At 42.4% G+C, this 138,006-nt stretch overlaps 7 protein-coding genes across 15 annotated transcripts; 3 read left to right on the top strand and 4 right to left on the bottom strand.

Moving 5' to 3' along the window:
• Window positions 1-5,270: 5,270 nt before the first annotated feature.
• psenen (presenilin enhancer, gamma-secretase subunit) lies at window positions 5,271-7,938 on the bottom strand. The gene is made up of 4 exons (XM_018745515.2): window positions 7,842-7,938; window positions 7,114-7,201; window positions 6,015-6,119; window positions 5,271-5,878 (listed from the first exon to the last, which is right to left on the bottom strand). The coding sequence occupies exons 2-4, from the start codon at window positions 7,172-7,174 to the stop codon at window positions 5,739-5,741; spliced, it is 306 nt and encodes a 101-aa protein (XP_018601031.1). The 5' UTR covers window positions 7,175-7,201; window positions 7,842-7,938; the 3' UTR covers window positions 5,271-5,738.
• Window positions 7,939-9,572: 1,634 nt separating this feature from the next.
• kmt2bb (lysine (K)-specific methyltransferase 2Bb) lies at window positions 9,573-59,069 on the top strand. Of its 3 annotated transcripts, XM_018745530.2 has the most exons (39): window positions 9,573-10,113; window positions 13,007-13,085; window positions 17,054-20,242; window positions 20,487-20,713; window positions 22,089-22,214; window positions 22,394-22,405; window positions 22,658-22,814; window positions 23,645-23,882; window positions 24,008-24,072; window positions 24,215-24,469; window positions 24,789-24,895; window positions 25,657-25,767; window positions 26,250-26,363; window positions 26,741-26,887; window positions 27,012-27,113; window positions 27,227-27,344; window positions 28,123-28,236; window positions 36,789-36,973; window positions 37,449-37,550; window positions 37,694-37,828; window positions 38,482-38,558; window positions 39,067-39,293; window positions 39,484-39,587; window positions 42,047-42,184; window positions 42,411-42,569; window positions 42,666-42,783; window positions 44,190-44,268; window positions 44,539-44,699; window positions 45,928-46,098; window positions 46,414-47,583; window positions 47,686-49,645; window positions 49,751-49,849; window positions 53,338-53,453; window positions 53,652-53,789; window positions 54,128-54,380; window positions 54,493-54,600; window positions 56,025-56,108; window positions 56,488-56,617; window positions 56,919-57,194. In XM_018745530.2, the coding sequence occupies exons 1-39, from the start codon at window positions 9,808-9,810 to the stop codon at window positions 57,192-57,194; spliced, it is 11,457 nt and encodes a 3,818-aa protein (XP_018601046.2). In that variant the 5' UTR covers window positions 9,573-9,807. The 3 variants fall into 3 exon arrangements, with proteins under 3 accessions (XP_018601046.2, XP_018601044.2, XP_018601045.2); XM_018745528.2 differs by having other exon boundaries at window positions 46,414-49,645; window positions 56,919-59,069; XM_018745529.2 differs by lacking the exon at window positions 22,394-22,405 and having other exon boundaries at window positions 46,414-49,645.
• A 116-nt stretch (window positions 59,070-59,185) lies between these two features.
• igflr1 (IGF-like family receptor 1) lies at window positions 59,186-71,706 on the bottom strand. The gene is made up of 10 exons (XM_018745497.1): window positions 71,685-71,706; window positions 71,096-71,242; window positions 69,176-69,368; window positions 64,718-64,760; window positions 63,709-63,735; window positions 62,898-62,963; window positions 62,281-62,320; window positions 61,804-61,905; window positions 60,858-60,992; window positions 59,186-59,682 (listed from the first exon to the last, which is right to left on the bottom strand). Exons 3-10 carry the CDS (start codon window positions 69,217-69,219, stop codon window positions 59,360-59,362), a joined length of 780 nt encoding a protein of 259 aa, XP_018601013.1. The 5' UTR covers window positions 69,220-69,368; window positions 71,096-71,242; window positions 71,685-71,706; the 3' UTR covers window positions 59,186-59,359.
• A 2,153-nt stretch (window positions 71,707-73,859) lies between these two features.
• kcnj20 (potassium inwardly rectifying channel subfamily J member 20) lies at window positions 73,860-78,653 on the top strand. The gene is made up of 4 exons (XM_029260098.1): window positions 73,860-75,024; window positions 76,183-76,479; window positions 76,709-76,815; window positions 78,586-78,653. Exons 1-4 carry the CDS (start codon window positions 73,860-73,862, stop codon window positions 78,631-78,633), a joined length of 1,617 nt encoding a protein of 538 aa, XP_029115931.1. The 3' UTR covers window positions 78,634-78,653.
• On the bottom strand, window positions 77,574-98,118 carry zbtb32 (zinc finger and BTB domain containing 32). Of its 6 annotated transcripts, none has more exons than XM_018745525.2 (6): window positions 96,240-98,117; window positions 87,947-88,049; window positions 86,831-87,800; window positions 84,478-84,578; window positions 80,115-80,288; window positions 77,574-79,877 (listed from the first exon to the last, which is right to left on the bottom strand). In XM_018745525.2, exons 3-6 carry the CDS (start codon window positions 87,772-87,774, stop codon window positions 79,648-79,650), a joined length of 1,449 nt encoding a protein of 482 aa, XP_018601041.1. In that variant the 5' UTR covers window positions 87,775-87,800; window positions 87,947-88,049; window positions 96,240-98,117; the 3' UTR covers window positions 77,574-79,647. The 6 variants fall into 6 exon arrangements, with proteins under 6 accessions (XP_018601041.1, XP_018601038.1, XP_018601040.1 ...); XM_018745522.2 differs by having other exon boundaries at window positions 86,831-87,868; window positions 96,240-98,116; XM_018745524.2 differs by lacking the exon at window positions 87,947-88,049 and having other exon boundaries at window positions 86,831-87,868; window positions 96,803-98,116.
• A 25,269-nt stretch (window positions 98,119-123,387) lies between these two features.
• Window positions 123,388-132,416, bottom strand: LOC108930300 (uncharacterized). Of its 2 annotated transcripts, XM_018745494.2 has the most exons (10): window positions 131,995-132,415; window positions 128,766-128,969; window positions 128,122-128,226; window positions 126,680-126,823; window positions 126,221-126,379; window positions 125,996-126,124; window positions 125,195-125,251; window positions 124,859-124,888; window positions 124,708-124,778; window positions 123,388-124,104 (listed from the first exon to the last, which is right to left on the bottom strand). In XM_018745494.2, exons 2-10 carry the CDS (start codon window positions 128,818-128,820, stop codon window positions 124,051-124,053), a joined length of 804 nt encoding a protein of 267 aa, XP_018601010.2. In that variant the 5' UTR covers window positions 128,821-128,969; window positions 131,995-132,415; the 3' UTR covers window positions 123,388-124,050. The 2 variants fall into 2 exon arrangements, with proteins under 2 accessions (XP_018601010.2, XP_018601011.2); XM_018745495.2 differs by lacking the exon at window positions 124,859-124,888 and having other exon boundaries at window positions 131,995-132,416.
• On the top strand, window positions 131,629-134,244 carry LOC108930299 (uncharacterized). The gene is made up of 3 exons (XM_018745493.2): window positions 131,629-131,870; window positions 132,765-133,139; window positions 133,659-134,244. The coding sequence occupies exons 1-3, from the start codon at window positions 131,705-131,707 to the stop codon at window positions 134,111-134,113; spliced, it is 996 nt and encodes a 331-aa protein (XP_018601009.1). The 5' UTR covers window positions 131,629-131,704; the 3' UTR covers window positions 134,114-134,244.
• Window positions 134,245-138,006: the final 3,762 nt, after the last annotated feature.

Raw genomic sequence — 138,006 nt, forward strand, 5'->3', positions numbered from 1 at the left:
AGCACTCATTCAAAAAAAAAAAAAAAAAACAAATAAAATAAACAGCATCCTTCATCCTCCCTTCTCGCACAACCCCGTAACCAATCACAGCAATCTTTAAATCTGAAACACCACATCTATATCACGACCTAAACAGCAGATTATATAGTTTCGGAAGCAAATTATACACGTTAATATTAGTTCCATTAAGTTAAGTAAATATAAATGATCTTACAATAATTACACAAGCACAGAGGGGTCTGGTGGGGCTGTTGGGGTGTCAGAGCTGGTGGTGGGTGTGGGAAAGGTGAGCGGAGGTGCAGGTATCAAAGAAAAAGGTTTTGTCTTTAGACTACTGGATGAGGCTGGTTGTCAGGTCAGCTGGTCGTGTAGTGATTAGTAGGCCTGCCTTTGGACCCAGTGGTCACAGGTTCAAGTCCTGCCTCCAGCTGTAATTCCCTTGAGCAACATACTCATCCTGAACGTTGCTCTGGCAGAAATGTTTCATATGTAATATTACCCAGCTGTGGGCACGGTGCAGCAGCGAGCTTGGCTGGGTTCTGTTCTCTGACGGGTCTGGGATTCGAGTCCTGTTTAGGGTGCTTTGTAATGGACTGGCGTCCCATCCTGGGTGTGTCCCTTGCCCCCTGTGTTGCCAGGTTATGCTCCGGTTCGCTGCGACCCTGCTTCGCACAAGCGGTTTCAGCCAGTGTATGTGTGTGTGAGATTACCCAGATGTATGAATGGGTAAATAATTGTAAATAGCTTAACACTGTAAGTCACTTTGGAGAAAAATGCCAGTTAAATGAGTAAATGTACAGGTAAGGATCTTGTCTCATGACGAAAGGCCACTTGTTTGGGGAAGTGAACATGGATTGTATAGGTGGGTCAGCCAGTGCCTTTTCCACCAGTGCTTGTATCTGTTGTTGCGAGTGATCAGATGTGAGGATGTTATGAAAAGAGTTTGAAAGGGGGAAAAAAAGAACTCCTCAGGGGGCTGGATGAAACATCAGTGGTTCCATGGTTCAATTTTTCAACCGTCACGTGGAGGATTCGGGTTCGGTTCCTGGCCAGTGCAAAGTCACTGTTGTCCAAGGACTGCAGTGGTAACCTGGACACACTCCAGGGTTACCCAAAAATAGCAGGCAACAGGTAGATTAGTGCTTAGAGATTCTTCCTTCTGCTTAGAGGTTGCAGGTTTGAATCCCACATCCAGCTGTAGTACCCTTAAGCAGCGTACTTACTGTACCCTAAAAATCGCTCCTGTACCAGTTACCCTGCTGTATAAATGGGTCAATACCTCTAGAGAAAAGTGTCAGCTAAATGAATAAATGTAAGGTATCTGGCTGTGCCTCGGGAACAGGCCAGGGGACTCCCTTCTTGAGCGTGACGTTGCTGGCCAGGTTTCTTTTAAAGATGTTTAAAAGATTTTAGACCTGGGGTCTGCTTTTAATTTGTGCTCAAGAAACTGTCATAAAGTATTTACATTGGTTGGTTTTATTAAATAGATTTTATTGTACAGGTATCTATCTATCTATCTATCTATCTGTTTCTCTGTCTCTCTGTCTGTCTCCTTGGAAGTGGTGAATGGAAAGATTATAACTGTCATGTAGAAGCACTTGTGATACCCAGACACTCCTGTTATGTTGGTAGTCCATTCTGATCTATAAAAAAATTAAATCACCTCTATTGATTAACTCTACTGTCTAATGCACTTTGATTTAAAAAAAAAGTCATCTTGTGTTTCAGAGTGATTCAGCTGTACTAACACATTTCTGCATTGTCACAATATCGTTCGGAATCACAGCAACAAAATTTCCAAGGAAAAGTCATCGTACGATACACAGGATTAACCCGTCAGAAGCAGAATTAATCTCAGCTGGAAGTAAAGGGGAAATAAGAACTGATCAAGAAAGAGGAGATACGTAGGCTAAATTAAGGCCAATCCCCAAGACTGGGTAATGTTTCATGATGAATGTGACAGATCTGGGAAAAATACCCCGACCCATGAACTGAATGTATGTAACTTGGAGGTTCTCGGATCTGGCTCTGTTGTGGTAGAACGACCTCCGCCGCTCACTCAAAACTGCTGAATCTCTGTCCACATTTAAAAGGGGTCTTAAAACTCGTCTCTTTCTGACTCACTTTGCCCACGATCTCTTAAGTTCATGTAAGGTATAAATGTTCACGATCATGCTCGCATCAATCCTTTACACAGCTACTCCTGCAATGTAACGTAAAAAAAGTTTATATGCATGTGAAAAAAAAAAACAAAACTACTAGGAAGGTGATCAGGAATTGTTGATATTCTGGTAAAGTTTTATGCAGCTACTTGTGTGATGAACATCGGTGTAAATGGTGAAGGAAACAAACTGACTGTACTTAAGAATCACACATCTGCAAATGTCTTTCTCATAATGTAATGCACAGATTGTATTTTCTATGAGATGTACATCACTTTGGAGAAAAGCGTCTGCTAAATGAATAAATATAAATCTAAATGTAAATATAACAATATTGGATGCCATGATGGAAAGTTCAGTTATGTTTACAGGATGGAAACCTGGAATCCCTCTTGAAGGTCCCTTGCTGTTCAGTGTCACACTGGCACCGCTGCGATCCAAAGCCAAGCAGGACTTGGCTTTACTTTACTGTTGTAGATGACACTGGAAGGGTACAGCAAAGCTGCCCTTAAACAGGCATTACTAGAACCACGGCGACAGTCTCGGAGCGTAACTGATACCCTGCAGGGGTTATCATCCCGCTTGTAACATTCACATACTACACAGTAAATGACACGTCTTGATTTTAGGGGATTAGGATTATTAGAAATGCTCTGGATTTCATATTAGCTGCATCAAAGTGGAAAGGGGATTAATTCACATCTCTTAGTATGAGCTCAGTTACATTCTTTTTACTGGGATTGAAAAACTGCCACATTCATAATCTTGTGCATTGTAGCTGCCATTTAGTGGCGTACCTGTGACTGCAGGTAAAATCGTGGTTAATCACATTTAAAGTGAAGTTTGCCAATTCATGCCCCAATCCCCGCTAATATTGCCTGTGTGGAAGGTAAGTTACTCTTAATTACTCCTGTAAAAATACTCAGCTGTTCAAATGGATGAAATATGGTAATCTAAACATTGTAAGGACTAAGGCAACATCTAAAGAATAATAATAATATTACTATGGTTCAAAGTGTCAAATTATTCCATCTCGGCCAGGTGTAACCCCTTGGGTATACAGATGCTCCTCGACTTACAATGGTTCGACTTGCGATTTTTCGACTTCACGATAGCGAGTTGGCAATAGACATTCACTAGAAACCGTACTTCGAATTTTGAATTATGATTTTTTTCCCAGGCAAGCCATATGCGGTGCGATACTCTCTTGTGATGCTGGGCAGCGACAGTGATCCGCATCTCCCAGTCTGTCACGTGGTTGTGTTTTGTACATCATAATGTCACAGAAATGCCCATCTATGTCTCCTGCTACTGGTGAGAAGAAGAGAGCGATTACTCTTCAGGAGAAACTGTAATTAATATGTTTATATCTATAGTATTTATTTTATTCTGATATCTTCTGTTTTTTTACTGTTTTTATTGTGTCTTGTTTAGTAATGACTGTACTGTCTTGTGCTGTTTTGGACACGTCTTGCACACGTGCACTTTATGTAGTCCTGTGTAAGTAGCTTTGTGTTGTTTTATGTAGCATCATGGTGCTGGAGGAACATTGTTTTGTTTCACTGTACACTGTACCAGCTGTATATGGTTGAAATGACAATAAACCCACTTTGACTTTGATGAAGGCGGCAAACCCCTAATGGTCATCGCACGTGAACGTGGACTTTCGCAATCGACGATCTCGACCATTTTAAAGGATAAGAAGCGATGATGTTCGGTAGGTTTGGTATTTTCGACTTATAACTAGTTTATCGGAGCCTAAATCAGGGACCGTCTGTATGCTGGTTTTTGTACCAGCTGAGCTCTGATTTGATTTGTTAATCCTGCACTGCAGGACTTGAATAACATTATTCTGAGCACATTAACTGCAGGGCTTGGAATCACTGTGATGGTCATCTGAGTTTGTGTTATAGGAAGGTGCAGCAGGCAGCGCTCATGCCTTACAGCTCCTCTGCTGTGGGTTTGGTGTTTGTGTATTTTACCCATATTTTCGAGGAGTTTCTCCAGGTGCTCCGGTTTCCTCCCGCAGTTTAAAATGTATTTCAGGTGAATTGTTGACTGAATCAGGGGGTGCGGTGGCGCAGTGGGTTGGACCGCAGTCCTACTCTCCGGTGGGTCTGGGGTTCGAGTCCCGCTTGGGGTGCCTTGCGGCGGACTGGCGTCCCGTCCTGGGTGTGTCCCCTCCGGCCTAACGCCCTGTGTTGCCGGGTTGGGCTCCGGTTACCCGTGACCCCGTATGGGACAAGCGGTTCTGAAAATGTGTGTGTGTGTGTGTGTGTGTGTGTGTGTGTGTGTGTGTGTGTGTGTGTGTGTGTGTTGACTGAATTACTCTTGTGTGATGAATTACTCTTAGTGTAATGATGTTGCTACCCTGCAGCAGTACAGAACATACCTTGTCTAGGGAGCTGATAGTGTAGTTGTTAGAGCAGCTGCCTTTGGATGCAAAGGTAAAAGGTTCAAACCCCACCTCCAGTTGTACTGCTTGAGAAAGTACTTACCCTAAATTACTCTACTAGAATTACCCAGCTGTATAAATGGATAAATAATTGCAACTAACATAGTATTTGCTTTGGACAAAAGCATCAGCTGAATGAATAAATGAAACACCTTGTGCTGTATCCTTCTAAGATAGGCTCCAGACCACCACACCCCTACAGTAGACAACTGGTTACAATGGCTGGATGGAGGGATAAATTTTTGTTATGCCAGGAACACCTGTATTAGGCTATTTCACTAACAAATACACCCATCCCTCACCTAACCTTCCTGTGCTGACCATGCAAATGGCACCAATTTATCATAGAGCCTCTGTGAACATTCATTTTGCAATCAAAAACAATACAGATGAACCTGAACTATTTGCTGGCAAGTTTATGTAAAAGGCAGAGATTTAGCTAAAATTCATACAAATATGCTGAATGAAATCACTCCTGCACAGCTCCGTGAAGCTGAGCCCCACTGTTTCTATTTTGAGTGTGTTTCACTGCCCACTAAGGGCAGCAAGTGGCAACGCTGACCAACAGCAGAATTTCAGAAAAAGTGAAATACTATTTTAGCCCGATTTGCTTCAGGACAGAAAAAAAAAAAAAAAATCAACAATGTGTTGATGAACCTTGAACTTTATCAGAACAAAATCAATGGTCTGCTGTATACAATGACTCTCCCATGATAAACAGGTTGAAAATATACAGGTAGCTAGAACACAGTCACATTTATTCTTGTGAATGTTTTCATGAAATTTTAGAAAGATATGAAACATTAATTCAAACTAAAAACTTTATCCAGTGTTTTTGCTTAAACGGTATAAGCTTAAAACAGCAATTCCATTCTTTACATCTGAAAAATTTGTATTTAGGCAATATTAAAAATCTGACACTTACAATATAACATCTTCCCAGAACAGTTTCATTTAGAAAGATTTAAATTCAAATGGACAGCTCCGGTGTGTTACAGGAGTTTTGATCACAAATTCAATTTGACATAACTCCACTTAGTGTCCAGCTGGAATTGCAAATAAACCAAAAAGCAAAGTGAAGGTAGAAAGCAATTTTGCACAATCTTTGTTTTGTTTTCACTTCAAGGAATGCCCAGGGGAATAGTGAAGGAGAGATAATCTGCCACTTCTCCCCACTGAGCTCTGAAGTGCTGGAATATGGTTATCCATGTTGTGAGCGCAGCAACCCATAGTAACAGCCCCAAGGCAGATCGTTTCACATCTGCAAGACAAGGCAAAATAAGATTTTCATAAGTGAAAAGACATTTTGGCACTTTCCAAAATCACTTCAGGGACACTTGGGGTTTAACCTATGCAAAGCTACTCTGCCAAAATGTGAACTATTGGCAAAAACTTACATGTTTTAATGTGCTGCTGTTCTGTATATGGTGGCTTTACAAAGGCTTCTCTGAAAAACCACACAACATTAACCAGCCACAAAAATGGAAGAAATGCAAATCCACCTGTAAAATAAAACACAATTAATATTTCAATAATGCGATCTTCCATTTCAGAATGTCAGTTTACCACAGCACCCTATTTTCATCTGCTTTCCATTATCCATCCACAGAGATTATTACTTCAAAGTCATGTTTGCGGTCCAGTCATGCTTAGGGAATGTACAAAAATACATATTAATGTCTGCATAACACACACACACCGTATGAAGCCGCTCAACCCAAGCAGGGTCGCGGCAAACCGGAGCCTAAACCGGCTACACAGATCGCAGGGCTAAAGGGGGGGAGGCGATACACCCAGGAGGGGACACCAGTCTGTCACAAGGCACCCCAAGAGGGACTTCAACCCCAGACCTGCCAGAGAGCACAACCCAGCAAAGCCCACTGTGCCACTGCACCCCCATACTGTCTGCATAACATTTAAACATTTTTAAATTCCAACTCTGGCAGTTAGTATACACTACCTTTGCTCTAATACAAAACAGTTCTGATAAAACAAGGGAACTATGGATGTGCAGCAGTGGACTGTTTAAGGGTGTTGCTTTGCAATCCAAAAATTCTCGATTTAAACTGCACTCCTGCTGCCTTGATCAAGGTACTTGCACTGACTTAAGTAAGAATATCCTGTCATATAAATGGGTACATCAATGGAAAGTGTGTTGTTAAACACTGTAAATGACCTTCCAAGTGTCAGGCAAAGGTTAATATTTATATAAATAAATAAATAAAAAATAAAAAAAATATTTACCACTACTTATTGGAAGAACTCAGTTACGACTCAATTTTGATGTTCTCTTGTGGCAGTAATTCCTCTCCACTAAGCTTAAGCAACATCTGTAGTTCGACAGACTAACACCGCAGTTGAGTTTACTAAATCCAGACTTGAGGTTTAAACCCCACCTACATTACTGTGACCTTACCAGAGGCAAGCAGCAAAAAACCTTCCTCCTTTGTTTACACGGCACTTTAATTATAAGATGTGGTCTCTAAACACCCTTACCCAAATAATATTTCCTGCAGAGGTTTAGTTTCTCCTCATTGGGAACGCGTTCCAGGTTCATGATGAATGCGTTGAAAATTCACCCGATCTGTATGGAAAAAAAAAAAAAAAAAAGGAAAATTTTATAACACAGATCTCTGTGAAAAACAAATGCAAAATAAGACATATGTTTAAACATCCCATTTAAAAACTAAGAGCAAATGCTTCTATTTATTCTTGTAAATTACCAGTAATGAATTAAAATTCATCAACTGAAATGCACACTGATCCATACCATAGTCCTCTTACTGGAACAGTTCTTAAAGGTGTTCAAAAGGAAGATCACAACTCGAAGAACAATGTCACATCCTTTAGTTATAGAAAAATCTCTCAAAGTAATTCCAGATATATGTATAATTCAATTAGATGTTACTATGATGAAAAGTGGAACAAATCATGAATGGAAAGCTATGATCAGAAGACCAGTTCCAGGACTACACTGACAGTTCTTCACTACTAAGAACTTTATTAACGATTGGTAATAAACTGATTAAAATGTACAGCCACTGTACTTTACCTAACAAGGGCCTCAGTCACGACACGGGTGTGTCGTCGGCCACTGCGCAAAGTAAGTTCGCATCGCTGCCGCCTTCCTCATTCATTTGCACAATTTATGGTACGTCACTAACGGCTTTGGTTTCTTTACATTTGAAAACGACACATAAAATGTTTCATAAATGAAAAGATACCTTTAACTGAGCTTCTTTCCAAAATTCACCAGTCCAGATAATCACCGAATGTCAACATTGAAGACAAAACCCATCAGAACTCCTTCATCGACTTCCGCTTCCGCAAAACAGCCAACAGTCGCTTGGGATTTGTAGTTTTCTTGGGCCAAGAAGTCGTATTACACAAAATAGTTAGGGTTGACTTTTCAGTAAAAAACTGGTGGGGTAAATGATTAATATTTTGCAGATATACACATATTGTATAGACTATTAGTACCAGTTGTGAAGGAAATAGTTTTTTCTCATTCACGTCTAACAAACTACAAATTTGTTCTGGTGTATGATGGATGATGTCTAACAAATTGCTCGAAAGTTACGTTTTTTTATTACTGCATACTAAAGTGATATATATTACCTTAGTCTTCTCTAATAAATATTAATATGGTAATAAAGTATGTTAAAGCATTGCTTTAAAACTTGACATTATACTGTAAGTAGATAAATGGGGAAAGTACAGGTAAGTGGAGATGAGCCTGCCCATGGGAGGTTTTCGATCAAAACCGTTATACGTCATCGCTACTACGTCATGAGCTCCTGCCTTTTCTGGGAGGGAAGGTGGTCGCGCCCAGACACAGCATAAATCATAAAATATCAGCCTCCGTTTTCTTTATGAATTGTAAAGTTTCAGGCCATTTACTTCCAAGTGTATTAGAGTTTGCTTTATTGCAAGTATATATTTTAAACTCATACATTGTAAAAGCTGCGTGTCTAACTTACGCTTGGCCAGAGATGTCAGCAAGCTATATTTGCTTCTGCAATTGCCAAAATGTGTCTTTTTCAACACATTTTGAGGCATTAAAGCATGTTAAACAAGCACGTTGCTTGTATTTAAAACTTACGCTATATAATTGTCATTTCTGTATTTTAATTTAACTGGAGAATATGGTATGGAGGACGATAAAATCATGTTAGAAGAGGATATTTATGAGGTTCACGTGCGCGATCGTGTTCCAGGTCGAGGGACTGTCAGCGAAAAGATTGTGAGAAAAAATTTCACATGGGCATTTTTTTTATACAGAAAATTGCATGGAATTAAAAGAGCAATTTAATATTTGGCATTTTTTTAATATACTAATACCTGCTAGATTTAGGACTTATGTTAAAAGCTTGATTCAACATACGGCGCTATCGTAATTATATCTAACATTTTCATTTCTATTTTTTTTTGCGAGTGTCATAATAAAATATGCTCATTGTCAATACCAGTGTCATTCTTGGTGATATACGAATATTCCATTGTAGTATCACTGGAAAACAGCATGCGAGCGGAAGGTGATCATTCAAGAGTACATTTACAAACGTTTGAAAACTGCGACACTACGACTGTACCAACCGAAACCCGCCCACGATTTTAAACATTAAACATTTTCTGAAGCGACACTTAAACAATAACATGGAGCTGGACCAGTGCAGAATTCGCCACGAAACAGCTGCAGGTCAAAATCCAGCGGTAAAGAACCACTGAGCTATAGCGTATTTTAATTTGTTTTCCTCCAAAAAAGCGAATTTATAATTTATGAATGCCGCAGGTACCCGTATGTGCCGGTTTAATCTATGTGAAAAAACGCTACGTCCAGAAATAGGCCATGTTTGAGTAGTTCGCAATGCATACTGGTCTATGTAGTTTTGCTTTGTAGTTCTGGCAACCGGATAAAGATATACACTCATGCTTCTGTACAGCAGTATAGTTGTGCACTTCTGTAGTTTTCTCTAGGTCGTCTGGAGAAAATAGAGCACCTAATCGAGCATATTCGTTGGTTTGATTTTTGTTTTGGTGGCTGTACTCCATATTTTAGGCAAGTTAATACAATGACGCTGAGCTAAAAGAACTCAGTTTCCCAGGGAGCATGTCGCTTCTCCTCCCTATCTCGCGCCTTCTCCTCTCCCTCTCACTCAAACTCTATCGGTGTTGTTCTTGAAGCTAACGATGGCGGCCGCGGGATGCGGGTCGGCAACCGCGTCTGCTGTTGGCAGCACGAGCGCCATGGCCACAGCCCGCGGTCGTTTCCCGGGTCGACCATGGTCGTCCCGCAGCCGTTTGCGCTCCGAGAAGCGCTCGCAGCTCGGCCGCTTGGGGATGGATACCGGCGACGCAGCCACCGGAGGCCCGAGGCCCACCACCAGCATTGGACTTGCGACGAACGATGACCCTTCTCACTTGCGCTTGCTGGGCATGGAGGAGAAGCACAGGCGCCTGGGAGAGGCCGGCTACAGCTCCAGCGGCAGCGAAGAGGTGAGCGGGTTTCCTCGCGACTCGGTGCTTAAAAAATGGCTGGTTCATGTTGTCGCACAGTCCGACACACCAGCCCGCTGCGTGCACGAAAGAGTGGCGAGTCCTTTCTCGAGCGTTTAGCAGGACGAGGAGACGGAAACAGCTGTGAAGACCAATGCAGTTAGCTGGAATAAGACAAGTTTACGTCTGTAACGTGATGTGATCAAAAATTCGCGGGAGATTTTCGCGTGTGTACCCGCGGCTGCATTTGAGACATTCTCGCTTAAGTAAAATTTGCATTTTTTTGCAGGATCGTGCAGCTTTAGCAAGTAGCTTCCTATGCTAAGTGCTTGAAGAGCGGGGGGGAGGGGGTTGGAGGGGCGGGAGGGGGGGGTGCGCTGTCGCTGTGCGCCGCGCGCTGCATTATAACGCGGCCGTACGTGTCCCACGGAGACGGGCCCTGTAACGTGCCGCGAAAGGCGGTGAAATGCTGGCCAGCTCCTCCACGCGACTGCCTCGGAGCGACGTGAACGCGTCGCAGTGGAGATAGGGGCGGGGGAAGCGCTCGGCCCCGGAGGCGGTTGACATATATTAATGGAGGGAAACGGGCTAAGTGGCTGAATTGTCCTGTGACGGCAGTGGACAGTCACAGTGTGACGGATCCGTTTCCGTGTTGATGCTCCCGCTGCGCTGGGCGCAGCGTTACGTTGCGCGTGGAGCCCTCGAGGATCCAGGCGACAACCCGGTCAGTGTTCACCTGAGAGCGCTATTGTTCCGGAGCAGCACGACAGCAGCTCAGCTTCCAGCTCAACTTGGGACGTCTTTGAAAGGAAATGGATGCAGGCCGTTCAATCTCTGCACGTGACTTTCCGCTCATTTTCCTGGTTCCATGTCGGAGTGCCTCGCAGTCCTGCACACTGCGATCTAACGGTTGAATTCATACTGAATAAATGGCACATCTCTACAGGTGCGATGGCACCTTACACTTTCCTTTTTTAAATATGCTGGCGGTCGTCTAGTTAAAACACTTGATCCTGCACGTTTCTATATGCCATGAAAGAAGATGCGCACATTTGCTTTGTTAAATGTAGCTGCTTAGCAACCTGAGAAGGAGTGCAGGTTTGTGTTCGGGCAGGGAACAGCCGTACAACAGGTTAAATGGCTGTAAAATGTGGTATGTATCCCTCAAGAAACCTGCAGATAAACACAGAATAATAAACACATCCATGTGCATACCTTGCAAATGTGTGATGTCACGAACAGTTCACCAACCTTGCATATGTCAAGCAAAATAATGTATTAAAATATGGCTAGCGTTCAGGGATGGCTTCAGGTAAATCACCTGTGACGCAGTGTTTCTAACCACTTGTCCAGTGTGAGGTGATACCAAAGACATGTAATCTCTGATTGCTGGATTCATTCACCAGCTCCATGTGCCTGGATTGTAATAGAAGGGGAGACTCAAGTTCATAGTGTCATTCGTAGCAGTGTTTTCCCTATTTTGGTGTGACAGCAGTAAACTGTCCGAAATCCTATAGACTGTTTACCTGTGGTATTTTTCCTTTAGGCACCAATTCTGTTACAAGTTTTTTTTTTGATATTTCAGTGATTTGTTGATTTGTTTTTGGAGGCAGTTCCACTTTTGTTAAAGTAATGGCATAGGACTTTGCTGTAGAACTGATCAAGGACTTAAGCTTAGAGTGATGTCTTCACAGTACCTGAATGTTTATTTTGTATGTAATAGCTCATTATGCAAGTGTGCTTTATAGGTCAGTATCTGCATATGCCTGAAATACAAGACATTTGAGGGAAACGTCAAGTGGCTTCTGGAAATAATGTACCAGCTTTGCATTGTCTGTCTTGTGTGGTGTTGACTGTTTTGAGTAAACATACTTTCATGCAAATGGTCAATCACTTTCATGATTTGCATCTACAGGTTTTCAGAAATGATCAAGAAATTCTGGTACTCCAGTGTGAGATTATTCATATATTCACAAAATGTGGTGATGGCAGGTAGTATAGTAGTGGTTGGAGCTGCTACCTTTGAAACCAGAGGTCACAGGTTCAATTCCCATGTCTGGCTGTAGTACCCTTGAGCAAGGCACTTATCCCAAATTGCTCCAGTAGCATTACCCTGCTGTATAAATGAGTAAAAAAATGTTTAAGTACCTTAACATTGTAAGTTGCTTTGGAGAAAGGCATCAGCTAAATGAATAAATGTAATGTACCTGTCTGCTGATTTTCTTGGAATAGAATATTTCTCTGGATACCTAGTTGTAGTACACATAGTTTTACTGTTACTGATTGATACATTTTAAGAGACTTGAAGTAGAAAATGAACCCACACTGTTTTTAAACTTTGCGTGGACATTAAAAATTGAAAAATCTAGTGACTGAAAAAATGATCGTCTTTAAAATGTCAAGATGTTAAAATATAATTTCTGATCTTTTTTCATGTAGTTGTATCAATTGCATGAAATGCTATATTTTTCGTTTTTTAAAAAAAAAAAAAAAACCTGCACATAATACCAATAATTTAATTATATGTAATCTGTGGTATTCTGGGTAAATATCTGCATTATTCTGAATGTTTTCCCAAGAGGGAAAAGTCTTCTGGCAATTTTGATACTTGATAAATCATATTTATGAGTCAAAGGAACATCTTCATGAATTGAAATACTGATAATGCTTTGTGTAGAACTGCATGTTGCATGATGCCTATATCTGATTCTGTTAAAATACAGTTTTGATGGTGTCTCACTGAGGTTCTTACCTGGTTTCAGTGCAGACCAGAGACAGCTTCTAGTAAATCTTTCTCGGCACACTGGGTCTTTTTGTAAGATCGTTACTGCATGTGGCAACTATGGGACATGCCACTTTGTGTGCTCAAATTGTGTTCTTGTTCAATTTTCAGGGAGATGATTTCCTTGGGTTTGAACTGATGAAAGAAGGCTACAGAAGCCCACTACGTTCAAAACGACATTCCTTTACACGTAAGTATACTTGTTTAATATATTTTCAACATTTATTCGAATCATGATCTCTTAAGTTCATGCACCATAATTTTAAGATCATGCCTGTATAAACCTTTACGCAGCTACTTTCGTAGTGTACATAAATGTTTGTGTATCTCCCAGAAAAAATACATTAGTAGGAAGGTGATCAGGATTCCTCGATACTCCGAGTTTTATGCAGTTAGTCATGTGATTAACATTAGTGTATGTGGTGGAAAGAAACTAGCTGCAATTAACAATCACATGTCTGCAACTGTTTCTTTCTCCAAATGTAATGCACACATTGTATTTTCTGTGAGATGTGCATCATTTTGGAGAAAAATGTCTGCTAAATAAATAAATTTTAATGTATTTCCATAATAGAATCACTTTTGACTTACCTTGACAGTTGCCAACCTCAAATATTTTTTGGGGATATATCTGTTCAGGCAATTCCAGTGTGAAATTGTGGAAAATACTTGTACCATTATTCTATGCTGAATAAGGGAAGCTAAATTTTAAAATGTTGCAGATACAGTTTTTCGCCAAATACATTTTGTAATTTGAATTGGTTCATTCATTGCTTATCTTTTCTGAAGTTGGTTAAGTATATTGAAACCGTGACATTCAAAGAATCTTATACATAAAACTAGAATAAACATAGTATACCTTGAGTAGTGTATGTAGAATTTATTTTTGGAATTGCCTGACATGATTTTTTTTCTCTCTATGTTTGTGAAACTAATGTATTAATATCAGAATGTGGTCTTAAGTACATACCGAGAAATTATTACACTTACAGAAAGTTCAGCCGCTCTGAATAAATGGCAGTTAAATGTTATGGGTCTGATTATTAGCAGTGTTGAACAGTAATGTTTTTGGATATTCCACAGTCTCCACATCAGTGACTTAATTTAAAAAAAAAAAAAAAAAAAAAAGACAATTTTCTATACATAATGTGGAAAAAATGTCTTGACAAATTATTGATTTTGATATGATTAATTTTTACAATCAAATTGACTAATTCAGCCAAATTTAGAGCTTGAAAAAAGTCACATGGGAAATTCAGAGAATTTAGATTTACCAGCACTCAATTTTGTTTACCTCTTGCCCATGTTAATATTGGCAGCATTAAAAAATAACTGTCTTCTTTAATGTCACATTTTGTTGGATTACTGGTGCACATTTATAAGTGGATTTTGTATTTTTGCAAGGCTACCAAAAAACACTAAACTGACCACAGACGTGTACAGATTCCCAGACAAAATCTCTTGTAGCAACTAGTCTCTTATAATCTTTTGTATCTATGTTTCTGTTATAAACATAACCTCTTCTGTTAGTGGGAAAAAAAAAAATCACTGTCTATGACACATCATAACATAAACTATAAGTGAAATGGGTAGTCACTGACTTTCAGAGATGGGTATGATGATTAGTTATGGGTAGTTAAAGCAGTATTGTGTAGTTTAATGTACACTGCACAGGCTTTGTAAATAATTCATGGTGTAATGTAATTCTGTTTATGGCTTATACAATATTATTGCTACTGTAGTGGGGTAATTTGTTTTGAGCATTTTTATTAATTCATATAAGTCATATATACGTGGGTGGCCATTTGTTATCGCTTTCAAGTCTAGTTTTAATTGGTAGTTTGCTATCATAGTATAATTTAAACAGGTTTTATTAAGTGGAAATCAAAGTTTGTCTTTATTAACCTTACTGATCAGTCCGATTTTGGTAGCGGTGTTGCCACAGAGCTCTTTGTAATTTCAGCTTGTATTTAAAGGAACAATTAAAGATGCAGACTTGGCCCAGAAAATAGTTTTTGTTGTTGCTTATCAGTGGAAAGTAGTGACAACTTTTTTTGGTTATTTTATATACCTATTTCTGTTGTTGCACATTTGGGATTATTAAAAACTATGCAATATGAAGCCATTTCACATGTGTGAATAAGTTACATTAGTATGTTTTACTTGGGTGGCACGGTGGCACAGTGAGTAGCGCTGCTGTCTCACAGAGCCTGGGTGGTACGAAAGGACGTGGGTTCGATTCCCGCTCAGTCTGTGTGGAGTTTGCATGTTCTTCCCGTGTCACATAAATAAATGTAAATGTACTTTACATTTGAATAAAGAGATGAACATGTGGGGGTATGTAAACTGTAAAATGTTGTTTAATCAGTAGTAATTGACTCAAATCAAAAAGCACAACTTTTTTTTTTTTTTTCTTTTTTCTTACACGGGGCAAACTGCGATTATTGTGGTTTTATTTATTTGTTGGTGGCATTGGCCCCTTCTCAAGAGGAACTCCAGATCCTGAATCTGGCTCCTCCCAGTTGCAGTTTGTGGGGTTTTCTGTGAACTGTGCCAGTGGCTTTAGGACCACTTTCAGATGGACTGAATGCTGCTGCACAGTCATTGCTGTAGATGGGTGTCATCTATTGCTTTCTGCAACTTCTTCTTGTGTTCTGCTGCTGATAATCCACTTCTTTTCAGAACTGATAACCAGAGGGTTTCCTCCTCAGTCATGACTGCAATCAGTGCAATTAGCAAAGGACCTGTTTCCTGATGTGGCAGGCCAGCGCCACTAGCTCAGACATATACAAGAGTATTTGTGGATGAAGATGATCCAGCAATAAATTCTAGGGCTTCAAGTGCAAAGGTGGTGGAGGACAGTGAACTTTTGGTGACTACAGTTCTCAACTCCCTCAGCACGTTAGAGCTCCACCTGTGTAGTGACATTGGCCTCCATGCCATGCTGAATCAGAGGCAGATAACTGCATAGCGATAGCTTGTTGATCGTCCGAGTTTTGAACATCTGCGGCACATCTGGCTTTTTTTTGGTGAGATTATGAGCTTAGACACTTAGCCAAATGAAAGGAGTGATACACAGCAGCAGTGTTCACAGCAGGGAAAAGGGAAACAAAAAGGGCAAGTTTTGGCTGAAACACATGCCTTCCTGGTACAAGGGTGTTGCCTATTGCAGGCGTTTGACTCCCTTTCTAACCTTGGGTAAGCGTTAAATACATGATTGGGCTTGATTGTACTTGTGTATACTTGATTCTGGAAGCGTTTTCCCTCCCCGATATTCTGCTGTGATGCATGTCACAGTCTAATATGTCTGTCCACTGAGGCACCGGTATATCTGTGCACATATTTATCCTGTTATAATAATTAAGAAGGTGTTAGAGTGAACATTAATATGGGGTCAGCAGGTATGGTAACTGATTACAGATGCATGTGTACTTGAAAGGCCCAAGTTCAAATCCTACCTCCTGCTTTGGTACCCTTTTTCAAGGCATTTATACCAAATTGCTCCAGTAAAAATTACCCAAACTGTATAAATGGGGCAAAAATCACTGTAAGTCGCTCTGGAGAAAAGCTTCAGCTAAATAAAAGAATTCTGATTCGATTTCTTTACCGTGTTAGTGATGTGTATTTTTAGGGGATTTGTATTTTTTTTGGCGGGGGGGGTTCAGCAACGCATTAAGAATAATGATTATCTTCGGTATCCAGATGTCTGCTTTATGGAGTAATTTTTTTCAGATGAATTATGTTTAAATACAGTAAAAATGGTGTATTGGATATTTTTATGTTTTTATTGTACATAATTTAATTGTGGTTAAATTGCACTACTAATATATTTTGCATAGTTCTAAGTTGTGAAATCACTGTACCATTCATGTCCTGTCAACTGTGATAAATAGGGTTAGGGCTATGCCTTAGTAATTGAATCCCCCTCCCAAAAAATCTTATGTATTAGACAAAACTTCTGTTGTGATGCATTGAGTTGTTTCTGTAAAAGCCATTGTCAATGTTGTTTTTCAAGCATGAATATGTTTGACATGCTACTGATGGCATTGACAACTTTTTATTTTTTAAAACACATTTGGGTTATTCTATTTTTAATGTACTGTGTCGTGTGCATTTATGTAAATGAGACCAAACATACCCCATTACTTATTCTTACAGGTAATCCTGTTCGGAAGAAATTAACCAAACAGTCACAACGGATGCTCTCTGCAGCAGAAACAAGGACAGATTCACAAGCTCCTAAAAAAGTTTCAAAACTTAATCAAGAAACCAAGCAGAGAACTGCAAATGCTAAACCCAGAAGAAATGGTTGTAGTGGTTCAACAAGCAACCCATCCAGATCAATTAAGAAAGGAGGAAAATCGCAAAATGCTATAAAACCCAAGATTACTATCAAGCTAGTGACTAAAAAGAAAGAAGTGGTAGTCCGCAAGAGAAATGTGAAAAAGCTTAAGGTAGCTGGGTACAAGATCCTTTCGAAAACCAGGAAAATTCAAGGGGCTCAGCTGTCAAGTGCCCATGTCAAGTTAAAGAAAGGGAGGCTAACTTGCAGGACAGAAAACCCTAAAAGTAAAGGTGATACAGATGAAAGCCTTGTAAAACGGGGACGCAGGTCATCACGTACGAAAGTGGAGTCAACTGGGGTTCAACGTCAAAGGGAGGGACATTACCATAGGAAGCAACGAATAAAATCTTTGCAGATGTGTGATCTTGCACTGGAAAGCAGAAATGCTGAGCCCCTGTCTGATAACAAAAGAACAAGGAGATGCACCAAAATTGGAAAGAAACAGCCTGAAAAAGATTCTGTGTTACCTGCAAATGACAAACTTACTGCGGAATCTGGAGGACACTGTATGGAAGAAAGCAAAAGCATGATGGAGGCATTGGCGCAGCTCTCCGATCAAGGAGCTGTGAAACCAGTGGCCAGGAGGGAGAAGGATGTTATGGAAAGTAGAGAGCAAAGAGAAGAACTGCAAGCCTCAGACATCAGAGTTTCTCTTGCTGGCGAGGTAGAAACACCATGCGTTGAACCTGCTGAGAAACTGCATTTTGAAAGACCAGATGAGGACATGAGGATCCCTGGCTTGAAGCTGACAAGGGTGAGGAATCCGAAAGCAAGTTTCGGCCGATCTCGGTCTCGTGGTCAGGGTGGTTCTCGTAAGAAGAGGAGTAAATTTGTGTGGACGCTCACGGTGGTGAAAAGCAATAGTAAAACTGCGAAGACAGAAGAGTCGGTAGATTTTGGAAAAACCACTGATGTGGAGGATATAAAGGTTGAGGAGATCAAAGACGTGCCTGCAGACAGCTGGATTACTGACAGCTCAGAGAAGGTAGACAACCAGGATGCCAAAGTTGACACTCCAGTATCTCCTCACCATAAACAGGGGCAGCTGAGGCCTTTCAACAAGACAAAACCCAAGGCGTTGCTTAGTTTTGAACAGATAGATGTTGTACATGCACACCCAGAAGAAGCAACACAAACTGAGGAGGACATTCTGATGTCCCAAGAAGCAGTTCCACCACTTCAGCTAAAGTTGGTTGCATCTCCAGGAAAGCAAAACAGCATGCAGCCATCGCTCTTTATAAGTCGAATCAGTCCTGATCTGGGAGGGAAAGAGCTCATTGTTGGCAACAGCAGCGAAGCCCCACAGGAACCCCGGACGCTATTAGAAGTAATAGCTACACCAGCTCCACGTGGAAAGCCGAGGTCACACCATGCTACCTTACGAAAGAAGCGTACCCGTACCCATAAACCATGGACTGCCCATAGACGTAGAAACAAGAAGAAAATTGATGCTGAAGTTGAAGCAGTTTCAACAACTGCCCAAACTGAAGATCAGACTGAGCAATTTTCCTCATTAGCTGATATTGCAGAAACTAAATCTCCATCTAGTGAAGTGGGAATTTTATGCAGTAAATGTCCTTCCCCAAGCAGCAATGAGCAGTTGCCTAAGGAAGTCCTTGAAACAGTTTCGTCTGAAATGTTGTCTGAGACTGCTTTGCAGCCACAAGCAAAAGGGGAGCTGAAGCAGACAAGAGATGGAGAAGTCCTAGTGTTAGAGCCTCCAGTGTCAGAACAATTACAAGTGGTCTGCAGGAGAAAACCCTTCAAACGACCAAAGAAGCGACGTAGGTCATTAATTGGACGACGGTTGAAACGTACAGTGCTCGCTAGGTCACCTGATGCAGCGTTTGCGATGGATGACATCTCATCCCAGATTTCTACATCGCCCCTTTCTAGGTCCACGCTGGTTGGTGTCGTAAAAACTAAGTACCGAAGACAGGTTGTTTCTACCTCAAGCCTTCCATTTGGTGTGGTGAAGCGACCCAAAGCCAGGCCAAATATTTTATGTAATCAGGTGGAACTGAACCTGGCTCAGGACATCCTCAGCCAGGATGAGAGTAATGAATATGCGGTGGACTCTCAGTCAGTTTCCGTAAGCCCTCAAGAAGGTAAATCTAAGGTTCTCAAGAACATCCGCCACTTCATCATGCCTGTAGTCAGTGCCCGGTCATCCCGGGTCATAAAAACCCCCAAGAGGTTCATGGATGATGCCGGCATGTCTGTTTTGCCACGCAGAACCTCTCCTAAAAAAGGTCATCACTTTAATTTGCAGCATCGCTCAAGCAGGAAAAGAGATGACACTGCGGTGGACTTGCAGTGTCCTGATCTGACTGCGCAGGATGAGGACCAAGCAGGAGAGTCAGTAAATGCTAATACAACAGATGATATATCATCAGCTAAAGAGCCTTCCCATGACTCAACCACAGAAACAGTCTCTGGGAAACGCAAGTCCCTCTTGCGGAAACCTAGTTTTAAATGGCGGGTACTTGGGTCATCTGGAGGAGAAGTATATACCCTAGCTCACTCCAAAGAGCAAACAAGCAAAGGAGATTCAGTTTCACCTGAAGACTTCTCATCATTCTCCGGTTCATCAGTGGGATCCTCCTCTTTGAAAAACTCAAAGATTGGGAAAGGGAGGGATTGCTTGAAAATGTTTAATAAGTTGAAGCAGCAGAGTTCAGATACTGGCAAACAGCAAATGAAGAAAAGGGTTAGTGATCACGTTGGTAGTGCTTTGGAGTCTTTTGCTGAAGCAGAGGACAAAGCACAAGAGGAGAAAGAGAAAAGCTCTAGTCCAGCCCAGTCTCTTTCAGATCCGGAGAAAGCCAAGCTGAAAATAGAAGACCTTGATACTCCAGGAGTAGTGCGAAAAGTATCGGTGTGTGTCCGTACTCTTACTCCTGAATTCCTGAAGTCACACATGGGAGAACGTGTACTGATCAGTAAGAAAACCTTAAGTGAAAGTATAGCTCTCCCTTCTGTGGCGACAGTTGAGCCTGCAGGTAATGTAATTGTCTCTTTTATTTTGCTTCAAAGTCTTTAGAATACTGGCAATATTGACTTGCACAGAACATGCTAGACTTGCATTGTTCACTCATTGGTACAGTTTGATGTAGAAAAGTAATAACTTGCTGAAGGCTGAAATTCCAGGCTACTCCTGCAAATGATGCTTCTCTTAACTTCTGTTAATATGCTCCCTTTTCCTTATTTAGAATCAGCTCTTAAATATCATATTGTGTCTCATAGCAACTTCTCAAGAAGTGGAAGATACACCGAACCAGGAAGATGATAAACCAGATGCTGTTGCAGAGCTCGACCAAAGTGCCGAAAGTGACCGCGTGGTTGTCGAGGAGAAGGGCAACTCTCACCGAATCCGTCTCACTGGTGCCAATAGAAGGATGTTCCATCTTCTGAAGAGAGCAAAAGTTCAGCTTATCAAAATTGACCAGCAGAAACAGCTCAAGTCCTCCCAGGTACTTCACCTATGCAAGCACCTTGCGGTGACAGCTGTTCAATTTGGGCAATTAAAACTGTAAACTATAGGCTGCTTAAGCAACATGGCCTACTGGCCAGGGTAACCATCATGTGACAACATTTCTAACTCCATGCCCATAGCAACTGATAGTGTGAACTGACAGGAACTAGAGAATATCTGCAGGATATGTGATTTCATTTGCTATGGCTACACAATTCAAAGTCTTTGCAATTTTAGTGCAATTAAGATTAGAATAAAAGCTACTTGTTTAGTGACACTGTATGAAACGCGGGATATCATCAGACCCTGTCTGTTACCTAGGGCAAAGGTGTCCGATTCATAATAAGAATAGAAGCTTTAATTTTAAAAAATTTACATCTTGTTATGTTATAAATACAATATGTAAACAGAACCAGGGTGCACTTGTAATTTGTCTTCTCGCTTGAGACTGGGGAGTGCCTGTGTTCTGTTGATTAACTCCATGTCAAGATTTCCTCCGTTTGGGAAGGGTGAACAGTTACTCAGTCTAATAGCGTACTTCTGGTATCTAGTGTAGAAAAACATGTTTCTGAAAACCTGGCTCGTAACATATTTGAAAAACCTGTTAAGTAATGTGTTAATGGGAAGGTCTACATAGCTAGGCGAAAACATGAACTGTTTTTTCTTTAGCGATTCTGTTAAGTAACAATTGAATGAAATAAACTTTATTAATTACAGAGGGAAATTTATATACAAGATTCGTATATACATACACACGTAAGTTGGCAAACACAAGTAAGTACAGTCATAAACAAGGCTACTTCATTTCAGTGACCGCTTGCTCTAGTCAGGGTCACGGTTGTCTGGAGCCTATCCTGGAATTCCTGGGCACGAGGCTGGGGAGTATACCCTGGACAAGATGCCAGTCCATTGCAGCAAAGCACAGACACACACACACTCATTCAGCATTTAGTATTGCCAATTCACCACAAGTGAATGACCAGGCAAACATATTTATATATAAGAGAAGGAAGGAGTGGAGTGATGTCAGATGATGATTGAAATGAGGTGATGGAGGGTGTAGCAGGACGCAAAGAAGCTCATTGCCACTCGGTGCAACTGTCACCTCAATTTCTGCATGTAGTGTTCAATAATCACTATTCTTATATATTTCGAAGTTGCCAGTATTGTTTTGTAGTTTAGTTGCTTAACCTTGCCCTATATAAAAACAAAGTCAAAGTTCAGAAGTTGACACATTTCCGCATCTTTACCTGTCAAATGTGGCTGAAGCAGTTTTAGTTACAGTCTCCTTGGATGTATGTTATAGCAGGTGTGGAGCCTCAACTAGTTGTTTCTTCAAAAGTACAAAAACTTGCTGTTGACATTTTACACAGCTGCTGTCTGCTTCTCTGAACGTGGGATCCCGGGATGGGGGTTTAATGTCAGCAAAGAACAGAAGAAAGAAGAAACGAAAGGAGCAGCTTGATATTCCCCCCCAAGACAAGAATGAGGTGCTGCAGGTATAACCAAGCATGACCCAACACTGGGCCTAAATGTACTTTCTGGGATATGACTTATAGATTCCTAAACATTTTGATCTTAATCTAGCAAATTTTATTGCAAAGACCATATTTCTATGTTTCTAATGTGTCCGTTATATTTTCCCCATGGCACCGCTTTACTTTGGGGAAAAATGCAGTTATTTGAAGAGGTCAGTTTTTGTTACTCTTATGCTGTTTACATTATATGGTTGTATCAGCTAAAGTAGAATCAACTTCACCATTTCTCACTTCTCTGTTTTGGAGTGTGTGTATCCTCCCAACTAAGTGTTAGTCTGCTGAGTTCACACTTATTACTTCTATATTGTTTGAAAGCTGTTTTCATCTTTGAGACTGCCTGTTGTCTTGGCCCATTTGAGCTGCTTTAACTGCTTTCTCTTCTTCCCTTTCTCTACTGCCCCTAGGAGCAGCAGTTCGGAGGCCCACGAATAAAGCACGTGTGCAGAGATGCCGCTGTCGTGCTGGGACAGCCACGTGCCATGGTTCCCGACGATGTGCCCAGGCTTAGTGCCCTACCTCTTCATGAGAGAGAGAAAATTCCTCCGTCGCCCATGGCGCAAGGTAAGGCTACAAGCTGTTGTAATGCTAATTACGAAATGCCTTTACAAAGCAATGTGAAGCAGTGTTTTGTATGTGGTTTGGGGTTAAAAAAGTATAGAGGTTAGACCCAATGCCTTTCAGTCAGAGGCCCTGAGTATGAATCCCTGCTTCTGATGTACAACCTTTCAGCAAAGTATTTACCCTGAATTATTTTTTACAAATTACCGAGCTGTATAATCTGTGAATAATTGTCAGTAGCTTAGTGTACAAACCTAACAGTGTAAGTGGCATTGAACAAAGGCACTATCTAAATTGTGGTTAGTTATCGAAACTTAGTTTTGCTTATTAATACAGCTGGTAGATTCTCTGGAGAAATTGGCAGCACGGTGGCACAGCGAGTAGCGCTGTTGTCTCGGAATGCCTGGTTGGTGCAAGAGGACAATGGATTCTATCCCCGCTCAGTCTGTGTGGAGTTTGCATATTCTCCCCGTGTCTGCAGGGGTTTCCTCTGGGTGCTCTGGTTTCCTCTTACAGTCCAAAGACATGCTGTTCAGGTTCCCCCATAGTGTGTGAGTGACAGAGAGAGAGTGTGTTCCACTGATGTATGGATGACTGACCCATCGTAAGTAGTGTATCTACCAGTGTAAGTTACCTTGGTGATTACGGTGTGCGCTGATAACACTACATAGAGTTCATTGGAAGTCGCTTTGGAGAAAGTATCTGTTAAATAAATGTAAATCCATATGCTCAAGGATGCCATTTTAGAAATCGCCATCGTTCCTGGAAGAGGCAAAATTCAAGGCATTGCTGTTGTGGGGAATAACTCATGCACCAGCTGTTAATTTTTTCAGATGTGTCACCTTCTGAGCCAGAGAGTCCCACTCCACAAGACCAGAAGATGTCCAAGACTCGGAAATTGTACGGGGCTACAGGTGGCCGGCACAGGAGCACCTTCAGTTCTTTTGGTTTGAGGTCTCGAAGGTGTGGGAGGTGCAAGGGATGCCTCCATGAAGAGGACTGTGGCAAATGCATGAACTGTCTGGACAAGCCCAAATTTGGTGGGCCCAACACAAAGCGCCAGTGTTGTGTGTAAGTGTTGCAAACAGGTCAATTTCAATGGAATGTAAAAGGATGATTTTTTTTTTTTTTATTTTTTTAATTGGTGTTGCACAGATGTCCCGTAATTTATACAGACATTTTTCTCTCTGTTCAAGGTACAAGAGGTGTGATCAGATTGAGGAGAGAAAGGCATTGCGTCTGGGTGAGAAGCTTTTAAAGGGTATGTCTGCCTGCACTTCAATATACATCCACTAGGTGGCACTATAGTCTAAATTGCGGTGAACTTGAACGTTGTTTATGCGTTTTAAGTTGTACGTATTCCCAAGGCTGAGTGTAATGCACGGAATTTACGTTGTCTTCAGGTCAGGCGAAGCGGAGACGCTCATCATTCAGTGCATGCAACTCCAGCAACGATGAAGGGGATGCTACCGAGGGGGGTAGGTCGTCACCAACAGTGCTCGCTGATGGCCAGAGTCCGTCATTACGTAAACAGCCACGGCGCTGTGTAAAGCCGCGCTCCTACTGTGACCTTCTGGACTACGACTCAGACCTAGATATGGTGGAGACCCCAAACTCTGCATCCCCAAGGAGAAGGTCGCTCAGCCATCGCAATCAAGGTAGTACAAAAACACTTACTTCAGGTGAATTGGGGAATTTAAACTGTCCCTTGTATGTTGATGTCATGGATGTATGGATTGTTCTCATAGCTCTAACACGGTGCAGCATGGCACTTATATAAATGGATAAGTAAATAATTGTATGCAGCCTAGCGTACAAATTGAACTTTTTAAGCTGACATGGGTAACAGTATCAGCTAACTAAGGGTCACGGAAGCGACAATTTACGAATGCATAAAAGGGGCTTTAATCCTTTGTCTGCGAGAGTTTTCAAACGCCCCTGGGATGTTCTTAACATAGCATGAACCCTGTCCTTAAGACTTTGCAGCGGATGACGAGTGGTTGGGTGACACCTCGGAGGATGGATTTAGAAGTCGCAAGGCAGTTCCAAATAGAGGGCCACCATGTCGGCGCAAAACTGAAAAGGTAACCACTGGGTGGAGTGATTGAGCCGTCCAGCTCCTGTGGTGTTTCTAACATTTCTTTATTTCCTTCAGCAAGAATGGGCTGCTTTATTAAAATGAGGTGCAGTCTGTCACCTCTTAAACCAAAACCTGTCGTGAGTATTTGTCATGAGTAGAGGAGTTTCCATTTTTATTCCTCAGGTGTTGTTTCAGTTAATGAAAACCCATCATTGGGTGAATGAGCACTAACTGTGGGTCTCATAGGTGGATAATAAACCTCCAGGAAAGGAACATATCTTCCACCCTTTTTCTCTTGCTGCTTTTTCACCATCATGCTCTGGTAGTGGTGGTGGGAGTGGCTGTCCCATTGCTTAGGTCTAGTGCTTTATTGCTCTCCTCGGTCATGGTGTAACGCCGATGCTTTTTTGCTGTGGCGTCAGCAGTCCCACCCTTCACACGCACAGCAGAGCAATGATGACCAGGAGGCAACAAGCAACCATGAGGACATGAACATGGCCCTAAAGGGTAACCTTCAGGCACAATGGCTGCTTCAGTGGATAGTGCCTTCACCAGTGCACTCTGAGCAGGAGGACATGGGGTCAGAGCAGGAGAGCCCACTTACTGAGGACTCACCTCTGGCCCCAGAGCCTATTTGGCTCACTGATTCTGCTCAGGGAAAGCCAGAAGCAGGCAGAGGGAGGTGGTGAAGTGGAGAAGGACAGGCTTGAGGAGAGAGTGTTGGATGGTGCTTACTTTTATCCATCCTGTCTCCTGCCTTTCCAGAGCCCTTTGGAGCAGACACCACCAAGTGTCCTGGCTGCGCTTGCCAATGGCTTTGCCCAAAGGGAGAAGGAGCCATCGCAGCCCTCTCACAAGATCCGTGTGGACTTCAAAGTACGTGCTGGTGTTCTGTGGGGAGTCAAGTGTGGTCCAGAGCATGCGTATATACGCACGCGTTCAATATTTGTTACGATTTGGAAGCATGCCAGCATGATGGCACTGCACGTAGCGCTGCTGCTTCGCTACACCTAAGGTAGCTGGATGTAGGTTTGAAACCGGCTTACTTTGTGTGGCGTTTTCTTATCCTCCTTACCCAGTGTTTTTAGGATAGGCTCCTGACTACTGTGACCCTGACCAGGTCAAGCGGTTGAAGAAAGCATGTTATTTAGTGATTCGTAGGGTTTTTTTTTTTTTTTTTCCTTCCCTCCTCACCTGTATTAACTAACATCACCACTGGGTGTCACTGGGTTTTCATCCTTGTTTATAGCCTGTTCTAGTTTCCTCATGTGACCTCCTGATAGTTGGCTTCAGAGTAATTGTACTTGGCCAGTTTCTCATGTTTTCATTTCCTGTCTGTTCCTCTACCCCCACCATAGGAGGATTGTAGTCTTCAAAATGTGTGGTTAATGGGTGGCCTCAGTATCCTGACATCAATTCCAGTGGTCCCTCCTTATGTTTGCCTCCTCTGCGCTAGCAAAGGGCACCATGAGGTAATAATCACAAGTCGTCTCGAAAGGCAGCCTATGAAGAATGTAGTCAGGAAATGTAAATCTGCACTGTTTACTTACTGTTTCCAATTTAAGTAATTTGTTTTTGGGAAGAAAATGAATAAATAGCTGGCACAGCTGGTAGTGCAGTGGTTAGAGCAGCTGCTTTTGGATGCAAAGGTCACAGGTTAAGATCTCACCTCCTGCTGTAGTAATCACCCTAAATAGCTCCAGTAAAATTACCCAGCTGCATAAATGGTAAATAATTGTAGGTAACTTAACACTAAGTTGCTTTGGAGAGAAGTTTCAGGTAAATGAATAAATGTAAATGCAGGTTCATCATATTGAAAGCAGAGAAAACCATGTTCTTCTCTTTCCAGATGCTCTACTGTCAGGTTTGCTGTGAGCCATTTCATCAGTTTTGCTTGGAACCTGGGGAACGTCCCCTGGAAGAGAACAAGGAGAACTGGTGCTGTCGCCGCTGCAAATTTTGTCACGTGTGTGGCCGGAGAAACAAACACTCCAAGGTACCATGCAGTTGGGCACACCAGTCTGATCCTTGGCATTTATGAGGAAACTTTTTGTAAATCTGCCTGTGTGTCACTTTTTTAATTTATGTTTAACAGTAGTGTGGTCTGTTTCTTTTTGAAGCCCCTGTTGGAGTGTGAGAGATGTCAGAATTGCTATCACCCATCTTGCCTGGGACCCAACTACCCTAAACCCAATAAGAAATCCTGTAACAAGAAGTCCTGGGTAAGTATGAGACTCTCCGAATCCAAATTCTAATCTGTTTTAGAGTTTGTGTTGTACCCTAACCACATTCTGGACTGTCATTCCAATTCCAAACTTGTTTGTTTTGGTTGTAGGTATGCATGACTTGTATCCGTTGTAAGAGCTGTGGCGTCACCCCAGGAAAGAGCTGGGACACGGAATGGAATCATGAAAGGGGCCTTTGTCCTGACTGTTCCAAACTCTACGACCAGGGTAAGAGCCAAGACTCTTCAAAATTCCTGCTGGAACACCTGTATAGGTTTCCTTATTAGGTGATGTTGCTTGCTGACATTAGCATTGGCTTCATTATCTGGTGATAGTAGCACATTTGCTGGACCACACAACCATTTAAAAGCCTGTCTCAGGCAGTTTATGGAATGAACATTATGTAAACTTACTGCTGCCTTTTCATGTCCCATCATCTACTGTAAATGTTAAGCAAACTGCTAATGCTAGCAGCAGGAAAAGAGGCTATGTAGGAGAACATTTCAAGTAAGTGAAACAGTCCTATACCCTTAGAAGTTAAATTATGTTGGTGACAAAATCAACAATGTCATGGCAGTTAGTGGCATGCAGGATCACTGATTATCGTAATCAGAACAGCAGTAGCCTGCTTCTATAGCAGTGTTTCTTAATCAGATACTCCCCTCAAAAATGAAAACAGCCTGATGCAGTTTGTTTTCCCCAAATGCTGTTTATAACCAACATCTCAAATATAAAAAAATCCTTTAAGCATAAAAAAAAAGTTTGACCCCTCTAAACCTCACCTTCTTATGAAAGCAAAAGCAATAAGTAGTTTGTGTTAATTGTCACTAATGCTGTGATAATTTTGTCAGCTGTAACCTTTGTAATTACTGAATAGATGTCAAAACTCCTTATTTCAGAGCTATAGCAATTGATTTTGTTTTCAGTTTTGTCTGTTTAACATCAGCAAATGCTTGCTTCTGTAAACTGCTAAATGCGTTGTGACGAACACATTGCTTTTCTGCAGGTAACTACTGCCCTATCTGCCACAAGTGCTATGAGGACAACGACTATGACAGTCAGATGATGCAGTGCGCGACATGCAACCACTGGGTCCATGCAAAGTGTGAAGACCTGTCAGGTGAGTGACAGCAAGTGCTCTCAACTGCACACCTTTCACCTCATCATACTCACTGTGAAAAAGTAGAATATGTATTTCTGTCTGCCTTGATAATTTTTTGATGCAGTTATACAGTCCTATGGTCAAAGTAGTCCAAAACAAGTTCATTTATAATTTATCCATTTATACAGCCGATTCTCACACCCCATTTTTAATCAGGAAGGTTTTAATCACATGAAATCCCTCTTTGAAATGCTGGATATTTCAGTCCGGGCTCATAAGTCCAGTGTCTAGCCAGCTTCCCGGCACATCTGGAAATTGCTATATTTTCCCCTCAATTTAATCTGTTGACTAGTGCTTTAGTAAGATTTCCATATGGAAAACATGCCGTGTTTGCAGTTTTTCCATCTTTGTTTAGAGATAATCTTTGTTATCTTGGCCATTTTTTCCGTAAAACTCACAACATTCCTGTTGTGTTCTGGGTCTGGCTCTACGGTGCTGCAGCCGATAACACTGGTGTAGCGCCTGGACTCTGGGTTTCTATGTTATTTCTTAATCTGCTCTGGCTTCCTCCCACAGTGCAAAGACATGCATTTCAGGTTGTGTGGTGACTAAATTCACCACAGTGCATTTTTATTTGTGTATGTGTTTTTCACTGCTCTGCTGTAAGTTTGGGTGAATGATAGTAGGGACTTTAGCGTATCTAACATTGTAAGTCACACTGGACAAAGGTCTCACTTAAATACTACATAGTAGTGATTGTACATCACTTCAGAGAAAAGCATGAACTAATGCAAGCTTCTCCAGCCCGCATCCACAAGCCCTGTACTTGTTTCAATGCAAAATATCACCCTGTGTAGTGTTAAAATGTTTTTTTTGTTTTTCGTTTTTTTTTTTTTTTTAAATCTGTATTAGGTTATTTTCGAGGAATACTTTTGCTGAAATAATAGTTATCTGACAACTGATAGTGGTTATAGGCACAGCCTTGCAATTGATGAGCTTGGGTTTCAGTCACACTTTCTGCTGTAGCACTTCCTTCATTCTGAGCAAGGTACTTACCCTATACATTTTCAGTGTCTGGTTTTGATTCTAGGCTGTTGCTGTGTGATAGATTGTGTACACAGAGTTAACTGCATGTGTTTATATGTACAGTGCATTCTGAAAGCAAGGAGAAAGCTTATTTTCAGTTTTTCTCTATGAAAGAATTCTCTAAAACCAGAGTGAGGTGATGCTGTGCTCAACACTTAATTTCTATTAGAATTGCATTCCAGAAGAAGCCGCGTCATTTGAACAAATGGTTTTCCCTTGTAGGGGTAATGGCTAGACCCATAGCTGTGTTCCATGAACACATAAAGAACCCCATATGTGCCTAATTTACTTAGTGTCAGTGGAAAAGTAAAGAAAATACCATTGATAGACAACTAGAATGGATTTGAAATGAAAGAATCAAGTTGAGGGTATTTACATCCAAATTGGTCGAACAATGTAACAATTACAGCACTTGTTATATGTTGTCCTCCTTTTTTGAGAGACCAAAAGTATTTGGACAATTACCTGTTCAGCTTTTCAGTGGCCTGGTCTGTGTAATTCCTTAATTACTTCATGTACAAGTAAGCAGATAAAAAGTGTAGAGTTGATTTCAGTTGCGGCATTTCAAAATCAAAACAAACCCACCAGAGACATGGTGAAAACATTAACTGTGGTCAAGTCAGCTATTTGGAAAATTCTTAAAAAGAATGTTCTGAAAATACTGGAAAGATGAGGAACACCAAAAGGTCCGGGAGACCACTGATAACGAGTGGGTAATAGAAAAATTTCTTCACAACAGCTGGCCAGTTGAAACCCTCCAGGAGGCAAGTTCCTCTCACCAGAGGCGTTACCACAATACTGTACGTAAACCATTCGTAAGCTTCAAAAATGGGAAGACCAAGTTAGTTTGCAAAAAAAAAACTTCTTAAAGAGCCTGTACAGTTCTGGAACAACATCCTATGGGCAGATGAGACAAAGATCAACTTGTGCCTGAATGGTGGGAAGGGAAGGAACTGCTTGTAAGCTGAAGCATACCACCTGATCTTTAAAGCATGGTGGAGGAGGTGTTATGGCGTGGGTGTGTTTGGCTCGCAGTGGAACTGACTCCCTTATATCTGTTGATGATGTGACTGCTAACAAAAGCAGCAGGATGGATTCTCAAGTGGATATGGCTGTATTATCTACTCAGATTCAACAAAATGTTTCAAAACTTGTTGGGCGGTGCTTCACAGTGCAGATGAACAATGGTCCAAAGCATACTGCAAAAGCAACCCAAGACTTTAAGACAAAGAAGTACAACTTTCTGCAATGGCCAAGACAGTCACCTGACCTGAATCCAGTTTAACATACATTTCACTTGCTGAAGGCAAAATGCCCCAAGAAGACGCAGGAACTGAAGACTATTGCCGTGAAGGCCTGGTAGAGCATCATCAGGGAAGAAACCTGGTGTCTGGGGATGTCCATGGTTTCCAGACTTCAGGCAGTCATTGAATGCAAAAGATTTGCAACCAAGTATTAAAAATTACAATTCATGATTGTTAGTTTGTCCAATTGCTTTTGAGCCCTTAAAATTGTGGGGGTGTGTTTAAAAATGGTTTTAGTTTGGAACTCCACATTGAAGCCACAACTCGGACCTGCAGATACATTCTGCGTAACATCTACAGGATCCGTCGTCATTTAACAACAGAATCTTTGCAACTACTTGTCCAGGCCATGGTGACATCCCATCGGGACTACTGCAATTCTCTCCTGTTTGGGCTTCCAGTTACTGCCATCAAACCTCTACAGCTGATGCAAAACACTGCTGCACGAGTTGTTTGACTTACCAAAGCATTTCCACGTATCTCCCCTCATCTCTCTACACTGGCTTCCTGTTGCTTGGATCAAATTCCAGGCTCTGGTTATGGCCTACAAAAGCATCAGTGGATCTGCTCCCAGGTATCTACAAGACTTGATCATCCACTATACCCCAATCAGACTGCTGCACTGCTCTATCTCTGCCCGCTTGGTGATCCCACACAGGTCCAAAAGCACAAAGTTTCTCAATTCTGGGTCTGATGTGGTGGAACGACGTCCCCCTCTCGCTCAGAACTGCAGAATCTCTGTCCACATTTAAAAAGGGTCTTAAAACTCACCTCGTTTGGACTTACTTTGTCCGTAATCTCTTAAGTTCTTGTAAGGTGTAAATGTTCCTGCACTATAACTTTGAGATCATAACTATTGAACAACAGATAAACCTTCACGAAGCTACTCGTGTAATGATATACAAATGTTTTAAAAAAATATATTAGGAAAGTGATTATGAATTGTCGATAAACCTTTATGCAGCTACTCGTGTGATATACGTTGATTCATATGGTGGAAAGAAACAAACTGTACTTTAGAGTCATGCGTCTGCATCTACAATGCCCTCCACTAACATCAGAATCAGAATCAGAACGAGCTTTATTGCCAAGTATGTTCACACATACAAGGAATTTGTCATGGTGACAGAAACTTCCACAGCACAGACAGAATGACAGTGACAAGATACAGATGAGAAGATAGAATATGTGAATAAAGGATAAAAAATATATAAAAATATAAAGTACACAATATACAAAAAATAGTCACCAGACATTATATGTATGTACAGGTATGTTTTATACAAATCCATGGGAATGTGAGTAAGACATAATGATACACACCAGTCTTTCAAATGACTTCATGACCACAGACTTTAGGGCAACAGGTATGTAGTCATTAAGTCCTGTGATTTTGGGTTTCTTCGGAATGAGGATGATGGTGGAGCGTTTGAAGCAGGAAGGAACTTCGCACAGCTCCAGTGTTCTGTTGAAGATCTTTGTGAAGATAGGGGCCAGCTGGTCAGCACAGGTTTTTAGGCAGGCTGGTGAGACACCGTCTGGGCCTGGTGCTTTCCTTGTCTTCTGTTTGCGGAAGACCCGACACATCTCTTCTTCACAGATCAAATGTGCAGGAGGGGGGAAGGTGGGGGTTACTGGAGGTGTTAATCGATGCGTGGAGAGAGGGTCAGAATGGGTGTGGGGTGTGAGACAGGGTTTTTCAAACCTGCAATAAAACTCATTCAAATCGTCAGCCAGTTGTTGAGTTGACGTGGTGCTGGGGGATGGTGTCTTGTAATTGGTGATGTCTTTCAGGCCTTTCCACACTGATGCAGGGCCGTTGGCTGAAAACTGTTTCTTCAGCTTTTCAAAGTAGTTTCTCTTAGCTGCTCTGAGCTCCTTTGCCAGTGTGTTTTTGGCCTGTTCATACAGGATTCTGTCCCCATTCTTGTAGGCGTCGTCTTTGGCCTGACGAAGCTGTCTGAGTTTTGCAGTGAACCACGGTTTGTCATATGTTAAATAAGTCTTGGTAGGGATGCACATATCCTCACAGAAACCGACATATGATGTTACAGAGTCTGTGAGCTCATCCAGATCCGTGGCAGCAGCCTCAAAAACACTCCAATCAGTGCACTCGAAGCAGGCTCTGCTTCCTCAGTCCATCTTTTAACAGTCCTTATTACAGGTTTAGCTGATTTCAGTTTCTGCCTGTAGGTCGGTATAAGATGAACCCGACAGTGATCAGAGAGCCCCAAAGCTGCCTGTGGGAAAGAGTGATATGCATCCTTTATTGTGGTGTAACACTGGTCCAGTATGTTACTGTCTCTGGTAGGACATATAACGTGCTGTCTGTATTTTGGCAGTTCACGGGAGAGATTTGTTTTATTAAAGTCCCCGAGAATGATTATAACAGAGTCTGGGTGTTGTTGCTCTGTGTGTGTGATCTGATCGGCCAGCTGTTGCAGCGCTGCGTTCACGTGCTTGCGGTGGAATGTAAACACGAGAATGAACGAGGAAAACTCCCACGACGAGTAGAAAGGCTTACAGTTGATGAAGAGCGCTTCTAGATCAGGACAGCACATCTTCTTCAACGCTGTTGCATCTGTACACCACCTTTCGTTTATGTAGAAGCATGTCCCACCGCCACGTGATTTCCCCGCTGATTGTGCGTTGCGATCCGCTCCGAACAGCTGGAAGCCCAGCAGATGTAGTGCGCTGTCCGGAATGGCTTCGTTCAGCCAAGTTTCCGTGAAACACAGAGCAGCAGAGTTTAAGAAGCCGTTATTTTTCTGGGACAGGAGAAGAAGTTTGTCCATTTTGTTGGGTAGGGAGCGGAGATTCACCAGATGGATACTAGGCAGCGCGGTCCTGAAGCCGTGCTTTTGGAGCTTGATTAGTGTGCCGGCTCGCTTTCCACGCTCGCGTGTCTTGGAGCGCTTGAGCAGCGCCGCTGCACCTCCAACTACAATGTCCAGCAAAACGTCAGAATAATCGAAAACCGGTGAAATATTGGGTGGTGTGTACTGCCGAATGTTCAGCAGTTCTTCCCTGTTAAAACTGATTGTAGGAATATAACTAAAGACAAGACAAACTAACAAAAACAGTAAAACAGCTGTGGAGCTCCACACCGAGGCGGCCATTCACAGCGCCATGGTACAGTTAGCATTGGCATAACATTGGCACCCTTGGTAAATATGAGCAAAGAAGGCTGTGAAAAATTTTTCATTGTTTAACGTTTTGATCTTTTGTAACAAAAAATTCTCACAAAAATACTCTTTCATGGATATCAAACAATTGCAAGCGCAACACAGGTTTATCCAACAAAAAAAAAAATCATTGTTAAATATGTGTGGCACAATTATTGGCACCCTTTTAGTCAAAACTTTGTGCTACCTCCCTTTGCCAAGATAACAGCTCTGAGTCTTTTCCTGTAATGCCTGATGAGGTTGGAGAATACATGGAAGGGATCTGAGACCATTCCTCCATACAGAATCCTTCAGATTTCGAGGTCTACGGTGGTGGACTCTCCTCTTCAGTTCACCCCACAGGTTTTCTATGGGGTTCAGGTCAGGGGCCTATGATGGCCATGGTAGGGCCTTGATTTTGTGGTCAGTAAACCATTTTTGTGTTGATTTTGATGTATGTTCTGCTGGAAGATCCAACCACAGCCCGTTTTAAGCTTTCTGGCAGAGGCAGACAGGTTTTCATTGAATATCTGTTGATATTTGATAGAGTCCATGATGCCATGTATCCTAACAAAACGTCCAGGTCCTCTGGCAGAAAAACAGCCCCAAAACATTAAAGAACCACCACCATATTTAACTGGACATGAGGTACTTTCCCATATGGCTACCTCTCTGTGTGTGCCAAATGTTTATTGCCAAAAAGCTCTATTTTGGTTTCATCTGACCCTAGAACCAGATCCCATTTGAAGTTCCAGTAGTGTCTGGCAAACTGAAGATGCTTCAGTTTGTTTTTGGAGTAGAGGCTTTTTTTCTTGAAGCCTTTCAAACAGCTTGTGGTGATGTAGGTGATGTCAGATTGTACTTTTGGAAACTTTCTGACCCCAAGATGCAACTAACTTCTGCAATTCTCCAGTTATGATTCTTGGAGATTTTTTGGCTACTCGAATCATTCTCTTCACAGTGTGTTGAGAATATAGACACACGTCCTTTTCCAGGTTGATTTGTAACATTTCCAGTTGACTGGAACTTCTCAATCATTGCTCTGATGGTGGAAATGGGCATTTTCAATGCTTTTGCTATTTTCTTATAGCCACTTCCCATTTTCTGAAGATCAACAGCCTTTTGCCGCACATCACAGCTATATTCTTTGTTCTTTCTTACCCATTGTGATGAATGACTAAGGGAATTTCGCCTATGTTTTACCTCATATTTCTACTCCCATGAAACGGGAAGTCATGGTTGAATAATCTCCTGTTCCTGTTCACCCCGATGTACTAAAAAATGTAAAATATCAATGGGAATATACACAGCTAAAAGGATCAAATTGTCACTGTCCAAATGTTAATAGACCTGACTAAATGCAATAAGTAATACAGTCCAGTACTAATGTTAAGAATAGAAGAGAAACTGAAGTTCAGCAAATGCCATTCTCTCATCATTTCTATTTGTCCAAGATGGTTTTATTTCCATTAAGAATCTGGTTTTCACTATTGAAAAAAGAAATGGCATCAATAATGTAAAATGCGATTAAGTTGACAATCGGACCCTGTAAACATGATGTGATGGGTATGAGGGAGGAGTGCTGCTGGAGGAGTTTTGAAGAGTAAGGAGAGGAGGGTCTTCGTCAGTCAATTTTCCTGCACAACAGCTGCTGTAAGGGCTGGACTCATGCATATTTGGAAACATTTGGATTCCCGTAGTTTTGAGAAATTTGTGGCTATTGAAACACTTTTGTCAAATGCAGGGCGCATTTATTCCGAAATTGTGTAATCAACAAAACGTGTTAGATGTGAGTTGACTTTGTTTTACAGAACTTCCTAATATTACCTTGGGAATTCTTCAGTCTAGTCAGGCTGTTGAAAATACTCTTTCAGTAGCATAGCAAAGATAAAAACAAAAAGACTAAAAAGCAGTGCTTTGTTAGCTGGTAGTTGTGAGAGCCTAAATGTTTAAACGCATCTGGTTTTAATTTCAGTGCCCCCCACCCTTCTGCTCTTGTTCTCTGGGCTTTGTAGACAGGTGAAAATTTTTGTAATTGTAATGGTTTTAATAGGGTACCAAAATTATACCATTTACATCTGTTGGTTGTGATCCTTTCTCACATTTACCCGCAGTAAAAATTTTTCAGCTTGCGTCAGACCATTTCTGCTTCCACATGTCTTGGTTGCACATTTCAGCATTTTTTTTTCCCAGACCTGTGGAACTGCTGATGTGCGTCCTGTGAGATACAAGAAGGAATTTCAGTTTTTATAACTGAAACCGCCACACAAGAACCTGCTTTGATTATCCCTTGATGCAAAAGAGGCATTTGACAGGGGACAGCAACTTTCACCATCATGCAGAGACTTAAGATGGATAGTAACTTCATTAACCTGAAGCTCTCATATTCAGACCCCATATTCAGCACAGGTTAATACAGTTATCTAAACAGTTTCCATTGGGCAGTGCATCGTTTGTTCAGAGTATTTTGGTTAAAATGTACATTCAGACTGGTCCGAGATCAATGTGCATTGCACATATGTTGTTTCTTCCAGAAATCCAATACATTTGAGGTAGAGAAACTGTTAAAGTTTGATGTATTGGCCAAACTGGAACTTTGCATCACATGACTTATGACTTTGACATAGTGTCATATGACCATGTTGTCAAAGTCATTACTTGTCCAGTGTGATTGAGAGCTGAGAGACCTGAGCATTTATTCATGTGTCAGCTGTTAGTCATAGGAGCACACAAGCTAAACACTTTCACAGTGGTGTTAAGATACATATATTACTATAACCCTTTTTCTGGAATTTGTGTTTTTCTGTTATAGGTCAGAGGGATTGAAAATCGGAGTAACGTTAAGGGTCTTGCACGTTTTAAGAATATTTGTACTGATTTCTCTTGTATTAAGAGTTTTTGGGCTATGAAGGGATTTATGGGGTTGAGTTGCATTTTGTAAGGACTAGTTTGTTTTCTGCAACCTGATTATTGGCTAATTCTGCCCCCTGTGGTTGTTCTCTGCTACCTTATTTAGACGACCTGTACGAGATCTTGTCCAGGCTGCCGGAGAGTGTTGTGTACTCGTGCCAGCCCTGCAGCCAAACCCATCCCAGTGACTGGAGGGAGCTGCTGCATGCTGAGCTCAAGGCTGGTGTGGAGAAGGTCTTGGCCTGCCTGCTGACTTCCACTCTCACTCAGCATTTGGTCAATTGTGGCGAGGTGAGCATGTAGCAAGGCCATGCCGCCTATGTTCACTGCTGCCCACCCTCTGCACACACCCATGTGGTCACCTTCTGCTTTCAAAAAATCTTGATGTCTTCTGTGTGGTTATTCCTGTATACTTTGCTTGAATTAAACTGAACTCGTCACTTCCCCTTCTCTTGTTCTTACACAGATTTCATTTAAAATTCCCTCTTTCTCCCCAGTGCAAATAATTACTCCCGGTGACTGGGAAATAAGTGTTATGAAAGACGGCATATTCAAAATTTCTTGCCTTTCTGGACTCACTTAACATCACTTTAGGGGGAAAAGTGCAACTACACTGTAGCTCTCACTGTATCCTGAGGCATGGTTGTCTCGTTGTTGTCATGTGTGTCGTATTATATACAGCCTGATACATTTCCTCTTCAGTATGGTTTATAGTGCAGTAAATTTCTTGTTCTGTGTTATATTCTGTAATCTTTCTGTTCTTCAGTGCACAGCTTCTGTTGATGTTGACCGTGGAGCTGGGGACCATCCGGCTTGTGATCTTCGTACTGTGGGCAAAAAGTTTGACAGGGGTCTTTACGCTAGCCTGGTGAGTATCCTCCTTCATTTGCCCACCAGTTACAGCAGTTGCAATCATGTGTTTCACCTTTTTTATTTCACATCAAAAACATTTCACATCCAGAGAGCATTTCTTTCACTTCTTTCTCCAACCCCTTTCCTCCTACCTGTCAGAAATCATTCCATGAGGATGTAGTTCAGGTTATTCGCAAGAAGCTTGAGGAGGAGGAGGAGGAGGAGGAGGAGGAGGAGGAGGGTCTTCCAGAGGGCCAGAGGCCCAGTGCCTTGGCTCGATCTTACTACTTAAAGGTAAGCGCGCACATCACATCCCCATGGCTGAAACACACACTGAGTTTGCTATTCCTTATCGTGATATTTTGTAGAAATAATATTTAAAATTAAGTAATGGATAATGGAGACCAAGCAGGTTAGTTACATAAAATTAGGGATTTAAGCAACTCACCTGCTGGCTGCATGTTACCCCGCTTATTTCAGTACATTAAAATGTTTAAGAAAGTTGTTGATGCAATGCCTGTACATAATTTCTCGATTTCACTGCAGAATAATCTACCTCATCATGTGATTTATTCCATGTCTTGCAAGCCTAGTAACTACAAATATCCTGAATTACTGTTTTTATTTACTCTAGGAAATTCAGTAATGTACAATTGTAAAATGCATCATCTTTTAAGAATGCATCTTGACATTGCAACTTTATCAGAATTTTGTATTCAGCTGAGCCATAGAATGAAACACAAATTCATATTTACAGGTTGCATTCTGCTTCTTCCTTCAAATTATTTTTAGAACTGAAATAATATACAGCAGCATAGCTAGTGACATACTTTCATTGCAGTTCTGCACTTAGTTTAGGATGATTTACGATTTTAAAGTTGTTTTAAAACCAGTTGCTCAGCCCTGTGCAAGTCACATAGTAGGTGGTCTTGTCTCTCTAACTGCAGCTTCTGGAAGAAGTTTTCAGTTGGTTCAGTGGCCAGGACCCCAACATATGGAATCCACGGTCAAAAGAATTTCCAGCGTAAGTCCTCTTAAAAGCAGAACTGAATGAGAACCTAACTACTGTCAACATTACCAAAACTCCTCACTTCTGAGCTTTCTGACTTATAATACTTTTGTTTTTTGCCTTTAACAGACTTTATAGAAAAGCTGAATCAGGGTAGTCAAAAGAGGTGATAGATGGTGAAATGCTTGGTTTCCCATATTTCTCCTTTTTTTACTTTCAAAAGCAGTTTTTTGTGTATTTGCAAGTTTTCATGATACATAAGCATTACCAAGTTCTATTTTTTTTATGGATTTTCTGAAGGCTACTTGAGAATCAGTAAATGCAAGACTCTTTAGTCCATGCAGTCTCTATGTTAACGCATCTGAAACTGTACTCTGTCAATTTTTGCGAAAACCTTAGCAGTTTCAAGGTGGTCCACATACTTAAGAATGAATAAAATGTGAAGTGTAAGCTACCAGCCTGAGTAAACTCTTAATGTGCATCACAAATTACCTTGTCTTGACTAGCTTGTTGTCTCTCCCAGAGGAATGCTGCCCAATGCAGTTCTGCCCCCATCAGCAGAGCACCTATATGCCCAGTGGCGTGAGCGAGAAGAGCACAAGGCGTATGTGACCACAGGGCTCCAGAATGGTGACTCCAGGGAGACTGAATTCAAAACGGAGGAGGGACTCCAGTTGTCTACACCACTTACCAGCAAACCAGCAAGCAACTACCCTAGAATCATACGGGACTTCAGGTCAAAATTCAGAGGTAATGGAGAGGGGTTTCCAGTGATTAGTAAGCAGTAAGTTATGAAGGTTCACCATCTGGTTCAGCTACCAGCAGCTCCGTGAGAAGCTCCTATTCTTTGTATTGAGTTTAAAATTTCAGGGATATGCAGAACAGTTTGCAAAGATTTTGGCTTTAGTGATTGGTGTATTGTTCTCCTTCTGCAATTCAGGAAAGAAAGGACGTCTCTTCAAGCCAGACTTTGACACAGGCTGGTCAAAGGAAGATGAACGTCAGTGCTCCCTCTGCCAGAAGTATGGTGATGCCAAAGCTAATGTAAGTGCTCTTTGCAGGTGTACGGTGGGTGTTGGTTTATTCTCTTGTCGGTGATTTTTTTTTTTTCTTTCAGGCAGACGTCTAAAAAGATATGCTGAAGGAAAGATAAAAGTGGTTTGTTGTAGATTTTGGGGAAATGTTATTCTGTATTCTCCGGTTGTTTTTCTTGTTACTGTTTTTGGATTGCACCAGGGCTGGCTGTTTTAAATCATGACTTAAATATATATATATTTTTTTTTTAAAAAATGTTGATTTAAATCAAGTTTGCTGGACCCCCCCCCCCCCCCTTCCACCCTATATTTATCTTTCAAGGTTTGCATGGTAGCATATCAAGAAGCTCTTGAAAACAGCTTTAAATTACAGGAAACTATCAGCACAAAGTACTTTAATGTCATTTAATTTATTAATTTTATAACTTGTTTATGAATTAAATGAGAAGTACACCAGGATAACTAAACCTGATGACATTATAGTTCTTTATTTACGGACAGTTACAAACAGTTTTACCAGAAGTATGGGTTACTCATGGCTCACCCAGCTCAATGTTTTTGTTCTGGGCCTTGAAGAAAGACACATGCTTTTCCTGCATTTTCTGTGCCAAGCCTGTTCCTAAGTTTACACTGGACAAGTCCATGTGTTGTAAAGACACATGCAGCAGTAGAAGGAAGCTGGTTGACAGAAGCCATGGAATCTGCATCAGTGACATCACTTTTAACAATTAAAAATGTAACAATGCTAAACACTTTCAGGAAGAAAATATTTTGTTTGCATTGGTGTTAAAATAAACATTTAGCTTTATGGAGAACACTCCAGATTCAAATAAAGAAAATCTCATTTAAATGGGGAGCAAAAAAAATAATTTTTTAAATCACCAACCCTGGAATACACAGAAATGTCCTCTTGTTTGAGTGTATGCCTGGAACTTTTGGAACTATGTTCTTTACAGTTTCTAGAAGAAACTGCTGAAATTTGCTTTTATCCATCACATTTTGATTGTTGCAGAACTTTCACATAACGTTCAGATTCAGTACAGCTGCTTCAAAGTCAAATCACCTTTCTAATTGGCAATAAAAAGAATTGACTATCTGATAGACATCCCTCGACTTAGGCAAATAGACCGTTCTTCAACCTCTTACGTAAGTCGAAATTTACGTATGTCGGATTTCCCCTTCTCCTCCGTTACAGAGCCAAGCCTTCTCATTTCCTTCACTTTTGTTGCAAACGCGTATAAAAAATTACACAGTATAATTCTCTAGTAAATGTCATACATTAAATACTGTAATAAGACATAGGTCTAATCAATGAAACAAATGTTTACATTTATATAAAGCATAATTTAAAAACAATAGACTACTCCATACAGTACGCTTACAGTATTGAACTGTGCGTGCTTACTTTATTTCCAGTAGTATGCTGGCACACGAGGGTGCTGTAGTGTTATTTATAATTTTTCCATCTCAGTTATTTCACCTTGACGTCTCTTGGTTATTGTTGTTTTCATGCTAGCTGTTCCTTTCATGTGCTCCTTCATACATGCAGCATCCTTCACTATTGTATTCACAGTCAATACGGCTAAAGCTGGTTCCCATGCTATAGACGATAATCTTTGTCCACCTTCATTCTTCCTTATTATTTTCAGTTTAATCTCCGAATCAATTGCTGTACGCTTGCGAGACGGTCCTTGTTTTTTTTCAAGCGCATGTCCTCTTGTTTGAGTGTATGCCTAGAACTTTTGGAACTATGTTCTTTACAGTTTCTAGAAGAAACTGCTGAAATTTGCTTTTATCCATCACATTTTTGTTGTTGCAGAACTTTCACATAACGTTCACCAGGCATTGCAAATAATGAAAAGGGTAGAAAATAAGCAAAAAAAGCACTACACTAAAGAGGGGAGCATTCATGGCTCAAAACACATGAGAAGTGGGAAGATACAGCTTCCTGTCTTGTCTGGTTATACCGAATTGCGCTATCCATAAATAATGTGTATGCCGGGAATTTTATTTTCGTAAATCTGGATTTACACAAGTCGAGTTTACGTAAGTAGAAGTTTATCTGTATAAAATGCGATCACCAACATAACATTGTACACCCATCCCATGCATAATGTCTTGAATACGTAACACTTTGTCCTTGTACAATTTTTCCTTACCATGTCAGTAATCTCAAACAATTATATCTGTCAGTTAATGTCAGTATAATATCACAGCTGAAAAAGCAAATTCATTATTATAGAGAGACATATAAATGTAAACATTTGTTTCATTGATTAGACCCCTGTCCATACGGGGTGCTAAAATCTTAGCTCACTGAATACTGGGGCAGCAGATGGTGAAGTGGTTATAGCCGTTCAGATCCGAAGGCTGCAGGTTGTTAGTTGTTTTTGAAAAAGCTAAATTTATAAATGCAGATCTGCACTTCATTAACTCTTTGGCACATGTTCATCTTTTTCTGTTCTGTAGGATGCGGGCAGGCTGCTCTACCTGGGGCAGAATGAGTGGGCCCATGTCAACTGTTCAATGTGGTCAGCAGAAGTGTTTGAGGAGGACAATGGCTCCCTTATGCATGTGCACAGTGCAGTCGCCCGGGGCCGACTCATGGTGACTGGCCTTTCGAGTGAAATTGCATCTCATTTCATTCGTTTCTGTAACCTTGACTATATCAGATGGCTGGTCGTCTCTTTGCACTGTTCTCATTTTTGCACACTGTCCCACCTTCTCATGATGTGTTGAATGTGTTTACCTCTGTATGCCCTCCCACTTTTGTCACTTGGAAAATTATGCATCCCATCTTTCCTTCCACTAATTGTTCACCCTTTTCCTTCAGCGCTGTGAGAGATGTAATCAGACAGGTGCAACTGTGGGCTGCTGCTTGACCTCTTGTCAGAGTAATTACCACTTCATGTGCGCCCGTGCTCGCAACTGCGTCTTTCAGGATGACAAGAAGGTCTTCTGCTACAAGCACCGGGACCTGATCAGCGGAAAGGTAAATTCCCGTGACTATACAGAAAGGGGAAGTGAGCTCTTAATGTCAATTCCTGTGTGAGAGAACCTGTGCTGTGTTTTCTCTCTTTTTTTGAAGATGGTTACTGGGCAAGAGTTTGAAGTTCTTCGCAGAGTTTACGTAGATTTTGAGGGGATTAGTCTCCGCAGGAAATTTCTCACTGGACTGGAGCCAGAATCGATCAATATGATGATAGGTAAGCTACTACTTTGATCTAAAACTGTTCGCAGTGGTTAGGAGTTTGTGCATTCTACCAGTGTTCTTATGAGTTGTCTCTGGCTGCTCCAGTTTCCTCCACAGTCCCTTAGTATGTATGTGTAGAGTCTAGGTGATTGCCCTGTGATGGACTGGCGACCAGTCCAAGATACACCCTGCCTTATACCTTGTGCTTCTGTGTGCTCAATCACATGATACTACCTTTGGACAGACAGTTATTTATAACATATGGGTTTTTCCGTTCTATTTTAATTTTATGCTCATATATTTTGTAAGTTGCCGTAGAGTTGTAGCATTTTTTTTCCCTGCAAAGCACTTTGAGATGCAACTTTTAAACTTGCTATATAAAATTAAAAATTGTTGTTATAATGCTTAAAGCAATTCTTGTAGTATCTGCTACTTGTGATGCTCTGTACCTCTTTCTGGTAAGCTGTTGGAAAAATATGTTTTGCTTTAAATCAGGGATGTGATGAAATTAGAACGTGAACGTGGTCAAACTTCAGACATTTTTGGCAGATCCAAAATCTGTCAAATTTTATCAACGCTTTTTCAGCAGATAAGAATTTGATGGGTGGGGGTAGTAGTCAAAGCAACGCAGCTCATTATAAGCTTTATTTATTTATATATGTATATATATGTATGTATGTATATATATATATATATATATATATATATATATATATATATATATATATACACACACACACACACACACACACACACACAGCACATTCTTTAAAAACAATATCAATAGGGTTCATTATTATATTTAAGAGTCAAATTTCTGAAAGAAGCTTATGAACTGGCACAACACTTGATGTGTCACAATAACCACGCTGTGTGTGGCAGAGATAGCTGCTAGTGACGAAGAGAACTACTCACCTAGCGAGTACTGTCATGATTAGAGATGCTATCTGGAAAATCTGAAGATTCCTGCTTTGAATCTTACCATTGAAGTAATACCCTTTATCTCAAGGTACTTGCCCTGAAATCATATAATTGATATTATAAAAATTCTGTGCCGCGTAAATGGTTGCACACCAGTTGCTTTTTGTATCAAACTTTCATTGTAAGTGCATGATGACATCAGCTATTGCCTCTTTAAAGGAACTGTAAAATTGTCGGACTTAAATTATTGGTTGGGGTGAGAAAAAGTTGTAAAATTTACAATACTTTTTGTTTGTTTTTATTTCTAATGTAATCAAATTACTCAGTGGCCATGGTTTGCTGTTTTGTGTCCACTTTTGGTTTTCACAGTGCAATTATTCCTACCACACTCATACATTGCTTAAACATGCTCATACATAGATAATATAAATTTAACATTCTAGTTTTTATTATCAAACATGTATTGTCTTTTATTTCAATGTTTTGTCCACTTTTTAGGCTCTTTGCAGATTGACAAATTTGGTGTACTTACTGAACTCTCGGAGAGTCAAGGGAAGCTATTTCCTGTCGGGTATCAGTAAGTACATTTTTGTTCTCTTGATTTGTAACCTGATATAGAGTAATCATATGTCTGTTTGCATAGTAAGTCTCTCTTTGAACAACATGCATATCATATATTACAATCAGAAAGTATGTCATATCATGCAGTTAGGTTGAGAAATTCTCATAATCCTATATGTTCAATAGAGTTACTGAATTCAACCAAATTTTTATTTCCTTGTCCTTGTTTTCTTGTTCCAACCCTGCTCTCCCTTCATTGTTCTCTTTCCCTTTTCCCATGTGCCAGGTGCTCTCGATGGTTCTGGAGCACAGTAGATCCACGCCGCCGCTGCAAGTATACCTGCCGGGTCCGGGAGGTCAGGCCTCCTGTCCAGGAGAAACCTGTGGAGGAGACACCTGATCAGGGAGAGAACCGCACCATTGCCCACGGCCCCTGTCCCCACATCGGTCAGTCTCCCAAATCTGCACACAAACCCTCCAGTTGCTTCTTTTTTTGTTTGTCCAAATATCGCCAGTTATGTGATTTTTGTCTTTTATACCAAGAGATGAAACGGTAACGTAAAATTTTTAAAATGTATCAATTGATTCATTAATTTAGCTGACATTTTTCTCCAGTCTTAGTGTATTAAGCCAGTTACAACCGTTTACCTATTTATAGATATAGGTAGTTTCTACTGGAGTAATATGGAGCAAATACCTTCTTCAAGGATAATACAGCGTGAGCCATGATTCAAACCTGGGCCTTCACAAAGACAATGGTTCAAACCGCTATACTACCCGCTGTCCCGTACAGTACTTGTAGAGAAGTGCAAAACAATAGTTTGAGACTTTGTGAATATTGGAGCTATGAAAAACAAGAGTTTTGGAAAAATAAGTTAAATGCCACACAAGTATAAATAATTTTGGATTTCTCTTTAAGCACTGCAGGTAGATTTAGAGGTGTAGACCAAGATGGTCTTGGATCTGTCTATGAATCATTGCTATTATGTTGATTTATCTGTTAATTTTCATTTTCACTGACCATTTTCTTTTGAAATTGTTATGAGTTCCCGTAGCTGTATTTTTCCAGTGATGCTGGCACAGTTCTCTTGTAGTTTTGGTATTCGGTTTATTCTTCTTTGAAGATGAATTGTGAATTCTTTTATTCACTTTAAACCATTCTTGTTTACACTCTGAAGTTTGACACCTGCAGTTTTGGGTGACAGTTTATTTTGTACTTTTGAATGTAAACTTAAAACAACTTTCTCAACTGAATACGTTTTCAAAAGCCTTAGTATGTGGCAGTGATTTCAATATTTAGATTCAAAACATTTTGCCATGTTAACTTGTTGCTAAGCCAAATGTCCCAATGTGTCCTTCATGCTCATCAGCAAAGCCACCATTTTCCGTAGTTAATTGAAACAGAGAACCACTAGCTTTTTTTCAGCTTCTGTGACACACCATTTTCTTATGGAACAGCTGGTATTGTAGTGGTTAGAGCTGCTGTCTTTGGACCAAAAGGTCATAGGTTTGAATCTCACCTCCGGTTGCAGTGCCCTTGAGCAAGATACTTATGCTAACTTGTGCCAGTAAAAAAAAAAAAAAAAAAAAAATTGCCCAACTGTACAAATGGATAAATAATTGTGACATAGTAATGATGAAATAACATTTGCACTTCTGTTTGGCTTTCCTACAGAAACTGAGTCCACAGAAACTCACATAGCTTCACAGTCTTCGGTGACAGAAGAACCAACTAGTGTCCCTACTCCTCCCTCAAAACCGGACCCAGCCACACGACCCAAGGTCCCGAGCTATGCCCAGACCAGGAGACCTGCAGGAGGGATGTCCCGACCTCTTCCCTCTCCAGGTGACTGTTGGTTTTTGGGCTAAATTCATAAAACATATGTTAACAAGTCACCAGGGTACCATGTATGATATTTTTAATGTTTGCAGTGAAACTTTGTGCCAGTGGTTCAGTTTTTTGCAGTATTTACTTTTTGCTTTGATCACACTGTAGAATTATGGTGTTTCGCAACATTGCGTTCCTTTAACTGTCGTGTTCATTTTATTTAGCATTAATTAGCAGTATTTAGCAATAATGTTGAAATTTGGCTCTAACACATAGGCTGTAGCACTTATATTTAGCTCTAACACATATTTCATTTTCACACTACCTCTTCAGGGACTGCTCCATCAAAGTCTCACCATATTCTGACCATCAGTGACCTGGATGAGACGTGTCGGCCCCGTCGCCACAGCCCGCTCTCACAATCTCATGGCACTGGCACCCGCAGCCGCATTTCCTCTCCTCCCCTGAGCAGTTCCTCAGGACCAATCACCCTTCGTGCAGGTGGATCCCTGCACCCCAAAGCCTCCTCTGTCGCTTCCCCTGCCACCTCTCCACTCTTCCCTCTTGGTGCTACTGAAAACATTCTGACCTCTTCTCCAACCTGCCAAAGCACTGGTCGAAGTGCTCCCTTGGCCAGTGGGACTGGGAGGGTGGCACCACACTCTACCTCAGGACTCTTTCCTCAATCTCCATGGCAAGATGGTACCTGCTGTCCTTCCTCAGTTACACCTGGCAATCTGTCCTTCTCCCCAACAATCCACCACTCCTCAAGAGCAAGGATATCTTTTGACCTGAGTCAGACAGACACTGCAGAGGTGCCACACAACTTTATGGCCTCACCTGAGCCAGAAGATGTGGCATCAAGAAATGGAACCACTTTGTCCCAGACTGAATGCCTTAGCCCTGGAAAAGGTACTAACCTTGCCCCTAATCAGGAGTTTTCTTACACTGCTTTTGATGTGGACTCTGACGTGGCTGTAACATCAGTGCTGAATTCAGAACTAGACTTTGAAGAGACCATGTTGAATGAAGGTGTTGCGATGAACTGTGGTGCTCAAATTGTGGTCTGTGGGGATGGGGAAGAGAACCCAGATGAGTTTCGGGACAGCGAAGCTGACACAAACAAGAGGACCACACATATAAGAACCTCCACTTGTTCCAGCATGCCAGCCAGGGAGGACTGGGGTAACACATCCTCTGATGATGATATGGAGAATTACTTTGATTTCTCCCGCACTGTCGTCACCTGTACAACTCCCAAGGAAACCTCTCAAGCCCTGCCACCATCTTCCTCTTCTTCCCATCACATTCCCCAGCTGGATGGTGTTGACGATGGGACAGAAAGTGATGCCAGTTTGGCTACCAGTGATGGCACGCAGAATCTAAAGAACTCTGCTCAGGTTCAAGTTCAGAACCCAACCCAGTTGTTAGATGCAGTGCCTCAGGAGGAACGGAAGAGTAACGGGTTATGCAACCTTACTGCATCTTCTGCATGCCACACTGGTAATATGCCTTCTCTCATAAAACCATTTGAGGCTTCTGCCAAAGCCAGTATCTCTTTGTCTTTAGAAGCACCACCTGATTATGTATGTCATATATCCACAGAAGCAACTAATTCCAACCAGCTGGCGGGAGCAATCGGTGATCACGACGTGCTTTTGGAGATGGACGCGGCAAGGAAATGTCGAACTCTGGATGTGTCCTCTGTTTCAAAGCTGCATACAGCCTCTTCTACCGATGCTCAGAAGTTGCAGGGTCAGAAAGTAGAAATGGAACAACATTCATCTGCAGCAGGTTTGGATAGCTGTAAGGTATTAGATAAAGTGCATTCTACAAGCTTGATGGGACAGGCATCAGGTTCTGGTGCCCCCTCTGGGATTTCTCTTGTCCAAGGATTTTCTGACCTGCCATCAGCAAATGCTTGCTTGACTGATAGGGTTACGGTCCAAGGGGATGTTTCTTTGGACTTGGAGCCTAACGAGGTCCCCCAGGATGTTTTCTTGGACCCAAGCAGTGGGCATTTTGTTTCAGCCATGGATGGTTCTGCAGTTGATTTGAATGTCTTGAACAAGAGCACTGAGGATAAAGTCTCCTTTGCATGCCCTGCAAATCGAATGTCAAAAGAACCTTATCCACCAGTTAGTGAGCAGTCTCCAGCTCCTGTGGTGAGCATTGTCCAGTCTGTACAGCGACCAGTTGCCAGTTTGAAACCCATTACTCACATTCGTGCCGCAATAGATCCACTACAGTCTACCAAGGTAACAGTTTTGCCATCCGTGGAAAATTTTCGTACTTCGCTGTTGTCTCCTACAGATTCCTCTCGACCGATTCCTGTTGCAGTAACTTATGTATCTACTGGTTTTACTCCTCAGAATGAAACTGGGTCTTTGGCAGCAGGTTCAAGCCTGTCACTTGGGCCCTATAGTTCAGTGTCTGTCCCTGTTTTCCCTGCACACACACTATCAACAGGTTCTGCATCTGTCTCCTCCTGTCCCGCCATTGCCAACTCTGAAGGTCTATCTTCTCAGTTGAGAGATGCCTCCCAGTGCCAGTCAGTCCGTTCTGTAGCTCAGCAAACATCTGTCTCTGCACCCACTCCTTTTCTAATAAATGGCTACAGTGCCTCACCCTTGCAGAAAGATGCTCCAACAGGGCGTACAATCTCCATCAACTTTTCTACTCCCAGAGCAACACTTGACAACCAGCAACAGGTGATGAATCAGACTTTACCAGGCCATGCTATTCTTACTGTTCGGGAGTTGGGTGGCCCCAACATAGACACTACGCCACATGTCCTGCTTGTGAACCGCCTTGGCCAGATCTTTGTCAAAAATCCTGAAAGCAACACGTTCCAGCTGCCAAGCCCAAACTCTCCTTCTTACGCATGTGTCAACCAGATCTCCAGCCTCCTTCAAAGCAATGCTCTGTCTGCCACTCTTGCTGCTGCAGGCAGCATATCAGGCACTACTGGAACACCAGCCCAGGCACAGATTTCCAGGCTTGTAACCCCATCAGTATCTTCTCCGGTGGTCCACACCCATGCCGTTGCCACAAGTCTTGTGAACTACAACGTTAACGGAGTGGTCACAACTAGTGAAGCCCTGTTGCAGAAGAGTACACTGGAAGTAAAAAGGTCCAAGAAAAAGAGAGGTACTCCTAGCCCAAGGAAAAACAAGTCAGCTGTAAGCCCAGTTCTTGCCACTGAATCGTCTACTGTCGAAGGCAGCACTCTGGTGAACCCCCAAGCAGTCATCACCGAAGCCGTGGCTAGCTGCCTCAACCCCATCAGGACTGGTGCCCAAATTCTCACTTCCTCTCAGTTGCGAAATTTGAACAGAGTACCGGCCCCAAACCCCATGGTGCTGCCCCAGGGCCTTCTTATTGAACCTGAGCCTGCTGCCAAGCCCCCTAGCACAATTTCTCACTCCCGCTCTCAGGTCCGCATCAAGAGGGTATCCTCTTTGTCGGACCGCATCACAGCCAAGAAATCAAAGACTGACATCTGTGAGTTGGAGGCTCCTGCTGCTTTAGAGGAGCCACGCAAGTCAAGTTGTGCAACATCAAGGTAGATGAGGAGTGAGGGGAGGCATCTGTGGGGTTTAAAAAGCATGAGATATTTGTTTATAGTTATGTTCTTTGCTTAAAAATTAAGTTGTTTATGCTTTTCCAGTAGGTCTGGGGGTGTCCGCATTAAAACACCAACCGTAAAAGGGGTTCTGGACCTGGACAAGCCAAAGGAAGAACGCTTTGGTGACATCGAGAATGCTAGGTAATAAATGGTGACCGTGAATGACTGCCAAGTCTGAGCCATTAGAAAAAATATTTACCACAAAGTAGCTTACTTTCTATTAGTATACAGGTGGTCCCCAATTGACGATGGGGTTACGTTCTGCAAAACCCATCATAAGTTATAAAAAGTTAAAATATCATATCAAAATACATTTAATACACCTAAACTACCGAACATCATAGCCTAGCATACGTGCGATAGCCATTACAGGCTTGCTGCGTTCATGCTGGGCAGTTATCTTGAGTTTCTCCTCAAGAGTAAAAGCCCTCCTCTTCTTCTTCCTACCAGTAGCAGGAGACACAGATGGGCATTTCTGTGACATTATGGATGCACAAAACACAACGTAGATACAGGGGGGTATCTGTATACCGACTGTGTGACAGACTAGGAGATGCAGATCGCTACTGCTGCCACTGCCCAGCATCATGAGAGAGTATCGCACCATGTACCACTTGCTCGGGGAAAAATCTAAATTTAAAATTCGAAGTATGGTTTCTACTGAATGTTTATTGTCAGCTCACCATCATAAAGTCGAAAAAATTGTAAGTCAAATCATCGTAAGTCGGGGAGCTTCTATATTATCAGTAAGTTCACATAATAGTAATAAAATGTGTAAAATACATACAGCACAAACATGGTGCGAGAGCCAGAGTTGGTATATAAACTATGAAGTATGAGTGCAGAAACAAGGCAAATATGTGAAATAAATCATGTCATGTTAACTGATAGTCATAAATACTTAAAGAAGTGTATATGTGGTTAATGAGTCAGTGGTATAAATACAGATTGCTTTGAATATTTCACATGCTTAGAATATTTTAAAAAAAAAAAAAAAAAAAAAAAAGGAAATTGGGTAATGACCACACATCCATCAAAAACAGAATTAACTCATTCAGTGAAATCATTGCGGGTGGGTGTGGAATTACTGTTTTTCGTGGAAAAAAAGTAATCTTTTCTTAGACAAAAATGTGTCACTTGGGGCACCAAGTAGCAAAGTGGTTAAAGCTCCTGTCTTGCACTTACAATACCCAGATTTGAGTCCCGTCTCTTGCTGTAGTATTCTTGAGCAAGGTAGTTGCATAACATTGCAAGTTGCTTTGGAGAAAATCATTTGTTAAATAAATAAATTTGTCTAAAATGAATTAAAAAAATTTTCTTTGTGCATCAGTGAAAATGGCAACACATTTTAAAGATTATCAGAATAATTTGTAGGTTGGCTTTTGATGTTTTTATTTATTGTCAGTGAACCCTTATTCAGTCCAAGGTCTCAATGGTCCAGGTTTATATATTTTAGATGTGGTTTGAATGTTAGGAAACTGTTACGGATCCTCCCTCCTTTGGTGAAAAACCCATAGTAGAAAGTGAGGTCTTCTTATGTACTGTTGACTCTTTGTTTCATTTGCATCTTATTGTGCTCTGAAGAAAGCAGTTGTTTTAACCTGTAATTTAACACACTTGTGTTTAGACTGTGCGGTTCTTATTTTGAAGACGAGCAAACGCTCCTGCGAAAAAGTTCCTTTTCTGCAGCAAGTGTGGAGCATACCTGTTTTTTTTAAATACTCCTTTTTACTCATTTTAAACTGAGTTTTTCGGGTAGTTGCTACATATCCTATCTAAAGTGAGTAGGGGTGTTACGAAGTTCGAATTCAAATGTCAAACGTTTTTGCAGATCCAAAATCCGTTGACGTTTATGAATGCTTTTTTGGCGGATATGAATTTGACATGGTGGAAAAGTAGTCAAAGCAACACAGTTTGTTAAAAGCTCAATTTTATATCTGTATGTGTTGCTCTCCGGAAGTCTAGACGCACTTGAGACTGTGATAATTAATGATGTAATACTTGAGCACCACTATACGTGTTAATAAGCAAATGAATAGTCAACAATTTGCGCGTATTTTTCGTATATCGATTACGCAGTGAAATGCATTAGGCCTACTTAGTAACACTTTGCATACCATGCATGTCCTTATAGTCTTTTGTGCTGCGTAAGACATTTTGTGTAAGTTCACATATATGCAGCTTGTTTCACGTTTAAGTGGAATATCTCGCACTGATATTAGTAAGAATATAAGCATTTATTTATATTTAATTTGAGCATAAACCAATTTTGAATTGCTGAAAAGCAAAATTACTTTTTTGTGTGAAGTTGAAACCAAATAAACATTTCTTTTCATCTTTTAATTGATATGTGCATGCAAATTACAAAAAATTATTTTTCATTTTCATTAACTGCATTTGCATCCATACAGTTTTCTAAGTTTAAATCCGCTTTCAACGAATACGGATTTTGATCCGCTCTATCACATCCTTAATAGATGAGTGAGGTATTTGTGAACGAAGCAAGAGTATTGCAAACCTCACCTTTAATTCTTGTTCAATAGTTACCCCTTACCAGCTTGTACACTGTTTGAAAGGTGCACGGCAATTGTACTGTCCGCCGTGTGACCCATCTTCTCTAAGAACCACTGGTTGAAATTATGCAGTACAGACACTTGGCTTTCTTTTGTCCATCATTATTATTGCCCACACTTGTGATAGTTTCCCTTACTGAATTTCTTTGTGTCAGTATGTAAGGTAGCCTGAAAGCTGTCTTGCACTGGGACCGAATTGTGTGTTTTAAAAACCAGATTTGTTTCTTCATCTTGTGCCCCGTTACATGAGGGCCGAGTGTATGTAATAACAAAAGGACAATCTTCATGCAGGATTTGTCATTATTAGTTATTTGTAAAGGCAGAAGTACGCCAATCAGTGCTGAAAATCAGCCAAGCGCGGTTACAGGTTTCTTGATGTTAGTGGGGTTCATGTTTGCTAAATCGGTCTTACTTTTCAAAGTATTCTTTTTGTAATGTTGCCAGTTGTATAATAATCCTGTTGCTCTTAAAATGCATTCATAGAGGGTACTGTTATCAGAGAATAATTAATAAAACCTAAACCCGTGTACCACCTCCGTAGCTAGTAACATAGCTGCAGCTTTGTGCATATGAAAAATTTTGACAGCTAATTATTATATTTTAAATTAAGCACAAAACTGCCAAATAGATACTTTTTTTTTTTTTTTCTTTTTTAAATTTTGGGTAAACTGTGTTCAGTTATTTTGAAAGAGCTATTAAACTCTTCATTGCCCATTATGCAAGTCACTCAATAAAAGTTTACAATTAATTTTACACTAAATTTTTATATCTTTGACCAGTTAAAAAGTTTCACCACTGATAAATAGTTTTCATGTCATAAGGAATCACACAATACCACAGCATTTATTAAGATGGACTGTATGTAAGGTACGGTAACTTTTTCAGATTTTGTGCATTCAGCACTATAGCATTTGTGCTGTACCTTTAAGTCAATCTTGGAGTGCTACCTTTTTTTCCCCCCCACTTGTTCTCTAATTGAGTTACTGTAACGCTGTGTCCTCATTTTTCCGTTGCTTATGGTTAGTTATTGGTTTATGTCCTTTGTCTCTGTGCCAGGCCAGGACCTTGGGACCGGTTATCTCAGTCTAGGAATGGGGATTCCAGCCATAGCAGATCTGGGACCTGGGAGAATGTGGGCCGCAGTGCCCTGACTGACTGGAACAAATACTCAGGTAGGTTTTCTTAACTAGTTTGCTTGTAGCCAGTATTGTGGTTAAATTGCCTGTTCTGGCTGAAGATTTCTGGGAAATTCAGTTTTTATTGTTTCCTTTACTTTTTCTATGAGAACTTTATATGTTGCACTGTTCCCTTGCAACAGAACATGTTCCTGGGTATTTTCTCCTCATATGTTACGTTTGCTTTGTTGTCAGGTGTCATCTCCAGCTCAGATGATGAGCTGCCACCCCCTGAGCTAGATGAGGAATACCCATCCAGCAAAGATCAGCCCCACTTGCGTTTTGAGATCACAAGTGAAGATGGCTTTATTGTGGAGGCAGACAGCATAGAAGGTGTGATGAATTTAAGACATATGGTCGTAAATCAGTTCTAAATAGCATACCAAAAGGATTTCAATTTGGAAAATTTCTTTTTCACCACTTGAGTTCACATGTAGCCAAACATACAACACCATGTTTTGAAAAGTGTTGTTTTTGCCAAATGTGACTTTGCATGAGGATGTCTGTGTTCCAGATGATTTCTTTGTCTGAGATGTTGTAGCTGTCTGAGAAATTTGCACGAGTAGTGCTGGCTTTAAGTGAGAGTAACAGTCATACATTTTCCCCTAAACCTTTCCCTTCTCTCATGAATTGTCATTTACTCCTCCACTTTCCCCATTGGTGGTCCGCAGTGGCATGGAAGGCAGTGATTGATGGAGTGCAGGAAGCTCGTGCTGGTGCCCGGCTCAAGCAGCTCTCCTTCATGGGCATGAGCGGTGCTCGCATGATGGGCTTGCTCCACGACGCTGTTGTCTTCTTGGTGGAGCAGCTGCAAGGTGCCAGTTCCTGCCAGCGTCATACCTTCCGCTTCCACAAGCAGGACAATCAGGAGGAAGAACTCCCCGTGAACCCTAGCGGCTGTGCCCGCTCTGAGGTCTATATTCGGTGAGTAAAAATTGTTCTCTGTTGTTACGGTACTGTTTGGGCTGCTGTTAAATCCAGTTACATTTATTGATAATTTTTTTTTTTTTTTTTTTTATTGCCTGATATTTCACAGGAAATCCACCTTCGACATGTTCAACTTCCTTGCTTCCCAGCATAGGCAACTCCCTGATTATGGGCCTTATGATGAAGAGGATGATGAAGTCCCACTTAAATCTACCAGGTCAGACAAAAAGGGCTTGAGTTGAACCTGGGGTCCACATTTGCTCTGGAGTTTCTGGTTTCCTTAGTTTCAGCAAATTATTGTTGGATGATGTAGTTAAAAGGTTCAAGCAAGGACATTTATGCATATATGTGTTCCTTGTTTTTGTTTTGTCCTCTGTTTCCTGTATAAAACATTAGTTTTCTGAACAAAGTGGGGATAGCTAGTAGCATAGTGGTTAGAAATTGAGCAAGGTACTTCCCTAAATTCTTCCATTAAAAACTACCCAGCTGTGTAAAAAGGTAAATAATTGTACGTAGATTGACGTTGTATGCAGCTTTGTAGAAAAGCGTCAGATAAATGTAATTGTAAAACAAGACTGAATTTTACAAAATGAGGGCGCTGACTGACAGAAAACAAACCAGGAATACACTGATATTTTTATAACACAATTGCTGTTGCTTTGTAGAGCATGAGTTCTCTCCATATATTTCAGTAAAGAGACATAAGTTGATCATCATTAGATCTACTGGGGAAAACCGTGTAATTTAATATTTCTTTTGGGTGTGTAAATCATCTGAGCGGGTAAATTTTTTTTTTTTTCCTTTTTTCTTAACTAATGTATTGAGTGGGAATTCATCCATCATATTGTCTATTGGTTTAGGAAATTCCCCCCCCCCCCCCCCCCCCCTTTTTTTTAAAAAAAAAAAAAAACAACAGACCAAAACAGTTTACATTTACTTAGCAGACACTTTTCTCCAAAGTAGCTTCCAATGAACTCTCTGTAGTGTTATCAGTCCACACACCTTATTCAACAAAGTGACTTACACTGCTATATACGCCATTTACAAAGGGTCACTCATCCATACATCAGTGGAACACACTCTGTCATTCACAATCTATGGGGGAACTTGAACAGCATGTCTTTGGACTGTGGGAGGAAACTGGAACACCCGGAGGAAACCCACGCAGACACGGGGAGAACATGGAAACTCCACACAGGATCGAACCCATGTCCTCTTGCACAACCCAGGCGCTGAGAAACATCAACGCTACTTGCTGTGCCTTCGTGCTGCCTAATTTATTGTAAAATAACGTGCTACACGGTAAATGAAGAGTCGTAAGTTGGATGAAATGACTTGTTTCATTTCCTCTGCGTGCAGGAGCAGCTTTTCATTGTTTAAGTAGTTTCCGTCATAGGTGGATGGACTGAAAAAACTTAAATGCATGATAAAGATCTTTAAGTCACAGGAAGCGTTGCATTTGCTCCTGCTTACAAGGCAAAGAACACCCAGCAAACAACCTTATTAATCTCCTGCCTAAAATTAACTCCATGTTTCCTCAGCACAGCAAAGAGTCATTTAGTCATAATAATGGGTATCAGAAAAAGCATGGTTCCTTCTCCAAACACTGCTGGAGAGCTTAAGTGAGCGTCGTCTCTGCAGGCGTGCGACCAGTATGGAGCTGCCAATGGCCATGCGCTTCAGACATCTAGAGAGGACATCGAAGGAAGCAGTGGGTGTTTATAGGTCAGTGCCGTCCAGTTTGTCTTAGCCTGTCAATGTTCCCATCTTACTCTTTTCTCATAGTCCATAATACTGCCATTTCATTTTTCCAGGTAACATTAAAATGTTTGTATTTTTCTGAGTTTAATTAATTTGTAGCCATGAGTCATCTACTTAACCTTTGTTTCAGGGATGGAAAGAATAAAGACTTAATTAGGAGACATCGTTTTTGTGTAACTTGACCTCATTAAGACATTTCTTCTGAATTCTAGGACAATTACGTATTTTGCTGTGGAACTGTTGCTGCCATATGCTGATTTCGTTGTAGTCCGTTGCCTACTCCTTACCTCCCCCGTTCCCAGTGCAATGGATTTTAACATGATTAATATTCTACTCTACTCAGATCTGCTATCCACGGACGAGGTTTGTTCTGCAAGCGGAACATTGATGCAGGGGAGATGGTCATAGAGTACTCTGGAATTGTCATCCGTTCTGTCCTCACCGACAAGCGAGAGAAGTACTATGATGGGAAGGTGAGATTCTTCTGCGTGACAAGCTCAAAGATATGACTCATTTTGAAAGGATGGCAAATATAGAAATTCAGATGAACTCACTGCCACCCACTAAGGCCATTTTTGTTTTAGCGCTGGTCTGCTTACCCTGTTGCAGTTTTTAGCCTAATTTTTACATTTATTTATTTAGCAGATGCTTTTCTCCGAAGAGACTTGCAGTGAACTTTATGTAGTGTTATCAGCCCACACATTTTAGATTCCTCCTGTGAATTTTTCATACCTCATACCTCCCCTCCTCCTTCCCTTTCTTTTCTTTGACCAGGGCATCGGTTGCTACATGTTCCGCATTGACGACTTTGATGTGGTAGATGCCACCATGCACGGCAATGCAGCCCGCTTCATCAACCATTCCTGTGAACCCAACTGCTACTCTCGTGTCATCAATGTGGAGGGCCAGAAACATATTGTCATCTTTGCCCTGCGCAAGATCTATCGAGGCGAGGAGCTCACCTATGATTACAAGTTCCCCATTGAGGATGCCAGCAACAAGCTAAACTGCAACTGTGGGGCCCGCCGCTGCCGCCGGTTCCTCAACTAGAAGTTCAAACTTATCTGTTTAGGAGAACGGGGCAAAGAGGGAGAGAGAGAGAGAGAGATTGGGCCAAGGCAAGTAGGTCCTCCACAGCCCACATTGTGCTGGAGAAGAGCTGAGAATTTGCACTACTCCTAGCCTGGGAGAAACGAGATACACGTTGTACAGCAAAGAGCTGGGTGCTGGCAGCAACTGGTGCACTTTCCGTTTGCTTCAGCTGGCTGCTAACACCTCTGCCTCTTCTGCTGGAAAAAAGAGTGGTTTCAGAGAACAGGAAACCGTAAAAGTACCATCACTGGTGGTTATTTTGCTCACCAATTTGAAGAGCTACTGTATCTTTTAAGTCTTGGTCATTACATTATTCTTTGCTGAAGAAATACTGGCCCACAGCCTATGCTCAATAGTTTGGCAGACAGTCCATGATTAGTGTCCTGTTTAAATGTTTTTAAAGGTATTTGTGCTTGCTTAGCAGCGTGCATTCAGTGTAGCTAATCGCACCTCCTGTCATTTCTCATGCCAGGTGCCAATATTTGCTTTTAGAAGAAATTTTATTTGATGTTCTTATTGCCTTGTTGGCCCAAGTTGTCTTTGTACTGCATACATATCCGTTGATCATCACAGGTGTTTCTACTGAGTCAAACAAGCGAACCATGTTTGGAGCTCCTGTTGAACTTTTTGGTGTGAAGTTGAGAAATAATGGACGTTTTTAGCAGCAGAACCATGTATGCTATGTTTTTTACATTTTATTCAGTGTTTATGTTGCAACCACTTGCTTTTCTCCAATAGATGATTTCCTTGTAGTTGTCTTTCCCGATACTCAATGGTTTAAATCAACACGTTGTGCTTTCCCCTAGAATTTCCTCAGGAGACATGTCTGTTCTCCGGAATGGACTTTTTATTTACAAGGTTAAGGCCAGTCAGACAGTGCTCTGTTTTCATTACTACAACAGTGTAGAGAATATATTTGAATTGGTCGTCATAACAAACGTTTGTCCATCATGTAAAACAAGTTTCTCTTTTTGTGCTTCATAGTGAGCAATGAAACTCACCAGGGAATTGCTTCTGCTTTACTAAGTTGTCTGTACTTCGGAGTACTTGATCTGTAGTCTCTGTAAATGGCTATAATAGGTGTGGTAACAGAGTAAAACTGTCTTTTGCCTTCTTTTTAACCTTGCTCTTCTGTTAGTTTTTTGTTTTTCCCGTTGGTGAGCTTTCAGTTGAGTTGGATTTAATATTTTTAAGTTTTCTTTTTCCTTTCCTTTTATACTGTTTCAGTAAAACTTCCATGATCTTTACATAAATCAGGTGAACTGCAGTCGTCCGTAAAAAGGGCCAATACAAACGCCTGGACCAACCTCTCTCTCTCTACTGCCCACACCCTGTGGTAGAGCCATGTTTCCTTCAGTCTGTTGGTTTGCTTTATTACTATTCAGCTGATGGTGGCGTGTTTCTGCAGTACCCCTCCCACCAGTCCTACCAAGTTCTCGCAAGGATTCTACCTCAGTTGCTTAGAGAGATGTAAAGGAACGCGACTGCAGAAACAGGACTCGCTCTCAGCTCGCAGTCCTGCAGAACTGGTCTGTGTGTGTGCGTGCAATGAAGGATGCAAAGCACTAGTTTAACCTGATGTTAACGGTCACTAGCAGTACTGTTCTTCAGACCTTGTGTACCAACACAGGGTTATTTTAAAGTTTAAAAAAAAAAAGTGGAAAAAGAACATAATTCTGAAAAAGTGGTGAACTTGGCTTTGTTACCTTGTACAGTAAACCTAAGTTTGTACATAATTGTATACATATTTCTAAACCTGTTTAATTTTTCTATGCACTTTTTTATTTATGATGTCATTTGCTTAATAAAGATGTTAAGATGTTTGAAATTCAATGATTCCAGATTTAAGGTGAGTTGTTGATAAATATAAAATGTTTTGTAAGTTGCAAGCTGATGCTGTCACTTCAACTCACATGCATCCAGATGTGTAGCTGTAAAAATTACACATGGTAAAACCTTTCTGTATATTTGTTTTAAAAAAACGTTTAATTTGGGCTTTCATTACATAAGATCCTATACATCATGTGTGAAACTGCACATTAATACAGTGAATTTCATAAGAATTTACACAGGCACAAACTGCTATAGAGAACTATGGTCAGAAGAATAAAGATGGCTTCTGTTCAGCAGTCTCCTAAGAGGGACAATTTGGTAAGCACTGCCACAGCATCATTCCGCCCAATCTCTATGAACACCTTGGCCAGGTCTCCTACAGTCCACTCCGGGAATTTGGCAGTGACCCCCTCAATCACAGCCCTCAGGGGGCTTCTGGTGTCCCTCATGGAGTAGGCATAGTTGACCCAGGTTGCTGAGAAGCCACAGCGGGCAGCTACATGGCGAGTGCTCTTAGTCCCAGGGTGCTCAGGGTCCAGCAGCATGACCAGCTCCTCCAGCACATCCAGGTTGTCCAGCACCACAGATACTGGAGCTTTCTCAGTTTTGAAGGCTGCCAGAGAAGTAAACAAAATTCTGTAAACTTGTTACATGGAGGACATCTTACATTGAGTACTTGTGTAAACTTCTGAAGCCACGAATAGTACATCTGGATTCTGAAGCCAAAGATGGATTGCAGTTGCACAGAATGTTAATGTAATTTTTATAAGTGCTTGTCTAAGTATTAACCAAAAATTCAGTGTTTATCGATTATTGAATTCATGTTGTGAAACTACCACCAGCACAGTTTAAAGGACAAAGTTCAAGGTAGATGAGTAGGGGAGGTTTTAGATGAACTGTAGTTCAGTAAAGATGGTGAAATCGGAGGATAAGCTGTGGGTCTTGTGGTTGCCAAACTGGAAAATCAGACTCATTCTTGGAGAGGGGAAAAAAAATTCTGTAAATACGGTTGCTGAAGAAAGTTTTGAAATGCCTAAAGGCATACGCAGACATAGTAATAAGCCTGATGATTAAAAGTAGTGTTTAAAGCATAACATATTGGTGAATACTGCACTTGAGACTGACCCTTCATCTTGCAAGTGTGAGTGGGTGGCTGTACATTTCCATTGAGGGGCTGACCCGAACCAACTCACCTGGTAACCCCTATGTGGGCAGGGTGCATGTAGTTTTGTCATGTGAACTAATGAAGGTCACCAAGAACCATAGTTTCTCTAGACTCTCCCCTAAGACCTGTTCGCCAAAGGAAACCCCACGAGGAGCACAAGGCTCCAGACAACGTAAGATGACCGAGACACAGAACCTCCAGCAAAACACCAAGGTGATGGTCCGCTGGTGGAGAAATTGCAAAACGTGACTATACAAATTAGAAATGCTGAAAGAAGGAAATAATGAAAGAATTCCTGATCTGAATACGATCTACAGTAAATACTTCATTTACTTCTAGTCACTCTCCTTTGAATGTCGTGGATCACAATGGATTTCACAATTCTGCAGTGGTTCTGTTCCAAAATGTTTTCAGAGCCGAGCTGTAGATGCCGGCACCGGACTTTATCATTTTTTGACATGTACTTTTGCAGTGGATTGTTCTTTTTTTCCAGGTCTTCAGTAGACAAGGCAGACATGACTGATAAATACATTATATACATTTATTCATTTGGCTGATGCTTTTCTCCAAAGCAACTTACAGTGTTAGTCTAATTAATAGGAAGTGTACAGCACAGCTCTCACCTAAAATGTTACAGGGCTCCATGACATTGGGCAGTAGGTGCTTGACGTCACTGGTTGTGGGTTGATGGCTGTTTGTCTCAAGGTGGAGGAGGGAGCCTTTTATACTCACATGACCATCCGACGGTTCTCTCTGCACTGTTGAAAGAGATGCCCAACCCCCATTTCTCAGTATCGTGTTCTGCTAACGCACTGCCTCACCTTGAACTACCATGAGCTACTTGCCATTTTTTATTCCATATCACACTTCGTAAAATGATGCCGTTGTTCCACTAGCCACACATACCGGTATGTCAAAACATTAGTACATGTTCCTCTGGTCTTGCAAGTATAGAGGCAGTAGAAAGAGATACGATCAATTATTTCCAAGTTTTATTAAATGTCACTGAGTAAGAAACAGTACTGTGGCACTCAGTAAAATTACATGCGCTCAGTAGAAAAGGTGAAAAGCCTTTATCCTGAAAATGTTTACATCAAGACATCACCAGAAAAAAAACAAAAATGGATAAATATGACCTTACAAAATGTGTCACAGACAGGTAGTCGCCCCTCCCCCCAAAATCACTAGCTATGCCAGATTAATGATAACAGCAGTAATGCAGTTTTCATGCATGATTTGTGCTCCATCTAATGTCCCCACATGCAGCCTGTAGGGATGATATTAATGCATAGATTCTGGGTGAGAACTACAGTAGGAGCAGGAATTCAGAACCCAGGTCCTTGGAGTGGAAAGTTGCTTCTACCGGCTCCCAGCCTTATAGCGCCCGCTGCTCGGTAGCTAACGTGCTAACTACACTATAATAATCACCATACATCTTACTATTGTGTGGTTTTAGTCAGTCATCTAACTTACCTAAATACCAAAGTTACAGCTCATCACAGATAATTTTAGACATTTCTTTTGAATGTATACCAGCACTAGAATGGCAGTTAGCAAGTCTGCGCTCACCACCAATGCTTTCAAACTGTGCTCCTCTTCTCCTCCTCTTGAGCACAAGAAATAAAGCAGCAAAGGATATCACGACCAAACTGATGACAACAGGAAAAATCCCTGGAAATACAGAACGGGAGTGTGAGCTGTGCAGAAAAATGTAACTGCATGGTGCATTTCAGTGGAATACGGTGCTTTTCCCAACAAAATTGTTCCGAAATCCTGAACTCAAGAGCTAGCAATATTCTTCACAAAATCACGAAAGAACATGGACCGAACACCTCCTGCACAATTTCTCGATTAGCAGCAACGCGGTACACTAATAGTGTGCAGTACCGCGTCTGCGATGAGTCATCAATGTAGAAATAAGAGGGAGATCTCAGCAGTGTCACTCGCACTTTTCATACCACCTAACGTTTTCCCTTGTTTGGACACTTCATCTATTAATAAAGTAATAGCTCCATTTAGAAGCTTAAAGTCAGGGTGCACACTTACAGCTGGTGGAAACATGTGGAGCCACGTTTGACAACCGCCCCTAGAAAACAAAAAAGAAATAAGGTTACAGCCATTTCTGCCAATTATTTAAACTAATTGTTGCCTATATAGAGTATAGAGGATATTACCATCATTGTGAATGGATTATAAGCTTGAAAGAAAATGACAGATATCATTTGAAGAGATACTGTCGCTGAGAATATCATAAGAAATTCTAAAACAAAAAAAGTTAAATTGCTATAGACCTGGCATCAAACAACTATTGATTTTGTATCTAATATAAATAAAACATATAAAAGTGTCGTTGAAGACCATATTATCACTGATTTCTGAAATTTACAAAACTGAGATGATGGCTGATGTTCGGATGACGCTATACTTGCAATATGATGTGTTCTTAACCACGCTACCTAAAGTAATGACCTGAAGACACGGTAACTTACTAGGCTTACTGCTGCAGGTGTTTCAATGGAAAAAAAATACCACTTTATTCTCAAATTCTCATTTTCAAAGAATGATAGCTATTAAATTATGCTGCATGCTTGAAAATACTGCTCACTTTAATGAGACAGGCCCTGCACCAAACAGTTATTATTCTCATTCAAAATATAAATTACCTTGTCAGAAGCAGGAGAGCTGTAGGTGTGGTAATTTCCTGTGCTCACTGTTGTTGGTGTCTGAGTCTGGAAGAGAACAATAACTGGTATTAAGGTATATTTTCAGCTGTAGTTTTGTTAAAATTCTACTGCATACTTGGAAGGAATTATAGTGGTGTAACCCTGGTATAAATTACAAATTAATTTACATTAGATAAATACATTGTGTACATTTAATACATCGCATTACTACATGTTCATTTTTCAGTGTTATTGAGTAGATCATTTGAATGAAAAAAAATCTTATTAAAATAAAATACAGGCTACAGGTATCAAAGAGCTATTAATTCATCCATCATCCATCCATTTTCAGTAAGTGCTTATCCAGTGCAAGGTCTGTCTCAAGTTTACTGTGGAAGGAAGAGTACACCCTGGAATGGACACCACACCATCGCAGGCTGATCACATACATTCCCTCATACAGTCACACGCTAAGGGCAATGTAGTCACCAATTCACCTGAAACACCCATCTTTGGACTGTGGGAGGAAACCAGAACACCCAGAGGAAACCTACGCTAACACGAGGCATTCGAAGTTCACACAAATGGACTCAGATTTCAAACCCACACCTGGGCACTGAGGGGCTCCAGCCCAACACTGTGTTGTTCGTGCTATTAATTCACACTATCTTTAAATATATTTCATGTTATTGTCTGGAAACTCTATTTTAATAGAGTTCCATTCACTAAATAGAGATGATGATGAAGATGAAGATCATGTGCTACGTAACCTTGCTACGTAGAAAAGTAACCCGAAGATGAGGTAACTTACTATAATCGGTGTTGTTGATGTTTCAATCTGTGAAAAAACAAAACAGCTTTATTCTTAAGAAATATTTTCACTGTGTAAGAATGCCAGTTTAACTTCTGCTGTATGCCCCAAAAAATTGCATATCTTAATGATTGCTCATTGCATTTTTCATCTCATAACTGACTACCAACACTCAGAAGCACTGGACATAGTGTAAATCGTAGATACTGTGGAAGCAAGTTGAATTACTCTCACTGCTGCTCGGTTTAGATGTTTGTTATTGTCAGCTAATTGTCGCTTTCACGCTCCAAGAGACACAATTAAGAAATACAGTATTTACAGTAAAAGTAAAGAACACACTTAAGTAAACTATGAAATGTTTTCGTAACTAAAGTTCGTAACTCAAACATTGGTGACATGAGGAGCCATTGCACATACAGGTGGTCCCTTATTTACAATGGTTCGACTTACAACTTTTTCGACTTTAGAAATTTTGAATTTAGATTTTTTTCACCCACAACCAATATGCGGAGCAAAACGCTCTCTCGCAATGCTGCGCAGCGGCAGCCATCCGCATCTCCCAGTGTGTCACGCAGAGGTGAGTGTTGAGCATACTAAGTGCATTTTCGACTTACGATATTTCCGACTTCTGATGGGTTTCATGGAACATAACCCCGTTGTAAATCGGAGACCACCTGTAGCAATGCATTTTTATACCTGAGAATATTATAAATGATGTTGCATGACTGAAAGTACTAAACATCATTTTAAAATAGCAGATGTAGCACTTAATCGCAACTAATTTCAAAAAGGCCTAATAATAAATAAAACATAGAAAAGTATAGAACAAAACCTAATATGGATGTGTCTGAAAAGTCGGAGAGTTCCATTACATCCAGACCTGCACTTGGCGTTTTTCCTCTCCCCCACCAGCTTCATCCCTCTGCATCACTGACTCTCATTGTTTTAGGTTCTATTACATTTATTCAGTTTCCCGAAAAAACACTCAAACATTATTAACACAACTTACTGAGGCTGTCATCTTCAGACACCTTCCACTGATAACCTGCTCCCTTTAAAACAATAAGCAACACAATATTTGTCATTAACTGTGACAAGTGGCAGTGGCTGTTCCCTCCAAGCACATCAGAACATTACTTGCATTGTCACTTCAAATATTCTGTCTATTGTTATTTATTGTTACTGTTATTTGATGTTATTGTTATTGGCATTATTTATTGTTTTGTTTATGTGCAGTACTATCTATTGTTTTTTGTTCATAGTCTGTGGAGAAGCACTCAAACAAGAATTTCATGGTACCTGTGCACAGTACTTATGACAATAAACCTTGAACTTAGTAGTAATAATAGAGTAATATACCACACACACACACACACACACACACACACTGTCTGAAACCGCTTGTCTCAAGCGGGATCGCGGCGAGCCAGAGCTTAATTCGGCAACACAGGGCGAAAAGCTGGAAGGGGAGGGGTCACACCCTAGACAGGATGCCACCCCATCACAAGGCACCCCAAGCGGGACTCGAATCCCAGACCTGCCAGAGAGCAGAACCCAGCAAAACCGACTGTGCCACCGCACCCACCTTGAGTAATAAACCATTACTTATAAAAGAAATAAAACAGATGACAATTTGACCCATGTCCTGGCTTTGCATATCACTCACTAAGACATATTGCTCAACTCATAGCTGACCTGCAAGGTTTTTTTTTACTGCATTTCTATAGTACCACTGTATTTTAAGCATTAGAGGACTGTACACTGAGGTGGGTAGCAACATGTTACATTTACTCTGTGATATTCTAAAGAAATTCTGCTTTTTAGCATAGATACCTTTAACTTTTACTGAAGCACATTAGCAAAGAAAAAAAATACTTCTTCATTGCATTCTGGTTTCTTACTGTACTTCTGAATTGGTCACATTTAATTCCATGAAGTTAAAATTTTGTCTCCTCAGAACTAATCAAGTCACTATTACTCTAAACATGATGTCTTCTTCCTGAATCAGGGCTCTGGCATGGTGGAAGGGCTTGCGTGATCTAGGGATCTCCAGTGCTGTGTCGTCAGGAGCAGTATGCTCCTGATAGGATCTCCCAAGGCTAACAGGTCTGGAGTGAAGATCCAGACTAACACGATCCGAAAAACCCCTATGAAAAATGGGAACAGAAGAACGTTTACCCTGCCCAGAATAGGGTCACCGGGACCTACCCCTGAAGCGATTTCTTTCTTATAACTGTTAAATTTATAATAAATAATTAAAAGTAAGAGGGGTGTGGTGGCGCAGTGGGTTGCACCGGGTCCTCCTCTCTGGTAGGTCTAGGGTTCGAGTCCCGCTTGGGGTGCCTTGCGATGGACTGGTGTCCCGTCCTGGGTGTGTCCCCTCCCTCTCCGGCCTTATGCCCTGTGTGCCGGGTTAGGCTCCGGTTCCCCGTGTCCCGTATGGGGTGAGCGGTTTGGACGGATGGAAAATGACTATTGGTTGGCTTCAAAGAGGTTCTGGAGAACCACCCGGCAGCTCAGAAGGGGTCAGAGGAGTTTAGCTCAGGCTGTGTTCAGCAGGGGTGGAGAAACTCTGATTCATTGTTGGGAGGTGGAAGGAGCACTTTGAGGAACTCTTAAATCCAAGAGATAACCCTCCCTTACAAGAGTCAGGGCCTGAGGGTTTCAGGCTGTCAGAGTCCATTTCCCTGGTGGAAGTCACTGAGGTAGTTGGTAAGCTCCACAGTGGCAAAGCACCGGGGGTGGATGAGATCTGCCTGGAACTGCTTAAGGCCCTGGATGTTGCAGGGCTGTCATGGTTGACACACCTCTGCACTGTTGCATGGACCATGGGGACAGTGCCTTTGGAGTGGCAAACTGGGGTGGTGGTCCCTATTTTTAAGAAAGGGGACCGGAGGGTATGTGCCAACTATCAGGGGATCACACTTCTCAGCCTCCCTAGCAAAGTCTATGCTGGGGTGCTGGAGAGGAGGCTCTGGCCGATAGTTGAACCTCCGGTTGAAGAGGAACAATGCGAATTCTGCTCTGGCCATGGAACAGTGGACCAGCTTTTTACCCTCTCACAGATAATTGAAGGGGCATGGGAATTCGCTAATCCAGTCTACATGTGTTTTGTGGACTTGGAGAAGGCCTATGACCGTGTTCCCCGGGAAATTCTGTGGGAGGTGCTTAGGGAGTATGGGGTACCGGGGCCACTACTGCGAGCCATCCGGGCTCTGTACATACAGAGCGAAAGCTGTGTCCACATACTTGGCATTAAGTCAAGCCTGTTCAATGGGGGTGTTGGACTCCGCCAAGGTTGTGCCTTGTCTCCACTCCTGCTTGTGGTTTTTATGGACAGGATATCAAGGCGCAGTCGAGGCCAGGAGGGAATTTTGCGTGGGAGTCGGAAGGTGACGTCTCTACTTTTTGCGGGTGATGTTGTCCTTTTCGCACTGTCACACGATTGCCTCCAACACACACTGGAACAGTTTTCAGCCAAGTGTGAAGTGGTTGGGATGAGGATCAGCACCTCAAAGTCCGAGTCCATGGTTCTCTCACGGAAAAGGATGGCATGCCCCCTCCAGGTAAGAGGAGAGAATTTGCCCCAGGTGGAGGAGTTCAAGTATCTTGGGATCTTGTTCACGAGTGAGGGGAGAAGGGAGCGTGAGATCGGCCACAGACTGGGAGCAGCGGCAGCAGTAATGCGATCGCTGTACCAGACTGTAGTGGTGATGGGGGAGCTGAGCCATAAGGCGAAGCTCTCTATTTACTGGTTGATCTACGTCCCTACCCTCACCTCGGGTCGTGAACTTTGGGTAATGACCGAAAGAATAAGACCGTGGATACAAGCGGCCGAAATGAGTTTTCTCCGCAGGGTGTTGGGACTCACTCTCCGTGACAGGGTGAAGAGTTCAGACATCCGGGAGGAACTCAGAGTAGAGCCGCTACACCTCCACATTGAGAGGAGCCAGCTGAGATGGTTCGGACATCTGATAAGGATGCCCCCTGGGCGCCTCCCTTTGGAGGTATACCGGGCACGGCCAACTAGAACGAGGCCCCGAGGTCGGCCCAGGACCCGCTGGAGAGATTATATCTCACAGTTGGCCAGGGAATGGCTGGGGATCCCCCAGGCTGAGCTGGAGGAAGTTGCGGGGGACAGGGGCGGCCTCTCTGCTCTCTCTGCTTCCACTGCAACCCTATTAGGACAAGCGGGATGGAAGATGGATGGATGATGTCTTCTGTGGATTTCAGTGGCCACCATCAGTTGTCAGTGGCAGTCACTTTATCGTGAACCACTGGCGAATTCAGGTAAAACATGTTGAAGCCACACAACGAAGAAACACGGGGAACTGGATTCAATAGACCTAATGTCCTGAGAGCGGGTGGGAGGTCCAACCCAGGGCAGATGGTGGAGACCTGCCCCTGCCCCAATTGAATTATGTTCTCCTGTTCTGTTACACCATGGTTTCTGGAGAAATTACATTTCGTTCCACTGTATACAAGCTAAATAGAGGAATGACAATAAAAACAACTTGAACTTATGATGGCCAGCCGTACCCACTGAAGCACAACAAGGGGTCATCAGCTGGCCCGAGGACTTACGGAGAGCGATGGCTGCGTGCCGGTAAGGAAGAACAGGCCAACAGTGTGAGCTGGAGAAGGCTCTTGCCTTCTGTTCTAGTTTTAGTTTAACTGTCGCCAAATTGTAATTTGCGTTTGTTTACAGATATACCCCTTTTTGGTTTAAAGCCATGCCCTGTGTCCACCTCCGCCCCGCAATTAGTCAGACGCAGCACTGTTTCCCAGATATTATTCTTCCAGACTAAATGACATAAGTTTCACATACTGTAGCGACAGCATGTTATTCATAGTACAGTATTCTTTCCTACAAGGTCAGGATGACCTGGGTTGAGGGTAGCTCTGGCAGATACTGAGGGTCAAATGTTCTAGTTTGTTGTGCAAAACAACTTAAGACATCCCTCCCCCCACATACTTCTACACAAGGTCGACTCTGTTGCATCCAGTACATCTCAGAACTCCAGCACATTCAGACTTCACATCAAGGCTATAAGAAATATAACACTGTAATATACACTATATACTATACATACACACACTTGTGCCTTGTGTTAGAAACACTTATTTTAAATGCATGTATTCACCTTTCTATTGATTAAAATTTCTGTGTTATAGAGAGAAAATGGCCCATTGTTCTCTTTCCTGCCTGCAGTAAATGTAAAACAGGCTCAGAAGAGAGAGATGAAAAGTAAGAGGAAGTGAGAGGTAGCGTGACACAGAAGGGGATACAGACCATCTTGTGGATTTTCCAGCTATTGCCTTGTTATTTGTTACAGCTACATCTGAAACGTTTACGGAACCTATCCAGTGAATAAAGGGGTATGTCCCTATTATTATGCTGTTTTGATTGCAAAACTGAAAATGACCAAATTCTGACAAATGTGGTTATGCCTCCTGAGCATCTTACCCTTTTCCGCAACACTGGGTGTCTCTAGTCGTGCTGCACTCCATCAGTGTTGGCTCCTCAGGTGAACAGACCTTACAGTCTTGGCATTTAATATGGGTCCCATCATTGTATGTACCCTTGCGACAGGGTATCTGTAGATGAGTTCGTGTTCCTGAATGATCATCTTGGCCACAGTTTGCTGAAAACTCATGACCTTCAAAGAAACAGTTCAAAGAAGCTCTAATGAAACCATGGCATTAAATGTACAATCTTCAATACTTCTGCAATAAGCATATCTTCCACAATGTATTCATTTTCAATATATTGCAGTATTCAATGCACTTATTTTGAAAGGATAGATATCTAAATATTTTCAGCATGCAATTACACAAATCGGTGACATACAGTAATAACCCAGTGACAACATGAACACAAAAAAAATACTATTTTTGTTATTCACAGTGGTGCATAAAAGTTTGTGAACCCTTCAGAATTGTTTCTATTTCTGCATAAATACAACCTAAAATGTGATCAGATTTTCACGCGAGTCCAAAAACTAGATAAAGAGAACTCAAAGGAGACAAAAACATACTTGTAAATGTGTTTACTGAGGAAACTGATGCAATGTTACATTGGATTACAACAAGTTAGTGCCAATTCCATCAAGCGATGCACTGAAAAGCTCTTCAGCATCAACATCTCCATTGTACAAAAAAAGCACCACATCCATTGTCTGCACCAATACCAGCAATTACACACACACACTTTCTGAACCGCTCGTCCCACACGGGGTTGCGGGGAACCGCAGCCTACCCGGCAACACAAGGCGTAAGGCCAGAGGGGGAGGGGACACACCCAGGACGGGACGCCAGTCTGTTGCAAGGCACCCCAAGTGGGACTCGAACCCCAGACCCACTGGAGAGCAGGACCCGGTCCAACCCATCGCGCCATCGCGCCACCGCGCCCCCCTGTACCAGCAATTAATGCCAGATATTTTATTTTGGGCTGGCCTAGATCATTATCCCTAACCCTAAATAGAATCAGAATCAGAAAGAGAAATGAGCTTTATTGCCAAGTATTTTCACACATACAAGGAATTTGTCTTGGTGACAGAAACTTCCACAGCACAGACGGAATGACAGTGACAAGACACAGATGAAAAGATAGAATATGTGAATAAAGGATAAAAAATATATATAAAAAAAATATAAAGTACACAATATACAAAAATAGTCACTAGACATTATATGTATATAAATAGACATAAATCTTGGAATTTTCCCCTAACCCCAGCAAGTCTCCAGTGTGTCCTTGTAATACGAGCTGAAAAGCTGTGAAATCAAAAGAAATAAATCAATAATAATAATAATAATAATAAGAAGAAGAAGAAGAAGAATAACTATTCTTATTATTCTTTCATTCGTTCGTAATTGCAGTAGTACTGGTGGTGGTGTTTTGGTAACAGCAGCGCTGACACATTACAGAAATATATTTGAATACATCGCTAAAACTAAAACTACAGTGTACTTCACACCGTAACAAAACGCTTTTGGTGCACAGCGGCAGAACTAAGAAAGCGCAGAACTCGCCATGAAACCATCGAAGGACCGTTGAGTTTAAGTTAGACACATAGACTGAAAGCGCTGGTCCCGATCTGCTGGTGGATGGGGAGGGAGGGGACACACACGGGACGCCAGTTCATCGCAAGGCACCCCAAGCAGGACTCGAACCCCAGACCCACCAGAGGAGCGGGACCCGGCCAAGCCCGTCGCTGCATCCCCTGAGTTAAAGTCCAAAAGCGAACAGCCAACCTTGTAGTTCATTTCTGATCACGCGGGAGACCATGTGTAGAACATCATGATGATCATGTGTAGAACAAGTTGCTCAATGGGCGACACTTCGCGCTCTCTATGGTAAAACCCTCCAGAGATTCCATCCTACCTGCATCTAAGGATTCCAGCTGCAGGCACGAACGACACTCGTTCGCCTGCCAGTCCCAGTACGTGGTCAGGTCATGGCTGCACCTCTCCGAATACGCTTCGTCCGCCGACAACAAACTCCTCGCGTCTGTCAGCACGTCACCAGCGACTACGAGTAAGAGAATAATGTCAGTCATTTTCCACCGTTGTAAAAGACTAGTGACTTACCCGGCGCGGAGAGGGGGGCAGGGAACGATGTGGGACGGACTTAAATTAATCATGGTTGACATGTTTTGAAGCAGATGAAGCCGCGAATCGCGTTCCAGTTCACCGCAGAGCCTAACCCATCGGGGGCACTGCTCTTTCCTTAAGCGGCTCAGGTCTATTCGAACCCGCACTGCTAGCCTAGGTGCAGGCTGCTGTAAGAGTATACAACACTTGGTCTAATGTGCCACCTTTAGCAACTAGATTTGGACTGCTCCTTCCAAGCACGTTGGTTAAGTGCACTGTCACTTTAAGCATTCGCATTCTCACTCTCACGTTCTCAGTTCTCTGGCTGTCTACTGGTATTATTACTGTTACCGTTATCTATTGTCATTGCTATTACTCACTGTCATTGTCATTGGTTTGTTTGTGCAGTATTTGTATTGTCTCTGTCTCTTCTGTCTTGTCCATAGTCTGTGGAGAAGCATTCAAGAAGAATTTCATGATAAGTTGTACACGGTACTTGTACCCAGTAAACTTGAAACTTAGTTGAAACTTGCTTTCGCACCCTATTTACTTTGTCTCCTTATGCTGCTGCCTTCGTAAGAGCAGGGAGTTTAAAGAGCTTAAGCGCGCTAAACTACGATAGCGCGAGCACTGCCACTCCTGTCCAGGTTTACTATTACTGAAGTACCGGCTGACAGCGAACAGCCACCTGCAATTGGACCTCTACCGTCGCTCTGCCGCCAAAAACACATTTCCCTCCTCGCTCGCGGGAAAACAAGCAATGCTTATTGGCTACAGACCCCAAGTAGCGTTTTTCGGCCAATGAAATTCAGCGCAACCTTTGGCATGGAAAAACTAGCCTATCAGCGTTGTCCTAGGTAATGGGGAAAATTGCTGGACATGTGTATGAACCATTAATTTTCATGGTTATTCGTTGTCTGATGGTGGATGTTTTTGAAAAAGTTATAAATGAAAGACAATTTCAAAAACAGGTGACAGCACTGCTCATTGCTGTATTAGTCGCATGTTTCTAACTGGAAATTAGGGGGTACTGTACTGGTATTACCTGGGTATAATTTTAACTGAGCCAGTTTGTTAGGGGCTTTTGTTTATTATTTGTTTTTTTTTTAGGCAACAGACAAATGCATGATACACAGAGGTCCTGTGATTTGCAGATTGGACGGGAGTGATTTTGCTGAGGTAGTTGATACAGGAGCTTAGACTAAGTACTCAATGACTGGGACTGAATCTTGGAACAAACAGCTTTGAAGAATCAAACAAACCCTTACCCTGATTTTAAAACAGAAGAACCGGAATAAATTTATCTGGAAGCATGCGCCTCTAATACAGGTAATCTGCTTTTTGTTAATTAACTTATGAAACTGATTAAAAATCTATAAGAAGGCTTGAAACGCTAGATCTAAACTAATCGTGTTCGGAGTTTTTGCTTTTAACTTCAAGCTTTGCAGTGCAGGGCCAGCCTATTTCCTCTTAGGGTGTAGCCTCATGTGTTCTGGTCCAGGATTTCATCATTTCCTGGATCATTTAATAAACCAGTCCCCTCCTATAGAAAAATATTTGTTCTACATTCAAGTTTTGGATGATCAGCATCTGTAGGACTTCCAGGAACGGTGGCCTTTCATTTTCCTGTGTTCTGCTCTAGAACAATGGCTGCTGCTGGCAGAGGAATCCCAAATCTTGAGGCCAGTGAAGTGCCAAGGGCAATACCTGACACCTCCAACACCCAGTGGATGTCCACCTCTAACCCTCAAGTCAAATCACTGATTGTGGTGCCAGCCAAGAATGCCGGGGACACTGTATGCCACCAGAACTATCTGATAAATGTAAGAGAAGTCACTAATCAACTTCACAGCTATAATCTAAAGTAATGGGTTTCTGTTTGAGTTTATGAATCTTTCACATTGAGGTTTCTACTTGAATAAAAAAAAAAACTAAATAATTAACCATAACTCTTCTAAAATACATGGTGAGAAAAAATAAGTAAGGCTGATGAAATACATATTTGGAAAGAAAAAACTACAAAGAATAAAACCTTATATTGTATGACATCCATGAACATTTGAAAATGAGGTTAACAGTTGCCTATGACATCTGATGATTTGTATGTGTTTTAAACAATGAAAATATTATACTGAATAAAAATCCAATAACTTTGCTGTTAGCTTGTTTCTTTGTGCACAGTACCTTCAGCTAATAGTTTGCATGAAATACACTTTTTAATTTATGAAACGTGTTTTTCTACATTTAAACAAATTCTCTTTGAATTATAATGAAGGCACCGAGTTTAAGAAAAAATATGATCAGAAAAAATGTCAGCTGAATATCCTAGTCGAATTTACATTTCAACATTTCATTGTGGACTTCAGAAATGTATAAGATGCAGCTAATGTATTATTTACAGATATTGTTTCTAAAACAGATGATAGCCGCTTTGAAATCTCATGTTCACCAGAACAAAATGTTTTACATTTTGTCTTCAGATGGATCCAATGTTACTGGAAAGTCCAAGGCAGTCAGATGTCCACAGTGTAGGTGTGCTTCCTCTACCAGACATCATGCTAAGCGAAGCTACTCAACTTCGCCCCTTGGTACGTCGGCACAAAAGCACGACAGACATTCCATACAGTCCGTACCGTGGTTATTTCCTCCGGGGAAAGCGGCCAACTCTCAACATCAATGCAGAAACTGAGTCCAGTCCATATCGCCGCTGCTCTTTGAGGGAATCCAGTAGCCAACCCTGCGGGTGCCCCCGCCATGCGCTTAGCGTCCCCAACATGAGTGTCAGCCCGCAACGGACAAACCGGTCACCTTCACGTAGTGCTGCCTCTACCCCAGTGCAGGAGGTTGAGAAGATTGCTAAGCTACGCTGCAAACTTCTGGACGATGAGTCTGTCCAGATGCCCACCTGTCCTCCAGAGACCCGTGAGGAGCTCCGCTATGTCTCAAAAGATGGAAAGTGCCGGGTTGATCTGGGCCACATCTCAGAGACGGGCCGCTTCTTCTCTGATATCTTTACCTCCTTTGTGGATCTCCAGTACCGCTGGTTCCTTTTTGTCTTCATGATGTGCTATGCTGTCACTTGGTTTTTATTTGCCGGCCTTTACGTCCTGGATGCACACCTGCGAGGCGACCTGCTTCACTCTGGTAACCAGGATGAGCACGAGCCTTGCTATCAAAATGTGGACGGTTTCATTTCTGCACTATTGTTCTCTGTGGAAACCCAGCGAACCATTGGTTATGGGTCCCGCACAGTATCACCTTCCTGCCATGAAGGGGTGCTGCTGGTTATGATGCAATGCATCGTGGGTTCCATGATAGATGCCCTCATGGTGGGTTGTATGTTTGTCAAGATTTCCCGACCCAAGAAGAGGGCGCAGACGCTACTGTTCAGCCGCACCTGCGTTGTTGCATATCGGGATGACCAGTTGTGCCTCATGTTCCGGCTGGGCGACTTGCGCGACAGCCACATGGTGGATGCCAAAGTGAGAGCTAAGCTCATCAAGTCAAGGCAGACTGCCGAGGGTGAGTTCTTGCCACTGGAGCAGTCGGAGATCAACCTAGGCTACGAGAGTGGCTCCGACCGCCTCTTCCTAGTGGAGCCCCAGATCATACAGCATACGATTGACTCAAGCAGCCCTTTCTGGGAAATAGGGCCAGATCAACTGAGGAGGCAGCAGTTTGAGATTATAGTCATCCTGGAAGGTATTGTAGAGGCTACTGGTAAGTACAGTTTTTACTTTCTTGTAAATAGTCTCGGAATGTTCAGATGTGTTTGTTTTGTAACTATGTCAACATTTGTATGGGAAAATCATTGACCGTACTGTTAAATAAATATTTTGTATAATGATATAGTGTGAGGGGGAAGAGTGGCGTAGTGGGTTGGACCGGGTCCTGCTCTCTGGTGGGTCCGGGGTTCGAGTCCTGCTTGAGGTGCTTTGCGACGGACTGGCGTCCCATCCTGGGTGTGTCCACTCCCCCTCCAGTCTTGCGCCCTGTGTTGCCGGGTTTCCCAGTTACCTTAGCCAGCTAACTGGGAAAGATGACTGTGGATGCCGAAAAAATCATACTCCTAAAGTGTAAGCAATATTTATGCATTTAAAACATTTACACAGTCAGTATTAGAAAAAGTGAAGCGAGCAGCATGTGGTGTAATATGCAGGTGAATGCAATTCTGAACAGCTATCCTTCAATGATGGACAGAAGGGACAGACGCTGTTTCCCCACCAATACTGCGTCCACACGACTCATACGGCACTGAGTTGCACAATAAAACGAGGAAAGAAATGTGTTTTGTCAGAAAATGTTCTTGTTGCAGCCAGCACAAATTGACGTAGACGCAAAGAGTATGTTCGTGCGGTGGGTGAATAGCCACGACGTTCACAAAGCTGACGTGTTCATTTCTAAAAACGGATTTCCTAGTTGTGGTAGCACTTGGATCGTCCTCGGGCTCATCTATCTAAGCTACAATCGGATTACCAGGTGTGGAGTCGGCTTTTGTCCCATAAGTAGGACAGTTAAGGTTTGAGCATGTACACTGCACGTATACCGCTTATACAGTAGTATGGCAATTATCATTCTTTTAATAAAAAAAAAAAAAAGAAGAAAAATTACTCAGTGAGACTGCAGGGCGCCGCTCACTACAGTACAGCTAGCGCGAGCCTCACTTTAAAGAAACACCGACACCTGGTGGTCAGACTTGGTAATGACAACTCTGTATATAGTCATGCGCAAGGGTTGTGCGTGCTAATGTGTAAGCAGACGTCGTCGCGGTAATGTAACGTGTTATGAAATATGGAATCAGCAGTTAAATTCCGCGTGACCTGTGCTCCGCTTTTCGTCAGCTGTTTAACGTGACTGTGCTGACATCGTTGTTTTCAGGAATGATGTGCCAGGCGAAGACGTCCTACATCGAGACGGAGATCGAGTGGGGCGCGCGCTTCGAGCCCTGCATCACCGTGGAGAGGGGCTCTTTCCGCGTGGACATGCGCCGTTTCCACAGCACATTCCGGGTGCCGCTGCCGCGGTGCAGCGCGTGCGAGGCGCGGCAGCAGCACGCGGCGCTGGCAGAGCTCGAGCCGCGCGAGATAGAGGAGGAGGACGGAAAGGCGCCGAGAGCGCGCAGCTTCGACATCCATAAGATTCAGGAGGAGGAACGGCTGTCGGAAGGGAACGAGTGTGAGTTTGTCATTTGAGCGCGTCAGCTGGGACTGCGCACTTGTTGTTGTTTGCGCCCTATCGCGGCTATCGCGTCTTCCTTCGCGCCTCTTTTCTTTCCTTTCCTTTTTCCTCTTTTCATTACTAGTTTTGCGCCATAAAACACGCAGAAGACACAAGTCGCCTTCTACCGTATGTTTATGAGCTTTGGCGTCATATCATAGCCTCAGTTTACACCTCACCCTGATAGGTAATGCGACAAACAGCAACGAAACGGCCTCCGTCCCGTCACCGAGAGCTCGTGGAGCGCAGGGTCCCGGTGGTCTGCGGTCCTTCCCGGAAACACGTCACGGGGTGGTAGGTACAGTGCACCCTGGACTGGACTGGACACAAACCAGTCCATCGCATGACAGTCATTCACACACAGGTGACAGGCACCTTCAAGTCACCAGTTTGCCATGAACCCCATGCCCTTGTACTGTGGGAGGGAACAGGAGCACCCCAAGGACACCCACACAGACACAGGGTGAACATGCAAACTCCACACAGACTGAACGGGGATCGAACCCACGTCCTCTCGCACCAGACAGCAGCGCTTTGCCTGATGCATGCAAACCCTCCACAGGAATGAGTCGGGCCTGAACCTGGATCCGAACCTATATCCAAAGTGAGGCATCAACACTACCTGCTGCGCCCCCATGCTGTCACAATGATACAAAATATGTTTAAGAGGAATACATTGCATGTATTCAAAAATAAAAAAAAAAAAAAAAAAAAGACACCCATGTGCACTAACTACACAGTTCTGTAAGTTGCAGTTCTTCGTTTGCAACAGAAAAGGGCGCTGCGAGCAGGGACAGTACGTATGAGTGCCCACGGACCCTACCTGAGATGGCCAGACCAATGTAGAACCCACAGGACATTTATTGCCTTTTCAACTGCCCATGAAACATAGTCAGTTTTTGCATGATCCATTTTTGCGTTCAGGCAGATGTTTGAAGAATGCCTTCTGATGCTTGTGAGGTCAGCCCTTGAGTCTGAAGAGGAAGACAATGTGCATTCTCCCCCCCGGATTCGAACAGATGAACAAAATACCTTTTAAATGTAATGTGTAGTTTTTTTTTTTTTTTAGCATGTATGCTCTCATTTGGGGTTCTCTTCAGTGGTTGAATGGATGTGAGAAGTAATGGGAGGGGTACAAGAAGAGGATCCAGATAAAGTTTATTGGGTTAGAAGTGGCAGGACAGGAAAAAAAAAAAAAAAAAAACTTTTATTTCAGTTTTACTTAGAAAAAAGAGAGTGACGATGCGTCGTACAACGTGGCGGCGTCAGGTTTCTTGTAAATGTGAAGCCGGCAGGTCCATGTTTTGCACATTGTCAGTTGCCTGACTACTCCCCCCCCCAAAAAAAAAGAAAGAAAAAAGTTTTTCTAAGTCTGTACTGTTATCAGGGCACTTGATATACCAGCATCAGTTGGGGGGGGTTACAACTGAGGGTGTGGAAGGAAATTGTTTGTTTGTTCTACATAGCAGACAGTTCACAGAGACTGGGGGTATTTCATGGTATCATGAACTATTCATATTCGTAACTCCATATTACTCAGTTGTTGGGGTAACTCTCGGAAAAACGCTACAAAAAAAAGCCGAAATATTCCAGTAGGAAGTCCTTAATAGCTGATTGGTAACTTTAACCGTTGTCAGTATATTTACTTGGGCAGCAGTCTAAACTTTTCCATGCGTACAGTATTTCCAAGCAAATGCGCTTTATATTCAGCTGAAAATATAAAGTAATGGGAAACGGTGAGCTGCTTCACTGTGTGCGCCGTGATGCGTACGCTTGTATACACGTACGTGTGTATCTACACACGCTCCGCAATGGGGGTCAAGCCTCGTGCCCCCTCTGCCTTGTCTGGCTACCGACTGGGCACATTTTTACATCCAGTTGTAAAAAAAGAAAGTACCGTACCACCTAACTCACAGACTCATTCTTAGAATGAATGACAATCTCAGTAAGATCCAGGTGGTTTTAAGAGTTATCATTCCACTAAAATGTGGAACTGCAGTAAGAGCAGTGTGTGTGCGTACATGGGTGTGTTCGTGATGCCGCCTCCTCTTTGCTCCCCGTCAGATTGATCGTACGCGAGAAGCACGACCTGTGGTACACGGATGCAGCTGAGCTCGACGTGACGCGCGGAGCTCTGCGCGACTGCGTGCGGAGAACACCCTGCGAGGGACTTGTCGATGGCTCCGGTCCCTGTTTCAGAGCTTCAGCCGAAGCAGATAAACGTGGCGGTATTCTTCTAAAGAATCCCAGCTCGTGCGGACACGCGAAGGTGGTGGTACGAAGCGAGAAGCCCCAGTACTGGTATCAGTTAAACGTCAGGACTGCTGCGACTTAGAACTGAGAAATACTGAGCCTGCTCATACGTGGCATTGTCTCGCGAAGTTAACGTGAACTAAGTTAAAGCAGTTTTTACACTCGTTATTCACTTGTTGTTCCAAAAGTATAGAGCAATGTCATTTGAAAGCAGTGTCGTAAATAGATGCTTCGCCGTTAAAGCAGCAAATTGTACGAGTCTAATAAAGAACATAATAATGGGTGCGTACATTTAAGACATACAAATGGACGTGGGACTTGTGTTATGTGGTTGAGGATTTCTGCTACATTCTTGTACATTCAAAGCAAAGAGGTGGCTGTGAAGCTGTGTGTGTCCTAGTGGTCACGAGGCCTTTCTTACAGACTGCGTCGCTACGTGACGGGTTGGTGTCGCCAGCGCAGCGCCTCCTAGGCGCTCTTGTCCTCACACACTGTCTGCCTGGACCTTTTAATGCTCGTACATAACCTCTCCGCAAAATGAGAGGCTGTAGAGTTGAGATCCAGCAAAATATTGTCTGTGTGTGTGTGTCTCCCTTGATGAGTGAAAACATACATGTTTGTGTCTTTCCGTAATGGTGGGGTTTCTTAAGTTTCATGCCTTTCCTTTTCTCTTGCTGCAATTGTTGCTGTATCTGGGGGGGAAAAAAAGGTATCTACACAATGTCTGGTCGGCCGTAGAATGTGAGCACGAGAGTCACTTTGTGTTTTTATTCTGCGGTCCCGCACAGTTGGTACGTGGCACTTGGCTGTGTGGTAAACTGAGGCCGTTGCGGTGAAATGCCTCGCGAGCGTCGGGCGGCTGGCGTCTCGGCCTCAGCTGTGGCAGTTGTAAAGGTAGGTGCTGTTGATGCTCCAGTCTAGAGGGAAGTCCTTGGCCGGGTGAGTCTTGACATGCTTCTGCATGGCGGCCAGGCTGCTGCAGAACTCCAGGCAGGCGGTGCACTGGTAGGGCGCGGCGCCGCCGTGGGTGCGCAAGTGCTTGATCATGGCCGAGTAGTCGCGCGAACGCTGTCCGCAGATGCGGCACTCGAATGGCTTCTCTCCTGGTCGCAAGAGAAGGAGATGTTGGGGTCCGGGTGGGCGAAGCTTTGCTCTTGAAGCACAGGATGCAGACAGCAGTGAGGCAGAGCCACAGGAAGCGATGTCAGTGAGACAGCTTTGATCTGGAAGCTACAGCAGGGCGAGACACAGAACCCGGGGAAGGGGGGTTGGGAGTTAAAAGCGTAGCAAGATGCGGCAGGGCCCGTGCAAGCGCGAGGAGACGGACGCTCGGTCGGTACCGGTGTGCACCCGGTGGTGCGTGTCCAGCTGGTGCTTGAGGCTGAACCTTTTGGGGCAGCGCTCACACTGGTAAGGCTTCTCGCCGCTGTGCACGCGCCGGTGCGAGCGCAGGGCGCTCTCGTCACGGAAGTAGCGACCGCAATGCTTGCAGCCCAGTGGCACCTCGCCGGGGCCTGGGGGAGATGGTGGGGAAAAGGTCAAGAGGTACAGGACGGAGGAAGGAGGGAAAGAAGGCGGGGAAACATGAGGAAGATGACGTTAACATGAATGTGGATACACGTCTGTGTCGGGATTGGCTTGAATAACGTCTTTATTTCAACATGGCTTCTCCATTAACGTGGAGTAAACCGCTCGTACTGCCGGGTTTTCTACGCAGCTTACATGCGGCTAGAACCAATGCAGTACCTTATACCGCAAAAGCAGTGCGGTATCGTGCACGGGGGTCTCGAAGCTAAACGGTGAAGAGTGCTGAAGGATCCGCTGGACGTTGTACTGAGACGAATACTATGTGAAAATGACACGTGGCGCAAATGTGTTTCAAACGGTCATTTTGGAGCTGCCCTCTGTAGGCCCTTCTCATTCTACATTTTTTTGTTAGCCTTCAGCAGTTTTTTTTTTTTTTTTTCTTTCTTTCTTTAAAAGCTTTCTACTCCATGTTCCCATTAGTGCTTTAGCGCTTGCTTGAGGTGTTCTCTTCTTAGCTGAAAAGGAGGTACCTGTGTGTGATCTCTGGTGCCTACAAGGGGTAGTATGCCGGGTGGGGGGGTCCACTGGCGCACACATGGCCCCAGGCTGTGCTGTGGAAAGATTGGCAGCCTCTGGGGGGCGCCTGGCTACCGGGGTTTCTGCCAAGGAGCAGGTACAGCAGGGGATGGCAGAAAGGGTGATGTGGGTTACTAAACATAGTCATGGGGGGTTGGTTGGGGGTTACCATTAGGGAACGGGGGGCTTCTGTGGAGCACAAAAGACACTACTGGTTTCACTTCCACTCTAGGGTAAATCTTGCCAGTTAACTGTGTGTGTGTGTGTGTGTGTGTGTGTGTTTGCATGCAAGGTATTACTTAATGTTTTGACAATGGCTAATTTAAAGTTATTTCCTCTCCAGGAGGAGCGCTGTGTGGAAAAGGTTCATCTTCTAAAGAGCACGTTGGAGGTATTGTATGTGCAGAGAACTACAGAAACTATGTGTAATTTCTTTCTTACGCGCTTTGTAACCTGACACAAGGACCATGGTTAGCTAACTCAAACACTCATCACACTTTTTTCCTTGTAGACCAACACTGAGGTAACCACACTCATGCAAAGAATAACCAAAAAAAAACCTGCAGTTTGCACTTTGCACAGAGTATGTTGCCCAGGCACAGGTTCCCAAGTTATTTAAAACAGCCTGTGTGTTGCTTTAAAGCCGTTACCGTCGTGGGTAAATTTACCAAAGGCTCTTATTGTGGACATCTGTACATGTTGACCACCAGTAAGAATATTGTTAGGGTTACCACAGGCAGCAGTAAAGGTTGCTGACCGTTACTGCTTTACCGTGGTGGACTTTGTCTGGGTTTTAAAAAAAGCAAAAAGGGTTACGTGCAGTTTGTCTTCGAGCACTTTGCAGAGGACCGCAAAAACAACCCGGCTATTTGTTTTCCACAAATGAGAACTGCTATCTTTGCACCATCTTTGAACAATGAGTCCTTGCCTCTTCATCTCTTCGCAACAACTCGCTGTGAATGAGATTGAAGCCGATCATATGTTATCACTCATTGCTGTGGACCTGTTGGATCTTACGCTGCGACACATCATGTCAAGCACCACCCGTGACGTCTCTTCACGGGACTAATTTGTTCTGTCGTGTACATTGGACGTGTTTGATGTCTGTCTCTTAGACTACATGCCAGAGTCGCAGTCAGAAGCCGCCCACTGTACAGTAACTCACTGTATAGTACAAAGGGCCCATACAACTACGTGCTTCTGAAACCAATCAGATAAATAGCTACAGAAAGGATGCGGTTTGGTTTGTCTGTTTGTGTTTGCTTTGCACCCACAAAACCAGCCAGATAAACTGTATCACTCTTGACTTGGGTTTTCATTTAAGGCCCAAAGCGTTATCCACGGCTGTAGGAAGGTGGAGAACGAAAGCTGACGTGCGAAGAAGCTCCGCATAGCTTAGTGCGGTATGGCCTGAGACATGTCATCATATCAGGTTCCATATTTAAAATATTGGACATACATCCTCAGCCCGCTTTTAGATGTAAAAATGGCGCGCTTCTTTTCCGTAGTCACGTCATGGCTTTCACAGCTGCTGCAAGGCAGCCTGCAAAAGCTGCATGGATGGAAAGCATTTCCAGCGGTCTTTTGTTTTGGAAATGCTTTGAAAATTGAACATTTTTGGACAGGAATGGTAAAGGGGGAGGTAGCGTTTGCGCTGTGCGATTAGACAAGGGTTCAACGCCTGCATGCTCTGTGTGGAGTTTCCCTGCGCACACGTAGGTTTCTCTGGGTGCTCTGGTTTCCTCCAGAACTCCAAAGACATGTGTTTCAGGTGAACTGATTACTCTGAATGGCCAGTTGTGTGTGTGTGTGTGTGTGTGTGTGTGTGTGTGTGTGTGTGTGTTACCTCTACTCAGGTGTATAGATGGGTGAATGACTGTAGGGAGTTTAGTGCCGTGTGTCCAGTACTGTACGCCACCTTGGATAAAGGTGTCATCTAAATACTCGTTAATGATCATTGTTAGCTGCTTTGGCGAAAAGTGTCCGCTGAGTGAATAAATGAGTATAAACGATACACCGCGCGACAAAGCGCTTGCACATGCCGGTATTCTGCAGCGTTCGCCGTTGCTACTGCTTATAAGTAACACCAACCTAAACCATGTTTTAAAAAAAAAAAAAAAAATGGCCTTTTGGGAATCTCAGGTGTGTTGCTGGGACCTGCCCACTGCACGGCTCACAAGTCTTTCTCACCTTGAAGGCTGTCCATACTGCAGGCAACCTGTCTCTGCAGCTTCATTAGCTTATCAGATGAAAAAAAAAACTTTTGACATTTCTGGGCCGGTGGAGCACCTCTGAGCACTTTCACGATAGCTGCAGGTGTGATTTTGAAGGGTGTTTTTTTTTTCTTTTTGAGCCTATGGACTTGACACCTCTAACTCAGAGCTGGCCATACGTGAGGCCAGAATAGTGTACACCGGATGCTGCACAGAGAGGAGATGCACAGCCACAGCACGCAAAGCTCCTGCATGTCGGCGCTACCTGGAAGAGTTTAACCCATTACTGGACACTGCTGTGACCTCCTCTGCCGGACTTTAACAGGCTAGAGCAACACCCACTGACAACCTCGTGAAATAATCGGGACCGGTGAGGCTGATCGTAATGATCGGAAAGAGCCTGCTATTTATTTATAGAAATTAATGCTATAAATACAAGCTCTGGTTGTGTGGAGGCGCTATCCTCTCCCTTCCCCCGCAGGATACACTTGAACTGAACTTCGTATTTATGCATTTCCTCTTGCTTCGTGTAAGCAAGGCTTGCTTGCCAGCATCATTTGACAACGGTTGGCGTGCATGATTCACCTCTTGCTTGTCTGCACGCTCAGTCCGGTGCAGATAAGCATCAGTACATCAGACACTGTACGTGTTACCGACAGTCTCACTGTAGCCAAGGCAGATTCCTTGTATCTGAAGCTGAATTTAAAGTGAAATTAGAGGGAAACAAAAAGTCAGCTCTCTTTTCTTTTTTTTTTCTTTTTTTTCTTCTCCCCCTCTGGCAGAGCACCAAAACCGCTGGCCCGTTGCAGAACATGCTGTTCGTTCCGCCTGGTAACCACACTCATGACTGCAACACTGTGCTCTCCTTCACTGAGCTTCAGTGTACCTCCGTTGCGCTTGCGTAACACATCTACGTTTACTCGTTTAGCTGACGCTTTTCTCCAAAGCTCCTTAGCGTTCAGCTGCCTACAGCTGTTTACTCATCGATACAGCTTGGCGATACCGGAGCGGTTGAGGGTAAGCACCTTGCTCGGGAGTACTACAGCAGAAAATGTGGTTCAAACCTACAGTGTCTCGGTCCGCAGGCAGTAGCTCTAACCACTACCTGCTACCTGCTGCCTCTACACTGTACTTTTATTGACACACACTCAAAGTTACCGTCCTGTGGAAAAATCGGTGCCCCTGAATATGGAGGTTGTTAATTTCTTCAGGAATTTAGATAATTTGGTGAGGGCTCACAGAGGGTTGGAAGTCAGGCGACGGTATTTGGGAAATTGTGGGAAACAGTGCACTCGTGTGATGAGAAATGGAATGGGACAATTGAAAGCGAACGCACTGCACCACAGGGTCCACATAATGAAGTGACTCTGCAGGAGATTGATATTACCGGAGGCAACCCCAGCATGCATCTGCAGACGATGGCTGTCCAGGAACTCTTTGCCGTGTGGCCGACAGTGGAACCGCTTGTCGATGCGTTCTTGAAGCTTCCTGGAGAGCAAGGAGAAGCACTTTAGTGAAAATAAGGGTCCCCTGTTCCACTTCCTCCTCTCCCTGCTTGCAAGTTAAGACACGGCGCCAATAAACGTTTAGTCAATCTCTTTAGTTTTTCTTGAAGTTCGCTGTGTCAACCGACTGTCATTTCGACTGCGTGTCGTGCTGTGTTGAAGTAACTCAAAGCAGCACTAGGATCTTTGACCAAATGCCATGATGACAGCGGGGCTACATCCAATAGATGTGTTACTTTTTAGCTGTAATGATGTCTTTGAAATGTGTAGTGGTTTTGTGGTTTATGTCTGAACACGTATGCTTCTTGGTAAACGCAATTTGTGACACCGACATGGACGGTGTGAACGCATTTCTGCATTTCTGAACGTTGCCATCATCCCCTGCGCTCGCTGTCCGTCATTTTCTCACTCTCACCACAGCCGCATCGCTTCGGTTGCAGCACCCGAGGACGCGTTTGCTGGATACGTCTCAGGTTCATTCAGATTCACGCTGCCGGGAACAAGAATTCCAGTAAACCCAGGCCACGAGATGAAGAGTTTAAAGAATTCTTACGTGGGGAAAAGTGTAGAGGTTTCTTTTTAAGAGCTTAAAAAGATTCATGGGTTAAAATGTTGCCCATTTCACAGAACTAAAGTAAATGAACATTTTACGTTACGTTTTAGCTAAAACGGCACGTGGTATGGACCGTTTGATTGTGTAAGTCGTTGGCCTCCCGAAACTAAATGAAACCAAAAAAATGAGTATTTAATGAGTATTTTCTTTAAAGTACAGAGCATATCCTGTTTCAGCACAGAAAACTGCTAAGACTGCAGTTTAATTGGCGCTCCTATGACGATTGAATGAGAATGCGGCTGCACGTATCGGGTGTACGATATGGTGTCACGGCCAACTACACGTTTTCCTCTTCTTGTGTGTAATAAAAATTGCCCTATCTTACAAAGCACTTCTGCTCGTGTAGTCTTTGATTTCTGCTTTACGCATCTTTCAGTGAGAGAGAAACAAAAGGCGTGCGAGTTCTCATTTCTGTAAGCGACAGGAAGTAAGCAGAGCTCTCTGCCAACACCGTTCAGAAGGATGACGTCAATAAAGATCTAAGGGAGGACCACTGGGTGTGGGGCCAAGGACGGGAAAGGGAGTGCTGCACCGCAGAGTTCAGCTCCTTTTCAAGACTTGACAAACTTGGGGGGGGGAGCTGAACAAATGATTCCAAGTTTAGAAGCATATTGCGCTTTAGTTTTTTCTCGCAAGTCTTGAACGGACAGTTGGGAAGGGAGTGTGTGGGGTTGGGGGGCCTAGAAGGACCGGATGCAGATGAACCCAGAGAAGGAAAATATGATAGTTTGAGTTGGATGTATGTCACCAGGTTGCAGGGGGAATCTGTAGACAGTGTCTAAGAACGAGAACGAAACAGTGTGTTGCTGATCAGTGGGTGGACCCAGGTGCCTTTCATGTACCTGCAAGCAACGGATGGGAGAAACAGGGGGAAACCCCCCCGAGTGCCCGTATGCTAATAGCTACTGTACAACAACACCCCCCCCCCCTCCCCATGAAGCTGCTTCTATTGTCCTCTCTCTGCACCCGCGTGCGGAAAGCACTTGCGTTGTCCCTTGTTCACCAAAGTGTATCTGACATCTCATGGGACGTGTTGATGTGTGACCGCGGTGGGACCGGCATTTGCCTGAATGAAAACCCGATCGCCTTAAATTTAGATCCATGACAATTCTGCTTCCAGAGAAGCAAAGCACATTTAATTTAAAGAAAAATAGTTTTGCCAGCCTGGAAATGGTTTTTGCATCCAATTGTTAGTCTTTTCTTTTTTTTTTTTTTTTTCTTCCTTCTTCTATTGCTTGTCTTCTCCAGTCGAGTTTTTCTTCTTTGTGTTGGATTGACAAATATGAGTGCCGTTTAGTTGATGACAGCGTAAAAGGTTAAAACAAAAAAATAGACTGAAGTGAACCAAGGCAGCCAGAACACAGGATGTTTTCCATAGCCTGTGTTCTGATGATTAGGACAGGTGGGTAAACTGAGACATGGGAAACTATGAACCTGGGAAAGTACGGCAGGGAAACACTTTCACTCACACACACCTGTGAGTCACACTCCTCTTTAGCCTTTAGGCAAATGAGGGAGATTCTCAGTTCTGCTGTAAGTGGGAATATGAATCAACAGCCCATCAGAAGGTGACACTGATACAAGCCCAGAAAGGTCTTTTCTTACCACGGTTTGAGCCTCACCTTTTTTCCTCTTCCGGCATGCTGCCCATCAGCGCTGCATCCATCAAGCCGCTCTTTCTCTGCAGGTTGTGCTTGACGGACACGTCCAGCTCCCGTGACCCTGGGATGAGGGCGTGGTGAAAAGGGTGGAGGATCCCAGCATAGCCCATGATGGAGCTGTGGTGGCTTTGGGGCAGGCCGGAGGGGGAGAAGAGGGGATATACTGGAGTGGGGACGGGGAAGGGACATGCCACCAAGTGCTCTGAAGGATGGAGGGTGCGAAGGGCCATGAAATCAGTGCTGGTCAGGGCCATTCTTGGAGAAGAAGGGATCGGGTGCCATCCCAGTCTGGGTGACCTGGAGGGGGTGGGTTTGAGTGCTCCCTGGGCAGTGCTGGCGATCACACTTACCCTGGGAGGCACGGCCACAAGCAGGGTGCTGTCTGGCCTTGGGTTTTTGAGGTGGTGGGGAGGACTCGAAGAACGCTCTATAACCTCGAGGTCAGATTGCTCTTCGCGTGATGGACTGCCCTGGAGCATGTCAAGGGGTGCCTGCTGTGCTGCACCTGCCTCTTCCTGACACGCGTCTGGTGCTGAGTTCAGGGTTTCAAGCTGAGCGCGGCATTGCTCCCCGAGCTGGTGCATCTCGAGGAGCTGGGCTGCCTTGAAGAGTCCATGCAGGTCTTCAGTGGAGACCTCTAGGGTTTCTGTGTAGACATAGTCAAGGATCTGCTGGAAGGTGCGGGAGGAGAGCAGGTCCAGGGTGCAGTGGTACTGCTGGCCATGCTGTCGACTGGAGAGGACATTCTCCAGCTTCTTACTGGCACAAGCTAGAAGCAGGCTGTGCGCTCTGAAAGTCTGGCTCTCCACCACGATGACTGTGTCGCAAAAGGCACCTAACTGCCTCAGCTTGTTAGCTTGGTGCAGGAAGCATGAGTACTGCTGGTTGTGGAGCTGGACCGTCATTTTAAGGCCTTGTGTGAGTAGGAGAGCTGGTAGAGAGCGGCGGAGACAAGAGAAGGACTCAATTTAAATGCCAAGTGAGAGATCTCCATTCAACCTGTTGGAGACAGAGACATGGGGGATCAAGGGAAAGGCTGGTGTCTGGCAAAGGCCACTATGTTGCAAACCACTTTACCTTGTGCTCACAGAGGAGTAGTAGTAGTAGCAGTCTTTAATTCCATTAAGTAATTATCAAGTCTCAGGGAAATAGTATGTCTTCAGAAGCACACAACACGTTTCTGTTTAAAAAAAAAAAAAAAAAAAAAAGCTTGATTAATCATAGGAAATTACTCAGACCCAGTCCTGTATTTTAGGTCTCACTATGAATTCTGTACTTCCGTGCACCAGATCAGTGAAGTGCATAATAATTAAGTAACAAACCAACTAGCTATCGTTTTGTTTTCTTGCTAGCCTGTGAAATATATTTTTTGCTGATTATTTCAGCAGCCCAGGTATTTTTGTTTTTTTTTTTTTAAATTTTGTCAAGATAAACTGATTGCATCATCAATTTATCCATTACCAGTGTTAATATCTTGTTAATACATTCATGGTTAAAAGAAGATATTTGGCTTTAATGAACATTTCCATTTAATATTTTGTATTTGTAATATTCATAAATGTTTAAAGAATTATTGAGTTTCAGGTGTGGTAATGATGCAGTTTTACTGCCTCTGTTTTGGGTTAAACAGTTCATTTCTGTAATTGTTTTTACGTTCTCTTGGGAAGAAAAAAAAAAAGATTTAAAAAATGGCGGTGTTGTGCAGGGCTTATCTCTACATTTTAATCATAAATGTATGCAGTGGCAAGGGAGAAACACTGGCACATATCAATGAGACATTACTGCCCTGGGTCCTCATTTAGAACAAGAGGGGTAGGCGTGTGCCATTCATTTGTTAAAACCCGTTCCAGTCTTGTATTGCTTTTTTCCAGTGACAGACCTAGATTGAAAATCTATTGTTTCCATCAGCTAGTAGGGCATAATCTAGTTCATAGAAAGGCATTCAATATGAACATCTGATTTTAAGTTTTTGTCATCCCCACTCCCCCCCAGGAAAATTAAGCAATTCATCTAGAAAATGCTCTACTTTAAGATATTCAGGCTTTTTTCATCTTAGAGCATGTACATTTAGATTTGGTTGTAGAGTCTCGCAATGTGGTGACAGGAGGTATAAAATCAAAAGTCCACAGGTTCTCATTTTTGGCACCAATGTGATGCAATGAGTTCCTTCTCTCCATCAGAACTGTTAAATCCCTTTCAACTTCAAAGATCTCAAAATACATCTCTTTTGGACTCGGTCCTCCCCTGAGCTCCTAAATTTGTATCCTACCATCTGTCATGATCACCTATGTATTTCCCATCTGACTCAGTGCTATGAGCAGCTACTCATGTGATGTGCACCACCAAAACAGTGCCACCGTTCAACGCCATGTCTACATATAAAGAATCTCCGGTAGTACTGTGTACTACTGTGTAGCAACAACTTTTGCACTGTACGTGAATTTCTGCTGTTTCTCAGTTAACACTTGCCAGTCAGTTTTAAGGTTTTGTGTGGTTAATCTTTAAATTTTTATTTTTTTTTCATGGCTCAGATTGTAACACTGCAATGTGAAATTAGCTGTAGCTCACTCAGCCTCCTGCGATTGTAGTGTCCTTGATTCATGGTACATTTTCACTAATGATACCTGCATTTTTACAAAACGGAGAACAGAGAAACAGAACATTGCGTAACAGTCTTACAGTATCGATTCATGACTCTTGAATCAGTGGCGTAGAGATTCACTGATTCGTAGGGAAGTTTCTGGCTCAGACAATAGTTTACAGCAATAAACGTAAAGGTGGCAAAGACTGAAACACTGAGATGAAATGTTTTTTTTGCTCTTTCTACTGAAATATGAATTTTAACAGTAATCTGTGGAGGAAAAAGGCATACTATATATATATAGTGACAGTGTGTATATAAGAACACTTGTGCTGTATGTTTTAAGTCTGATGTACATGCAAATAAACGAATAAGTTTGTATATAAATTTCTATGACCGAGTGATCATCTTCAGCACAAGACCATTATTATGTCATTATTGCATCAACTGACCAAATTATTGTGATGGTACTTGTTGAATCTGAATTAAAAACAAAATTAAATAGAGGTAAATCGAAACATACTATATTTAAACCTAGGATAGCTAAAGCGCAGAAGTACGGTTTAGTCAGTAATTTTTCATGTTGGCAGTACTGATTTTGAGGTCAAACACTGCAACTCCTATTTGCAAAACTACATACACAGCTTTTAACCAGGAGCTAAGTTCCACCTAATTCCTCTTGGCATTGAGCTGAAACTACAGCGCGCCCCATGCCTGGGTGACTCTTAGCTTTTGCCCATCTGCTGCTCGGATAGTTTGCCTCTCTGTTTCTCTACCGCGGTAACACAAGGAGGACCCAGAACTGCTCAAGAAAATAAAAATGCTGCCCTACAGTATTTAGTAAGCAGGAGCAGATTTTAGCTTTGCTTTGCTTTTACACAGTTATACACTTTACCGAAAAGGACTTTAATATACTGTGAATAAACACACTTCAGAATGATATATTTTGACATTTCATGGGACTTTTGAAGTAAACATTTTCAAAAAATGTTCAAGATTTTTGAAGTAAACTCCCCCCCACCGACACAGGTATTAAAAAAAAAAAAAAAAAAAGAATTCATCCATTTTGAAAACAGAACTCACTACATTGCCTGTTTTCCCAAAGCCTGTTTGCAGTTCAATACTTAAGCTTTTGCAAACTTATGGTTTAGTTTAAAAGTCATAGTTATAGTTTTAAAGTATGCCTTTACTTTTCCCTAGGCCTTTCGGTGCTGCATTGTACTGTTTCTTACAACTTCTATGTCTTTTGTGTTTTTACCGTTTTACTGCTTTGCCTATTCGTAGTAGCAGTAGTAATATGATTATTAGTACTTGGATACCCTTTAACTGAGGCATTAAAAAGCGGTACAGTGAAGTGACTGTTGCTGTATCCCAGTGAAATGCTGTTACGGAAGTCCGTAGACTTGAGTGGAAGGTTGGAAGGGAGGTTTGTGTCAAATTCGTAATTCAGGTTACAAGTGCGCACACCGAAGCCACAAACCTCCTCATAATATGAAACCATGACTAATGCCAGGAGTACTCGCAATCCTTGCAATGAGCCTTCTTGCCTTTTTGATCAACAAACAACAACAATGGTTTTGATACAGCATCTTGGTTAAAACAGGCAGCTGTAGTGGTTGTCATTCATGATGCCGTCAATAATAAAATCGTATCGCTGACCTTGTTTCGTCTCCTGAGGGATTGCTAGTCGGCATCAAAATGAGGTAATACCGCAGTACATGCTCAGACTGGTGGACCAAATGAATTCTCAGACTTCCTTATTAAACAGTTATTCAGTGCTTTGTGTCCGTTGTTAAAGTTTCAGATGTGACACTACTGGCAGGTTATGAGATTGTGCCGGCATTCTGTTTAAGGTCTACGGTGACTGTGGTGCTGCGGCGATGTAAGCCTCGTTAGTCATGTATATATAATGTGCACACAGTCAATTTACATACACACAAACCTACGTAGAGTATATTATAAATAATTGGAAGAGAGAAGAATATAGAGCAGCTAATGGCTCCAAGCAGTGGAGCCAAGGCCTCAAAGCGGGCCTCCTGTCAAACTAGTGGTACAAACAGGCGTAAGGGAAAGAGTAGGCGATGTAGTCTGCAATTTCCTTGGGTCAAGATGCCGAATGTGCATTTGAAAACAGTGAGATACTAAAATCAGAAATCTGATATGAAACCCGTGCGTCTGTCTTAGCCTGCTGCACAATGCAGAGGAGAATGCAAAGAGACCCAAGTGATGCACGTCCACTCCTCCTCAGTCTGCTAGCGATGGGGCCGACGAGAAGGAAAGTAGCAGAACTGATATGACGGCATATGTTGCTGTGATTACTGGAACTGAGGCTTACGAGGGCAGATGCACACGCATACACGTCGGCACTCAGCCATGGGGCAGGAGATGTCAGCCGGTTTCACTCTCGGAAGACCAACTCACAATGTGCAGTCAGTGACAGTTCATGACTAAAATAATAGTGCGATCAGCCTGTCTTTGATTCTTTAAGCTTCACTCCATTGCAGGCTAAATTGCCGCAATGCAGCAACCCGCGTATGTGGTCTCATGATGTGGGATCTCATCATTGCGATGGACAGACCACAGATGGAAGTTTATTAATCCTGAATGGAAGTGCACAAGGCTACAAGCACAAGGCATCTATCAAACAACGTAGGGGTGGAGGAACGATGCCATGAGAGAGACAACAAAATCATGCTGGAAGTGAATAAGTAATTACATTCACTCAAGTACATACGGACAAACAAATGGAAAAATGAAAAAAGACAATATCGTAGCAAAGACGACTCAGTATGACGTGAACAGTAAGAGGACAAATGATAGAGCATCGTCTTCTATCATTGACAAATCTGTCACGTCGTGTTACCTGTCCCACCTCAAGGCAAATTTACAAATTGTTAAAGATCTCTGTTTTGGGGTGGCCAGATGTGGAATGTAGCTACTGGACTTCTTATCCGTGTGAATAAAGGTTCACGCGATGCCTGTCCGCATTCAATATTTCCCACCGCGTTCGCAGAAGTGAACTTGCCAGGTCCTCTAAGGACTTGTGTCCTTTTGTCACTTTACAGGCAGTACATTGCTTGTGAATACTGCTTTACTTTTTTGTGTGTCAACGTGAGCAAAATCACATCATTTACACTTATTTACATGTATTCATTTAGCCGACGCTTTTCTCCAAAGCGACGTACTGTACAGCTCGTAGAAAATACTATGTGTGCATTACATTAAGAGAAAGAGAGACTTAGATACAGACACGTGATTCTTAAATGCAGAATCATTTATGTAAATACATTTATGTAACAGGCCTATTTTTGCAAAAGTCAGCGCCGGCTTTTTTATCGCATGAACCATTTTTTCCAATACAACTAAGTACATTATCCCACAGCCACACGATGATTCATGTATATCTGTAAAGATGAGTGCGGCACACATTATATTTGCTACAAATGAAGAAGTTACATGAAATTTCTGTCATCTTGCTGCTCCCTCGCCTTAACCATTATTGGCTAAATGTGTTTGTATACTGTAAAACTAACTACACAATCTAAAACAAATCTAACGTGTACAGAGATTTGCGACTGCTTTCTTCCACCAAGTGCGAGAGACATGAGATGGGTATCCGCATCATTCGGAGACAGCGAGTCGCATCAACTCAAATGAAACAGTCAAAATAGAAATTTCTGCCGAAGTGCCTGCAAGAACAGTCAACTAGAGACCTGGGTCACCTCTCAGTGTTCTCGTGTGAAATTGTCACTCAGGCTTGTGAAAAATAGGCTTTCCAGCTAACGAAAGCATGATTTATGTGAAAGCCTTTTTCACACCAAGTATTACAGTGATCTTTTACTCTTTTACACCTGGAAACTGTGTGAGTGCATGAAGTTAGTAATAAACCTGTACTCGGATGCGTGAACTTATACAGTCGTCATTGGTGTTTGTTATGCGTAGCAGCTGCTGAAATAATCTCCCAGTTTATATCGCTGAATATTGATATGAGCGGAAGTAATTCAGATTATCTTGTGCAGCAGCGTAAGGGCAGGAGTTGAGCCTTCAGCTTTTCGCTCCGGTTCCTCAGTTTTTCCTCATAACTGCTGGATCTATCACTGCTGCCTTCTGGATGTTGTGTGGAAATTAATGTGCATTTTTCTGTGCAACATACAGCCGGTCACAGTGAATTTAATTGCATTTCTGTAAGACAAACTTTGCATTGTAATCCAAGAGGACACAATACTGTGCACGAAATTTACGTGATACTACTATGAACAATAAAGCATAATCATGCATATGCAACGATGGACAATTGGTCACATGCAGAACACATTTTTCATTTAGTTGTCGAGAAATAACAAAGCTTTCTCCACTACAGAGCTTGTGTGTGTGTGTTTTCACTTAATGCCATAACAATTAGTTATCTGTACTGTATAAAATATTAAGTATTTGAATTTTTGCAAAGATTACATTTCTGCCACATAAGTACAAAAAGTTCAAAGTTGATTAATGCCTGAAATATTTCTTGATCCGGTGTTGCATTTGATTGCTATTCAGTTCCGCTTGTTACCTTTCTACATTGTAGAAATTGTGAGAATGGTGTAAAATTACTGTAGGATTAGTAATTCTTGTGTAAAATTAGTGTAAAATGCTGTAGGAATTGCTCTTTTGAGTCAATTATTGTGAATTAAAGTAAAGCTGCCGTTCTCTTGGTTCTTTATTGCTTTAATAAGATAATGAGACACTTGGATAACAACATCTGCTAAACAAATAATGGAAATAACCTTATTCCACATATCAGTAGTACTAATGCCTGTTTGCATATTGGACTGATGAAAACTGTGTCATCGACACCTTATCCTGTGATTTTCTAAAATTTGTGTTACAGGACAAATTCTGCTCTGTTGTGTAAAATTCCTAATGTGTCGAATAAAGTAAAAGACCGGCACATTCAAAGAATGTTACTCACCAGTGTTCAGCGCAGTGTTCAGACGCTCATTTAACCGCAGTCACTGTACATTGTTTTAAAAACTCCCTTACCACCTCATTACATCATATGGCAAACTTGACATGTTTTTCCAGATTATTTAAAAAAAAAAAAAAAAATCAATACCGTTTTCATTTAAAGTGTGTCAGGACTCTCTGTTCCTCTTTCTTATGTGTCCTTCTGATAGTGATGACATTCACTTGTGATAGACTCTCTGACCTTTGACAAAGTGACGCTTTGGCTTATGAAATGCTTTGGTGTTATTTTAAAATTGCCTTTCTTGCCCTGTATCTGGGACAAGGCAGAAAAGAAGAAAATGTACTCAATTCCGCTGCAGTTACTTTACTAAATCTATCTTACCATAGAATCTACAACCTGAGAAGAGGCTTTGATGTTGTCAGTTCCATGTGTCCGTGTATCTGCACAAAGTGCATCTCTACAGGCGTTGTATGTGCTCACATACAAAATCTGCACTCAGCACTGTATGCTTACCTGCAGTTTTTATATCGTCTCTCAAAATGTAACAGCATACTCGCAGGGTTGAAACAGTCATACAAATGATTCAGTTTCGTGGTTAAAGCTCATTTCTGTAATTTGCAGTGACTTTTCATACTCTTCAACCAAACCATAATTTAACTATGGTGAATCAGGTATGCCTAGGTTAATAATTTCAGCTATTTTTAAACTCTGTCTTTGTGTGACACACATAACGAAACATAGAACCACATGCAGTCTGATTTGGACCACATCATCTATGAAAATACTTTAACTGGGTGATAGGTGGCAATAAGCTGATTTCCAGCATACATAGCACATGACATACATTCTGTCTTGTGTATGAAAAAAGTGGAAAAAAGTTAGTCAACATAAACTAAGAATATTAGTAAGACTCATTCCATTGTTTTTAAATGTCAAAGGATTTGGATATATATGTCTAAAACCCTGAAGGAGATCAGCTCTTATTTTGTGAAACGGAAAACAATGCGCGTGTCGGATGTCTGTGGAGGTACTCAGATATTGATACAGGACAAAAAAAAAAAAAAATTCCATCATATCCTTAACTTCAAAGGATGAACTACCAAGTGAAGACTAAGGTCGGAGCAGATATTTGGCCATTTTTGACTGTGGCAAAATTTGAAATAGGCTTGAGAAAATATACGAGTAGTCTGTTTACTTTTTGATCTTTGAAGTTTTTGCCCTTTTTGTCCCCTTTCCTGTTACCGTTATGTTTTCAAAGCAGATTGATAAAAATAAATTCCCAGAGAGACCAAGAATGTCATTTAGAAATGTTGCTGACGGTTTGTTTTCTCGGACCTTAAATCGCTATATAAATGTTGCCCTGGATAAATATAGTTATATATACAATAGCTTGTCATAATGAATGTCTTAGAGTTGCTGCCTTTGGGCCTAAAGGACCCAGGTTGGACCTCTTGCTGGACTACTCTGGAGCCAGGTGTTTTTACCCGGCTGTATATATGCATAAATAATTGAGCCATTTAACACCGTGAACTGCTTTGGAGAAAATCATGAGCTAAACGAATAAATGTAAACGAATGGGTAATCCTTACGACCGTTAGAACATGACGTTGTGCAAAACAAATGCCATGACAGCTGTGACGTCTCGTACATAAACTTTAGTTTGTTTCCCTGTAAAGTTTTCCTCTTTACAGAAAGGAAAAGGAAACGCGCTGCCATCTGCACGGCAACCTGAATAGCCGAAGGAAAAAGCGACAAACAAAATTTTCATCATAGTTCACATAAAAGGCTCTCTACTGGTTTTAAGACTTGACATCTGCCTTCACATTCGCATCCAGACTGACCTGTGTGGCCCAACGTCCCAAAGCTTCTGCTGCCGGCTGCACATAGATAGCGCCAGGAGAAAATATTGAAGAAGGTCGCGCCGGTGAAATTCTTTGAGAGAAATTCGCCCTAGACGTACTTGCTAGAACTGAGAAAGTGGCGGAGGCAGGTGCCGTCGCCCAGTAGTACAGAAGTCCACTGTGAGCCGTGCTGTATCTTCAGCGATCTACCTCCTTCTGCCCTGCACTGTTACGGTACACAAATGCAGTACACCATGTCGTGCCAAGGTGACGAATACTATTAGACCTGAGCCCGAAAGTCAATGGTTCACACTTAAGGGGAAAATTTTACAGTGACACATCCTCCTTGGGCTACGCCCGCAAATTGACAAGAACGAATTGTCTGGTTCCCTGAAGCGGCAGAACGAGTGAGTTGTATGTGTACAGATTACATCTGAAAACCACAGGCAGATCAAACATACAGACACACGTCAATGCTGTCAGCGGGACTGGTGTAAGAAGACGCGAAAGAGCAAGCAAGACAGTCGATCCAGATCAGCAGCTTTGCTGAGTGCTAAACTCACCCGTTCACAAGTGACTCAGCCCCCTCTCCATCCTCAGTGCTGAACATACACACTGTGGCTTTGCTTGAAATGACACAAGACTTGACAGAGGTGAGGGACATGATGACCCCCCTCTACTTGCCCGCCTCCTGCTCTTTTCTCGTCTCTGATTGGACAGTTATTGTGCTATATCGGAACATGATTGGTAGATGTCATAAGTTGAATATCCCAAATATGATTTTACTAAAGGGTTTTAAATGTTATCATTTGACGATGAGGGTTAAAGGGAAGGTAATAAAGCTTTCAAAACTATACCATGGAAACGTTTCGATGGCGATCTCGGGCACTGAAAAAAAGGAGAGCTGAAAACAAGGTGAAGTCATTGTCAGTTTATTCCATTGCAGATCTTCAAGCTACTTCATTGATTTATTTTCCAGATTTATTTGTTTGACTGATGTAATATTCATACCTCATACACACTGACCCTTGTAAGGAAATGCCACCATTGTGTGACATTTTAATATGGACTTCCCCTACATAGGTTCACCCATCTGGTGCAATCTCTTGTTTGAGGAGCCTTTGGCATAACAGCTGAGTGGCATGGACTTCTAGAATATCTGGGAAATTGGGGGGTGGGCTAACAGTCAAGGTTTCAAATACAGCTTTACCTCATACGTGTCTGTGCTAATATGTGCTACTGTGTGCTACGTGCATTTTCTTTAATTTTGCGATCATGTATCAATAGCAGAGTTTTTGAACTTGGAAAGAACTCATTTGTCACTTGATTTGTAAGGAATGGGGGAAGGAATTTTCTGAATGTTAAATCTGCGTGTGGTTATTGTACGGCATTTGAAATCATCTGAATTAGTTAAATTCAACTTAAATTTTCACTGAAAAAGAAAGAAATGAGTTTTAGTATTTTCGTACGTAAGACAGTAACGAGGATGCAGCACATATGAGGTTCAGACTCCAAAACTTAAGACTTAGACTTTCATTATTCATAAATCTCAGTGGAACTTGTGCTTTGACATTATTTTCTGAACCCTCTGATTTTTTTTTCCCCTCAGTTTATTCTAATTGTGTGATGGTTTCCTTATTTCAAAATGCTATGGTAAACTCCCCACTTCATTGAGGTCTGCTGTTAAGCTGGAAAAAGGAACAGAAAAAATCCCCTCTTTCTGACATTGAACCTCAAGATATTAACCAGTTAACTTCAACACCAAGAGTTCTATAAGCATTTTTAGTGATCCACTTTGTTTTGTAGTTATTTACAGCAACGAAGAACTTCTTCCAGGCTGCGCCTTTGATTTCCTTTGTCTTCCTGTATACATTTTGCTTTGTCAGTGTCAATTATTTAAATGACTAAAAATCATCTGAAAATATCACTGATAAAAAATGTAATATTTCTTTTCATTTCTCCTGCATTAAATTCTGCAATTAGTAACTTTAAGCCATCAGTTATGACAACCGTCTCTTTTTTTTCCATCTGTAACAGCTTCACCATTTTTGTGTTCACGTAGTCCGTAAGAAAAGTTTCAAAACGCTTTGCTTTGCAGCAGTTATTGAACGATAGCTGTATTATCTCTTTAATAATTATTGCTGACGCTTTCTGTTGAGTAAAACAACAGCTGAAGGGCTTTTTCTATCAAACTAAAGAAAACAACAATCAGGACTTCTTAATTTAGACATGGAACTAGTAAGCTGCTACTGTTTTACCTTCAGTCTTCCTGACACTAATTTCTTCGTAACAACCACTTGCTTATGTCTCCGTCCACCTGTGAAGTCGTTTCACTGGTCAACTTTAATATTATATCAGGTGTTTTAATCATACAGATGTTGATTTCAGGTGTTGAAAAAGTATTCTTGTGGGATTATCCATGTGAGATTGATAGAATCTAAAGTGTTGTCTACTGTTGGAAAAGAAGAGGGTTTTTTGTGGTGCCATTTAAAAATGTATTTTCTGTATGGTTATAGTTGCCTTGTTGTATTTTATGTTTTTGACTTAATACTAAATGTTACGTTTATCTAAAATTTCTTTGCACTTTAAGTTTCTGATCTCATGTCAACACTAATGTTAATGGTACAACGCAGAAAAACAGAAACAGATTGGGTTGAAACACCAGCAGTTGCTTCGGAATAACCTTCTTTTTAGCATTAAAAGCAAACGGAGATTCTGCAAATGCAGCACTGCATTTAACCATAACAACAGAAGATACCTAAAGCTGCATACTGAGTTCTTAATACTTAACAACAATTTTAAGTAGTACTGTTGTCTCCACTTTCTATCTTTGTATATACAGATGCTTCTCGACTTAAGATGGTTCAGCTTATGATTTTTTTGACTTTACGATGGTGAGCTGGCAATAGACGTTCAGTAGAAACCATACTTTGAATTTAGATTATTTTTCCCAGGCAAGCCATACGCAACACGACACTGTCTCGTGATGCTGGGCAGTGGCAGTGATCTGCATCTCCCAGTCTGTCACGCGGTTGTGTTTTGTGCTTCTGTAATATCACAGAAACGCCCATCTGTATCTCCTGCTACTTGTGGGGAAAAAAGAGTAGGGCAGTTACTCTCGAGGAGAAACTCAAGATAATTGCCCAGCATGAAGGCTGCAAGCCCATAATGGCCATCGCGTGTATGCTAGGCTATGATTTTCGGTTGGTTAGGTGTATTAAATCCATTTTCCATTAACGATAGTTTCGACATACGATGGGTTTCGGGGAACATAGCCTCATCGTAAGTCTGGGACCACCTGTACTGTGAGTTGAGTGACTTTGGTCGGCTGGTACGTGGGCTTTGCAACTTATGAACGCAGTTGGGAGTGGAACTCTTTTCAATTCAATTTGTTTCTTACTCCAAAGTTACAATCAATGAAAGCTACGTCATACAACTATCCCTTTGTTTATGCACGGGTTAGGTTGTATGAAAAAAAACTTCATGATGTTCTGTGGTAAAACTATGATACATTAAAAAAAATCTTTCCATCCATCTACCCATTATAAATAACCATTTGCAAGAGTAGGAAAGCTCCTCCTTTTTATTTTACTGTTTCATTTTAGAGTTACAGTATACTTTCCTTTCAAAAAGGAAAGTTTAGAGCATATTATAAAGACAGCAAAGAATATAGCATCAAAATATAAGTACAAAGTCTTTGCTCATTTGAAAAAGCTGTTGTATACATGGTTTCCTTTCTTCTATAGTGTCTGTCTCCCAGTGGGTGACCACTGTTATTTGCGTTTATTGTGTTTATTCCGTTTCTTCACGAAAGCCACTAAACTGAAATAACATATGTAAGACAGTCTTTATGTTAACTGTACATTAAAGGATTTTATGTTTGTGTTTCTCTCACTGATATTTGTTCTTGTAATCCAACAAACTGCAAATACAAGCACAATATTTAGCGCTTGTGATTAGAATCAAACAGTTGCAGTTTTTTTTTTTTTATCATTCCCCATCCTATTCAGTCATAGTTTCACACTTAATTATACTTGAATATTTGTTTAGTTTGCCTTCATTCACACTCTTTAACACCTACCTGCCCACAAAGGTCTGTTTACTGATATGGATATGCTCTGCAAGCTATTTTTAGTGTAGAAAAAGTTCAGTATCGCAAGCTAGCAAAAATCAAATAAATCTTTAACATCTGATTCTGCAAGGCATTTTCCTTACTGAGTGTTGAGTCAGAATGAAAAAAAAAATCCCAGCAGCTCATACACACATATGTATGTATGTATGCGTTTGGATTTCTGAATATTCAGTTTTTTATAGTAGTTTCAGTATTGTCATTATTTTGTATGAAAAAATCATGGTCAAAACAACATATGCACTAATGTCTAATCTTCTGTGCTATAATATCTTCTCAAATTATGGTGGTGTTACAGAAGGGCAAACAGGGAGGGATATGTCTGGTTTAAATGCCCTTGTTTCCCAGAAAAAAAGTTCTTAGAATGCATTTAAAGTGGTGATCCTTCAGTGATATGACCTCCCTGTTCATGTATGTGTATATTTTTTGTATATTTAATGTTCAGTTAAATTTGAACAGCATAGTGGGCCATGTGTTTTTAATCACTAGAAACTATACTGTATTTTTTAGATGCAAAAATTGAAGAGGTTATCTAGAAATTTTGTGTCCCACAACACAAGTATACCCATCCTTCAGACAGTTACAAGTGCAGTGACACATATATGTATTTCACATTCCTGTTTGTCATCAGATAAGACACTTCAATGGAAAATGACGTACCTGCTGCCACAAGTCACACCAAAATAAAACATGCATAGATACATTTTTATTGGGACGTAGCTGTCTTCCACATCACCAACCACCTTTTAGTGCAACACCTCCGTCTGCAAAATAGATAATTTGGAAGGCACCCGCTTCTATATTGACCTACCATTGTTTAGACCACAGTCTCTTAACAACCACTTGAACAACCTCCTCCACCAGCCCCCCAAGCCCCATTTATGACCTCTTTTCTGTATGTTGAAAAGGAAGTTTTTTAAGTGTTAGGCAGCAAAACCTTAAAAACCTCATTTTCTTGTCTTTCCTATATATCACGTTATATTATACTTGATGCTAGATCACCAGTAAAGTGTGTAGGAATCTTTTTAACACCTAGTTTTTATCAGGTATAATGCAGGCAGCATTTTTAACGCTAAATAATGGCCTATGCTGATGATCCACATGATGATTTTAAACTCTGTCTTATCATGATTTTGCCCCTCCCCAGTGCTATGACTGTGTGCATAGAAGCTAAAAAGAAAAAAACACGGCAGGATGGTATCAGAAACCGTCTGTAAGCATTTAACACTGAAGAAAGGTGTGTCACATCAGCAAATAAGACACAGGCCTCAGAGTGGAGCAGTGCTACCCAAAAGCATCCACTTTGTGCGCCTCATCATAATGGCATGTGAGAGACTGGTCATTCTAGCCTTCATCTTGCACCACCTGACAGTTGTTGGAATCAGGATAAATGAGCACATTTCGACAGCGAATGAAACATTAATTGATCCAAGAAATACATGCAGCCGATGGAAAGAACATCCTATATCCTATATGAATGTGAATTCTGTTCAGCGAAGTAAAACATCAGTTAGCTTTCAAAGGTTTTACATATTTCAATTAGTTAAATGTGTTCTGCTGAAATATAGTATGTGCATGTTGAATTTGTACATTGTCATTCACATTAACCTGAAAAACAACCACAGGGTGGTAGGTGATTAAAGTATGTATTGTATCACTGGAATAGCCATCAAATGTTTGCAGGTCAGTATCCCAGGAAGAGCACTTTTGCATCTACAGGATTGATGGTTTATCAAGGAAGTGGTTCATCAAGTGGACCCATAGTGACCCGCATGGTTTACAAGGCAAGAGAGGAAAGGAAGTGGTTTGCCAGTCCCTTCTTCCTTGCATGTATGAGGGTGCAAACACAGGGAGAAACATGCAAACTCTGCACAATCTAAGCGGGAATCAAACCCCAGGAGCTCTGAGGCACCGACTTAACCTGCTGTGCCAGCGCATCCCCCAACTGCAGGATATCTGTAAAGCCTATTTTTGTAGGTAAAATGTTGGTAAACCTCCAAAATATTCATTTGCAACTATGAGTTGATGTGTGAGGTGCATCCTGAGCAAATAAATTTGACATGAGTTCATACAGGGATGGCGTGGTGGCGCAGTGGGTTTGGCTGGGTCCTTGCTCTCTAGTAGGTCTGGGGTTTGAGTCCTGCTTGGGGTGCCTTGTGACGCACTGGCGACCCATCCTGGATGTGTCCCCTCCAGCCTTGCTCCCTGTATTGCTGGGTTAGGTTCCGGTAGGCCGTGACCCTGCTCAGGACAAGCGGCTTCAGATGGTGTGTGTGAATTCATGCAAGGAATATGTGTTGCTAAAATGCATTTTATGAATTTGCATATTTTTCACTGCTTTAGTGAATTAATTAAATAACAAATAGGCTGCATAGTTACCCTGGATAAAAGTTTCACCTGCATTAGCAAGTTTGTGCCACGCCATCGACTTGACGAGGAGCACCTGGGACCCAGCCCGGGGAGAGGCATAAGAGGATGCAGACGAACAACAACCGACGCGGAACCTACTTCAGCCCTTCCACTTGCTACTGCGTGCTCTTGCTTACTCACCTTCCCTTCTTGTCCCTTCCTCGTTCCTGTCCCTTCGCCGTACCCTTGACCTCTGCTTCATTGCTTCCTGTGTTTGACCACCGCGTGCCCTTTGACTACGAGTTCGGATTGTCCTGGAAACCCTGTTTGCACCTCGACTGACCTGGCCTGTATGACGACGTAGATTTTTGGATTTCCCCTTTAATAAAGCCTGGAGCTCTGCATTTTGTGTCTGCCATCTTCCTTCTGTCGCAGACCATGGCAGTTTGTAACACAACAAAGATAAGAAATGCAAAAAGATACAATTTACATGATAAGTATGCTGCAAAGGGCTTTATGGTGAAAAGATTGGATTGCTGGGTACGAGTGGCCCGAGGGTCACCTCGGGAATCATATATTTGTTTTTGCAGGAAATAATTTATTGTGCCAGAGTTGCAGCACCTGTGTGCTTTTTTACCCCAGTACTCCTTCACTGACAGCCAGGGTTGCAGCAACTGCCAGAGTGCAATGGGACGACTCTCTGCAGTACGAACGATGCTCTGAGACACATCTCAGGCAGTGGGCGGCCCACTGAACAGTCTGACTGGTCCAGGAAATTCCAGGAATCCCCCTCTCCCCCATAAATGTCAAGTTTTGCATATTAGCCATACAGCTATCCAAAATACCCAGTGGGTCACTGGTGCTCTGGGTTATTTTAGCCAAGCAATAATGTGTCAGTCTAAGTCGCTTTTACCTACAGGTCCAAACACAGAGACAAACACTCTGCAGGAAATTAGTACCATCCGATCAGTGAAAAAAAAAGCCTAATTTCTTAGTTGTTAACCTTTGGGGGGTCAGTCAGAAGTAGGCAAGGTAACCATACGGAAGCTGTCCATACTAATAGTTCTGAAAAAGAAAAAAATAAAATGAATGAGTGAAGGTCAGTTTTTTGTTCCACTTTAGTGACTGTTGGCTGAGGTATGATGTGTTCAGAGGAGGAAAGAGCACTCGAACAAGATTTAAGCATCAGATTAAAGCCTGTGGGAGTAAACAGCTTCAGTGACACAATACCAAACTGCACGGAAAAACGAAGCGTACGTACAGAGGTTGGTTGTTTGCTCTGTGTTGGTGTAAAGATTGCCTGGATACAATAATATAATGAGAGTTACTTCCTGAAGAGGGAAAAAAACATTATATGAAAGGAGATTTTTCCTGTTTTTAGTAATCTCTCACACCATCAGTATAGCCTCCAACACTGAATCACTCTATTAATATTGGAGAATAGAATATGATTGACCCATTGTTTTGACTGCTCGCCCACACACCCTCACCATTGCATCACGGTGGAGAGTACCGAGGTGTCCATGCCAGGCTGGCAGGGCCTTGAGGCCTGGTACACTGTCTGGGCCTGATGTGTGTTTGCTGTCTTTAAGAGGGACGACTGTCTACCTCATCTCCAGCCATAGCATCTGATGCGTTTGCTGCAAGAGATGTTTTCGCTTGCTAATAAAGGACACCTTAGGCCAACCTCGCCCTGGCGGAAGAGCTGACAGTAGCCAACCAGTGCACTGAAACAATAAAAATAAATTGCTGGCCTCGAACCATACCTTAAAATACCCACACTTGCAGCGTGAAAGACACACATGAAGTTTAGTTATCAGTTTTAAAAACGCTATTACCACCAGTAATTATGAGAATGGAAAATACTGCTATTTAGAGCGGGACAGCTGGTAGCCTAGTGGTTAGCACCAGCGCCTTGGACCTAAAGGTTGCAGATTTGAGTCTCACCTCCAGCTGTAGCACCCTTGAGCAAGGTCCTTACCCTAAATTGCTCCACTAAAAAAAAAATTACCCAGCTGTATAAAGGGGTGAATAATTGTAACTTCACCATTGTAAGTTGCTTTGGAGAAAAGCATCAGCTAAGTGGCTTTAGTGCTCTTCATGGGAAGAGCTGTACATTTAAAGAGGTTCTCTATTTGAGGACCTATCCAAATATATATAAATAATTGTTTAGCCAAGTGTTTACAAAACCGAGCAATTAATAGCAGCGAACACACCGCGGGACCTAGTTTCAAATATCAACGCTATCTTTAGGAGTATATTTATTAGCACTGTCGGGCCAGCTTATCAACACTGGCAGCAGTTCCCAGTAGATTGTGGGGCAGCCCCCCCCGGTTACGCTGAAGTACAGAACTGCATTTAACAGTTCTGCCTGCACTGTACATGCTATTTAAACGTTTTTTTTTTTTTTTTTTATTCTGAGGCTTCATGCACAGTTTTCTGTGGCATAAAATATGAGAGCGGAAGGCGTTTTTACAAGTTTTCGGCACACTAACTATTTCATGTTTTTTTTTTTCAGTTTTGTGGTGAATCGTCTGATCGTCTGATACGGGAATGATTTTATCGCGCACCAGCCCTGTTTCCTTGGCAGTTCGCAATTTCTTCCTTTCTTTCTTAGTTTGTTTGTTTGTTAGTTTGTACTTGTGTGCGCGCTTTCTGGTAGGCGCCCGCGCCCAAGAATTGGCGCTGCACTGCAGCTTTCGAAAACTTCATGCACTTGTCATTATTTCATAAACAAGCACATTGCTGCTGTTGCTTTAAAAATGAGGTACATTCTAGTCGTTTGCCCTCAGTGAAAGCTGGGGGGCCGCCGTGACATTTCTCGTCACCAAAAACGGACGAGCACTGAGCGACACCGTTCAAAATTCCCGCCAGCGACCGAACGCGCGAGGCAGACAACAGTGGGTCCCGCGCGGAAGCTCGTGCTCATGCGTGGCGCACACGGAAGGGAGCGCAGCGCGGGCGCAGTTCGCAGCTTTCGCCATGAATCAGAGTGACTGTACGTACAGTAAACGACACGATCCCTTGGCGAGCCTCCGCCCCCCGGCGCGACCCCCGCGCCCGCCCGCTCGCTCGACCGCTCCGCTCACACAGGCATTGCTGAGTCACACTGTTTTACAAATGATGTATGTGCATTTGGAGTAAACTGGAAAATGTCACGTTATCGCTGACACACAAACATTTTTCCCCCTTGCTTACCGAAAGAACTAAAAAATGCCTCAATAATCTTAGCCATTTCCAACTGGTGTCGACACTGCGCAAAAATTAAGTCAGCTACAATGTAACCAATAGCTGTAATTCAAAGGTGACCAAAAAACGAGTTTCCCGTGGAGGTGACGTCGTGAAATGCATAAATAGCTCAGTCGTCTCCTAGGTACCATAGTGTGTGGTTAGAACTCATATTTTTCTATGCTGAGGTTTCAGGTTTGAATCCCACCTCCTGATGTACTTTCTTTGATCGAGGTACTTACCCAGAATTTCTCCATGGAAATTTACCTTGCTGTAGGTATAAACTGGAAAATCACTTTGAAAATAGCTTTCACTTGCTTTGGAGAGAAGCATCAGCTAAAATGAATAAATGTAAATATTTGAACTGAAACGAGAGGAAGCAGCTGAAGTTGCTGAAGGAAGAGGAGCTGGCCTTGCTGAGCTTGGGCCTAAGGGTTAAACAGCCCTGCATTGCTTCCACATGCCGAGCGGGAGCGGTAAACGGAGGAGGGCTGCTCTGGGGGGGAGGTAGGCCTCTGTGGCTTAACAACCAGAAATCTTCGAGTAATCTCTGAAGTCCCCTGCGCCACCTACCCGCTTCCCCCGATTTTTCAGTTTAACGTTCGCCTCATTGGCGATACCCCTCCGGCTCACATTGCCTGTGAAGTATTAGATGAGGGATCGTGTGAGTCGGCAGCAGCGCCGCCAGTCATTTAAATTCCCAGATTCTTTGCAGAGCAACATTGACGTATCGTCATGTCAAACTTTTGAAACAAAAAAAACACCCATTCATAACTCTTTAAAAAAAATTTCCACGCATTTTTTGCAAATTTATACACATTAGAGCCTCGGAGCCTCTCTGTAATATCAGAAAATAAGCAAGTTGTTATGAATGACACAATGAAACACCAAAGCAGGTAAAATGGGGCAGATAAGTGGCTGGGGGAAGGGCAAGACTACGTGTGATGATGGTAATACTGCTTGCCGCAGTTCGGAGGAAGAGTACAGCGATGACTGTGAGGGACACGAAATGAATGAATGACAAACCGTTGCGCGTTGCTGCAGGGAGCCCGCGCAGTAATCTCAGAACTCGGGCCAGCCATTCAAAAACTGGCGCCTGGGGCTGTGGTTGGAAGAAATGCAGGCAAAAGAAAAGTAAAAATAATATGCAGCTCTGTGAAAAATTCTCTGTAACTGCAGGTCAGCCCAGTCTGTTTTGTTTAAGAAAACGGTGGTTGGTACATTGACCGGCAAATGAATCAGCGCATGGGAAAAGCATGAAGGCTCACTTTTCTCCTTTTTTCCATTTACCTCATTTGCCTGCACCCATCAACTGAGCTGGATGCCACATCTGCTTGGCTTTTACTACTAACGTTTAGGCTTAGGCAAACTCATTTGTGCTACCATTCAAGTCTCAACTGTATCATTGGCTGTCAGACCAAAATGGGATTCTGTAGCACTTGAAATGGCTCAAATATGTGCATGGTTACACAGTAGATTGAAAAAGTGTTCAGTTTACTGCAGTTCAGTTTTTAATGTGCTTTTCCTGATGAGGATGATAGCAGGAAGATCAGGTCTATGCCCAGTCACATGCTCTAGCTCCTCTTGGGGGGATCTCCAGGTTTTTCCAGATCAGCTATGAGCTTTGATCTCTCCAGCATGGCCTGGGTCTGCCCTGGGGTCTCCTCCCAGTGGGTTGTGCCTAGAATAGCTGCAGTGGGAGGCACCCAGTGGACATTCTTACCACAATTGCCAAACTACCTCAACTGACTCCTCTCTATCCGGAGAAGGAGCCACTCTACTCCAGGACTCTCCTGGATCCTCAAACTCCTCTCCCTGTCATGGAGCATGAGCTTAGCAATCCTGCAGAGAAACCTAATTTCGGCCGCTTACATCCGCAATCTCGTGCTTTCGGCCATTAACCAAAGCTCATGACCATAGGTGAGGATGGGGACGTGGACTGAGCAGAATGTTCGCAGAAAACCCTCACAGAATGTTTGGGTCATCCCAGTCTGTCTGGTCGGCACCTTGTATGTTAAAACCAGCTCCTCAGCAAGTGGTGATCAAGGTAAACACTTCATTGCGAGTACTTTAATATACAAACCCAGCACCGTAAATTGCACTTGCCAGAGGTTTCAACCGAATAAGGAACATCAGTCTTTGCTATTAATTTAGCACAGCAAAAGGACAGTTTGGTTGTGTAATTTAACAGAAAATTAATATAAACTGAATATATAGGAGTTCTCCAAATGTAATGATGGAGAAACAAATATTGTTTTCCTCAAGCTGTATTTCAGATACATTGTATCATGCCTTCATTTATTTACTGGATTAACACAAAAGCACATATATAGAATACACACACACACACACACACACACACACACACACACGCAGTCTGAAACCACTTGTCCCAAGTGTGGTTGTGGCAAGCCAGAGCCTAACCCGGCAGCACAGGGCACAGGGCTGGTGGGGGAGGAGACGTACCCAGGACAAGATGCCAATCCGTAGCAAAGCACCCCAAGCAGGACTCGAATCCCAGACCCACCAGAGAGCAGGACCTGGCCAAACCCACTGCGCCACTGCACCTCCCCGTATGAAATACAGTGATAAAATATTTATCAAAACACATTAGCACTTGTATGTATATCAGACTTTTGCCACTTTATATTTATTTCAACCCACACAATGTTTTTTTAGTTGAGTTCTGTCACTCTTTAAAATAAGACCTGTATTAGCAGAACATATTTATATGTGGTGAAATTTATCAAGTAAAGTTAGATTAGGCTGACTAATCAACCACATTTAGACTTCGAAATGTGAAATGATTAGTGGAAGTGGTTTTTCCTTGGCGTACAGCTGTGTGTTTAAGTATCCTGCCAACCTTTTATTTAACTGTGATAAAAGAAATAGAAACTCTGCTTGGTTTGTGAGTTTTTAATAATGAACACTGTCAATGGTTGTTGAATTTGTACAGGGCGAATTTTGTTTTCACAAAAATTTCACAGTTTCCTTGCAAGCAAGCTTTTACTGAGAGATCCAGCTGTTACGGTTCAATCTGGTCTGGAAACAGAGGCAGCTGAACTCAAGGAAGTATGGAAGAAAACTGTGAAAACACTTTGACTGGCAAAACAACAGAATACAAAACTATAAAGACTTGCACTCTAGCTGCATAGTTGGTGAAGTGTACAAATATGACTACTGAGTAGGGTTAGGCTACAGTGGGTAGCGCTGCTGCCTCGTAACTCCTCAGCTGTGCGGTGAGATTGTGTTTTAAATCTGGTTCATTTTGTGTGGCATTTACATGTTCTGCTTTTTTTTCTCCCACAATCCAAAAATGTGTTTCAGGTGTTTTGATGCTCTGTCCATAGTGTGCCCTGCGTTGTGCCTCTCGCTCTCCAGGGTATGCTCCAGACTACCACAACTATGAATTGGATAAGCAGATAGTGCCAGTGGATGGAATCACAGAATATCACTTTGCGTTTTCTCTGATTCTTATTTTTGTTTATTTCAGGGTTAGTCACTGCAGTACTGCTGAAAAACACTTAGCTCAGAGCATGAAGTCATTTTTCTCTAAGAGCAGCTCAACAATGCAGTGGCATCTACAGTTCGAAGGGTGATGAAGCTGATGAACGCAGTGACATCTACAGCCTGTTTTTTTTGCCAGTTTGTGCCAGGGAGTATAACTGTAGCCTTTCACTCTTCCTGGAGGTTGCATGATGCCATTACAATTTGCGGGTTTGCTCAGATGTGATCCTAATCTGGTGTGTGCTAACTGCAGTGGGCTCTGCTGTGCAACTTAGTGTGAGGAAAGTACCTTCTGGTATTTGAACCTGTCAGGGGTGTGCAGTCTTCCTGTCATCCAGGCACATAGACAGTGATACTGTGCACAGCCAATGGAGACAGAAGGAAATAAGAGACTGAGGGACAAAAAGGCATAAACAGCCAACCAGAAGAGCAGACTGACAGCATGATGGCATAAAAGAATACAGTGCGGTAATTACATAGTCTGTTATATTACTTATGGATTACACTTGCTATGCATGTAGTCCTTTTTTTTGTGCAGAACAATCTATAGTGTTGAGCCTGCAGTTATTTTTTCATCTGTAGAGCTGAGTAATTGTTACTGGAATAGTTGTAGGGCAGGTACCTTACTGAAGGGTATTACAGCAAGAGGGGGATTCAGATCTGGAATCCTGATGTTAAAGTATACCAGTCTTAACCTGCTTGGATATTGCTGGAAGTTGAGGTTCAAGCGGGGATAAATAATGTAATTATAAACAACCAGTATACGGGGCACCGAGGCTATGTATTGCTCTTTATACTCTGTTCTCAGTTTCCTACTGTAAGAAAAAACTAAAACAGGTATCTGACCAAATGTGCTCATAATTGTAACCACACGCTATGAAGGGTGCGCACGAGCACTCCGCTTTCTGTTTCCCTTACGTGGCAGTTACATGCGAGGTGAGCCTCTCCTTCCTTGAATTTGACCATGTGGGAAAACCAAAGCCTAGATATTTGTTCTATTTATGTTCAGTCAAGCTAACAGGGCTTATTTTGCAATCGGCAGAGCGCGTTGGCGGGGAGAGGGGCAGTCCCTCTGCCTGTGGTCACAGCTCCTGAGCTGAGGCAGCAAACGCTGAGTTCCATGGCGCTGAAAAATGCTCGAGCTGCGAGGAGTCACGTGGTTCAGGGGACCAAAGGCTGCCCCAAAGGGGAGAAAAGGGGAGCTGTCCAGTTTGACAACTCCGGGCTGTGTCACGACCACCCCGAGACTTCACTAAAGCCCATCTTATGTTTCATCTCTTCTGTGCTATTTGACTGTGTCTCAACTGTCTAACATGTTAACTGGCTGTCTCTGTTCTAGATGGCCTTGCGGTGAAATTAAAGATGAAAACTAATTACCAAAGTCATCTAGCACCAGGGTTAGGGTATCACACAGAGTATTATTATGAATGAATGCTGGCCTAAAAAAACTGCATGTGTGTGCCTTTCTCTCTTTGTGCATATACGTATGTAGGTGTTTGTATGTTTGTAAGTTTCTAGTTCCTCAGAAGCGCAGTAGTTCCGAGTTGCCAAGGAAGTGTGAGAGTTTACAGAGAAATGAGAGCCCCATTCAAATGAGTGTGATGTGGTGAGAGTGAGTCAGAGGACAGGGAGACGCACAACTCTGCTTTCCACCCCCCATGAATGGGCCTCAGTCTGAAAAGGTGAACTCTGTACAGAATATTAATGCTCACCTTTGCCGGAATGTATCTCTCATCTTGTTGTAGAAAGTTATAGAAAGATATCTAGACTTTAACCTGGGCCTTTAAATGAAACATTAAATCAGCAGCATACATCGTTGTCAACAGTGACTCCCTAGTAGCCACATAATCGGGGTCATACAGAGAGAGCTGAGCTCGGAGGACAGTGATGACCCAAATTTTTGTAGCATGCATGGTCTTTTGTGTGTCCTGGTTTGTCAGGTGGTGGGGCGATGGCTGCCTCAGGTCCCCACCCCACATATCATGCTCTGTGTGGGAGTACAGCAGGCTGAGGGTCTTTCCCAAAATGAAAACGGGGGAACCACAGGCTATGAGCAACACCATGACCAGTGTCAGGTGCTGGTTAGCGGTGGTACCCCAGATCACTTCAATTTCAGTTCCCCTTTCTTCATGGCAGCAGTCAGCCAGGAGAGTTGAAGTAAACCTCACAGGTTCTGCCACAATCAAGTGAAAAAGACAATCCTGCACAAGACACTGCCAAGGGGACATTCACCTTACAACCAGCCACTTCCTTTTTCAACCTGTGGGCTTAATGTGACTTTTGGTTTCTTAAAGCTGTTACACCGGGTTAATCATGTGAAAGAAAAGTCCAGACTGGCACCGAGACGTACAATGACAGCCTCACAAATCTTCACATAGCTCAAGGTTGTCAAACACACTTGCTGGCAGCCCTTGTAGATGCAGTCAATCCCCCTTCCATGTTTAGCAAATGTAGTAAGTTCCATCACCTACATAGTGCTGAAAACACTACAAAATAGACACATTATCTTTAATAGTATTTTGCATGAAAAAACATAAAAATGTGTATACTTCAAGTATCTAAATGATGTAACTTTTAAAATAATTTACCTAAAATTGGACCGAAGTTGTGATGATAAGTATACACCAGGGCTATGGGAACCGAATGTGATACCAGTGTTCATAGGTATTTCTCTGTTTTGTTGTTTGGGGATGTTTCAGGTATTTTGAAATATGGACCTGACCTGTGGCCATTAATAACACAACGCAACGACATTTTTCAAAGTTCTTAGATGCAGATTTTTGCATTGATTATCATTAGTTACAGTTTACAAAAATGCCACTTGTGCTTCTGGAGTGTCAGTTTTAGTTTGGTACTTTACAGTCATTAGGCAATTCTAGAAGGCACCAAAACATTCAGAAAGTATCAGGTCCTAAAATATCAGGAAAATTCGGTGTTTGAATCCCAGTGTCAAAATTCATCAAAATTTGCTAATTTCAATAATGTGGAATATTTGTTCTGAAAACTGACATACAGTATGAACTAACACCAAAAGAATGCTTAATCTAACAAAACTGAATGGAAAATGAAAAAAAATCTATGTAATAAAATTTGTGTATTTAATTGGGTCCATATTGCATGTTGGAATTTATTATTTAAAAAAATTCTGTATCAGTTTCTTCTTATAAAATTGTAATAGTTAAAAAAAATCACTGCATATTAAAAAACATTGACAGTGAAATGAAACACAAAGTAGTATAAAACATAACAAAATATTTTAATTTAAAACCTGATGGAGCATTTTAAACCATGTGAGGATTGGCTGATACTAGATTCTTTATTCAAAAGTAAAAGACACAATTTACTGTGTTGTATCTGTAAAATTACGGTGTATTTCAGTACAACCATAAACATCCAAATAAGGTGATGCAAGCATGTCAGAAGGTCTACATACACATTCGGATCAATAATGCACTTCAGCACTTGGTGTCAAATTATCTGCAAATCATATTTTGTCATGAACCACTGTTGTTTCAGTTGTGAACGTCAATATGGCTCATTTAGGATTTCATTGTTTGCAGTAGTTTGGGGAAAGCAATTTGGTTAAAACATTTTACATCTTTACTGCAATACAGAAGATAAATAAAAGCAATTCTCACTATTTTTGGTCTTTGGTTTTATTGCTACAGAGGAGCTCTTAGCAGTGCTAGACAGAAGTTTGAGGTCATGATTCAATCATGCTTCTTGTCACCTCGAGCTAATGCTGGCCAGCTGGGTTCTTAAAGGTTCACTGGGATTTTCAGCAAAACACGAAAGAAATTCCATGATCTGTCAAAAAATAATGACATTTTGAGTGGCCTCTTTTTCTTCCCTGTGTCAGTTGTTGCATTTGCCTTAACTCAAACTACTTCTTCTCAAGAAAGAAACTGTGAAATGGCATTGAGAAGAGATGTAGCTAGAAGCTGGTTCTAGATAAAACTACTGAAGAATACATTTTAAAAAACAAAATCTGTTTCAAGGAGCAAGTTTCCTTTAAACTGTCACTTAATTTTCCACACTGATAGAGCATTCAGTATGCATGTTTCATGTTACTTTCTCTTAAATGATGGGATCTCAAAGGACAGGAAATGAAATGCGTAACTGAGGGAACTGTGATGAGAAATAACACAAAACTAGGTATAATCTAATGGAAAATCAGAACTCTTCTTTAGGCCACAGCTCTAGTTAAACCCAAAGGGGTTAAAATCTTTGAGCAATTCATTCAACAATACCAGAAAGATTAGTGTCCTGAGGACTGTGAATCCATAGCTTGTAGAAAGTTTCAGAATGTATGTCTGGAGGAGTATGTTGGGGTAGTGGAGCCCATTTCACCTCAAGGCAGAGGGGAGGTGGTTGGAAAATGCAAATTCTGTAACTGTAAAGAGGAATGAAGATTTATGAAATGGGTAGCATTGGTTTAGTTTCCATATTAGAACTTCTGTAAAAAAAAAAAAAAACCATCACCTGGAATCTACATGTATAGTCACACACACACACTTTCTGAACCGCTTGTCCCATACGGGGTCATGGGGAACCGGAGCCTAACCCGGCAACTCAGGGCGTAGGGCTGGAGGGGGAGGGGACACACCCAGGACAGGACGCCAGTCTATTGCAAGGCACCCCAAGTGGGACTCGAACCCCAGACCCACCAGAGAGCAGGACCCGGTCCAACCCACTGCACCACTGCACCACCACGCCCCCTCATTTATAGTCAAAAATAAATCAAAGCACACAATGACTTACCTATCCGTTATGTTTTTATTGTCCACCACTGCACATACAAACATGTTAGATTAGTACATTTATGACTTTCTCAAACTTAGAAGCACCCTTTTTATAAACAGTTGATTTATTCATTTATTCTTCATGAAAAAGAAGAGCACTGTATCACAGCGAAAGAGACAGAAACAGTACACTGAGAAACTGCGAATACATGCTTATGCATAAAACAAGGGCAAAAGGTTACAAAACTTTAGAGATGTGATCTTGTGCCACTATCTAAGAAGTTCTGGAAGGGTGTCCAGATTTTCCAGAATGTGTGCAGATCAGATCTTATTTTATGAAGCAGAAGACAGTTAAACACATTGTATATGTGCATTTCTACGAAAAGAACTTCAAGTGTAGACCATGACTATAAAATACATTGCCTTGCCAAGTATTTCACAGTAATGAGCCTATGTTCCATAATTTCTGCGTGTTTGGGTTGTGGTTTAATGAGAAAATAGATAAGGACAAATAAACCTTTTGTGAAAGGTTTTTTGAATGTCAAAGTCAACTTTATTGTCATTCCACCTATAGGTGAGGTACACATACAGGGTAATGAAATTTAGTTTCTCTTTAGACCTCTGCGCCCCATAGGACATACAGTGCAGTACACAGGCCAGAGTGCGGCAACAATATACAGTACATGATACACAATATACACAGACAATATAAATAATGCTGAAAACATTTACATATATTGTCTGAGTGAATCCCATAAGTTTGTATCATGTCACATTTCCAGATTAAACATATCAAAGTGCATAAAGTGGTGTTGCAGTCGAAGCACAGATGAGATGAACATCTCATGGAGATGCACTGGAGTAACATAGGTAGTGTGAATGAGCTTGAAGTTTTGTTCCTGGATGAACAGGGTGTAGGAAGGAAAGACTTTAGTACATATAAATCATTCTTTTTCAATGAAAGATCACCTGAAGATCCTGTTCCAACGTCTCCTTCAATACACTGTAAGGATGAATACAACACTTATCAAAACGGTATAATGTAGAGATTACATTCCTAGAGCTGCTCAGTGAGATAAACTATTTTTCCATTTCCAACTGTCTGTGTGCCATTCTCCTATTCTAGTGTTACAATAAATTGTTGTAACTGTTAGTGTTAGTACACGTGTATTAGACCAAAGTTTTTTCATGGATGGTTGAAACCTACCATGATCTATAAGTAAATATAAGACATCCAAGAACTCTTTAGACAACTATTTCCAGAGCCCGGTTTGACTAAAGATTGGGTAGATCTGGGCTGAGTGCAACAGGAGACCACAATGATAGGTCTGTTTGGCATCTCCAGGTATCTATTAACACAATGTCTACAACCGCTTGTCCTAAGTGGGATCGCGATGAGCCGGAGCCTAACCTGGCAACACAGGGCACAGGGCTGGAGGGGGAGGGAACATACCCAGGACAGGACGCCATTCCATCACAAGGCACCCCAAGCAGGGCTTGAACCCCAGACCCATCACAGAGCAGGCCCTGGCCACACCCCCCACTGGTATCTATTAATGTCTCTCTAAATTACAAAAGAGCTGAATGAGACAAAATTTTCAGATAAGGACAGACTCTTATGAAATTTCTGAATGAAAGGTAAAGGTCTTACCGATAGCTTTACCGAAAACTAAGAAATTTTGATTCTGGGCCTTTTATTCATGCAAACAAATCTTGAATTCAAAGTGTCTATTTTTTAATGAGGAGGGGTGCGGTGGCGCAGTGGGTTGGACCGCAGTCCTGCTCTCCGGTGGGTCTGGGGTTCATGTCCCGCTTGGGGTGCCTTGTGACGGACTGGCGTCCCGTCCTGGGTGTGTCTCCTCCCTCTCTCCAGCCTTACGCCCTGTGTTGCCGGGTAGGCTCCGGTTCCCCGTGACCCTGTATGGGACAAGCGGTTCTGAAAATGTGTGTGTGTGTGTGTATTTTTTAATGAAGTCTATAAATAACACAGAAAGTTTTGAAACAGGTATCACAGTTACTGTAAAAATATTCATCCTAACAATATTCATCCTCCGAAATACTGAAGAAGCACACATTAAATAGTTTTCGGTGTAGGCACATGTAGGTCAGAAATCTGGCTGCCAAACCACTGATGTTACACTGGTGTTGTTATTGGACACCAGCAATTATCCTTTAATATTTCTGACTGCAGTAATATAAAAACCATTCGATTATATAGTCTGTCATATTCACTGTTTCACTAATTTAATTGAAAGTCAGTTTATATCTGAATCATTACAGTAATTGTTTATGACTTATGCTGCAGTAAAACTCAGTTTTTCCCATAGTAATGTGGCTAAATTAGCAAAGGAAGATGAAATAATACCAACTTGTGGTATGAAGTTGTAATACTAGGGCCTCTCAGGTATTAACCTCTGCATAGATATAGGAAAAGCATGGGTGGCATGGTGGGTGGTGCTGTTGTTTCAGAATACCCAGGTGGTGCAGGAGGACATGGGCTCAATTCCAGCTCAGTCTCTGTGGAGTTTGCATGTTCCCCTCATGTCTGTGTGGGTTTCCTACCACAGTTCATGGGCATGCTGTTCAGGTTCCCTAGAGAGAGTGTGTTCCACTGATGTATGGATGAGTGACCCAGTCTAAGTAGTGTATCTAGCAGTCTAAGTCACCTTGGTGAATAAGGTGTGTGGGCTGATAACACTACAGAGAGTTCATTGGAAGTTTCTTTGGAGAAAAGTGTCTCATGAATGTCAAAAGACACTAACTACAATAAACCTCAGTGTACAAAAAACATTTTCAACATTTAATTTCAGGTGGTGGCTCTCATACAGGAACAAGTTATTTTTTCCATAAGAAACAATGACAATTCAGCCTGCTCAAAATGGGAATTTTATTAATGGGAGGATTTTACACAACAAAATAAACCTTTTATGGAAGCATTGGTCATATATGAAGAGAACTGATGTGAAGTACTGAAGTTACCAATAAACATTTACTTTCTGAAAGATGTCAACATTTCTCTTACTGGACATCTTAATGTCACTGAAAAGGTAAAGGAATCAATGGGTAACTACTTTTAATTACACACACATTTTCTGAACCACTTGTCCCATACGGGGTCGCGGGGAGCCGGAGCCTAACCCGACAATAGGGCGCAAGGGACACACCCAGGACAGGACGCCAGTCCACCGCAAGGCACCCCAAGCAGGACTCGAACCCCAGACCCAGCAGAGAGGAGGACCCGGTCCAACCCACTGCACCACCGCACCCCTCTTACTTTTAATTATTTATTATAAATTTAACAGTTATAAGAAAGAAATCGTGACTTTGTCCCATAATGAAAAATTAGACATTGCCTATAAGGAAAATGTCGTCATGTGTTTAAAATTTGGAGACATATAGTTTACCTGCTCCCTCACAATTAAAAAGTTTAACTTGCTCACATGGCTATTGTCCCTTGGTATTCTCTATTCTATATGTATTAACTGATTAAACATCAATTGATCAGTTAAGCATCAGATATACTGTATTACTCCATAAATGTACTGTATGTTAAAAAATATTCTTTGAAAATGTTTCCAGCCAAAGACAACTGAGCAATTGCCCAGATTACCTTTTTTTTTCACTACTTGCATCTGGCACAGTTCTTGAAATGAATTACCTTGTTATTCAGCTTTTTTTTATCCAAAGCGAGTGGCAGGATTTGACTGATTTACACAGTTGAGTATTTTTACTGGATGATTTCAGGGTAAGTACCTTCAGTACCTTCAAGTACCTTCATCAATGGAATAACAGCAGACGCTAGGGGATGCTCTGAAACAGCTAACCTTCAGATTACAAATCTGTGTTCTTAACCAGGAGACCGCGTACCTTGTGAGATCGGCTTTTTATTGCTCTGTCTTTCTCCTGTGTTCTTGTCTTTGTGCCACAGAAAATAGCAGCATTAATCTCAATGAACTTTTATGGGACACTGTGAAAGTGTTATGGGTTTTTGGTGTGATTTACCCCCAAAGTTCAGCCCAGTGTTCCCATTTTCCTTTCTGCTGAATGCAGTTGCATTGACTGGGAGGAGTGAAAACTTAAAACCCATATCCATGACTGCGAGGTGAGATCCTTCAGACATCTGAATGCAGCAGGCTTTGCCCAATGATAAGCCAGAACACTCCAGATAAATTTCTCTCCTGGAGCTTTTACCACATCTCCTGCATTCCAGTAGCAAAGAACAGAACTGATCCATCTGGTGGCAGTCTGAAATAGAAGCTGGAGTTTTATATTCCCAGCAAATCCAGTGTCTCACTGTCACACTTTGCTAAATAACATCTTATTTTAAAGTGCTGAACGCCTGTAGAGCAGCTCTGTAAGTAGTAGTATGCACAGGTTTGTGCCAGTAAGTAGTCTCTGGTTAGTGTAGGAGGTAGTGGGTGATCTAGTAAGACACCAGGTGGACAATGACACATCAGCTGCCAAGCATCGCTTTGCATTAAGTGACAATGTGAATCGTCGCTTTCTGTCTCACTCTGAAAGGTTATGGTTTCTTGCTCATGGGGATGCCGATGACACATGCTTCAGACTCCACCCCATTTCCATTTGTCACTTCACATCTGGCTACCCCTGTGTGTGTATTACGGTTGCAAAGAATCACACATTGTGCCACTGCCATTTAGGTGTGGAGAACTTTTCAGATGAAAGCCTAAGCTTAAAGAAGGTTGTTTGGATGGTGCTGCTATAGTGTGAAATTACTTATCTCCTAGACGACATTTAAGCTGGCCGTCTAAGTTAATGCGGGCTGAAGATGGGTGAAGTCATCTTGCTGCTTCACTGGAATTCGGCACAGGGCTCTGTAGCCTCAGGTCTGAATCACCCAACATTACGAGAAGCCCTCCCAATGCAGCTGTTCCCTTGGCCTTCAGCTGTTTAGGTCAGTGTTTCAGGCTGACAATGTCAAGAAATGACACATGAAGAAAGTGATCCCACTTCCCTGCATAAAGAAGAGCAGTTTCTAAACATATGGTCTGATAATTGCTCTCTGCCTACAGCTCAGTAGCTCTAAATTGTTTTAAATTTGAAGTCAGCTGAATTGTAATAAAGTGTCTCTAAATTTGAGAACTGACCCCTTACAAGTCTTTGACAGTTGACTACATAATATTCACTTTTTGTCAAGGTAATGGGAGCTTAGAAGTGTAGTAGTTACAACCGCAGCCACTGGACTTGATGGACCAAGGTCTGAATCCTTAGCAAGGTATTTATCTTAAATTATCCATCCATCCATCCATCCATCCATCCATCCATCCATCCATCCATCCATCCATTTTCATTAGCTGCTTGTCCTCACTGAGGTTGTGGGGGTTCCAGAGCCTGTTCTGAAGTCCCTGAGCACAAAGCAAGGGGGTACATCCTGGCTATAACTTCAGTTCATCACAGGGTAGCCACACACACTCATTCAGTCACACATTATGGGCAATTTAGTCTTTGGACTGTGGGAGGAAGCCGGAGCACCCAGAGGAAACCGGAGCAGACACAGGGAGAACAGACAAACTCGACACAGACTGAGTCTTATTTGAACCTACACCCAAAATGCCATTGTGTCTTTGATTTACTCCTATGTTATGCATCACTGTCATCTTTCACTCATTTGAGTTTTACACCACAGAGGTCCTAACATTGCACTATAGAATTTGTTGATAAAGCTTCAGATTCATTGGTCCCTCAGTGAATGTAAACTGTCCAGGCCCTGAGGCAGCACAGCAGCCCCACAACATTATATTGTCACCACCATGCTTTACACCTGGGATGAGATTTTGATGTTGGTATGTGATGTCTGAACTTTTGTTTCATCCGTCTACAGAACATAGTTTAGTAGTGCTGTAGAACATCCAGGTGGTCTTTAGCAAAGTTGAAACAGGAGCAATGTTCTTTGGCAGGGAGCAGTAGTTTTCTCCCTATAAAACCACTGTTGTTCCATGTTTTTCCGTATGTAGACCCACAAACAAAGATGATAGTGCAACAGATTCCTACAGATCCTTAGCTGTTACCATACAGTTCTTTGGCACTTGTTTGAGGATTGCACAGCATGTCCTTTCACTGATTTTTGTAGGACACCCACTCCTAAGCAAAGTAGCAATGGTAGTGAAATTTCTTCCATTTGTAAATTGTCTGACTGTGGACTGATGGAGGAGCAGGTCTTTAGAAATCTTTTTGTAACCCCTACCACTCTTATGAGCTTCATCAGCTGTTCTTATGAGGTCTGCTGAAAAACCTTGGATCAGCCAATACTGCACTTGACCAGAATGATTTTATGAACAGTAGGTAACCAACACTGTGTCTTTTTTATAAGGAAAGGTAACAGGTCAGCCCCGCACCGACTAACTGAAACACTTGACTGATTGAATGAAATAGCTGACTCCAATTATCCTGTTTTCAAGATGTCATTGTCCTTAAGACAGGGGGTGGGGTCTTTAGTGGGTCTGGGGTTCAAGTCGTGTTTGGGGTACCTTGTGATTGACTGGTGTCCCATTCTGGGTGAGTCCCCTCCCCCTCCGGCCTTATGTCCTATGTTGTCAGGTTGGACTCCGGTTTGCTGCAACCCCACTTGGGACAAGCAGTTTCGGGCAGTGTGTGCATGATTATTCTCGAGATTCACATGCTTTTTCCATCAATGACCTTAATTGTTTAAACAATTTGATCAGTAAAAACATGGCAATGTAAAATGTTATGTATGTTATTTGTTAGACCGTATTTATTATTATTATGCTTTAGATCAGGTCACATTCTTGTGACCATTCCTACAGAAATCCACATAATTCCAAGGGGGTTCACAAACTTTTTCCTCAAAATATGGATGTGAAAAGGCAGTTTGTAACATCCAGCAGTGTCAGTGGAAAGTGAGGAGTAAGAGAAATGGAAAGGCATGATGTAACAGTTGTATTGAGATGTACTTCTGCACTTCTTGAGAAGGCCAGAACCATCACGAGAGCCATTAACATCATCAAGGACAGTAGTCATCCCCAGCACAGCCTTTTCACACCCTTACCATCAGGCAGATGCTACAGGAGTGTTAAGGCCAGAACTTCAAGGCTGAAAAACAGTTTTTACCCACAGGCCACTAGGCTTGTGAACGACACCAATCCACTGCTTCTCCACCCATCACGGCAGACACAGATTACCCTCTGAGCCTGAGAGGTGTCAACTACCCCCATCCTTCCTACACACACATACACATCCACAATGCCAATAACATCAGAGACCACAGACTACCTCCGCATACCTTCAGCACACAAATACACACCCCCTTTCAACTGCAAGTAGACTCAGTCTACCTCTGCAGGACTTTGCACATGTACGACTTCCATGTTTACATTGTGCACTGCACACTTTATATACGTATATAAGTTCGTTTCTTGGATTTTTGCACTAATAGTAATTCTTGTAAATTTGTGATTTATGCCTTGTGTTTTTCTTTCCTTATGTCCTTACAATTTATGTTATAGGCTGCTGAGAGGATTCACAGAGTAAGAATTTCATTGTATGGTGTAACAAACTGTTTACTGTACACATGACAATAAACTCTTGATTACTTGAATGTAGGGGGGTGTGGTGGCGCAGTGGGTTGGGCCACAGTCCTCCTCTTCAGTGGGTCTGGGGTTCAAGTCCCGCTTGGGGTGCCTTGCGACGGACTGGCGTCCCGTTCTTGGTGTGTCCCCTCCCCCTCCAGCCTTACGCCCTGTGTTGCCGGGTAGGCTCCGGTTCCCCGTGACCCCGTATGGGACAAGCGGTTCTGAAAATGTGTATGTGTGTGTACTTGAATGTATTCTTCACTCACGTGTCCATCAAAAGGAAGGAGAAGCTAAAAAAATGAGCAACATTCACCTTGTGCATGGGTTGATGTGGCAGTTGGTGGTGTAGTGATTACAGCTACCCCTTTGCATTTCAAGGACCCAGGTTCAAACCTCACCTTTGAGCAGCATTCTTTAACTAAATTACTCAGTAGAAAAATTCAGAGTTGTGTAAATAGGTAAGTACTTGTAAGATGTTTCAGCAGAAAGCACGATCTAAATATTAAATGCATTTGGTGTTTCTATTGAAGCATTATCAAGTTGCACAATTCAGTTATGCCTTTCATTTATAGTTCGTGTTAGAGATTCACACATTTTTGATGCTTGGAAGACGTAATATAGAAATAACATGAATTTGCTAGAAATAGACATCTACCTGCAGTACACAATACAGATACCATTACTATGTATGTTTATGTTAGATGATTTCATTTTTTAAAATTAAATTTTTTTTGCTGTAATTCCTACTTGCATTAATTCTCTGATTTACATAGCTGGTTTCCTCCGAGTACAGTGGCAATTCATCTCTTTGAATTTGAATCTAAAGAATTAAGTTTGACAGAATGAATGAACTGCCAAAGATGACTAGGATGACTCTTTGGCGCAGATGCAGGCTGTAAATTGGCATCCAGCTTCAATGGCCACTTAAGAGCATCTCAAGAAGCTGGTGCTTCCAAAAGTGTCGAGAAGACACACCCATCCCATCCACCAACAGGATATGAAACTAGCTTTTGAAACATTCTGTCCTCCAACTGAGGCTCCTCCTCCTCAAGGGAAACAGTGCCATCTCCTGGCAGGAATGATGTCACCTGACAGCACTTCATTTGCATTCTCTTCACTTGGATTTACCTATTTACATTTACATTTACATTTATTCATTTATTTAGCAGACACTTTTGTCCAAAGCGACGTACATCACAGCAAAATTACAATTTATGCATTACATTAAGAGAAGGAGACATAACTGCAGACATGAAAGTCTCAAACAAACCCAGTTTGTTACCTACCATTCGCTGCGCCGAGGTTCATCGTTTGAGTAGGTGCATAAAACGCAGGCTAGACAAATCCCGATACCCTCCCACCAATTTTTTTTTTTAAATATTATAAGATACACAAATAAGTATTTACATTTATTAATTTAGCTGACACTTGTCCCCAAAACAACTTACAACGTTAAGGTTAACTATTAACCCATTTATATGGGCAGGTAATTTTACTTTACAATTCAGAGAAAGTGCTTTGCTTAAGGGTACTACAACCAGAGGTGACATTTGAACCTATGGTTCCAAAGGCAGCAGCGCTAACTACTACACTATCAGCTCTCTCTCATTTACATTTACATTTATTCATTTAGCAGATGCTTTTCTCCAAAGCGATTTACATCACATAGAAAATACAATGTGTCCATTACATTAGCAGAAAGAAAGACAGCTGCAGATGCATGACTATTGTACAGTTAGTTTGCTACTTTCCACCATATGAACCAATGTTCATATAGTGCAAATCTCAACAGTGGATTTACATTTACATAATAGAACCCAAATAAATAGAGCCCACATTATTCAAATCCAGAGAATATCAAACCAAAGTGTTAAAAATGTCAATATACTAGTTATACTAATATAATAACCTTCAAGCTTGATTGCAGTTTAAGGGTTACAGTTTTACGGTTTTCACTTACAATGGTTACTTTTAAAAATGTAGTGGATTTTTTTTCTCATAAACTGTTCATATTATTGTTTCATTGAATTTTAAGGGTGGTTTTTACTCTCCTTCCCGGTCCCCCATTTTCATCATTCTCTTTGTCCAGGGCAGGGTTGCAGTGGGCTGGAGCCTATGCAAGAAGTGTAGGGAGCATGGCTAAGTAATGTGTAAAAGTAGTGTGTAGATACCATAGGGCAATCACACACACACCTGATAGTTTACAGTTACACACACTCCACACACATCTTTGGACTGTGGGAAGAAACTGGAGCACCCCATGGAGACACAGGGAGGAATTCAAACCCGTGTCTGAATGTACATCCCTAGAGCAGAGTTACACTTGAGTTATCTTCCTTCTTCAGATGTCTTTTTGCCACCTGGAATGACAGGTAAAAGAAGCCCCAGTGGCATTTTAAGGAAACTGCAAACAACTCAAATCAGCACTAGATGGAGCCGCTATACATGTAGGAAATAGTGAAAGAATGTTTTTCAAAATGTTTTTCAAAAGAGAGGGGCACAGTGGTGCGGCAGTGCAGCAGATTTGGCCTGGGCCTGTTCAGTGGCAGGTCTGGGGTTCGAGTCCTGCTTGGGGTGCCTTGCGACAGACTGGCGCCCCGTCCTGGGTGCGTCCTCTCCCCCTCCAGCCTTGTGCCCTGCGTTGCTGGGCTAGGCTCTGGCTTGCTGCAACCCCGCTTGGGACAGGCAGCTTCATTGTGTGTGTGTGTGTGTGGCATGAACACAATTTCTTGGTTTTATAGCAAAGCTGGGTAGTATTCAGCTGAAAAGTCCATTTTTTTACGTTTTACTCAAGCTTTTCAAGAGTCATATTACTGGTGCCAGATGAAAACAATATGTCCAACACATTCCGCCTAAACTGCAGCAATCAGACAATGTTTACTGCACCCAGATTTCAAAACCCAGTTGAAATGAGATAAATTTTATGTCCTGCAGTAAAAGCTGTTATGTGGAAAAGAACTCACCATAGCAGCTCCTATAACAAAGAGGACAAGGGCAAGAACAGCAACGCTGGCAGGTATGAGTCCAGGATTCTCTGATGAATGAAATATGAATATGACGTTTATGAAAAAATATAAAAGTGATATTATATCATGATGCTTTAGCACTCCTTACCTCCTCCTACTCTTGAGCTAGGTGGGTTTTCTGCAGGAGAAATAAAATGAAATCATGTGACATTTAATGAATCGGAAATACAGTAAAACGCTCTATGATACAACAGAATACCCTGCCTGTAGGTTAGGTTTACATGAATGCTTTTAAAAAGGATAGATTACAATGACAGCTGGCACAGTAATGCAGCCCTTGTATCATCACTAATCTGGCATGAAGAAGTATATTTATAGAGCAAAGATATTACTGGTTTAATGTGAAAGACAAATATCTGTTATGGAATTAGTCGCACAGTGCCATTAAAACCATTACATTGCTGGATGTTGTTATTCTTCTTACCTGTAGGAGATCTTGATTCAGATATGGAAGTTGGATTTATTTTGCATCCGGTAAATTCTAAAAACAAATGTTATCAAAGGTTTATATTTGATTTGATTGACAGCCTCACCCTAAGTGACCTGTATATCATATAATTATATAAATTACATAAATTACAATAAACTGCACACTCATCTACTAAGAAAATTAATGTCTTGGGCAGCAGCATAACAAGAGGGACCAAAGTGAATTGGCAATAGCTCTCAGTGGAGATATAAACAAATTCACATTGGACTCCCTTGAATATATCCTTTATGCCCATGGTCTTGGGCCGCTACACAGTTATTCTGACAGCGTCTGCTTAAAATGATTAAATCATTGGGTGGCACAGTGAGTAGCACTGGTGTCTCACAGCACCTGGGTGGTGTGAGAGGACATGGGTTTGATCCCCACTCAGTTTGTGGAGTTTACATATTCTTTCTGTGTCTGTGTGGGTTTCCTCTGGGTGCTCTGGTTTCCTCCCACAGTCCAAAGACATGCTGTTCAGGTTCATCAGTTTCACTGATGTATGGATAAGGGACCCATTGTAAGTAGTGTATGTAGAAGTGTAAATCACCTTGGTCAATAAGGTGTGTGAGCTGATAACACTACATAGAGTTTGTTGGATGCCACTTTGGAGAAAAGGGTCTGCTACACATATAACGAAAATGAAATCGGTGTGAACTGTTTCCCACAGGGGAGGCTATGTAGTTCTAGACTTGTTCCCAGAATCAAGTACAAAAATCTGTGACAGCTTTTTTAAAACAATATATATACACCTACCGATATCAAGAGCTGTTTTACAAATTATAATGTTCTCATTAAAACACCCTGGCATGTTGGACACGAAAATCCCATTTCCAGTGTAACACTGTGTTGCTGATGTTCCATTTAAAGGAATACAATCTTGTTCTGAAACACAAAAATTGAGACACAGGAAAAACATCTGTGTTAAGGAGTAAAAATGCAAAAAAAATATTTAAAGATATGGATTGGTACCTGTTTTACCTTTCTTTTTGTAAGTAACAATGCAACGGAAGTCTTGTGCTTCTGTTCCGCATACCTGTCCTTCTGTTATGCATTTGTCCTCTGAAGTACATACAGAAGAACACTCACAGTTGGACTGTGAAGGCATGCCAAAGGGAGTCACCTTTACATGTTTGCAGGCTGCAAGGAAGAACCCCAGAATTAACATTACAATGAACACACAGGACGGGACGCCAGTCCGTCACAAGGCACCCCAAGCAGGACTTGAGCCCCAGACCCATCAGAGAGGAAGACCTGGCCAAATCCGCTGTGCCACCACACCCTCCTCTCGTAACAACATCATAAAGATAATTTTTTAGCTGCAAACTAAACTTTTCCATCACTGGCTTTCTATATAGAAAAAAATGTGACCAGTGCAAACACACACATGGAACCTACTAATTCTATTTAATGTTACTGCAAAATGTTGTCTAAACCTACCATTCTCCCCATTGCCCAGATGAGTTTGTAGGCTAAGAAACAAGTAGACGATAATTCGTTTGTGTAAACATTTTTGGGATTTCAAAGTTGTTGAATTCCGTTCCAAGTCAGGGATTGCTGTCTTTTGGCACCGTTTTTGCATGACTGAAAAGATGAAACAAGGAGAAATTGTCAATCATCTCCACTGGATCAATTTTACCAATTTTAAATGTGTGTATACATTTATTCATTAATAATTATTCAGCTGAAATTATTTTAAATCGGTACAGAGGTGCTATCAATGATAGTAATGGGCAAAATCCTTAGTTCCTATAGTTAGTGTTCAACAACATCAACAACAACAACAACAACAACAACTATAATAATAATATTAATAATAATAATTCTTCTTCTTATTATTATTATTATTATTATTATTGTTGTTGTACAGGCATTCCTCACATAACAAGCACAATACCTTCCTGAAGATTTGATTGCAAAGTCAATTCTAGTGAAAGTCTTGAGTTTCTGTATTAGTCTTTGTTAAGAGGCAAGATGTTGAGAGAGATACAATATAAAAATGAATTAAAGCCAAACCTTTCATGGATAGGATAAATTAAACATCTTGAAATGCATATAAAAAGTACATGTAAAACATATATCACTGCTACCAGTCAAAAAACAAATCTGCTAAACCCCTTGGCTACATGGTCTTAAATATTTACTTAACAAGAGTAAGTGAGTGCAACTATTTGTACTATGTAGTCCACTTACTTTCAGTTTCCCAGAAAGAACAACATCCTTTAAAAGTGACCCAACCTGTTTCTATTACACCATCAAAGATGACAGACTAATACCGGTCCACGTGTTACTCTTTTAACGCCCAACAGTCTCTTTTATTTTGCATTTGTACACACACATTTTCTGAACCACTTGTCCCCTACGGGGTCGCAGGGAACCAGAGCCTACCCGGCAACACAGGGCACAAGGCCAGAGGGGGAGGGGACACACCCAGGATGGGACACCAGTCCGTCACAAGGTACCCCAAGTGGGACTCGAACCCCAAACCCACTGGAGAGCAGGACCCGGTCCAACCCACTGTGCCACCGCACCCCCCCACGTTTGTACATATTGACACAGAAATATAGTCTCGTTGTCTGACACCGCTTGTTCCAAGCGGGGTCACGGCAAGCTGGAGCCTAACCTGGCAACACAGGGTACAGGGCCGGAGAGGGAGGGGACACACCCAGGGTGGGGCGCCAGTCCATCACAAGGCACCCCAAGCGGGACATGAACCCCAGACCCACTGCGCCACCGCACCCACCCCGGAAATACAGTCTTGAATAAAATCTTAAATGCCTCGCTCCAAAATAAAAGAGAAACTCTCATCTTGAGATGACAAGCGTGCAACATTCAGTCACAAGTTATTACTGTTACTCAAGAACTGCTTGGACAAAACATACCAGTAAACTTCTCCTCTTGATGTTTGCTCATGTGCAGCATCGCAGCCGATGAGAGCAGTAGTAGTTCAGCTCCAGGACTATATTCACAAATCCCCTCCCTGAAACCTGAAAAGAAAACATGCAGTTAAGGGGTGGAGCAATAATCTTTCGGTGACTGCCAAAGAGTTCAAGCATTAAATCAACCAGGGGTATGACTATTTTTTCCATTGCCCCTTGTAATAGACATAGCATATTTATACGCTATAAATTTTTTCCAAGTACAAAATGTAGCCTTATAGAAAAACAGAAAATTGTTGGATCTATATGACTGGAGGCGTTTGTCATGTGTAATGTTTAATTCAGTGATTCCGTGGTCTGCCAAAAAAATACTGAAAAACTACTCAAAAAAAAGAGTGAGAAACAAACTCAGAAACACATCAGTGAAGGACTTCTGGTTGTAAAACATTCTGGAATCGCATGTGCGCTTGTAGCATGCTGAGGCGGCGGGGAAGGGGGCGAAGCCCGAGGTAAGACAGCCGCAACTGGGACTGATTGCTGTCTATATTTCTTTCCCCGGACCTGCCGGTGAAGGGAGAGAGAGAGAGAGGAAAGAAGGAGACAAACCCCGAGAGACAAACCCCGAGAGACCCCTGACTGACACAGACCCTGTTCCCGAGCCCAATGGGACACAGCCGTCCCAGGAACATGGCCCCAACCCATCTGTTCCCGGTTCCCCCATTCCTCCCGCTTTTGTCTTCTCCCCTTCACTTCTGGGAATCAACACCGGCGATAGCCGTGCACCTACCTGGGTCCGCCTCCATCTGTTGCATCACTCTTCTACAGTAGGTATCCGATAAAAGCATGTGTATCTGAAAAAGATTTTAAGAAGCTTTGGTTTATGAGTCAAATTTCCTGATGTGACCCACCAGGGCTGATTTAGTAGGTACCTGAACTGCGCCTGTAAAATAACAAACTATATAAATGGATGAAATTATGAAATTGCTTTGGATCAGCTCAGTAACAGCAAAATAAAGTACCTCAATAATATACTAACATTGAAATGTTTTTATACTTTAATGTTCAGGATACACAAAGCTCTCGGCAGTAAGATTAAGTTTGTATGAGACAATAACAAGGTAGAAAACCCAAGAACAATGTTTGCAGTCACATCATCACATGATCAGGGCCCTCAAGTTTCCATTAAATGAATGGAAATGAACGGAAAAACGAAACAGATTCTTGACGAAAGAGTGAAAAGATAACAGGCTGCCGTTAACCGCTTTTTTACCGCTGCACCCGTATATGTGTGCGGGTGCATACGTGTGTGTACGTCTGCAGAAGAGCAGCAGAGAAGATTTGTTACTGCACCTTCTGGTGGTACTAGAGAGACACAGTTTGACAATTGCAATGTCACATTTCTGTCCATCTAACAGTGGCCAGGATTCAGGTGACAGTGTGTCTAGAACTGCACCCCTGATACACACAACACATCCTTGCTCAACAAAGTAGACAATCTTCACAAGTACTCTTAGTATTCAAGTGTTCTGCACGTTTAGCAATATGACACTTAATAACTACCTTGGCATACGATATGTTCCTGTACACACTATCTTGTATCCATGTGTCATCTTCCAGACTGAAGAATCGTGAAGTCCAACATGATTTGAACTGAGTCAACTTTGTGTATTATATTTTACATTGGTGGTCTATCGCTACAGTTTATCATGATTCTGGTGTTTATTTGTTGCCACTGCTTTATCCCGACATGCATTCTTCTCGTGTAGTTGTGCGGATAGATAGATAGATAGATAGATAGATAGATAGATAGAAGTAATCGGTTGTGTGTTTGTGTAGTTGTCGGTTGTCTTTATTCATTTATTTAATTGTATTTGCAGTTCGACAGGGTGCATGCAAACCTAAAAAGCCAGTGTCCTGTATTGTAGAGTGGGCATGACTCAGTCCATTAATTAATCACAACAGTTTGTTTGTTTTGGGTTCCATTGTCAGAGAAGTTTCGATTAGGACTCTCAGCTGATGTGAATTAACCTGGTTTAAATAGCAGCTGGTGACCTGTAGCGGCAGCGGTAGCCTCTTGGTGCGAAGACTCGGGGTGCGAAAACAAGGGAGTCTACCTGTAAGAAGCCTCTGCCACTATGTGAATTCTGCCATCATCAATGTGTTCAGCATGGGATCACGTGTCAAATAGCACTAAGATGATTCAAGTCCTACCTATCTGACAGATCCTATCAAGTGGTCTGGCAGGGCTCCCTTTCTTCTCCTCTACCTCTCTCACCTGGTGTCCACAGGACTTGCTATGGGGTCCTCTGCTCTTCTCAGTCGAGACCTCCTTCCTTGGCCCTGTCATCACCTCCCGGGATTCAAGTACTACTGCTATGCTGATGATACCCAGCTCTTCCTCCCCTTACCACCTGGAGTATCAGACATTTCCCCGCGCATCGGTGCCTGCCTGTCGGACATCTCTGCATGGATGTCTGATCACCACCTTCAGCTCAACCTCTGCAAAACAGAGATTCTTTACCTCCCAGCTGGCCTGTCCTCCTGTCACGATCTATTGATCAAACTGGACAACTCATTCATTTTGCCTACCTCCTCAGCTAAGAGTCTGGGAGTGACGGTCTATCTTTTTCTCAGCACATCGAAGCCACAACCCGGACCTGCATAATATCCGCAGGATCCGTCCTTACGTCACAACTGACTGCCCAATTACTTGTCCAGGCCATGGTGACATCCCATCTGGACTACTGCAAATCTCTTCTGCGTGTCCTTCGTGCCACTCAAACCTCTGCAGCTGATAGGGAATGCTGCTGCCCGAGTTGTTTGACTTGCCAAAGCATTCCCATGTATCTCCTCTCCTCATTTCTCTGCACTGGCTTCCTATAGCTGCCCAAATCAAATTTAAGACCCTAGTTATAGCCTACAAATGCATCAGGAGAACTGCTCCCGGCTATCTACAAGACTTGATTAACTGCTACACCCCAACCAAACAGCTACACTCTTCCACATCTGCCCGCTTGGTGGTCCCACACACAAAAGGTAAGAATCGAGGTTCTCGGTTCTGGCTCCGTTGTGGTGGAACGACCACCAACCCTCACTGAGAACCGCTGAAACTCTGTCCACATTTAAAAAGAGTCTGAACTCGGATCTTCAAGACTCACTTCGCCCATGATTTCTTTAGTTCACGGAAGGTGTAAATGTCCATGCACCATAACTTCAAGATCATGCCTGGATAAAGCTTTTACGTAGCTAGTCCTGTAATGTACATAAATGTTTATATGTATCTCCAAAAAAAAAAAAAATTAGTAGGAACGTGATCAGGAATCATTTATTTTGAAAGTTTTATGAGCTACTCGTGTGATGAACATTGGTGCATATGGTGGAAAGAAACAAGCTAACTGTACTTAAGAATCATACATCTGCAGCTATGTTTCTCCTAATGTAATGCACAAATTGTATTTTCTATAAGATGTTCATCGCTTTGGAGAAAAGCATCTGCTGAATGAATAAATGTAAATTTAAACTTGTTCTTTAGAGTCCCTAATGACATATTTGCAGGGATGATGGGGACTGAGTGCAAAAGCAGGAAATGATGGGTTGTGTGGTTTCAAACCAGACAGCCTATGGCACAGCATCTGCACAAAACCCAAATGAGAAATTTGCCAGCCAGGCTACTGAAAGCAAGCAAGCAACCTTATCAATCCAAAGAATGGCAAAAATTAATTTTATTATTAAGATGACCCTGTGGCTTTTAGGTAAGACAGTTTTTTCCTTTACCTGTAAAGCAAATACTCTGAGCTAAATATTTACTCTATTTACTCTGAGCTAAATATTGCTTTTGGAAAAATGCGCCTCTCAAATTAATTCATGTTAACGTACCAGTAGTGTGACGCTCCGCGGGCTGAGTGGAAGAGGTGGGATTTCGGACAGGAACAGAGTGGCTCAATGGATGGTCTCTCTCTCCCTCTGAAGAGCTGACAAACCGCTTTGGATACAAACAGTACACCTTGGGTGTTTTCTGAGCCCCCTGGCTGGGTCTTTATGGCCTCTAAATAAGAACGTGCAATAAGGAGCCGTGGTCAGAGCTGGAGCGTGGTGTTGGAAAACTTCAGGCAGCACTGACTATTAATTATTGCTATCAGTTGGTGAATTGGAGTAAGTTTTGGTACATGATTTGAACTGGTCTGTTAGCTGTATTTATGAAAAACTAAGCACTATATGCTTCTCAAAGAAGTTTGTTATGGTAAAAGGTTCAATACTCAAAAATTTGTAAATCAGGGACCCAATGTACTTTATTATTTATTGTTATTGTCCAGGGGGGCGCAGTGGTGCAGTGGGTTGGACCAGATCCTGCTTTCTGGTGGGTCTGGGGTTCGAGTCCTGCTTGGGGTGCCTTGCGGTGGACTGGCGTCCCGTCCTGGGTGTGTCCCCTCCCCCTCCGGCCTTACGCCCTGTGTTACCGGGTAGGCTCCGGTTCCCCGTGACCCTGTATGGGACAAGCGGTTCAGAAAATGTGTGTGTGTGTGTGTGTTGTTGTCCACAGGTTGTGTCACAATTTTCAAATAATATTTTCTAAGAGAATGAGCAATGATAACAACAGAAAATAAAGTAATTGTGAAAAATTTCTTTACTTTTTGTGTTTTTTTCAGTCATGGTCCCAGTTCTGAATGGCGCTAAGATCAATCAATGGCCATTGAAGGTCTGCCGTTATGTCGGGCAATCAGTTACGCTCTCGTGTGAGATTCATCCCGACTATGAAGAAGGGATGTGGTGTTTACCTCACTGGTCGTCAGTGAAAGGGAGTGCTCTGGAAGTACAGTTCAAGGACCGTTACTGTGTGAAGAGGGGCATGGACCTGTACACATATTTCAGGATCAATAACCTCCAAGCAAGTGACAACAACACCACACTGTTGTGCTCAATGGACTGCAAGGTAGACACAACATTCAAAACATTTTCTGGAGTACACAGCATTATTGAGGTGAAACAGACAAGCGAAGAACTCTGCCCCAGCACAGAGGAAGGTGAGTATTACATATATTATACGTAGCATACTTTATTTCCTTTGTTGATTTCACCGTGCACTGCCAATTGAAGCCCGTGGAAGTCAGCATTCTTTTGCCAGATCACAGTAATGTAATAACTTGGATTTGTGAGATTACATCCCACCACAATAATCAAGCATGATTTAAATGTAACCACTATCTGAGTTAGGAAAAAGTACCCCAATGCCCTAAAATTATACCCTGCATTGCACCTGATACTGCTGGGATACACTTTGGACCACCACAACCCTCCGCTGGGCAAGTACTTACTGGGAACAGATGGATGGTTTTCTTGACAAATTTTAGCTTTCGTGTCAAAAGCAGTTTTACTGGTTAATACAACTTCACTTCCCTTGTACCATTAATGTTTTATTAGATAAAATGTGGAAGATATTGAAAAACTACCAATATACAGAGTACATAGAGACAATGCCCTTCAAGCGAGGCAATTCAGGAGCAAAGCTAATAGTAACCCATACCTTATGTCCCCCCCAAAAGTCATTCAGTGGTCTTCAGGAACACAGCAGTACACGGGGGATTTCGTTGTGTTCGGCTGTATGCTGAACTTCAGGAAAGAAAATGTGCGCGAGTGTCACTTTTCTTGGTACATCGGGGACTTCCACGCCTTCCATACACCCCTGATCTCCAGCAGAAACCTGTATGGACATCGCCTGCTTTTCGATAAAACAGAGATGGCCTCCCAGATGATTCTCGGTGATCTTCAGCTCAATGACAGCAACACCTATTACTGCAAGGTGAACTGCACCACTGACTGTGAGCCATGGGCTGCAAGTGGAAATGGCAGCACTCTTGTGGTCACACATGCCCCAGTTTCTGAAGACGAGGCTTCGGGTAAAGATTTTCTACATAAACATACTGTATCTCTGCCATCTATGTCGGGCTCACGCTTTGAAAAAGAATCAGTTTTTCTCTTCTCTTTCTACAGAGCTTAACCTGGTTCATGTTGCACTGGAGAGCTTCCTGTGGACTGTCAACATTTTTGTACTGTTTGCATTTCTGGCCACTTTACTATGCCTGTGCTTGAAAAGGATCTTCTGAAAGGACATTTCCTGGCTCTGTGCTGCCTATCTCCACTTATTTCTCATTTTGCATCCATGTCTAAATAAAAAAACACGTACGTATGCATACTTGTCCTGAGGATTGACTGCAAGTTGTGAGTGAGTGGAGCAAATAAACTATTTTTTCCTTTGTACCGTATTCTTATTTTTTATGGCACAGGCAGAAGGTTGTGTAGTTCACAGTAATATAACTATTTCTTACCCAAAAGAGCAGGGTGGTGACATCCTTCCCATCATTCCATGCTGTGCATCGTAGATATTTTGGTTTAATTATGTATTAGTAGGCAGTTTGTGTATTGTGTGAGTTCTTGTGTGATGTGTTAATGATGGCTTGGTTACTAGGGTGTAATATTTGTATATGTATTTGTAATATTTAGTTTCTTACTGACGGTATTTCATGTTACATTTCATGGGGTAGTTAAGTTTGCATTTGCTTTTAGCACAGTATTATACTTGTGCTGAACTTTGTGGTGAAAGAAGAGAAGGGTGCATGGTTCAAATGTCTCTTTCAGTGGTATGTGGTCACAATATTGATTACATTGAATGAACTGAAAGTTAATAAATGTTCCACTTCTGTATGTTGCTACAATATTTTGAGCACATGTGAAGCTACTGTAAATGAGTACAAAAACAAGTCAATCACAATCAGCCCTACTTTGGTTTCATCACTTCATTTCCTTTTATTCGCCATGGTTTTTCTACTAGAATACAAAAATAAACAATACCACATTGTGCGGAAAATCACTTTTATTTCAGATATATTTGGCTAAAGGGTAAATCTAGGGTAAATTCATAATATTTTAATTTCCTTGCGTAAAGAATAACATAAGATAAATGTATTGTTATTCTTCATACTCAGTTTCCGGTTTATTTTTTACTAATGAGGACATTTTAAAAATATGTGTAATGCTATTATTGTCAACACCGAGGGCAGGAGTGGTAAGGGATTGTACCCAAGCGTGAGTGCGTTCGTAGGGACTGGCAAAAACAGAGGTCATGGACAGGTGTGGGTTTTTGAGGCGCGGACGTCGTTTCCAGGGGTGAAGCAAATTTCAGTAACTGGGAGATCAAGCAGGGGTCAGAAACCAGGAGAGTCACAACATGAAACACAGAAACTGGGTATGGTAGAAGAATGCCGAATGTCACAAAGCCACGTAGGGAGGCGTTTGGAAGATTCTGCACCTGGTACCAGGATGGCACTACCCTTATGCCTGGCTGGGCTGATTGGTACCAGGTGTTGCCGTTGTGCTCGCGGGTATGGGCGTGACAGTGCCCCCCGCTCTATGGGCGGCCCCAGCCACTCTTCTGGACCGGGGCGGATGCCCCCTGGGCTGGAGCGCCAGGCGATCCATATGGTCCTGGTGGAAGGCCGAGATCAGAGCGGGGTCCACGATGTCCGCTGCTGACACCTAACAGCGCTCTTCTGGGCCATACCCTTCCCAGTCCATCAGGTACTCCATGCTGCCCTGCTGGCAACAGGGGTCCAGTAGCTCCCGAACCGCATACACTGGGGCCCCCTCCACCTGCAGCAGTGGGGAGGGCTCTGAGCTTCGAGGAGTCTGGAGGGATGACACTTTATATAGCTTGAGAAGGGAGACATGGAATAAAGGACATACCCCTAGAGTCGGTGACAGGCGCAACTGGTAAGTGACCGGGTTGATGTATCGGGACTCAATTTCTGGGACGGGAGTCGCACTTTCAAGTCCCTGATGGACAACCAAACCCACTGACGTGGTTGGAAGGTGACGGGGTGACGGTGCCGGTCGGCCTGCTTCTTGTACTGCTGCACGCTGCTGTGCAGACGGGCGGACACTGCTTGCCACGTGTCTGTACCGCTCTGGTACCAGGCCTTGACAGCAGGTATTCAAGGTTCCGGTGATCAGTGAGGACCAGAAAGGGATGTTTGGCCCCCTCCAACCATTGCCGCCATTCTTCTCGTGCCACCTTTATAACCAGCAGTTCCCAGTTACCTATGTCGTAGTTCTGCTCCACTGGCATTATTTTACGTGAAAAAAAGGCACACGGATGCAACTTTGGAGGGCTGCCCTGCCTTTGAGAGAGGACCGCTCCAACCCCTATCTCTGATGCGTCCACCTCGAACGGGAGCACAGGGTTGGGGTGTCGTAGGATTGGGGCCGTCATGAACCGTTCCTCGAGTGTCTGGAAGGCTTGTATCCCTTCCTCTGTCCAGCTCAGCCTCGTTCCTTTTCCTCGCAGCAGACCCGGCAGGGGGTGGCCTCCGAGCTGAAACCCCTGATAAACCTGTGGTAAAAGTTCGCAAAACCTAAAAACTGCTGCGAGGCTTTAACAGTTGTGGGTCTGTGCCGCCGTGATCAGTGGTAGGAGGTGCGGGTACTTCACAGTGATCGCATTTAGGCCTTGATAATCAATGCAGGGGCGCAGCCCCCCCATCTTTTTTCTTAATATGAAAGAACTCTGCGGCTGCCGGGGAGGTGGATGGCCGAATGATCCCTGAGGTCAATGCCTCAGCCACGTATTCCTGCAATGTCTGTTGCTCTGGCAATGACAATGGATAAATGCGTCCCCTAGGGGGAAAAGTGCCCGGCAACAAGTCGATTGCACAATCCCAAGCCCGGTGTGGCTGCTTTGCTTTTACTGAAGACCTCGGCCAAACCCCGATATGCGGTAGGGATCACGAAACCTGGGGGGTTTCCGAGCTCTCCACTGAGGTGGCCCAGCAGGGAAGGGCTAAACAGATGTTCTGGCACTGGCGCCCCCCTGCCACCAATTCCCCCGTACTCCAAGAGAGAATCAGGTCGTGTTTGGCTAACGAGGTGTACCCCAAAATGATAGGCGTGTTGGGGGCCCTGATTAAAATAAACGCGAGGTCTTCTGTGTGACACACCCCGACTCTTATTTTCAAGTACTCGGTCTCGGGGCCGCAACTGATGACGCAAGCGGCGCTGCAGGGGCGGCGACAGGGACTTCGACTGCAGTCGCGGTTACCATCATGGAAGTCCGCTTGGCGGGTCCTGGGTTCTACTGCTTATGCACCAGTCCCTGTAGGAGTTCCAGGATCTGCCGCAGGATTTGGTCGTGGGACCCTAACAGGTCCCCCTGTGCTGAGACTGCCCTTTGCAGGTGCTCCCACTCCGCTGGGTACACAAGTTGGTGGAATCTTCTGTCAACGCCAAGGCCAGGAGTGGTAAGGGATTGTACCCAAGCATGAGTGCGTTCGTAGGGACAGGCAAAAACAGAGGTTGTGGACAGGCGTGCGTCTTCTAGGGGGCGGACGTCGTTTCCAGGGGTGAAGCAAAACTCAGTAACCGGGAGATCAAGCAGGGGCCAGAAATCAGGAGAGTCAAAACACAAAACAGGAAAACTGGGTACAGGAGAAGAATGCTGAATGTCACAAAGCCACGTAGGCAAGATTCCGCACTGGGTACCAGGATGGTACTGCCTTTATACCTGGCCGGGCTGATTGGTACCAAGTGTTGTTGTTGTGCTCACAAGCGTGGACATGACAATTATCAACACAATCAACTGTCCCTGATATTTTGGGGGTGGGGGATGCATAACATGCAAGACAAATTTATTGATGTACATATTTTATGTTGCGTTAAATGCCAAAGTAAACCTATGCTCCAATATACAATGAAGCAAAAACTCCATATAATTCCATTACAATATTTTAGATGGGGGTGCGGTGGCGCGGTGGGTTGGACCACGCTCCTGCTCTCCGGGGGGTCTGGGGTTCGAGTCCCGCTTGGGGTGCCTTGTGACGGACTGGCGTCCCGTCCTGGGTG

This window comes from Scleropages formosus, chromosome 18 (genome assembly GCF_900964775.1).
Source record: "Scleropages formosus chromosome 18, fSclFor1.1, whole genome shotgun sequence".
NCBI lineage: Eukaryota > Metazoa > Chordata > Actinopteri > Osteoglossiformes > Osteoglossidae > Scleropages > Scleropages formosus.

Bases quoted from the DNA above. Each gene is read 5' to 3' on its own strand.
- zbtb32 (XM_018745525.2), bottom strand. From the start codon at position 87,774: ATGACGGTCCAGCTCCACAACCAGCAGTACTCATGCTTCCTGCACCAA. The intron at 80,289-84,477 runs GTAATATCAATC...CATCTCCCCCAG, and splicing joins GCATGCTGGGGTTGCCTCCG to GCCCCGGCGAGGTGCCACTG. The intron at 79,878-80,114 runs GTACCGACCGAG...TCTTGCGACCAG, and splicing joins GCACCACCGGGTGCACACCG to GAGAGAAGCCATTCGAGTGC.
- psenen (XM_018745515.2), bottom strand. From the start codon at position 7,174: ATGAACCTGGAACGCGTTCCCAATGAGGAGAAACTAAACCTCTGCAGG. The intron at 6,120-7,113 runs GTAAGGGTGTTT...TTTATTTTACAG, and splicing joins CTGCAGGAAATATTATTTGG to GTGGATTTGCATTTCTTCCA. The intron at 5,879-6,014 runs GTAAGTTTTTGC...CTTGTCTTGCAG, and splicing joins ACAGCAGCACATTAAAACAT to ATGTGAAACGATCTGCCTTG.
- igflr1 (XM_018745497.1), bottom strand. From the start codon at position 69,219: ATGGAGTGCAGCACGACTAGAGACACCCAGTGTTGCGGAAAAGG. The intron at 64,761-69,175 runs GTAAGATGCTCA...ATTGTTTTAAAG, and splicing joins ACCCAGTGTTGCGGAAAAGG to GGAGCAGGTTATCAGTGGAA. The intron at 63,736-64,717 runs GTAAGTTGTGTT...GTTTTTTCACAG, and splicing joins GTCTGAAGATGACAGCCTCA to ATTGAAACATCAACAACACC.
- kcnj20 (XM_029260098.1), top strand. From the start codon at position 73,860: ATGCTAAGCGAAGCTACTCAACTTCGCCCCTTGGTACGTCGGCACAAA. The intron at 76,480-76,708 runs GTGAGTTTGTCA...TCACCCTGATAG, and splicing joins GCTGTCGGAAGGGAACGAGT to GTAATGCGACAAACAGCAAC. The intron at 76,816-78,585 runs GTAGGTACAGTG...GCTCCCCGTCAG, and splicing joins CGGAAACACGTCACGGGGTG to ATTGATCGTACGCGAGAAGC.
- LOC108930300 (XM_018745494.2), bottom strand. From the start codon at position 128,820: ATGGGTTGGGGCCATGTTCCTGGGACGGCTGTGTCCCATTGGGCTCGG. The intron at 126,125-126,220 runs GTAAAACAGGTA...TTTGTGTTTCAG, and splicing joins TGTTACTTACAAAAAGAAAG to AACAAGATTGTATTCCTTTA. The intron at 124,105-124,707 runs GTGAGTTCTTTT...CTGTCATTCCAG, and splicing joins TTGTTATAGGAGCTGCTATG to GTGGCAAAAAGACATCTGAA.
- kmt2bb (XM_018745528.2), top strand. From the start codon at position 9,808: ATGGCGGCCGCGGGATGCGGGTCGGCAACCGCGTCTGCTGTTGGCAGC. The intron at 10,114-13,006 runs GTGAGCGGGTTT...TTCAATTTTCAG, and splicing joins GCTCCAGCGGCAGCGAAGAG to GGAGATGATTTCCTTGGGTT. The intron at 39,588-42,046 runs GTAAGTGCTCTT...TCTGTTCTGTAG, and splicing joins ATGGTGATGCCAAAGCTAAT to GATGCGGGCAGGCTGCTCTA.
- LOC108930299 (XM_018745493.2), top strand. From the start codon at position 131,705: ATGATGGGTTGTGTGGTTTCAAACCAGACAGCCTATGGCACAGCATCT. The intron at 131,871-132,764 runs GTAAGACAGTTT...TGTTTTTTTCAG, and splicing joins GATGACCCTGTGGCTTTTAG to TCATGGTCCCAGTTCTGAAT. The intron at 133,140-133,658 runs GTGAGTATTACA...CCCCCCCAAAAG, and splicing joins CTGCCCCAGCACAGAGGAAG to TCATTCAGTGGTCTTCAGGA.